Here is a 122,488-nt window from a genome sequence, read left to right on the forward strand (position 1 = left end):
GAAATCATTGAGGCCATATCACATTGGTAGTGGTGTTTTACCCTAAGGAAGCCACATCATTGTGTACTGAAAGCATTAGTCTTGAACTCTGAATTACTTTTCCTCTGACATTATCACAATGCCTTCTCTTCCATTTCCTCAGCATCTTGTCAAAACACAAATGTATGAATCATGGAACCAATCTATTGAACCTTCACCATACCAACTCCAAGGCAGGATATCCTTCCCTATAAATGGAGGCCAAAACTGTGCACAGTACTGCAGGTTTGGTGTCACCAGAGTCCTCTACAGTTTTGACAGTTTTTTTTATATTTGTACTGCAGTCCTCTTTTAGTAAAGGCCAGCCTCCCATTTGTCTTTATTTATTTTAAATGCATACTAACTTAGTGTTCCTTGGATAAGTGCAACTTTTTTTGTATATGAACACACATGGATACACAACTGATTGGCAGGCAGGAAATGATGAATAGCAATAAATAGATCTTTTTTCTGAATGATAGGCAGTGATTAACATAGGCATCAGTGTTTGTATCCCAGTTAATTATAACATATTAATGATTTAGATGAGGGAACTAAGGAGAATATCCAGACTTTTGTGTGTAGAGGTGCTTCCTAACATCTCTTCTGAACTGTCTCACCCTAATCCTCAGACAATGCCTCCTAGCTGTGGACTCTCCAAATAATATAAATTGTTTGTTTTTGTCTACCCTTTCTTTTCTATTAATATTGAGTTATAGAGATGTACAGCACAGAAACAGACCCTTCAGTCTAACTTGTCCATACTGACCAGATATCCTAAATTTAATCTAGTCCCATTTGCCAGCACTTGACCCAGATCCCTCTAAACCCTTCCTATTCATATACCCATCCAGATGCCTTTTAAATGTTATAATTATATCAGCCTCCACCACTTCCTCTGGCAGCTCATTCCATTTAAGCACCACCCTTTGTGTGAAAAAGTTGCCCCTTAGCTCCCTTTTAAATCTTTCCCTTCTCACCCTAAACCTATGCCGTCCAGTTCTGGACTCCCCACCCTAGGGGGAAGACCCTGTCCATTTACCCTATCCATGCCCTTTATCATTTTATAAACCTCTATAAGGTCACCCCGAGTGCCTGATTATCTGGGATAACAGCCCCAGCCTATTCAGCCTCTCCCTATAGATCAAATCCTACAACCCTGGCACTAACCTTGTAAATCTTTATTTTGAAGAATTCTAGAGAAAAAAAGCCCTAATTTGTATGATTTCTTCTCATAACCTAACCTCTGAAGTCCAGGTTCATTCTTAGAAACTTGTATTGTGCTCCCTCCAAGCCCAATATATCCTTTCTAAGGTGGGGTGATCAGATCAGTTCACAGTACTCCATGTGGAGACTAACCAGGCTTGGGTAGAACGCAGCTGTTCCTATGTGTTGAAAAGTCACTAATGTGGGTGCATAATTTTAAAGTGAAGGGAAGGAGATCTGGAGTAGATTCAAGGAAAACAGGCTGATAACTTGAATATTGACATATTTCTTAACTGGGAGCCAACATTGCCACTGTTGGGTGAATGGTACTTTGTGAAAATATGCGCCTGGACAACAGAACTCTGGAGGTGTCCCGCTTATTGAAGATGGAAAATGAGAGGCTGTAGAAAAGTGCAACTTCAAGCCTACAGCTATTAAAAGCATTAGTGTGGATTTCAGCAGGATAAGAGCTGAGGCAGGTGCACTATCAGCTAATGCTCGGGCAATAGAAATAACCTTTCTTCATAACGGTACGATATGCACTAGTTCGAAAGAAGAGCATAAACTGAAAGTGACTGGACCCGAAACGTCGTCAATTCTGATTTCTCTCCATAGATGCAGCCTGAGTTTTTCCAATAATTTTTGTTTTTGTTTCTGATTTCCAGCATCTGCAATTTTTAAATTTTGTTTTAAATGAGAATAGACTGGCTTGGCCTCGGACGCTGAGAAAACAGCTCGGGGAACCCCCTTCAGGACATAAATAGTCTCTCCTTTTTTATCTTGTGGTCCCGAAGTCCCTTGCCCGTCTGTGTGACCAGCTTATCGAAGAGTCTTTATTGGTTGATGTTGTGATGACGGCACGTCAATGGTGGTGGTGGCGGCAAATTCAAAGGGTAAGATGGGGGCGGCACGCGACTGAAAGTCCCGGAGCGTTCCACTGCCGCGCGCGAGAGTTCCGCCTCCGCGCGGCCTGCCGCTGACACCGATGACGTCACACTAGGTAACCGAGTCGGGGTGAAAGGTCGCCGGTCGCGTCTTAGCAACGGCGCTGCAGTAAGTCTCTGCCCAGGGAGTGGGAGAAGCAGTGACTTTGGGGCAATATCACATCAATCAAGCAGCAATGTTGGACACCGTACAGTACGCCATCGAGGAAATCGGTAGAAACTACTTCCTAACACTCTCCAACCTGACGGATGACGGTAAAAATCTGCTCAATAATACTTAATTGAAATGATTAGTCGCTCAGTCCCTGACTCCTATTTTTACTGACATCTGTTGCACGACCATTAATTGTTGCCTTTGAAACGAATTAATTTATCTTTCTGGAGCGAGTGAGGCATAATCGGGGAGTTTATCTAGTGTTCATAATACTTTAGTATTCATGATATTATGGGTCAACCGAATTCTAGGAGCTTCAACTGTCTTCGCCTGTGAACTTGTTTTACTGGTTATTTTCACCCCTTGTTTTCTCACCAGACATTGTCAACATATGGGCAAATGTTTCTGCTTTTGTGGATCGGCACATGTCCCTCCAGAAGGTAAAGAGTATCCTGCCTATAGAAAAGCAAACACCGAAGTCGCGGAGTAAACTTGTTAATGAACGGAAACACTAGCCAGGCGCTAAAATTACATCTTTGAAAAGGCAATATATTCTGTTTTCATTGTTAGTCAGAATAATTTATACGGAAAACTTACAGTACGTTGGCTTATGTTTCCTTCCGGTTTAAACACTTATTGTTGGCTAAAGTAAAATTTGCAAGTATTTAAGTAAAAGTTATGGTATAAGGCGCGAATAACTTTCCAAATCATAACGCATCAGAAAGCGACGGAACTTTAACAATATTTGAATGAAAATAATGTATTTGCGCTCAGTAACAAAATCGCGGTTAAGAGTATACATTTCTTTTATATCCTTTATTTCAGGGAGTACATATATTAGGCTTGGGGACCTTTACATTTTCACAGCAAAAGCTGGATGTCGGCCATAAATTAATTTTACTTCAGAGGCCAGTATTTGTGATGTCTGAAAAATTGGTACAGATCCATGGATTATCCTACACAAAACAACACGTATCAGGTAACAAGTTGTCTAATGTTATAGTGGACAGATGTATGCCAAATAATATATACGTTAGAATTGTTAAAACATATGATTAATTATACAATATAATTTTTGCAAAATCTTTAAATGTGAGAAGGCGGAACATTGCGGCGGCGGGGGGGGGCGTGGTGTGAGGGGGAGGCATGTGTGTGAGTAAGTGCAGATTCTTTTAAGAGGGAACTAGATTAAGCATAAGGTAAAAAGGAATGGAAGATAACGTGAAGATGTAATGCAGAAGGTTTGTATCAACATATATATTGCACTGACTATTTGGGCTAAATGGCTGTTTCTGTGCAGTAACTACTATTTTCACTAAGTACATAATTCTGTCTTTTTCATGACAACATGAAGGCTCCTTTTGTGCAGCAATATTATTTACACATTTCTTAAGAGTGGCAATATAAGTTACAAATGACAGGATAAGTAACTATGGCATCATACAAGTTTGTTTTGTATACCTTTCAAATTAATGCCGACAGCTTCAACGCCAAAAATCAATATATTTTTATGCGGCATTGCTCAATAGTTTCTTTGTGTTCAGAATTTTAAAAGATGTTAATTTTAGTTATAAAGTCACTGAGTTCTTTTATATGTCTTAGAGCGGAATATTTTACTCGAAGAGTGTGGTGCTGGAAAAGCACAGCCGATGAGCAGGAGAATTGACGTTTCAAGCATCCTGGACTACACCTCCTCCCACCCTGCCTCCTGTAAAAACACTTACTCCCAATTCCTCTGCCTCCGCCGCATCTGCTCCCAGGAGGATCAATTGCACCTTAGAACATCCCAGATGGCGACCTTCTTCATAGACCGCTATTTCCCCTCCCATGTGGTCAATGATACTCTCCAGCACATCTCTACTTTCCATACCTTCGCCCTTGAAACCCACACCCCTCCAATCACAACAAGGACAGAACTCTCCCGGTCCTCACCTTCCACCCCACCAACCTCCAGACACACTTCTTCATCCTCCGCCATTTTCACCACCTACAAACAAACCCCCCCGCCACCAGAGATTTGTTTCCCTCCCCACCCCTATTTGTGTTCCAATGAGACCATTCCCCCGCGACTCCCTTGTTAGGTCTGCGTCCCCCACCAACCCACCCTCCACTCCTGGTACCTTCCCCTGCCACTGCAAGAAGTGCAAAACCTGTGCCCATACCTACCCCCTTATCTCCATCCAAGGCCCCAAAGGATTCTTCCACATCTGACAGAGATTTACCTGTACTTTTACAAACGTCATCTACTGTGTCCATTGTTCTTGATGTGGTCTCCTGTATATTGGGGAGACAGGACGCCAACTTACAAAACATTTCAGAGAACATCTCTGGGACACATGCACTAAACAACCTCGTTTCCTTGTGGCCAAAAACTTTAACTCCTTCTCCCACTCCTCCAAGGACATGCAAGTCCTGGGCGTCCTCCGCCACCAAACCTTAACCACCCGATGCGTGGAGGAAGAATGCATCATCTTAGGTCCTTAGGACCCTGCAACCACACAGGATCAATGTCAATTTCAGTAGTTTCCTCATTCCCTACCCCCCCCGCCCCCCACCTTATCCCAATCCAGCCTTCCGACTTGGCAACACCCTCTTGAACTGTGCTACCTGTCCATCCTCCTTGCCATCTATCCACTCCACCCTCCTCTTCGACCTATCATGTTCACCCCCACCTTCATTTACCTATTGCATTCTCGGCTACCTTCCCCCCCATCACCACCCCCCTCCCTTTTAAGTCTCAGCCTCCTTGGGCCACAAGCCTCATTCTTGAAGAAGAGCTTTGTGCTCAAAATGTCGATTCTCCTTGCTTGCTGCTTGACTGGCTGTGCTTTTCCAGCACCACACTCTTCGACTCTGATCTCCAGCATCTGCAGTCCTCACTTTCTCCTAAATATTTTGCTGTATATCACAGATTTCCAGATCTATGGTTCACTATCAGGGGTTGATAATTTTAATACAAATTTTAACACTAATTTTGATCAAGTTGTAAAAGGGCTAAAGTTGATTTTTTACTGTAATTATTTCTAATTTTTTTTCTGTTCTATTAATTTTGTCTTTTTTTCCTATACTAGATTGAAGTAACTTAATTTCTTCAAATGCATACTTTGACCATAAACTGTGTGACACAATGTATGATTTCTGGGGATAATGAGGGTTAACTTAGCCAAGTCATTAATATGTATGTGTGCAACCTTAAATAGGTGTCAGTGAAAACTGTGAAGAGCAAACAAAAGCACCTTAGTATTCTTATGTAAAGCAATGCAAAATCTTTTTAAAAAATGTTTTAAACCTGTAACCTGTTTACAGTCTCAAGTTATCATCTAGTATGTTGTTTGCCAATATTGGTGGTAAAATTTGTGATTAGGGGTCACAAATATCAAATAAATCTGTCAGTGAATTTCTCTTATCTAAGATTTGACCAACTTTTATAAGTTCCTTTTTTCATTTATTTTTCTGTAGGTGACATACCTATTGTTGAACTAAATTTTACATTCCTGGCTCTGGAGAGCTCGTATGATCGGGATACAGTTGAAGGATGTGTCAAAGAGACTCTGCAGATCATGTATCGTTACATTGCCAGTAACCGTAATGTGCATTTCACTTTTAAAGATATTGGAGTGCTAACGATACGAAATAACAAGATCAAAATGAAGTTTTATAGAGAATTTCTTAATGCTATGGATGGTAGTGGAAGTTTAGTGAAAGCTCTTTCAAATGTAAGTACACCAAGTGTTTTGGAAAACCAAACTTATAAAAATAATTTTATGTGATTGTTTAACACATTGTAGTCACTATGAAGTGAAGAAAAAAAGTGTATGAGAAGCAAAAGTGACTTCCATCAACTTACTTTTACTAGATGCCAATAAAATGGCTTCTTTTTTCAGCATAAGGCAAAATTAAATAGTTTTCAGAAATAGTACTTTCTTCACACGGAATCTTCTTAATTTTCCATTTTTTGTTCTTCTCAAGATAAAGGATGTCCATCCTAAGAATGAAATACCTTTACACGTTTGGGTCCCGGTGTTAACCTCACATGCTTTGTTGTCAGTATAACCCAGACCAAAAGTAAAGTCTGTTTACACTAGCCTGACAATGCATTTCACTGAACTGCAGATGAGCTTTTTAAAATTATATTGTACTCTTAATTTTAAGTTCTAAAACTGTAATATTTGATTTAATTGTACTTTTACTTTTTTTGTCACCTGTTCTTCTCACACTAAAAGGCACATGTCTTCATTTCAGTTGTTGTTGGATTCCTGCAAATTTCAACTTCGTGAATTAGTTTAAATGAAGTCTAAATTCCCATAGGAATCAATGTTAAAACTGGAATTAGGCACCGTCAGACATTCCTAACTTGGAAAACCCAGTGCACACATTGAAATACTGTCCTGTACATGCGCAGTGCCATGCACTTTTTAGCTGAAGAAAAGCTGAAAAGAAATCATTAAATATAAAAGAAATAACGTGTTTAGGTATTTTAGGACTTGCCTCAAAAAAGAAAACTAAAACCTTAAGTTGAAATGCTTAACATATCTAAGTACTTACATTCATTCATAAAACTTTAAAACAAAATACATTTAAAATGTTAAAGAAAGTAACATACAGCCAATATAAATGTAAAAAAGATAATACTCACCAGCTGCCTGGTTTTCAATTGATTGGGTACCATCTTGTGGCAGATATTGGTCAATGCGAGTAGTTGCTGGAGACATATCAACGCTTCACTGTGAGCGGAAAATGGGAATGAGATGAAGAGGAGTCAGCTGAAATCCTAGTGATGTCAACAGACCCTGTGTACTTTAAAAGTAGGAATAGATGTGAAAACAGGAGCTGGGGATCATAGGACTTCAGGAGTGAGAGTTTGAGTAGGATTGGGAAAGGACATGTTCTGATCCAAGCATTGCTGAGGAAAATACTGTGTGTGCACTTGGACTTGCAGACGACAGAACATGAAATCTGTGACAGACAAACTTACAGTGATCGTTGCAACTTTGTATTTTTTTAATGAGTAATGTTAAGACATACAACATTGACTGAGACTTTCTGTATTTCTGGATGTTCTGCAACCTTTCCAAAGCTCTATTCCCTTCATGAACCTGTTTCCTGGAACATCTAATACTTCCTTGCATTGATACCTATCCATTCCCTGCTTTTCCCCTTTTCTCATTATCACCTTCTTCTCCTAATGTTTTCCTCCCTCCTTCAGTTTTAGACCACTTTAATCCAATTATCTCCCAACCCAACTTGACTTTCATACAGTTTTAAGTTCCTGTGTTCAACACTTCTAAAATTTTGTCACATATTTTTCTTAGCTTTTTGAAAATATCTGTCCTGCTGATTGTGCAATCATTGGGTGCCTGTGGAGGAAGGTTTGCATTTATCTTATTCAAAAAGGTGTTGAAGAAATTATTGAACTTTGAATATTGGCTTTTAATTTTCAAAGTAACACTTTAATACTGAATATTAAAATACATTTTAAATATAAATATTTCTGGCATTGGATGGCCCGTTGACTTTACCATTGACTTCTCAAGATGCCTAAAGCTACTGACGGCCCTTTTCGGATCATTTTACATTCTTGGTATTAGCTCTACTCCTTGACCTCATTCCCATTGTTCAAGTTGTCCTCTGAATTCAGATTCATGGGAAATTAGCTGGTTTGTACACGATCAGAGGATGACTAGGATGGGTCAGCATAGGTTATCCACCAATCCAGACCAAAAGGAAATTGAATGAGTTACAGCAGGATTGACTGAAACACAAGACACTGGGCCTGTGGCTTGCAAAGATATCTAATAGTTTGACAGTAGTGGGTTGTTGGAGGATTGACAGGAGAAATGAAGGAGGTGTGTGGTCAGACCTATAAAGATCTTAGAAAATACTGGAAACACTTTAAGGCAGCATCTGGAGAGTGGAATTTGTGTTACAGTTTTGGTGAAATGGGTTACCCGTTTTTAAAAAAATCAAACTTGGTTACTAACTAAAAGAAAGAAACTAGAAGATTTCACATTTAAACAAAAACTTACTGTACAAAAGTTAAGCAAAGCAAGTATAGTTGACTTAATTTGACATACATTTTGTAAACACTTATGTTTTAAATCTGAAACCTCAACAGCATACTCTCCATTTACATTCTTATTTCCATCCAGGTGTTCCCCTATACTTTATAGGATTTTGAGGCTTTTTCTCTTTCTCTGGGATAAAAGCAAGAAACACAATAGCTCTCAGGAGTTCAATTTGTATCTCTTCTGTATTCTCACTATTCAAGATATGAGATATCTTAGAAGAAACCGTCCAACTCTCCTTTGATGACCTTTGAGTTGAACAAAGAAGCATAGGGTTTCTTGTGGGGATGGAGGAGTACTGCGGCCCCTACAAAGGAAAGAAGATACTTTTGTCCAATGGTGCCATTAATACCTAAAGTGACAAATATCCTGACAGCTTCAGGTAGCTATCCCTGCAACATCATCAGAAGATCTGATTAAATCTCTTACTGGTGGGTAAGAATCTTTCTTAATTGACCCTGACCTGGATATCCATCAACTGGGTAAAATTAAAATTGTTTCTATTATCTAATTATATAATGAGATCTACTACCTACGTATATGCATGTTTTCTCTGATGTATAATGCTATACTGTTCTCAACTGTATTTATTTCAGCAACTATAGGTGAAGAAGAGTTCTCAGTTTAGATTGATATGGAGGTAGTCTATGTGTTAGGGTTTCTTACAGTATGTTCTTTCATACGTCTGTTCTTTATTTATGTCATACATCTTAATGAAGTGATTATGTACGCTATGTTGATTATATGTTTCCTAAAATGTAATGATAGTTTCTCCATATACTAACGTTCAGTTCACTATGATGATACAGGTGTCCCACATTTGTTAAAAGTTTCCTCCAAATTTTGCTGTTATTTTATAATTGCTTTTCCTGTCCACTTTGCTTTATTCGATCTACCTGGTGACAGTCCATATGTTATGTAGAAAGATAGGTTCCATCACAGCGATGTTAGCCTCAAACCATTCAGAATTTTCCATTCATGTTTCCCATATATTGAGAGTACTGGTACTATAGATGGTTTCTCAAAATGTGTTCTGCACTCTGTGTGAAAACCGGGGAGAATCTTTTCAACTGAGTCGCTGTTAGTTTAAATCTGAGTAGGCAGTAATATTGACATTGATACAAGACAGCTTTTCTACTCTGAATGAAAGCGTTTCAAGGCTTGCATTCTCAACCTAGTGTATACAAAGGGGTGATTTGTATCACAGCACAGTCAGGTAGTTGTGTATGTTGACAGTGCGATTGAAAGAGTCATATCCTGCTGGTGCCAATGGCCTGATCTTAGATGTCTCTAAAAGATGCTGTGATATGAATAGTTATGAAATAATGTATCAGTTACATAAAGCTCAAGTAGTCTCTATCCATTTTCATTTATCTTTCCCAGGCCATCATGTATGAAGCAGGAGAACCATGTGTCATGCTCCATACCCTCCAGTTGAAATCCTCCAATAGGTGATGATGTTGTAACATAGAAATTTTCTGATACTAATGTCAAAATCCTCATAGAACACATCTTTTGTTTTTGCAGTGGACCAGTGTTAGAGGGTTAGTTGTCCCTATTTGAGTTGAGGCAAATAAAGCGAACACTTGCAGAATTTCTATTTTTAAACACAGTGATTTCCATACAGAAAGCCTATATATTCCTCATATATTTCCTCTGAATGCTTCTCCGAACAGATGTTTTACTTTCAGTGATCTGCTCTCATGAGCCTGGTATGTTGTAGAGATGGTATGTAAATGTTTAACCTATTACATTCCATGTTGGTCCCAACTATAGGTAGTTCTTCTATAATGCTATTGTTGCGTTCTAGAAAAACCTTGCTTAATAGAAAATTGCTTAATATAAATAATGAGACCTGTGGAAAAATGGGGTTGGGACAGACCAGCAAAGAGAAATCACTCTCAATCACTCAAAAATCACCCAAAAGTCTAAAACAAAGAATAGCACAGCCTGAATGAAGGCATAAATCATATTTATAAACAAAACAAATAGTGAATTTAACACAGTACGTTTTAAAAATATTGTTAAGGCAGGGCAGATGGTCATCATGTTGAATTAGGTAGTCTCTCTCATTCTTGTTGAGCAAGCTATATCACATATTCTTTCCTTATGGTCAGAACACTTTATAATATCTAGCTTCACTTCTGCTATTATAGCCTTTCTTTTGCATTCACCACCCCAATTTTATCACCAGGATGCTTCTTGCTAACATTCTTGTCACTATGCCCCTCCATTTCTTTTCCAAAAAAAGGGACAATCTAGGAGTAGTGTACCTTTCCAGGAAGCTGCTTGATGTATCTCTCTCAGAAAGCTGCTGTCTGTACAGTACCTCTTACAGAAAGCTGCTGTGTTGGCAGCTGACACTGGCACAGGTGCAGAACAGCATGAAGACCGACGCTGACATCAGTGCATGCGCAGAATGACGCAGTTTTGTCGCGGACATTGGCGAATGCGCAGAACGAAACATGTAAAACAATCACTGCTGGAATCGTGCTATTGCAAACAGAGGTATGTGTTCTCAAAATTTCCATTGTTTTAATTCATCAGTGCCATTATAAGCAAATCACGCTGTCAGAAAGCGCGTTATGCGAGAACTACTTGTAACAACATGCATTGTCGACCAGCTGCAGTTTGTTTATCCGATTCATGCACATGGTGCTGAAACACAGCTTGACAATCAATGAACTGGCACCTTCTGTCTTCGTATTGTTTCATTTGTACAGCTGGTGTCATGGATTTTGTCCACTTGTTGATAGTGACTCTAAGTTACAAGTGGAGTTCCGCAGGGATCAGTTCTGGGTCCTCTGCTGTTTGTAATTTTTATTAATGACTTGGATGAGGGAGTCGAAGGGTGGGTCAGTAAATTCGCAGATGATACGAAGATAGGTGGAGTTGTGGACAGTGAGGAGGGCATTTGTCGTTTGCAAAGGGACTTAGATATGATGCAGAGCTGGGCTGAGGAGTGGCAGATGGAGTTCAACCCTGCCAAGTGTGAGGTTGTCCATTTTGGAAGAGCAAATAAGAAGGCGGAATACAGGGTTAATGGTAGGGTTCTTAGTCAGGTGGAGGAACAGAGGGATCTTAGGGTCTATGTACATAGATCTTTGAAAGTTGCCACTCAGGTGGATAGAGTTTGTAAGAAGGCCTATGGTGTATTATCGTTCATTAGCAGAGGGATTGAATTCAAGAGTTGTGAAGTGATGTTGCAGCTGTACAGGACTTTGGTTAGGCCACATTTGGAGTACTGTGTGCAGTTCTGGTCGCCTCACTTTAGGAAAGATGTGGAAGCTTTGGAGAGGGTGCAGAGAAGATTTACCAGGATGTTGCCTGGAATGGAGAATAGGTCATACGAGGATAGGTTGAGAGTTCTCAGCCTTTTCTCATTGGAACGGCGAAGGATGAGGGGTGACTTGATAGAGGTTTATAAGATGATCAGAGGAATAGATAGAGTAGACAGTCAGAAACTTTTCCCCCGGGTACAACAGAGTGTTACAAGGGGACATAAATTTAAGGTGAAGGGTGGAAGGTATAGGGGAGATGTCAGGGGTGGGTTCTTTACCCAGAGAGTGGTGGGGGCATGGAATGCGCTGCCCGTGGGAGTGGTAGAGTCAGAATCATTGGCGACCTTTAAGCGGCATTTGGATAGGTACATGGATGGGTGCTTAATCTAGGATAGAAGTTCGACACAACATCGTGGGCCGAAGGGCCTGTTCTGTGCTGTATTGTTCTATGTTCTATGTTCTAAGTGCCAAGCAGCTCTTGAAGTAGATGGACTGTGGTGGGTTAGTACTTTACTAGTCACAGGCAATATGATTTGAAATGGGTAGTAGCTGAATTGTGGGGTGCAATGGTCCCTTATACCATAAACTGCAGTACCTGTGCTGTAGGACTACCATTTTGGCAGTCTGCAATAAACAGGGATGATCTCCTCAGGCCACAAGTTTGGACAAAATCTTTTGAGACCCTGGGCAGTGTCCTGCTGTAGACAGCAACACCCCCACTCCACCCCCCTCACCACACCTCCCCTATTCTCCCTAGTTAGTTTAAAGGAATTCAAAACACCACGTTTGGCATTCCCCTGGTTGCGGGGATTGCTAGAAAGGTGACATGTTTAAACATGTTGCAACTGTACAAAACTCACTTGACGTATTGTGTACAGTTCTGATCGCTGCATTATAGGAAGGATGTGGAAGCATTGGAAAATGTGCAGAGGAGATTTACCAGGATGTTGCCTGGTATGGAGGGAAGGTCTTATGAGGAAAGGTTGAGGGACTTGGAGAGAAGAAGGTTGAGAGGTGACTTAGTAGAGACATAGAAGATGAACAGAGGATTAGAGAGAGTGGACAGTGAGAGCCTTTTTCTTCGGATGGTGATGGCTAGCATGAGGGGCCATAACTTTAAATTGAGGAGTGATAGATATAGGATAGATGTCAGAGATGGATTCTCTACTCAGAGAGTAATAAGGGTGTGGGACGCCATGTCTGCAGCAATAGTAAACTTGCCAACTTTAGGGCATTTAAATGCTCATTGGATAAACATATGGATGGTAATGGAATAGTGTAGGTTAGATGGGCTTCAGATTGATTTCACAGGTCAGCACAACATCAAGGGCTGAAGGGCCTGTACTATGCTGTAATGTTCTATGTTCTATCAGTACACCTTTGGGTACTACTTCATATTTTTGACCAGTTTACTCTCTTAGCTTTTAATTCTCCTGAAGTATCTGGAAGGCAGTGGAGCTATTCACCCATGGCCAGGAGTTGGTTCATGAGTGGTAGGCTGTATCCATGTACAGTGGGCTTTTACACTGCATCCCTGTGGGCCAAACCGCCTCCAAGTTCTTTCAATAGAAAAACATAAAGTGCTCAGAACTGGCAATTCTGAAGAAGAGTTATTCTGATCTTTCACTCTACTTCTCTCTCTACAGATGCTGTCAGACCTGATGAGTTTCTCCAATACTTTTTACTTTTATTTCAGATCTCTGCTGCAGAGCATTCTCAAAGGGGAGTGTGAGCAGCCAGATGTCATTGTGCATGTTGGCACAAATGACATAGGTAGAAATAGGAAGTGATCGTAGAGAGCTAGGAAAAACATTTAAAACCAACACCTCGACGATGATAATTTCCAGATTTACTTCAGTGCCATGTGCTAGTGAGGATAGGAATAGGAGGACATGGCAGATGAATAAGTGGCTAAAGAATTGGTGCAGGGAGCAGAGATTCAGATTTTTAGATCATTGGGATCTTTTCTGGGGCAGACGTTACCTGATCAAGAGGGACTGTTTGCACCTGAACTGGAGGGGGAAACCAATATCTTGGTGGCTGGGTTTGCTAGTGCTACAAGGAAAGGTTTAAACTAGATTGGCAGGGGGTGGGATCCTCAACAGCAGAGAGGCAACCCCAAGGCTGGAAGGAGATACAGTAATCAGAAATAACAAGTTGAAGAGACAGTTTGGGGAGTGGGGAATGCCTGTTGGATTAAATTAAATCTATTTCAATGCAAGAAGGTTGGCCGGTAAGGCTGATGAATTCAGGGCATGGCTCGGTACATGGGACTGGGAAATTTAAGACATGACAGAAACATGGCTAAGGAAGGGATAGTACTGGCAGCTTAATGTGCCAGGGCACAGCTGCTTTATGCAGAACAGAAGTGGTGGAAAGAGAGGAGGGAGAATTGCACTTTCAATTAACATGAGTATCATAGGAGTACTCAGAGATGAAATAACTGAAGGGTTATCCACTGAGGTTTTGTGGGTGGAGCTAAGAAACAAGAAGGGGATGGTGATGTTATTAAGGTTGTACTATAGGCCACCAAATGTTAATGGAAATTAGAGGAACAAATGTGCAGAGAGATTTGGCAGACTTACAGGAGCAAAAGGGTTGTCATAGTAATGGATTTTAATTTTCTGAACATAGACTGGGCTTGCCAGAGCGTTATGGGCTTAGATGGGATGGGATTTGTTAAGTGTGTTCAAGAAAGTTTCCTCAAGCAGTATATGGAGGGTCCTACTCAGGAGGGGCAAAACTCAACCTACTCTTGGAAATTAGGGCAGGACAGGTGACTGAGGTGACAGTGGAGGAGCACTTTGGGACCAGTAACCATAGTTCTATTAATTTTTTAATTCTTATGTACAGGGACAAAACTGGTCCACAGGTTCAAGTTCTAAATTGGGGCAAGGTGAATTTTGATGGAATTAGACAGGAGCTTGCAGGGGTTGATTGGAGTAGTTTCTTTGAAGGCAAAGGCACCTCCAGAAAGTGAAAGGCCTTTAAAAGTCTATACTTCAAGGTCCATGTGTTCCATTGAGGGTGAAGGGCAAGATTGGCAGGAATAGGGAACCCTGGATGACAAAAGATATTGAAGCTTTGACCAGACAAAAAGGAGGAGGCATGGTTCAGCTGGGATCAAGGGAATCTCTGGAGGTATAGGGGATACAGGAGTTTACCGAGAAAGGAAATCAGGAGGGTGAAAAGGGAGCAAGAGGTAGCCTTGGCTGAGAAGATAAGAATGAATCCAAAGAGGTTCTTTAAATATATTAAAAGAAAAATAATAACTGGAATAAGAAAATAAGACCCCTCAAGGACCAAAGTGGATATGCATGTGTGGAATCACTAGAGGTGGGAGAGGTCCTCAATGAATATTTCCCCTCTGTGCTTACCATGGAGAAAGACACAAAGACTTGGGAACTTGGGGAAGTTAGTGGTGATATCTTGGGCAGTCCATATCACAGTTGAAGAGGTGTTTGGTGTATTAGAATGTACGAAGGTGGATAAATCTCCTGGTCCTGACTACATGTATCCAAGAACCCTGTAAGAAGCTAGAGAACAAATTGCAGGGCCCCAGCTGATATTTTTGCATTCTTATTAGTCACAGGTGAAGTCCTGGAAAACTGGAGGATAGTGAATGTCGTGCCCTTATTCAAGTAGGAATGCAAAGAAAAGCCTGGGAACATTGCTGTTCGTTATCTATTACCAATAATTTGGGTGAGAATGTACAAGGCATGATTAGTAAGTTTGTAAATTACACTAAAATAGGCAGTATTCATCAGAAATTGCAGCAGGACCTTGGATCACCTGGAGAAATAGGCCAAGAAATGGCAAATGGAGTTTAATACAGTTAAGTATGAGGTCTTGCATTTTGGAAAATCTAATCAAGCTAGGAGTTTCATGGTAAATGGCAGGGCCTTAAGGAGTATAGAGGAACAGGGAGACCATGAAATTCAAGTGCACAGTTCTCTGAAAGTGGAGTCATAGGTAGACAGGGCAGTGAAGAAGACTTTTAGCACTCTGGCCTTCATCAGTTAAGGCATTGAATATAGAAGTTGGGAAGTTATATTTCAGTTGTACAGGAATTTGGTGAGGCCGCACTTCAAGTATTGTGTTCAATTTTGGTCACCTTGCCACAGTAACAATGTTATTAAACTGGAAAGTGTGCAGAAGAAATTTATAAGGATGTTGCCAGGCCTTTAGGGTCTGAGTTGCAGGAAGAGGTTGCACAAGCCTCTTTTTCTTTAGAGCACAGGAGATTGAGGGAGGATTTTATAGATGCGTATAAGGTCATGAGAGATATGGATAAGGTGAATGCACGCAGTCCTTTTTCCAGACTTAGGGAATTGAGGACTAGAGGGGATCAGTTTAAGGTTAGAGGGGAAAGAATAAAAGGGAACCTGAGGGGCAACGTTTTTACTCAGAGGGTAGTATGCATATATGGAATAAGTTACCAGCGGAAGTGGTTGAGGCAGGTACATTAACAGCATTCAAAAGGCGTTTGGACAAATACATGGATAGGAAAGGTTTAGATGGATATGGATCAAGGGCAGATAAATGGGGTTAGCATTGATGGACATTTTGTTTGGCACAGACCAGTTTGGGCTTAAGGGCCTGTCTCTGTCCTGTAGAATTTTGTGACACTATGACTCCAGGATATTTTGCCTTTACCTATGTTACTCTGCATTTTTAACCTGGGGCCATGTGGACTGATAAGGAGAGAGACATTTGACTCTCTTTTTCATTTGTCCTGCTGACCAGATTGAAAGTTGAAAATGAGAAGCGAGCTAGCACACAAAATGGACAGCATGCTTGATGACTTCACCCCCACACTAGCCGCATCACTTTAACTTGTTTGGCATTGGACATGAATAGCATGACTTTTTATTATTTTGTAAATCACATCCATGTGAAAAAATTGCAAACCTCACCAATTGGGCAGTAATATGAAGAAGCACGTGGTGTACCTGTTTTGGAACCTGCTTAGTTTTCATTGCAACAACTTTCAAGCAAGATTTATAAAAAAGATGAAAATATATAAGACTCAAATTTCACTTTTGACAATTCTAGAAACAGTTTGTGATCTGCCAGCTGCAAGTGGAACTACCCATAAAGTTGGTGAACCCTCTACATTTCTCTGATTTTGCATAGCCACAATTGACTCTGGGCTGAATGTGTGCTGCAAGCGCTGCTGGCATCCCCTATATAATGCAGGAGGCAAAGGAGTGTTTTGATAAAGCTATGTGCTCCATGCAGCCTTTGCCTTTTAAAATACGATGCTTATAAAAGGTAGACGACTGAGAATCCACATTGGAACATTGTGGAACAAATAAGGTTGTGTGCAATGCCAAGGGAAAAACCTCCCTGCTTTAGTGATGCTGCTTGGGATAATAAATGATTGGAGAGATTGAGTTTTGGAAGGAAGCAGAAAGAGATCAAAAATTGAACCCCTGCTGGAGATGGGATATCACCGTAAGGGTGGCTAATGCTCAGAATGTGGTACTGAGGACATGACAACAGTACTGAAAAAATATAATAATCCAGTCAGTTTGTCAGATTGAGTGAATGCATTTGCACACTTCATCTCCCAACCACTTCTCACATTGCTTAATGCACACGCCTGATCACTTAGCAACCAGCATCCCCTGACATTCACACCTAGTATCAGCAATACTACATCTCCCCTGTATGTTCCTTCCAGGTATGCTAGTTGTGCATATGCCACTACATGCTTCCTCAAAGCCACAGCTATTCAGCAATGATACATCACTATCTAATTACATTGACACAGAGTTATGTACATTCAGCGATCTCTCTTGCAGGAGCAGGTGACTCACGAAAAGTCAGCTAGTGTGCATACTCTCCAGACAGTGAAGCTGCTGAAGGGAACCAGAAGTAGGAACACATTGAAAACACTGATGAAAATGCACACCATGATTTTTGGTGCATTGACTGGCCTACCTGTTATCCTCTAGTAGCTGGAAAGGAGCATGAAGGAGTCTGGCTCCACTGTGCACAAAGCATTACTCAGAGCTAGGCAGTAAGCCTTTTGACTGTGGAAGTGCTGGGACCTCCAACGCAATACTTCCCAATAACCCATTATGAGATATATACTAGCCACTGAGCATTGGCTGCAACACATACAGAAGCTTTCCATTGCCTCAGTGCTGTAGCAGAAGTGCAGTCAAACGCCGTGAGATCTTTACCTATTGCTGAACAGACATAAAACAGTTGCCCTGTGAATGTACAATTTAGTGCTCTATTGGACATGCGAAGTACTCACAGCAGTCAAATAATCTGTGTTCCAAAAAATTATAAAGCTTGTTTAAATACCACCCCAAAGGATCTACGTGAGGGCAATGACACCATCAAGCTTAAATCTGTGGTCTTCTCTCAGGATGATAAGATTCATGCTCCCACCACTGTCACTCCACCAGTGCCCTTGCTGTTCATTTTTAGGCATTCAGCTGAGTCCGCTGCCACCAATGTCAAAGGGATAAAGCCCAGACTTGGACACATCAAGGCTTACAGCTGCTTGAGGAGATCCTGACGAGTGATCTGCACTGTTGTCTACAGCCATTCTGTAGTAATACTATGTAGGAATATTAGTCAGGCAGTGGACAAGGATGATTATTCCTGTATTTTATTTTGAATCTTCAATGTGTTGTTAGGTAAATTTGTTGGTGAAAGTTTTTGCTTTCAGCCTTAATTAATTATGATGACAAAAAGGTTTTTGTGACCAAGACTCTGATACAGAGTGTTTGGGACGGTGAAGTTCATTTCAAGTGAATTTGAGTTTTACAAAGCAGTTGTTCCCATTCTGTTCAGTTGCATGCAATGGATATGGTCTCCGCCCCTTCTCCTGGTAGCCAGATTCCAGGACCTACCTTTGGACCCTCGTAATTTCACGGTTATAGAGGATATATTGTAAACCACCACAAGTATAGATTCTACGTGGGTGTGTATGATAGAAACTCCTTTGAGCAATTAAAGCAGCAAGATATATTACTAAGGAGACTGATAATGTGCTCCACATTGTTGTGCATGGCTATGTAGGTTTCATGCAAGGCTTTGTTATTTTTTTTTGTGGGATGCTGGTTGGGGCCATGTGACAATGTTATCACTTTAACAAGGTTATTTTGTCCTTCGTTTTTTTTCAAGAGAGGTTGTAAAGGCAGTGGTGCCAAATGTCTGGGCTATGGCGGGGGAGTGGTCAGTTCTCTCAGTTCAGGATTTTCCGAGTTTGGTTTAGCTGTAACAATGAGACTACTTGCAGTGGAGAAGGCAGAACAAAAAGAAAAGGAGAAGAAGGCCCTAGCAGAAGAAAGGAAGAAAGTGAGAGAGGAAAGGAAGAAAGCGAGAGAGAGTTTGAACTTCATAAATTGGCATTTAGGAAAGTCTGCTTAAAGGATAGACTTGGAGGTGTTGCTGTTGGACTGGGGTGGACACAGTTAAAAATCACACACACAACAGGTTTAGTTGGAAACACTAGCTTTCTAAGCGCTGCTTCTTCCTCAGATGATTGTGGAGAAAAAGATCATAAGACACAGAATTTATAGCCAAATGAGTACAGTGGTCATGGAGATGTGATGATGCATTGAACATTTTTAGATCAAGTCTTTCACCTTTTAGAATGGGATGTGTTGGTTTCTGTTCGTTGATAAAGAACTTCTTTTAAATTATATTATCAAGAAATTCCAGCTTTTTCTAACAGTAGGTGCCATCTCAGCACAGACAATGCATTAAGGTGTGAGGTCTGTCTGTGTCCCAATGTTGAGTTAGACTGGTTCTATTTTTAAAGTGGGATTTGTAGAGCTTTACATGGATTCATGCATTTTTTGAGCAAAACAAAATTCTGCAATAAACAAATTCACTCCATATGTGTGCGCTTGTAGGAGAGACAGAGTGAGTGTGTGCATGTGCGTGTGTGGGTGTGAGTGCATGTGATAGAATGTGTGTGTAAGCTTGGTTAAGTGTATGTGTGTGTGTGTGTGTGTGTGTGTGTGTGTGTGTGCGCGCGCATGCGCGCGCTTTAGGGTATACACCTGTGAGAGGGTGCATGAGGGGTGTGAATGTGGGTGATGTATGTGTGCATGTATGAGAGAGGGTTTGTGTGTGTGTTTGTGAGAGAGAGTGTATAGTGCAGTAGGATCACCTGTATGACAGGAACCCAAGGTCCCAGTTGAGGCCATTCCCATGGGTATTGAACTTGGCTATCAGCTTCTGCTCGGCCACTCTGCGTTGTTGCTTGTCCTAAAGTCTGCCTTGGAGGATGGTCACCTGAAGATCCGATGCCAAATGGCCCGGACTGCAGGAGTGTTCCCCGACTGGGAGGAAAGACTCCTGGCTGGTGATTATTGCGTGGTGTCCATTAATCCGTTTTCATAGCATCATGTCAGAGATAGACATGGGCTACAAAAGACAGGGTATCCTTCGTTGTCCAGTACTTCCTGGGAGCTGAACAACTATGCCATATTCTTCGCAGCCTACAACACATTATCGATGAGAATGAGTACTTCACCAAAACCTTCCCCACACCTCCACTTCTCGCCTTTAAACAACTACCAAACCTTAAACAGATCATTGTTTGCAGCAAACTGCCTAGACTTCAGGACAACAACACCATAAAGCCCTGTCACAGCAATTGCTACAAGACATGTTAGAGTGTTCATACAGATACCACCATTACACGTGGGGATGCCTCCCACCATGTATGTGGTGGGCACTCATGTGACTTGGCCAACGTTGTCTATCTCATAAGCTGCAAGCAAAGATGCCCTGAGGCATAGTACATTGGCAAGACCAAGCAGACATTACAGCAACGGATGAATGGACACTGTGCAACAATCACCAGGCAGGAGTATTCCCTCCCAGTCAGGGAACACTTCAGCAGTCCAGGCCATTTGGCCTCAGACCTTCGGTGGCCATCCTTCAAGGTGGACGTCAGGACAAGTAACGATGCAGTGTGGCCGAGCAGGAGCTGATGAGTCAGGTTTGATACCCATGGGAATGACCTCAACCGGAACATTGGGTTCATGTCACACTACATGTGACCCCATTGCACAATACACTCTCTCTCTCTCTCTCACACACTCACACACACCCCTACTCCTACATACTCACACACCCACGCAGACCCTCTGTCATACACAGGTTCTCTTGCATATGCGCAGACACATACACCTCCCGTACTCTCACCCACGCATGCACGCTCTCTAAGGTGTATACCCCATCACTCTCTCACAAACACTTAACCAAGTCTACACACACTTGTACACGCACACTCTATCACATGCACTCACACCCACGTGCACACACTCCCATGCACACACTCGCTCTGTCTCTCCTACAAGCACGCACATAACTTTATAGGGTGAATTTGATTTTGCAGAATTACATTTTATTTTGCTCAAAAACTGCATTAATCCATGTAAAACTCTGTAAATCCCACTTTAGAAATAGAACCAGTCTAACTCAACATTGGGACACAGATAAACTTCGCACCTTAATGCATTGCCTGAGCTGAGATGGCACCTATTGTTATAAAAGCTAGACCTTTCTTGAGAATGTAATTTAAAAGAAGTTTTATGATTTACATATCAAAGAACAGAAACCAACACATTCCATTCTAAAAGATGAAAGACTTGATCTAAAATTGTTTAATGTGACATCACATCTCCATGACATGTACTCCTTTGGCTATGAATTCTGTGTCTTATGTGATTGTAGAGAATAAGATCATGAGGAAGAAGCAGCGCTTAGAAAACTAGTGTTTCCAGATAAACCTGTTGGACTATAACCTGCTGTTATAGTCCAGGCAAATGCCTAGTGAGGATATATCCAAGTATTGCCTAAATTTGATGAGAAAGATGGAGAAAAGTTTTCCATTTCATTTGAGAAGGTGGCTAAACAAGTGAAGTGGCCAGTGACCATGTAGGTTTTGTTGATCCAAATAAAGTTGGTATGTAGAGCTAGTGAGGTATTTGCATCACTATCAGAGGAGGTATTTGGGGAGTATGAGGTGGTGAAGAAAGCACCTTAAGTGCATTTGAACTAGAGCCAGAAGCCTACAGGCAATGTTTCAGGACTCTAAGGAAGAACCCTGGTCAAACATACATTGAGTTTGAAACGATTAAACAAAGTAATTTTGATAGGTGGATAAGTACATTAGAAATTGATCAAACATATGATGTTTTAGAGAGACAATTAGTTTGGAGGAATTCAAACATTCACATCCTGAAGTAGTGAGAACTCATGTAGAAGACCAGAGATTTAAAATGGCAAAATTACCAGCTGAAATGGCTGATGATTATAAGTAGGTTCATAAATCAAAGTTTGGCTTCCAACATCTTTTTCAATCTGTGAAGGATAGAAATTGGGGAAAGGGAAATTGTCACTCGATAAGGAAAACTTAGATCTAGGTGAAGATCATAAGATAATGTATCACAGGGTAAAAAGGAAATCTGTGAAGAGGAAAGAGAAGTTAAAAAGATTCGGTGTTTTCACTGCAATAAAGTAGGCCTCATGAAATCACAGGGTTGGTGGTTCAGAAAAAGCACTAAGAAGACAGATGCAGGAAAAAAGGATAAGCCAGTGAATTTTGTTGAATTGGTAAAAGAAAGCACAGTGGAAGTTAAAAAGCTACACCAGAATGTACAATCTGTTTAGAGGTTGGTTAAGGAGGAAGTGCCTGATCGTCTTAAACCATTTACTTGTGAAGGTAAGGTTTACTTGCATAGGCCAGGAGCATGAGGTAAAGAGGTTACAGCATTAAGAGATATGAGATCATGCCAATCTTTGATGTTGCGAGATGAGGAGGTATTTAATTCAGAAGGACTGCTGCCAGAAAAAGCGCAAGTAACAGGAATTCACAGTGAAACAACAAGTGTTTAATTATGTAGAGTGAGGTTAGAGTGTCCAGTGAGAAGTGTGGTAGGAATACTGGAAGAACTCTCAGATCCAGGAATTCAGTTTGTTCTTGATAATATAGCTGGGTCACAGTTAGGAGTGCTGCCTACTATGGTTGAAAAGCCAGTGGAAAATCAGGCAACTGAAGTATTACAGGAAGTGTATCCTCGGACTTTTCCTGACTCTATGGTAATGAGGTCACAACGTCACCAGTTGACATAGGAGGAGAACTTAAAGAATACGGATAAGGAACTTGAAGTAGAATTATGGGAGACCACGTTTGATCAAATGGTTGAGGCAAAACATGAACAGGAAGCAGACAAGAAATCAAAAACATGCAATTTTGCTAATGGATATAAGTATTAGCGTTACTTCCAGTGATAGGTGAAACTTTAAAAGCAAGGATTAGTGGACCTTATCAAGTCAAAAAGAGATTGAGCAAGGTAAACTATTTGATAAGGACTCCAGACAGAAAGAAATCTCTCAGGTATGTCATATGAATATGCTCAAAAGGTATTTTGATCGGGAAGGAAAGCAAAACAAAAATGTGTTACCGGTTACAACATAGAGTGAAGAACCAAGTTCAGAGGAGTTTGAATTTGACATTCTTCAAATTAAATTGGACAATGAGAAAGTTGTCAAAAATTGGGATATATTATTGAGTTATCTTTCAGAGGAAAATCGAAATGATCTGGGGAGTTGTGTGGAAATAAGCTGGGAAGTACTAATCTAATTATGCATAAGGTAGATATAGGAAATGCTGTTCCAATAAAACAACATCTTTATAGACTTAACCCTCTAAAGTTGGCACAGGTTCAAAAAGAGATTGAGTGCATGCTCCAAGATGACATAATTGAAGTGAGTTGCAGTGACTGGAGCTCACCCATAGTAATGGTGTCAAAGTCAGATAGTACCCAGTGGTTATGTGTAGACTATCGTAAAGTCAATGCAGTTACAAAGTCTGATTCCTATCCTATTTCTTTTATATTTTTATTTTTTTAAGTTAGTTAGACTTGCTCAGAGGATACTGGTAGGTACCTTTATCCGAAACAGCAAAGACAACTTCGGCTTTTATTACTTCAACTGGACTGTATCATTTTAAAGTCATGCCATTTGGTATGAAAAATTTGCAAGCTGCATTTCAAAGAATAACTATTGAAGTCATTTCTGGATTACCCAATTGTGTGGTATTCATCGATGACCTGGTGACTTTTAGTCACACATGGAAGGAAGATTTGCAGCATTTATCAGAATTATTTGATCAACTTCAGGAGGCTGGCTTGGTAATAAACTAAGAGTGAATTCGCCAAAGCCTAAGTCACGTTCCTGGGCCATTTTATCAGAATGGACAGATGGATCCATGCAATGTGAAAACAAAGGTTATTGGGGAGTTTCCCATACCATTGACGAAGAGAGGACTACTATGATTCCTGGGATTGAGTAGGTTTTATCAGAAACTTGTACCAAATTTTAGCAATGTGGCTACTCCACTCACTGAATTACTGAAGAAAAGCAAGAAGTTTCCGTGGACAGCAGACTGTCAAAAAGTATTTGACAGCCTGAAAGCTGTGTTAACCACTGCCCCAGCTAATTAGCCAAATTACGCAAAGCCAATCAAGGGATTATCGGTGCAAGTGATGTGGGTGTTGGTGCTGCATTCTTACAAGAAGATGAGAGGATTTAAAGACCTATTGGATATTTCTCCAAGAAATTGTACATTAATCAACAGAAATATTTGACAATTGAGAAGAAGACTTTGAGTTTGGTGTTGGCGTTAACATTTATGTTGCCTGTAATGTGTCTGAGACAATCATATATACTGATCATAATCTGCCAAAGGTTTTGGAGAAATTTAAGGACAAAAGTTCCAGGCTGTTTATATGGAGTTCATTGTTACAGCCATTCAGTTTGAAAATTATACATGTGCAGGATGAGAAAACTTAATTGCTAACACATTTTTGAGATTTGGATGAAAAACAGAGACATTCAGTGGCAGGAGTAAACAGATTGAAATACAATGTAGTAGTGCACGTTTGCATGGTTATAGTCAATGCAATGTATGTATTGTAATGTAGTAACAGGGTAAAACTAGGGGTTTTAAAATGAACCCATCTTTGTATATTTATTATTTATTTTTTTAAGGAGGGAGGTGTGACAATGCTCTCACTTTAACAAGGTTATTTTGTCCTTTTTTTTCAATAGAGTTCATAAAGGCAGAGGTTCTGGAATGTCTGGGCAAGAACCTAGTTTAACACTGGCAGGAGAGTGATCAGTTCTCCCAGTTCAGGATTTTTCTAGTTTGGTTTAGCTGTAATAGTGAGAAGCTGATTGCAATGGAAAAAGGTTCCAAAGTCCCCCAGATGGTTCCTGACTGGCTTTCTCTCTGAAATCTCTTTAGAATTTGTTTCCTTCTGCCTGTAAGGACCTAAATTTGAATTTACATTTTGCCAAGGGTTGTGTTTATGGGATGTTGCACAAATTGGAACAGTTCCTTAGTTCAGTTGTTGTATTGAGTCAGTTGAGTTTTCAAATAGTTAAGTTATTCTAAATTCTGTTTTCTTTTGTTTGTGTTTCAACTGTAATGTTTAAATAAATTCTGTTTTGCTTAAAGTTGAGTGGTTTGACCAACTGCATTCACACCTAGGATATCCACTTCACGTCTGCCTTTACATCTGGGATATCTACTTCACATCGGTCTGGGCTACATTTTTAACATATTTTAACATATTTTGAGGGGTATCTGGCCTGGTCCATAACAGCCATAATGGAAGATCCAGCCATTGTAGCTAAGCAGTCATCCTTTAGTGCATCCTAGAGACCTCTGGCTGTCAGTATTACAGACTGACATAGAGTGCAAGCAATGCAGATTTATTTATTGTAGCTGACAATCATTAAGATGAACTTCTTGGAGTAGCCATAAATCAACTGCATATTGAGAGTGAGTGAGAGAGAGGGAGAGTGTGGAAGCATTTATAATTGTGATATGATTCCTTGTTGCTATTGGGGTGGGGAGCACAGATTGCCTGACAATCCTTGTGAACCTATGTTGGCTTTTATTTTTCATGATCCGTCCTTAGGGACAAGCGTTCAAAGTCTCCTTCTTTCTGTGCAGTGCTTCCTTGACCTCCCTGATGCTTCTATGCAGGGCAAATGACAATATGTTGCATTTATTACTTGCATTCAACTGCAACGATCCTATGGGTAGATTGGGCAAAAGTTGACAGTTGTAATATAGTATGGGAAAGTTACAAGTTGTCCACTTGAGTAGGAAGAATAGAGATAGATTTTATTTTTTTATTGAAGAGAAACTGTAGAAGGGTATGGTTCAGAGAAATCTGAGTGTCCTTCCACAAGAGTTAGAAAAGGTTGGCTTGCAAAAAGTTAGTATTCAAACAAGTAATTAGAAAGACAAACAGAATGCTGGTATTTATTGCAAAAGGACTGACGTATGAAAGTTGGAACATCTTACTATAACTGTTCAGACATTGATGAGCCAGCTTCTGGAGTACTGGTTATAGGTTTGGTTTCCTTCCTTAAAGATGGATATAACTGCATCGGAAGTAGTCAACAGAAGGTTCATTTAGCAGATTACTCGGATGAAGGCGTTATCTTATGAGGAAAGGTTAAGAAGGTTGGGACTAAAGCTATCGGAGTTTGGAAGAATATGAGGTGGTCTTATTGAAATCCAATGTTTGAAAAAAATTTGAAAAAGGTAGAAACTAAAAGGATATTTCCTGTTGGGAATCTAGAACTAGAGGCACATTTTCAAAATAAAGGGATCAGGATGAATTTCCTCTTTCCGTGGGTCATTATTCTTTGGTATTCCCTTCCATAAAGAACAGGGCACACTGAGCAGTTGAATATCTTCAAGGCTGAATAGTTGTATTTTTGATGTGTAAGAAAGTTAAGGGCAAAGAAGGCAGGAAAATGGAATTAAGGCTGGGATCAGCTCAGCCTGATCTTATCGAGTGACAGATCAGGCTCAATGGGTTGAAAGACCTACTGCTCTTTCTTTGGGTCTTTTACTGACCACTAATGAAGACATTATTCTTGACTCATTGCTATGTAAGGGTGATGCTGCTGGAATATGGTTTGTTTGTAGGGCCTTCTATGGACCACCATCTTTCTCCTCTCTGTACTTAAATTACTCCTGTCTGCCTCCTTCCCTATTTATATTATATTTGTTTATCTGAGCTTTGTTGACAAAGCCAGTGTTTGTTGCCAATCACTAACTGTTATTGAGAGGGTTTGCTGGGCCATTTCAGAGGGTAGTTAAGAGTCAACCATTTTGCTGAGGGTCGAGAGCCTTCCTGTGGTCAACACATACTTCCAAACTGTTTCAGTAACTCACCATAGTGTTTCCACAAACTTTGCGGCTAAGATGAATTAAGATGGGAGATGGCTCACCTGAAGCATAATGATGAATCTAGACTTGAGTTTATATAATGAAGTCCATCTCTGTTACCTTGCCACTGCTTCTAACAACTTCATGATGGGATAGTTCTTAGTTCTTTAACTTAAACCCAAACAACAGGCTTTCTTGCATTCATAACCTAGTCATAAAAATGGAATATGGATGTAATGACAGCACTTAAAGAGCTCTGATGGAGCAAACTGCGGTGTCATCAGACAAAGCTTCTAGTATCAAGATTGTTCTGGTAAAGTAATGCAGTGTATTCCACAATAGATTTCAGGATGTGCACATTAAAATCATATAAGGTGTAAAAGGTCAAAGAGGTGTGAAAAGACAAAGTGTGACAAGTGTAGAAAGTGCAGAGTATTGGAGAAGATGCTGAAAATCAGGAGAGAAAGATGGTGATTGCTGGAATTTCCGGTTGTGAAATTTTAGGTAGGACTAAGCTGGGCATAGAGTCATAGAGACGTACAGCACGGAAACAGATCCTTCAGTCCAACCCGTCCATGCCGACCAGATATCCCAACCCAATCTAGTCTCACCTGCCAGTAGCCGGCCCATATTCAAACCCTTCCTATTCATATACTCTTCCAAATGTTTCTTAAATGTTGCAATTGTACCATCCTCCACCACTTCCTCTGGCAGCTCATTCCATGCCCGTACCACCCTCTGTGTGAAAAAGTTGCTCCTTAGGTCTCTCTTATATCTTTCCCCTCTCAACTTAAAACTATGCCCTCTAGTTCTGGACTTTCCCCACCCCAGGGAAGAGACTTTGCCTATTTACCCTATCCATGCCCATCATAATTATGTAAACCTCTATAAGGTCACCCCTCAGCCTCCGACGCTCCAGGGAAAACAGCCTCAGCCTGTTCAGCCTCTCCCTATAGCACAAATCCTCCAACCCTGGCAACATCCTTGTAAATCTTTTCTGAACCCTTTCAAGTTTCACAACATCTTTCTCATAGGAAGGAGACCAGAATTGCACGCAATATTCCAACAGTGGCCTAACCAATGTCCTGTACAGCCACACCATGACCTCCCAACTCCTGTACTCAATACTCTGACCAATAAAGGAAAGCATATCAAATGCCTTCTTCACCAGCCTATCTACCTGCGACTCCACTTTCAAGGAGCTATGAACCTGCACTCCAAGGTCTCTTTGTTCAGCAACACTCCCTAGGACCTTACCATTAACTGTATAAGTCCTGCTAAGATTTGCCTTCCCAAAATGCAGCACTTCGCATTTATCTGAATTAAACTCAAACTGCCACTTCTCAGCCCATTGGCCCATCTGGTCAAGATCCTGTTGTAATCTGAGGTAACCTTCTTCGCTGTCCACTGCACCTCCAATTTTGGTGTCATCTGCAAACTTACTAACTATACCTCTTATGCTCGCATCCAAATCATTTATGTAAATGACAAAAAGTAGTGGACCCAGCACCAATCCGTGTGGCACTCCACTGGTCACAGGCCTCCAATCTGAAAAACAACCCTCCACCACCACCCTCTGTCTTCTACCTTTGAGCCAGTTCTGTATCCAAATGGCTAGCTCTACCGGTATTCTGTGAGATCTAACTTGGCTAAACAGTCTCCCATGGGGAACCTTGTCGAACGCCTTACTGAAATCCATATAGATCACATCTCCCGCTCTGCCCTCGTCAATCCTCTTTGTTGCTTCTTCAAAAAACTCAATCAAGTTTGTGAGACATGATTTCCCATGCATAAAGCCATGTTGACTATCCCTAATCAGTCCTTGCCTTTCCAAATACATGGACACCCTGTCCCTCAGGATTCCCTCCAACAACTTGCCCACCACCGAGGTCAGGCTCACTGGTCTATAGTTCCCTGGCTTGTCCTTACCACCCTTCTTAAATAGTGGCATCACATTTGCCAACTATTGATGATACAAATATCTCAGCAAGAAGCCCAGCAATTACATCTCTGGCTTCCCACAGAGTTCTAGGGTACACCTGGTCAGGTACTGGGGATTTATCCACCTTTACCCATTTCAAAACATCCAGCAATTCCTCCTCTGTAACCTGGACATTTTGCAAGATGTCACCATCTATTTCCCTACAGTCTATATCTTCCATATCCTTTTCCACAGTAAATGCTGATGCAAAATACTCATTTAGTATCTCCATTTTCTGCGGCTCCACACAAAGGCCTCCTTGCTGATCTTTGAGGGGTCCTATTTTCTCCCTCGTTACCCTTTTGTCCTTCGTGTGAAGGATCAAATTCATGAGGTTTATCTGAGCAAACTTGGTGAGGTCATTAAACCTCATAGATATTTCTTTAATCAAACAGAAGAAATATGTTATTATGCATCTTTTGGATCCATTAGGGGATTTGAATTTGGGCCCCTGGTTTAGAGGTCGCAATAATATCACTGTGCCACAACAGCCATTTTAAATATTAGAGTTAGTCCATTAGACAAGCTCCCTTGAACCTTATGTTCATACTGCTAAGTATCGAATGGAATACTATCATGAGGTTGGTGGGAGCAGAATTTCAGTCCTCCTCCCTAGTGTAGGTAAAACAAAAGATACTTGCAATGTCTACTCCTATCACGTCTGTAGCTGCCTTCAGGTTAAATTGCATCTTCCCTTTAAGAAGTGGAAGATACCTCTAAAATAGAATATTATAAACTTAAAGTTGAAATTGCATGCTCCCTCATTCACCCTCCTAGCCAGACCTTTATCCATTCCTTTGTCTGCCTGACTGTTGTTCTCTTTCTATATGGCTCTATACCCACTTATTATTTACTACCTCCACCTTCCCCCACTCCCTCCAACCACCACCATCCCAAACCTACCTTCTGCATATAAACTGACATTTTCGGAGCTACCATCAGTTCTGAGGAAGAGTTACTCGACCCAAAACATTAACTCTGATTTCTCTCCACAGATGCTGCAAGACCTGTGAAGCTTCTCCAGCAATTTCTAGTTTTCCTATTTTTGTCTTCTGTCCATTCCCAACTCTTTAAAATAATGTGACCATTTTTTCCCGTTTTATTTTCTGCGCACTGTTTGACAGGCTTATAATTCCTTTCCATGTCCACTGACATGAACCTTTGACAATTTTGAACTTTCTCAGTCCTAATAACTTCAAGAGTTGTAGACAAGATTTCTAGGTTTGGAAGATCCATGAACCAACAGTACTTCAGCTAGAGTGAATGGTTCCCATGAGAATCCTTAAATAGGATTTTCCTGCAAGGAGAAAACTAATTTTCCTTCTGAACTTAACTCATGAATCTTCTGAACTGTGTGGAAAAAATTGTTCCCTCTTCTGAACCAAAGTCAAAAGTTAAACTGATGGCCTCAATCAAATTTAAATTTTAGCAATCTCAAAGAAAATTCATCCATTGACATCACAGTTGTCCTGCCAGGTACTGAGTTGAAATCACAAGCCTTCTTGGAAATTATGCATCTTTTCCACTGCTCCAGATGGCTTTCAGACCTGTTTAAAAAAGAAATCACCTTAGCAGAACTAACCCCCAAAAGGTTTCTGCCTTTTTAAAACTCAAATCCTAAATGATGAAAGTATTAAATATATACTTTCTATTATAATGTCTGTGGCACTGTACGTAAGCTGGCTCAACTGACAATACATAATTTCAGAATATAACAATCAGAATTTGGAGCATATTAAATATGCTTTGTTATTGATTATTTTTTCATCAGCTTACAAGTAACAGAAAATAGAGCATTATCTGAAGTTAAGTTGCTTATTAGTGGGCAACTTTAACTCAATGCAGAAAGAAAACTGACGGAACAGAGTTAAAACTCACAGCACACCAGGTTATAGTCCAACAGGTTTGTTTGGAAGCACTAGCTTTCAGACCACTGCTTCTTTATCACGTGGTTGTGGAATATAAGATCGTAAGATGCAGAATTTATCGCAAAAGTTTAGTGTGATGCAGTTGAGATGATATATTGAAATAAACCTGGATTTTTTGTTAAGTCGCTCATCTTTTATAATGACCATGTTAGTTTCAGTTCTTTTATATGTAAATCCTCGAGCTTTTTTAAAGTTACATTCTCAAGCGAACTTTGATATTAGGTGGCATGTCAGCTGATATAATGCATTGAAAGTGTAAGGTTAAAGTCTATCTGTGTCCCAGTGTTCAGACTGATTCTATTTCTAAACAAGGGGTTTACAGAATCTTACATGGATTCATGCAGTTTTTGAGCAAAATAAAATGTAATTCTGCAAATACAAATTCACCCCACAAAGTTATACATGTGTGTGTGTGTGAGAGAGAGAGAGAGAGAGATGTGAGTGTGTGTATGTTAATATGTGTGAGTGTAAAGGGGTATAAGTCTGTGAGAGTGTGAGTATGAGTGTGGGGGTATGTATATGTGAGTGCATGAGGGAGAGCTTATGTATGAGAGAGGGTCTGTGCGAGCGAGCGAGTGTGTGTGTACGCGTGCATGCTTGTGTGCATGTGTGAGAGAGATGGTGTAGAGCAGTGGGGTCACCTGTAATGTGATGTGAACCCAAAGTCCCAGTTGAGGCCATTCCCATGAGTACTGAATTTGGCTATCAGCCTCTGCTTGGCCATTTTGAGTTGTTGCCTGTCCCAAAGGAGGACCTGAAGGCCCAAGGTCGAATATCCCTGACCGCTGAAGTGTTCCCCAACTGGGAGGGAACACTCTTAACTGATGATTGTTGTGCGGTGTCCATTCATCCGTTTTTGTAGCCTCTGCTCGGTCTCGTCCATGTACCGTACCTTGCACATCCTTGCCTTCAGCATGTGAGCTAGACAATGCCGACCAAATCACATGCATACCTATTGTGTACATGGTGGGTGGTGTCCCCATGTGTGATGGTGGTATCTGTATCGATACTTTGACACGTCTTGCAGTGTCTGCCATGACAGGGTTGTGTGGGTTGTCCTGAAGGCCAGGCAGTTTGTTGCGATCAATGATCTGTTTGAGGTTTGGAATTTGGTTCAAGGCAGGCAGTGGAGACGTGGGGAAGGTCTTGGCAAGGTGCTCATCCTCATCGATAATGTGTTGCAGACTGCAAAGAACATGGTGAAGTTTCTCGGCTCCTGGGAAGTACTGGACAACGAAGGGTACCCTGTCGGCTGCAGCTCATGTCTGTCTCCTGAGGAGATCATTACAGTTTCTCGCTGTGGCACATCAGAACTGGCAGTCGATGAGTTCCGTGTGCAGCCATGGGGATCAGATTTGCACCCTAGTATGCCAACATTTTCACGCACAGGTTCAAACAAGACTTCTTCTCTCTGCAGGACCTGCAACCAATGCTGTACACCAGGTATATTGATGATATTTTCTTCCTCTGGACCCATGGCGAGCAGTCACTGAAACACCTACGCAGTGATATCGATTTTCATCCCACCATCAAATCACCATGGACTACTCTTTAGTATCTGTCTTTTTCTTGGATGCATGCATCTCTGTCAAGGATGGGCACCTCAGCACTTCACTCTACCAGATTACCTCACCATGCTACACTTGTCCAGCTTCCACCCGAAACATATTAAAACAGTCATTCTCTACAGACAAGCTCTTTGCACACACAGGATCTGTTCAGATGAAGAGAAACATGATGGGCACTCGGCAGTACTCAAGGATGCCCTCATTAGAAAGGATATGATGCTCAATACATCGACTGCCAGTTCTGACGTGTCACAGCGAGAAGCCATAATGACCTCCTCAGGAGACAGACATGAGCTGCAACCGGCAGGGTACCCTTCATCGTCCAGTACTTTCCAGGAGCCGAAAAACTTCATGTTCTTTGCACCCTGCACCACATTATCGATGAGGATGAGCACCTCACCATGATCTTCCCCACACCTCCACTTCTTGCCTTTAAATAACTACCAAACCTCAAGCAGATCATTGTTTGCAGCAAAACAACCCGACCTTCAGGACAACACCACACAATCTTGTCATGGCAGACGCTGCAAGACATGTCAGTGTCGATAGGGACACCACCCACCATGTACATGACAGATACTCAAGTGACTCGGCCGGTATTGTCTATCTCATACACTGCAGGAAAGGATGTCCTGAGGCACGGTACATTGGCGAGACCGAGCAGAGGCTATGGCAACGGATGAATGGACACCACACCACAATCACCAGCCAAGAGTGTTCCCTCCCAGTTGGGGAACACTTCAGTGGTTAGGGATATTCGGCCTTGGACCTTCGGGTGACCAACCTCCATGGCAGACTTTGGGACAGGCAACAACGCAATGTGGCCAAGCACAGGCTGATAGCCAAGTTCAGTACCCATGGGGATGGCATCAACCGGGACCTTGGGTTCATGTCACACTACACAGCGTGTGTTCACACACACACACAAGTTTGTGGGGTGAATTTGTACTTGCAGAATTACATTTTATTTTGCTCAAAAACGACATGAACCCATTTTAGATTCTGTAATCACCTTTTTTAGAAATAGAATCAGTCTTGAACATTGGAACACAGACAGACTTTAACCTTACACTTTCAGTGCATTATCTGAGCTGATATGGCACCTATTGTTAAAGTTCACGTCTGAATGTAACTTTAAAAAAAGTTCTAGGATTTACATATAAAAGAACTGAAACTAACATGGTCATTCTGAAAGATGAGAGACTTAACAAAAAATCCAGGTCTTTTTCAATATATCATCTCAGTTGCATCACACTGTAAACTTCTGCGTCTTACGATCTTATACTCCACAACCACCTGATAAAGGAACAGTGGTCCGAAAGCTAGTGCTTCCAAATAAACCTGTTGGACTATAATCTGGTGTGGTGTGATTTTTAACTTTGTACATCCCAGTTCAACACCAGGTACTCCAAGTCATGACTGAACAGAGGTATGTTGAAAAGGTATAAACTTTCCATTTATCACAGAAATGTAACTATCTTTAGAGAAAACGTAAAGTGCCACATTCTTTGGAATGTTTTGGAAAGGAATGAGATATTAACAACCCTTGCCATGCACGTTGGTCAACATTTATGATTTAGGTAGATTTGTTTATATATTTGACTTCCACAATTAATACATGTTTTCCTCTCCTAACAGAGACCTGGGACTGCAGACTCAATAAAGTCAATCAGAGATGTGTGCACAAGTCGACCTGCCACAACCAACTCGGTTCTATTTCCCAGGTAAGAATCCTTGTACCTATCAAAAACAAATTCTGAGAAGAAACTATCTATAAGACGAATTTAAATGCTCTATTTTATTATGGAATGGCAGAATGCTAAGAATTTAATGTTAGCAGAAAATGTAACAATAACGTTAAGTAATTTATAAACAGGCCAACACAAATTTGGTGTTAAGGTTAATACATTAAAATGTTCCTATTAGAATTATATTTAAGTAAACTGCAATTAGTCTAATATACTACAACAAACTTGAGTACATATTCTAGTCTGGTATTTCAATGCAAAACTGAAGGAATGCTGCATTGTTGGAGGTGTTGCCTTTTAGATGAAATAATAAACTGAGGCCCTGTCTACTCTTAAAACATGGAGAAGAAAATACTTGACCAATGTATCTTCAACTGTATCACCAAAAGTAAATTATTTGATCATTGATTCCTTTTGGGTCGTCATATTCACAGTGGACATGAATAGTTTGAAAAAACAACACACAGCATCCTAAGTTTCATCAATCAGGGTGTAGGGTCATCATATGTGCTCCTTTGGAATTGAGCATGATGTTTACTAGGCTGGATAAATCTTCAGATGAGTTGCTCCTATAGAGAACCTGAACAAATAGAATGATTACAGCACGGAAGAACGCTTTCTATGATTCTGTAAATTAAGTTTATGAATTTAAATTGACTAAATGGATTAAATTTCTTAAATAAATGACTTGATCAAGTTTAAGCTATGGGTAACTTAAACATTTGCCTGTAGCTCAACTCAACAACTCCTCCTTTGTCTCTTTGATGTTCTTTTCCTGTCTGCAATGCATCTGTCTACTCTGCTGCTATGCCATGCATTGTTCTAAATCTTTGCAATTTCTCCTCCATTACATTGCTGGAAAAAGAATCCATCATTAATGATGCCCTGGCTGTGTTCAGGAAGTTATGAATAAAAAAAGAGCACTTCCCTCATTCAGCCCATCATGCCTGCTCCCTGATTCTAGATCAAGACTGATTATCTATCTCAACACCTTTCCCATGCTACTGTTATGAAGTTGAATATATGTACTGTACCTTGAAGAGAGAGAGAATGCTGTTCTGAACTGAGAGCTTCCAAGCATCTGTGTATATGACTAGATTGCAGTCCCAGAGTGTACTGCAAAATTGAAAATATGTAACATTTGGCTGTGAAATGGATACCTGAGTTTTGGTTGTTGTTTTGACAGTAATTCAAATTTAACCAATGAGTTTAAACTATGTCCCAGGATACTAAAACCCAATTGAGTTTGAATTTATTGTTTTGCCAACATTGAACCAGTGAGACGATCTGATGTTGGGGGTATAAGAATGTGGACATTTTGAAAATTGGTCAGAGAGCGACTGCCATAAAGAGAGAAAAACTCCTGGAGAACTAATTGCCCATCTTAACGTTTTGCTCTCAAAGAAATTAGAAAACACTTTCTATCAAAAGTGCCTTTTCCTTTAAAACATATTGCAGTAAAAGACAGAATACGACGCAGGGAAATTAGCAGCCGGAAAAGTGAAGACACGGAAGAAGACAGCGACTGTGTGGTTTTGAAATTAAGTTGATTTAATTTTAGGGTCTTATTGGAATAGCATATTGTTATAGAGTTGGAAGTAGGTAGCAAGCAGTTAAGAGAAAGGAGGACTTAGAGTTGTGAATAGTTGTTCAATGTTCATTTTAGAGTTAAAAATAAATTGAAGTTATTTTCTTTAAATAGTGGAATTTGGGAGCTCTCTGTCACTCATATTTTAACAGATTATGAGGCGAGGCAAGCTTTTCTGGGTGCTTAGTTTAATTAACCGAGGGTTCACCTCTGTATCGTAGCACTACGTCTATATCCCTTGATGTTAAAGATATTTAACAGTCTCTCTTGGACTTAGTTAATACTGAATTTCTAACGACCCTCTTGGCTAGGGAATTTCAAGGTTCACCATCTGTTGAGTGAAGGTTTTCCTCCTCCTCCTCATCGTAACTGGCTTGCCTTTTAATTCTGAGATTATGTCTGTTGGCTCTCGATCCCATAGCTCAGGAAAATGTCCCTTCTGCATTGACCATGTCCACACAGAATAAAACAGTGTAAAGATAAATGATTTTGATTAGAGTCATAGAGTCATAGAGACGTACAGCATGGTAACAGACCCTTCGGTCCAACCCATCCATGCCGACCAGATATCCCAACTCAATCTAGTCCCACCTGCCAGCACCTGGCCCATATCCCTCCAAACCCTTCCTACTCATATACTCATCCAAATGCCTCTTAAATGTTGCAATTGTACCAACCTCCACCACTTCCTCTGGCAGGTCATTCCATACATGTACCACCCTCTGTGTGAAAAAGTTGTCCCTTAGGTCTCTTTTATATCTTTCCCCTCTCACCCTAAACCTATGCCCGCTACTTCTGGACTCCCTGACCCCAGGGAAAAGACTTTGTCTATTCATCCTATCCACACTCCTCATAATTTTGTAAACCTCTATAAGGTCACCCCTCAGCCTCCGATGCTCCAGAGAAAACAGCCTCAGCCTGTTCAGCCCCTCCCTATAGCTCAAATCCTCCAACCCTGGCAACATCCTTGTGAATCTTTTCTGAACCCTTTCAAGTTTCACAACATCTTTCCGATAGGAAGGAGACCAGAATTGCATGCAATATTCCAACAGTGTCCTAACCAATATCCTATACAGCCGCACCATGACCTCCCAACTCCTGTACTCAATACTCTGACCAATAAAGGGAAGCATACCAAACGTCTTCTTCACTATCCTATCTACCTGTGACTCCACTTACAAGGAGCTATGAACCTGCACTCCAAGGTCTCTTGGGTGGCACGGTGGCACAGTGGTTAGCACTGCTGCCTCACAGCGCCGGAGACCCGGGTTCAATTCCCGCCTCAGGCGACTGACTGTGTGGAGTTTGCACGTTCTCCCCGTGTCTGCGTGGGTTTCCTCCGGGTGCTCCGGTTTCCTCCCACAGTCACGAAGATGTGCAGGTTAGGTGAATTGGCCATGCTAAATTGCCCGTAGTGTTAGGTAAAGGGTAAATGTAGGGGTATAGGTGGGTTGTTCTTCGGAGGGTCGGTGTGGACTTGTTGGGCCGAAGGGCCTGTTTCCACACTGTAAAGTAATCTAATCTAGAAGTAATCTAATCTAGTTCTAGAACTAGGAGGCATAATCTGAAATTTAGGACCAAACCATTCAAAAGTGATGTTATGAAGCACTTCTTTACACAAAGGTGGTAAGTGTTTTGGAGCCCTCTTCCATAAATGGCTGTAGACACTGGATCAGTTGTGAATTTTAAATCTGAGATAGATTTTTTTTGTTAAGCAAATGTATTAAGGGATATGGGCCAAAGACACGTATATGGAATTAGGCCACAGATCAGTCGTGATGTTATTGAATGGTAGAACAAGCTCAAGGGGCTGAATGGCTTAGTCCTGTTCCTGTTTGTGGCCTGTTAAGAATTTTGTAAGTTTGCATGCAATCGCTCTTAATTTTCCAAACTCCAGAGACTACAGGCACCTCATTGTCTCGTCATAAGACAATCATGCCATACGGTTAACTTGCACTGAACTCTATCTCTGGCAAGTATATCTTTCCTTAGGCAAGGGGACCAGAACTTCACATAATATTCATCTTGTGGCCTCTCAAATATTCTATACAATTTAGGTAAGTCTTCTTTTCTTCTGTACTCAAATTATTTTTGTGATAAAGGCTAACATACTGTTTGCCTTCTGAATTTCTATTCTTTCTGTCAAAGTGGATAAACTCTCATCTATCTATATTATACTCCATATGCCATGTTTTTGACCATTCACTCAGCCTGCCTAAAATCTTCTTAAAGCCACTTTGGATTCTCCTCACAATTCACATTCCCAACAAGTTTTGTCATCTGTAAACTTGGAACTGTTACAATTGGTCCCCACATTCAAATTGTCGACGTAGATTGTGAACAGCTGGGGCCCCAATACTGATCCTCCTGGTACACCATTGGTCACTGCTTCCATTTATGAATATGACTTACTCTTTTTTTTTTGTCTGCTAACCAATCCTCAATTCATGCTGGTGTATTGCCCCCAATCCCGTGCACATTTATTTTGTACACTAACCTCCTATCTGGGTCTTAATGAAAAGCTTCCTGAGAATTCAAATACACCACATATTGGCTCTGCTAGTAATATAGTCAGAAAATTCATGTTTAAATTGTTTTCCCCTTCAGTTGAGCCAGTTGAGCTAGTAAGGTTAGAACTCCAACTCAGAGACTCTCACACTTGGTTTGTATTCAAAATCATATCTCTTGTGAAAGGCAGGCTGGGGATTGTCTCTTCATATGACTGACTAAAAGATTTCAAAATTAGTCAGGATGGAACATGATCAGAATCCTTCTGTTTTCTGATTCTGCTGGACCTCCACTGGAGTTTCAGTGGGATCTGATGGGACCTCTGAGGAATTTCAAGATCATTCTATTAATTGTACTAAACTGGGATATTAACAATGAAACATAACCAGTCAGGCTTAGATATTACTTGTGGCTTGTATGGTGTCGTGAGACATATATGAGTATTTAACTCTGGTCATAACTGTTACCTTACTGTAGGATTTCGCCAGGTGATCTCAATGAAAGAAAATCAATGCTGTTGTCAATTAAAGAAGAAAACAGAGAAAACCATGAAGCCCTCTCTAAACCTGAACAAAATGAGCTAAATAGAGAAAGTGAACAAGTTGAGAAACTGAAGGAAAGAGAGGAAAGTAGAGAAGCAACAGGTATGATGAATGAAATTACCTCCACTTTAGTTACTAAAATGATAGGAAAAAATAAGGTAGTGTGGTTCACATTAATTTTTTGTTGTTTGCATTTTTGCTATATTTTAACTGTGTGTACATGTTGAGAGGAAATGTTCAAAGACAAAGGTCTCCAAAATACTTTTAATTCATTCCACTGAAATTATCTTTTACTGTTTATACAAATAGCTAAAAATATTTTGAATCACTTATCTCACCCACCCCTGGACAATTTGTATACAGCTGATGTCTCATGTTGTTCAATTTTTAAAAAGAATATTGTACCAAATAAAGGTAAAGGGAAGTTGCCACATTTCCTGAGGACCATATTAAAGAGGGGTGACCAGTGGTGTTTTTAACCTGAGAGTCACCACACCCCAGACAAGGTGAGAGGACAAGAAGGCAGGACTTACATGTAAACCTCAGCTGGTATAGAATTTGAACCCATGTTGTTGGCATCAGTCTGCTTTGCAAACCCGCTATCCAAGCTAAGCAATAGCATTATATTATATCATGGGCAGAATCTTGCATGTTTTATTGTGTAAGTGTGAGTTTTGTCAAGTTTTTTGGTGGGATCTTCGCAGGCAAGCCTAATAACATTTGTTTTTGCATCTTACTGCATATTACTAAACCCATCTCATTAACTACCCTGCTACTATGGCACCCTACATTCTATCCCCACCTTATCAATACCTCTTTCCCAGTGCAAATTGCTACTCATTGGATATGAATAAAAAACCCAGCATCCCTGGCAACCTATGATATATTCAGAAAGTCACCATGCATTCAGACTAGCAGTGATATTCCGAAGCAGCTCACTGGGTTAAGAATGGACATGTCAGAGAAAGGGAATATGGTGCTACGATTCTCCAACAGAAACCTGGAGATCCTGGTGAAGAGGGTGGTAAAAGGAGAGGATAACCAGAAGAGGTTGCCCCACCAGACCCTGGAAGCCTAGTCTGAGGGCTGCACTTGTGTCAGTGCCACCTTGGCAGTGAGGAGTAACAAGCTAGCAATGCCATAAGAATGTCAATGAATTTCAATGAAACTTCCCTGTTCCAGCAGGATGTTCTAAGGACTCTCCACTTCTTCCTTGAACAGAGGCCTTAACAACCACCATACCTATTTTCAATCCTTCTCAGATCCCATTCCCTAACTTTTTCCATCACATTGGGACCATATCAGTGCTCTTTCTTGCTGTACCCTGGGCCTGGGAATCTTAAATCAATTTTGCATTCAATTTTCATCCCTCTTTCACCTTCACATGGTCTATCCCCATGATTTCCATTCCATTTCTTAACTGTGTCCATTTCTGCGGATACAGTCCACTAATATTCTTTATAAGCCCACCAATTTTCAATTGTACTTCCTCAAAAGCTGATTCCTGTTAAGATTCCATTCCATCCTCTCAGTTTCTCTGTCTTCGTCCTGTTCTGGTGATGTTATCTTCTATAATAGTGCTTCTCACATTTCTTCCTTTTTCCCCACTTGAAAATTTCTCCACTGCTGCGAATCGGGCACTCAACTGTGTTCAGCCCATTTTCTACACTGTAGCTCTCATCCCTCCCTTATCCTTCCACAACTCTCATAGAAGTCTCTTGCCCTCATTATCCACCCCACTGGGCTCCATTTCCTCCATTTATGCCACTGCAGTGTTATGTCACCACCAAACACATTCCTCCTATTCCCCCACCCCCAGCACGATGTCAGCATTCCAAAAGGACAATTTCCTCAATGACATTTCATCCCAACACATTTTCCCCTTCCCATGCTGTGTTCCTTTGCAATTGGAAGAGGTGCAACACCTTTTTACTTCTTGAATCTTCATTGTGTGAGGCTCCAAACAAAGGTTCCAAAAGCTGCAATTTACTTGTACTTTTTATTATTCTACTGTATTTGCTGTTTACTGTGTGATCTCTTCTACATTGAGGCGCCAAATGCAGACTGGATGATTGCTTTATGGAATAAGGTCATTTGGCCCACTGTGTCTGGTTTGGCTCTTCACATGAGCATTTTTATCAAGTGCCAATCTTCTGCTTTTCCCCCCACACCTTTGCATCTTATTTTTATCCAAATAATCATTTAATACCAATGCCTCAATTGAACTTCCAGACAATGCATTCCATGCCCTAACTGCTTGCTGAGCCATTATTTTTTCTCATATCACACTTGCTTCCTCTCCAAATTGCTTTAAATATATGCCATTTTGTTCTTGTTTCTTTTACAAGCAGAAGCAGTTTCTCCCTATCTGCTCTATCCACTCAAGATTTTGAAAATGTAAATCATATTTCCTCTCAGCTTTCTCCTCTTCAAGCAGAACAGTCCCAACTTCTTCATTCTATCTTCTTAAATGAAGTCTCTGGAACATTCTTGTAAATAGTTTCTGCACTCTTTCCAATGAATTCAGATTCTTCCAGAATTGTAAACAATACTTCAGGTGAAGTCGAATAAATGTCTTATACAAGTTCAACATCACTTCCTTGCATTATAACCACCCAGCACCTATACCCATGCCGCTATTAATAAAGGAGACTTGTGTGTACCTATCTCCCATATTCAATGATCTGTGAATTATACATGCCTTTAGAATTGTACTCCAATTTTGTATTGTCTTTCAAAGGTCTTCAAAATATATTACCTCACATTTCTCTACATTGAAACTCATCTGCTTACTTCAAACTAGTCTATCCCCTTTTGGAGTTCACAGCTCTCTTCTTCACAGTTTATAATTCTTCCAAGTTTTGTTTCATTTGCAAACTTTGCAATTGACCCCGCCCACCAAGATCTAAATTATTAATTTAAAAAATTGTCAATGTTCCACATTCTCATTAGAAAGAGATGATTTATTTTATTGTTGTCACATATACTGAGATACAGTGAAAAGTGTTGTTTTGTATGCTGTACAGGTAGATCGTACCATACAAAGTGCATCAGCATAGCAGAACAGAGTGCATAATAGTGTTACAGACACACAAGGTGCAGAGAGAGAGAGAGAGAGAGAGAGAGCAAGATTAGTATTAGCATTTGAGAGGTCTGTTCAAAAGTCTGATAACAGCAAGGAAGAACCTGTTTTTGAATCTGTTTATACCTGTTTTCAACTTTTATATCTTCTGCCTGATGGAAGACGGCAGAGGAGAGTACAACTGGGGTGGGAAAGGTCTTTGGTTATGTTGGGGTTGCTTTCCTAAGGCAGCAGCAAGTATAAATGGAGTCAATAAATGGAAGACGAGTTTGTATGATGGACCGGCCTGTGTTCATGACTCTCTCTGTAGTTTCTTGTGAAAAGCAGTTAGCATACCATTCTGTGATGCTTTCTGTGGTGCATCAAAAAAAAATTGGAAGAGTCCTTGCAGACATGCTAAATTTCTGTAGTCTCCTGAGGAAGTAGAGACGTTGTGCTTTCTTGATAATTGTGTCAATGTGGGTGGACCAGAAAAGATTGTTGGTGATCATCACTCTCAGGAATGTGACGCTCTTGACCTTCTTCACCTCAGCACCATGTTTGCAGTTAGAGGGGTTTCCACCACTTCTCTTCCTGAAGTCAACGAATACCTCCTTTTTGCTGACATTGGAGAGATTGTTGTCTTTACACCATGCTGCTGATCACTTGATCTCTTTCCTGTATTCTGTCTTGTCATTGTTTGAGGTCAGGTCTACAATGGTGGTGGGAATTGCCAATTTGTAAATGGAGTTAGACAATGGGCAAGGCTGACAAGGCAGGACCTTTATTGTGACCTCAGCAGATGCAGGAATTGACACCATTCTTTTGGTGTCACTCAGCATCATAAACCAGCTGTCCAAACAACTGAGCTAAAAAGTACCTAATTGCATTTTTTGTAATATAAAATGAGAGGAGTTCTTATGCAGGGAAACAGAAAGTGGCAAGCTGTTGCCATAACAGTCAGTCTGACTTTGATGTTAGACTTGCTGCTGTTAGAGTTCTTAGGGAAGGAGAGAATTTAAAGTGGCATATAAATGAAGCCGGTTGGGCCAGTAATGAGATATAAATGCATAGAAATATAGTAGTTGCTGCACATTAGCGAACTTCCGAATTCAAACGATTCAACATACTTTTCTTCTTTCATGACCCAAGACATGTTTCCTGAAGGTTCCTAATTTCAATACACATTTTAAGATTGTGCAATGATTGTAATTCCCACATCTAATTTTAAAAGATTAATGGATAAGTAACTGCAAAGTTGCCAAAACCTCCCAGGATATAGTAAACTCAGCCAAAGCAGGAATTGAACCCTCACGATTAGCGTTAATCTGCATTGTAAACCAGCCATTCAGCTGATGGAGCTAACCACTTCTCAACCTGCAGGCCCAATTACATGATTGCAACTGCTAGTTTATTTGTTCCATCATTAACTATATAACTTTGACATTTATTAATCAGTCTGTTTGCAACTTTGAAAAATTAAGTTCCTCCAGGCTTACTGCCTCTGATCTCCATATCTCCCAAAAGTCTGATTTCTGGAAAGAAACTTTGCTTCATCTGCAGAATGAACCAATTTTCAACTACTTCACATGCATCAGAAATTTCACTATCTGTTCTGTTGCAAAAGAGATCTCTGTGTAAGCCAACTGAGAGAACATTAACTGGATATTGACTTACTGGTCTCATGTGAACAAAGTTGATATCTTTTATTTTAAGAAATTTGCAATTTGTAGCTATTTTTACTTAAATTTCTCTCTTTCTTGAATACCTGTGCATGAATGTGTCTCACAAACAATTAAAATACGTGACTACGTATTTTTCAAAGGGAAAAACAAAACACGAAGATAATTTTAAATTTAAAAACCATATTTGATATGCCCAAAAGAGGAATACAAAAATAATAGTTCGTTTCACCTCCCCCTCTTTTCTGTGACAGGTGTAATCTGCAATCCTAGGCAGACTGCTCCAGGCATCACCTAAAGCTGTTTGGAGATCTTTTTGGTTCCTAAGAGAGCATGGTATTCTATTTTTCCCTACAAAAATCATTAGTTCTAGTGCTTGACTGTCTTTATTTTCTCTCCTCACCCTGATACTATTGCCTTCTCCTCCCACAGAGTAAATATCTGGCTTGGTGGAGCCAACTTGCACAAGTGCACCATCATTTTTAGGTATTATACTGTTCTATGTCCCAGTCACTTCTTGTTGCATTTGCATTGCATTGCCTCAAGTGCATCTTCCTATTGGTGTTCTTTGTCTTTTTCAGCATTTCATTTCTGGCTGTCCTCTCATTCTGTATGCTTCTTCTTCTTTGCTCCTCTCACTCTTATGCTTCATTTATTGTTGCTTCTCAGCCATTCCCTTTTTTTCTCCTTCATTGTTGACTATAACCTTTTAAAATTCTCTCTATCTTCTCTTTTCTTGTCCACCTTTTGGCCATTCTTACCAGTAGGAAGCCAGCATTTTGCAATTTGAGCACATGCGGCATTTGCACTACATCTGCCAAGCAATATCAATGCATGAAAATGTAAAAGTACAATTTGCAGCAGACAACATCCATAGGAATGCTCTCCTGAGTTCACCATATTACATTTAAATACCCTGAAGCCCCTGCATTTAACTTTGGGAGTGTTGCAACCAAATAAATGTTAATTTTTATTCAAATGAGCAAGCTGCCTCTGCAAATGCCATAGATAGAGATAGTGTGCTATTAACATTAATAAGGTACAGTCGTGATCTGTGCCTCCTAGTTGATGCATATTGAGACTGAATCACCGCCTTCATGTCTGAAATTGGGAGCTGGCAAAATTTTAATATGAGCATTGTTTTGGTTTTTTACAGAAATGCCCCATGTCAAACAGTCCTATGTTAAACAATCTTTGACTCCTGCCAAAACTTCCGCTGTGTGTCTGACAGAAGACTTTCAAAAGATTACTGAGCACAAAGATTTATCAGAAAGGTAATATGTGACAAGTTGCATCAAATTAATTGTCTGAGTCATTTGTGCCATTAGCCAATATCCTTGTTCATGAATTCTGTATGTAAATTGCTTGCATTCAAATTGAATGGAATTTTCAATTTTAATATATGACACAGTAATTGGAATCATCATTGCTCTCCAGTACAGTTTTTATTTTTATTTTCCAAGGAGATAAGAAATAGGACAAGTAATTTAGCCTCACTGTTTCAAAATGTAAATTCCTAATTGATTGAAAAAAAAAATCTGCTTTGGGCGGCATGGTGGCACAATGGTTAGCACTGCTGTCTCACAGCACCAGAGACCCAGGTTCAGTTCCCGCCTCAGGCAACTGTCTGTGTGGAGTTTGTACATTCTCCCTGTGTCTGCATGGGTTTCCTCTGGGTGCTCCGGTTTCCTCCCACAGTCCAAAGATGTGCAGGTTAGGTGAATTGGCCATGCTAAATTGCCCGTAGTGTTAGGTGAAGGGGTAAATGTAGGGAAATGGGTCTGGGTGGGTTGTTCTTCGGAGGGTCGGTGTGGACTTGTTGGGCCGAAGGGCCAGTTTCCACACTGTAAGTAATCTAATCTAATCTAATTTACTCAGTGCAGTAATATAATTTAATTGTGCTAATAACTTCAAATTATATCTTGTCTTCTTCATCAGGTATAGTATTGGAGGTTGGTTAGCTCAGTTGGCTGGATGGCTAGCTTGTAATGCAGAGTGATGCAGATACATTCATAGAGATGTACAGCACGGAAACAGACTCTTCCATGCCAACCAAATATCCCAACCCAATCTAGTTCCACCTGCCAGCACCTGTCCCATATCCCTCCAAATCCTTCCTATTCATATACCCATCCAGATGCCTTTTAAATGTTGCAATTGTACGAGCCTCCACCACTTCCTCTGGCAGCTCATTTCATGTACGTACCACCTCTGCTTGAAAAGGTTGCCCCTTAGGTCTCTTTTAAATCTTACCCCTTTCACCCTAAACCTATGCCCTCTGGTTCTGGACTCCCCCACCCCAAGGAAAAAACTTTGTCTATTTATCCTATCCATGCTCCTCATGATTTTATAAACCTCTATCAGGTCACCCCTTGGCCTCCAACACTCCAGGGAAAACAGCCCCAGCCTGTTCAACCTCTCCCGATAGCTCAAATTCTCCAACCCTGGCAACATCCTTGTAAATCTTTTCTGAACCCTTTCAAGTTTTGGAACATCCTTCCAATAGGAAGGAGACCAGAATTGCATGTAATATTCCAAAAGTGGCCTAACCAATGTCCTTGTCAGCTGCAACATGACCTCAACACTCTTGACCAATAAAGGAAAGTGTACCAAACGCCTTCTTCACTATCCTATCTACCTGCGACTCCACTTTCAAGGAGCTATGAAGCTGCACTCCAAGGTCTCTTTGTTCAACAACACTCCCTAGGACCTTACCATTAAGTGTATATGTCCTGCTAAGATTTGCTTTCCCAAGATGCAACACCGTGCATTTATCTAAATTAAACTCCATCTGCCACTTCTCAGCCCATTGGCCCATCTGATCAAGATCTTGTAATCTGCGGTAACCTTCTTCGCTGTCCACTACATCTCCAATTTTGGTGTCATCTGCAAACTTACTAACTATACCTCATATGCTCATATCCAAATCATTTATATAAATGACGAAAAGTAGTGGACCCAGTACCGATCCTAGTGTCACTCCACTGGTCACAGGCCTCCAGTCTGAAAAATGACCCTCCACCACCACCACCTTTTACCTTTTGAGTCAGTTTTGTGTCCAAATGACTAGTTCTCCCTGTATTCCATGAGCTCTAACCTTGCTAACCAGTCTCCCATGGGGAACCTTGTTGAACTCCCTACTGAAGTCCATATAAATCACGTCCACCCCTCTGCCCTCTTCAATCTTCTTTGTTACTTCTTCAAAAAACTCAGTCAAGTTTGTGAGACATGATTTCCCTTGCCCAAAGCCATGTTGATTATCCCTAATCAGTCCTTGCCTTTCCAAATGCTTATACATCCTGTCCCTCAGGATTCCCTCCAACAATTTGCCCACCACCGACATTAGGCTTGTCCTTACCACCTATGACTATAATGATACAAATATCTCAGTAAGGGGCCCAGCAATCACTTCTCTAACTTCCCACAGAGTTTTAGGGTACACCTGATCAGGTCCTGGGGATTTATCTACTTTTATGTGTTTCAAGACTTCCAGCAGTAATATGGACATTTTTCAAGATGTCACCATTTATTTCCCTACATTCTATATCTTCCATGTCCTTTTCCACAGTAAACACTGTGGGTTCAAATCATGTGCTGATTGATATTATCATGAGGGACTCTCCTTCTCAACCTCTTCCCTCACCTGAAGCACGGTGACCCTCAGATAACCACCAGTCATCTTTCTGTAATGAGAGGGCAGTCCTTTGGTCTGGTAGAACAAGGGCTTATGCCCGAAACATCAATTCTCCTTCTCCTTTGATGCTGCCTGACCTGCTGCGCTTTTTCAGCAACATATTTTTGAGCTCTGATCCCCAGGATCTGCAGTCCTCACTTTCTCCTGGTAGAACAATGGCAACCTTATTAATTATACTTAAATGATATTGATTAAAGAATATGATGATCTATAAAGACAAGACATTATTCTGTCTTGGTGCATATTTTAAATACCATTTAAGACTAGATATAATGCCTGTAGGTTTTTTAAATAAATAATGGTATGTTCAAAATCAGGTTATAGAATGGATCCCTGATTTTACTTATTTGATATTTCAGTTAAAACATTTAGAGACATTGTGAACCTGGTATCTTTGTAGAGAAAGTGTTCTAAAATTCATAGGTTGTTAATTTCCATGGAGCCAGAGGCTAATACCTGTTTAAAAGAGGCTAGTGAGAACTGGTGGGAATGGACAACTGATGGGGCCCAACCACTTCTGTCTCTGAAGTAACCCTAACTGGGATTTCACCGAAGGATCTAGGTAATAGCAGCTAATCTTTCTTACATCTGGACATACAAGTAGGAAACAGAACTGATGAAGTGGCATCATCTGCTAAAATTCCCACTGATCCTGCCTTTTGTGCCGTATACTGCAAGATCATAGTATAAAGGAAAAAAGAGTGCAGACTTACAGGTTTAATTTGTGAAATGAAACACTTGGGTGAAAATAAGCAGTGGGCTTTCAGTGAAATAAAAAAGGACCTTTTGGCTATGCAGTCAAACAACACTAACGCCATTTCTTTTCCTTCCCTCACCACCTTGTTAGTGCTCCAGGTACTACCAGTATTGAGGAAAAATTGAGGACTGCAGATGCTGGACAGTCAGATAACGGGTGGCGCTGGAAAAAACAGCAGGTCAGGCAGCATCAAAGGATCAAGAGAGTCGATTTTTTGGGTGGAATCCTTCTTCAGATTCTGACCAGCCTGACCTGCTGTGCTTCTTCCAGCACCACGCTTTATCACCCACCAGTACTGATGCAAACATTAGCCATTATTATGCAAATTCCCTAATCCTGAGAGCTTCAAGGTGAGGCACGTATTCCATTTGTTAAAATGCAGTAGTAAAAGATAGGATCGCAGCTTTTCATTTCCAAAATAATCAAAATAGTTTTATGTATGTTGTGTGTTCAGCATATACTTCATGCAACTGGAGAAAATACCGCAGTGGTTAACAATGTGGTAGTGAGCAATGGCAGATTAGCAACTCCTCACACACTGAAGCAACCTGTATCCTATGCAGAAAGATCTGGATAAATTTCAGGCTCAGTTTGATAAGCAGCGAGTAACATGTGTGCTGCACATGTACTTGGTAGTGGCTACTTCCAGTTGAGAAAGCCTAAACATTTCTCCTTGATATTCAATGGGATTACCATGGCTACCACTATCAGAATCCTATTACTATTGACCAGAACAGAATGGGGTCAGCCATATAAAAACTGTGGCAACAAGTGCAGTTCAGAGGCTAGGAATTCTGTGGTGAGTAACTCACCACCTATCTCCTCAAAGTCTGCACACTATCACCAAGTCACAAGTCAAGAATGTGATGAAATACTCTGCACTTGCCTGGATGAAACTCCCCATCCAGGACACAACAACTGGCTTCATTGAATCTAAATCCTATACTTTAAAAATTCACTCTTTCAACTCTGACGTGTAGTGACAGCAGTGTGTACCATACAGGAGATGCATTGCAGTAACTTGCCAAGACTCCTTTGACAGAACCTTTGAAACCTGTGATCACTGTCATCCAGAAGGACAAGGACAGCAGACATGTGGAACAGAATCACTTGCAAGTTCGCTCTGCTTTGCAAATCAGCTGCACAGTCTATTTCATGTTTTACCTCTCTCCTGTCTGTGGGTGCCATCTTCCTGTACTCTATTCCTTCCCCAACCCTCCCACCACCCTGTAACCCTGAGCTTTTCCAGCTATTTTTGGTTCTGATGAATAGTCACTGGACTCAAAACACGAAGTCCTTTTTTTCCTCTACAGCTGCTGCCACAGCTGCAAAGTTTCTCCTACACTTTCTGTTTTTGTATTTGATTTCCAATGTCCACAGTTTTTATTTGTATTTATCGACATAAGTTATTGATGCAATTGGCAGAAAGGCAACAAATAAGTTCAATGTGGAGAAATGTGAGATGGTCCACTTTGGTACGAACAACATGGAAAGACAGTATAATATAAATAGTGCTATTCTAGACAGTGTGTAAGATCAGAGAAACCTGGATGCATATATGCATAAGTCAGTAAAATTGCCAGGACATGTAGAAAGAGCAGTAAGTAAACTATAGAAACATAAAACAATTAGAGCAGGAGTAGGCAATTCGGCCCTTGAAGCGTGGTCATCCGTTTAATATGATCATGGCTGATCATTCAATTCCATATCCTGTTCGCAGTTTGTCCCTATACCTTTTGATCTCTTTAGTTCAAAGAAATTTATCTGTCTATCTAACTATTCAGTGTTTTGGCCACATCTGCTTTCTGTGGAAGAGAATTCCATAGGCTCATCACTCTCTGGGTGAGGAAGTTTCTCCTCATTCAATCCTGAATGGCCTACCCTGTATCCTTAAACTGTGATGAGTGGTCTGGATTACCCAGTCATCAGGATATCCTTCCTGCATTTACCACCTTAGTACTGTTAGAATTTTTTAGGTTTGTATGAGACCTTCTCCTCCCTCCCCGCCCTCTTTTTCCCCCCCCACCCCCACCCACCCCCCACCTGATTCTTTTAGTGAATATCGTCCTAACTGATCATCCAGTCTCTTTTCATACATCAGTCCTGCCATTTCAGGAATCAGTCCAATAACATCAGCATACAGTACGCTAAGGCTCGGCTTCATAAATAAGGTCGTAGATTACAAGCTCAGGGAGATTATGATGAATTTATAAAAGACAATGGTTAGACCTCAGCTGGACTATTACACAATGCAATATAGTACAGGAACAGTTCCTTCAGCATAGCAAGTCTGATCCGATTCCTAGTCCTTATTTAGACTGGTTACTTACTGCCCATGCACAGAATCTACCCCTCTGTTTGCCCAACATTCATGTGTCTATCAAGATATGCCTGAAATGCTAGTAATGTGCCTGCTTCCACAATCTCCACTAGCAACGCATTCAAGGCACCCACCACCCTCTGTATGAAAACATTTCCCTGCACTTCTTCTCTAAACTTTCCCCCTCTCACCTTGAACTTGTGCCCTCTTGTAGTTGACTGTTCCATTCTGGGAAAAAGCCTCTGATTTTCCACTCGATGTCTCTCATAATTTCATAGATCTCAAGTCTCCCCTCTTTCCAGTGAAAACAATCAGAGGTTTTCTAACCTCTCCTCATAACTAAAACCCTCCGGACCAGGCAACATCCTTCCCTGCACATTTTCCAAAGCATCTCCATCTGTCTGGTAGTGTGGTGGCCAGAATTGCATGAAATACGTGTACACAATCCTTTATCCGAAATCCCAAAATCTGAAAATCTCAAAAATCCGGAGTTTATTGTTAAGTTTTTTTTCCTCCGTAGCAAGGGTGTTTAGTGTGCAAAAAGTTAACTCACTTGACCCACAACATGCTGGGGCATGGCCCAGCACTGGCAGGCATCAATTCTGTCTCAGGGTCCGTAGTACTCACGGGTGCATCTGCTGTTTGGTAAGATTTTTAAAAATTTCACCATTAAACTGTCACTTATTCCGAGATCTGAAAAGTTCAGAATTCCAAAAACCAGCTGGTCCCAAGAGTTTCGGATAAAGGATTGTGTACCTGTATTTCAAAGTGTGGCTTAATTAAAGTTTTGTACAACATAACTCACCAACTTTTATATTTGATGCCCTGGCCAATGAAGGGAAGCGTGTTGTATGCCTTCTTGATCACTTATCCACCTGTATTTCCACTTTCAGAGATCTGTGGATCTGTAATCCCAAATCCCTCTACATGTCAGTGCACCTCAGGGTTCTGCCATTTATTGCATAATTCATACCCAAATTTGATGTTCCAAAATGCAGAGTTCACATTTGTCTGGATTAAACTCCATCTGCCATTTCTCTGCCCAAATCTGAAATGTATTCAAATTTTGCTACCTTGTTTGTCAGTCCTCCTCACTGTCTGCAACTCTGCCAATTTTGGTGTCATTCACAAACTTATTAATCAAACTATCGACATTTTCTTCTAGATGATTTATATATATATATTACAATCAACAAAGGCCCCAGCACTGATCCCTGCAGAACACCACTAGTAACTGATCTCCAATCCGAAAAGCACCCTTTAACCCTACTGTCTTCTAGTTTTGCATCCATCTAGCCAGCTCACCCAACATCCCATGATTACCAGCCTTATCAAATGCCTTACTAAAATCCATGTATACAACACCCACTGTCTTCCCTCATCACCTGCTCAAATCAAGTTGGTGAGACATGACTTCTCCAAACAAACCCATGCTGCCTAGTCTATTTATTTCAGAATGTGAATAAATACTGTCTTTTGTGGTTCTGTTCGCTGAGCTGGGAATTTGTGTTGCAAACGTTTCGTCCCCTGTCTAGGTGACATCCTTAGTGCTTGGGAGCCTCCTGTGAAGCACTTCTGTGATGTTTCCTCCGGCATTTGTAGTGGTTTGTATCTGCCGCTTCCGGTTGTCAGTTCCAGCTGTCCGCTGCAGTGGCCGGGATATTGGGTACAAATTCTATCAACAAACACATAGAATCTGTTCCAGGTCGATCAACAAACACATCGACCTGGACCCAATATACCGGCCACTGCAGCGGACAGCTGGAACTGACAACCAGAAGCGGCAGAGACGAGCCACTATAAATGCCGGAGGAAACATCACAGAAGCGCTTCACAGGAGGCTCCCAAGCACTGAGGATGTCACCTAGACAGGGGACGAAATGTTTGCAACACAAATTCCCAGCTCAGTGAACAGAACCACAACAACAAGCACCCGAGCTACAAATCTTCTCCCAAACTTTGAAAATACTGTCTCTCAGTAGCTTCTCTAACAGCTTTTCAATTGCTGACACTAGGCTCACTGGCCTTTAATTACCTGGATTATCTCTGTTTCCCTTGTTAAAAAAAGGAAAAACATTGGCCATGCTCCAGATCTCTGGAACCTCACCTGAGGCCAAAGAGGATGCAAAGATACCTGTTAAGGTGCCAGCCATTTCCATTCTTGTTTCCATCAGTATCCTGGGCTAGTTCCCATCTGGCCATAGAGTCATACAGCACGTAAACAAACCCTTTGGTCCAACCAGTCTATGCTGACCATAATCCCAAGCGAAACTAAACTGGTACACCTCCCTGCACTTGGCCCTTATACGTCCAAACATTTATTATCCATGTACTTATCCACATGCCATTTAAATGTTGTAACTGTACCTGTATCCATTACTTCCTCTGGAACTTTATTCCACACACAAACCACTCTCTTTATTATAAAGATTGCCCCCATGTCTTTTTTAAATCTTTCTCCTCTCACCTTCACAATATGGCCACTAGTCTTGAAATTCCCCATCCTATGGAAAAGACACCTGCCATTCACCTTACCTGTATCCCTCATGATTTTATCAAGTTGTATAAGGTCACCCTTCAACCTCCGACGCCCAGTGAAAAAGTCCTAGCTTATCCAGCCTCTCCTTATAGCTCAAACTGTCCATTCACAGAAACATGCTGGTAAATCTCTTCTGGACTCTCTCCAGCATAATAAAACCTTTCCAATAACAGGTAGACCAGAACTGGACACAGTACTCCAGAAGAGGCCTCACCAATGTTTTGTATAACCTCAACATAATGTCCCAACTCCTATACTCAAAAGGTCTGAGTAACGAATGCAAGCATGCTACATGCCTTCTTAACCACCCTATCTCTATGTAATGTAAAATTTAAAGAGTTATGTACTTGAACCCCAAGGTCTTTCTGTTTTACAACACTACCTAAGGCCTTCTTCTTAATTGTATAAGTCCTGTCCTTGCTTGTTTTATCAAAATGCAATACCTTGCATTTATCCAAATTAAACTCCATCTACCATTCTTCAGCCCATTGATCCAATTGATCAAGATCCCTTTGTAATCTTAAATAACTTTCTTCACTGCCCACTATATCACCAAATTTGGTACCATCCACAAACTTATTAACCATGCCTTCTATATTCTCATCTAAATCATTTATATAAATGACAAAAAGAAGTGGACCCAGCACTCAAGAACATCACTGTTGATTTCTGAACCTCCAGTCTGAAAACAACCCTCCACCATCTTTCACTCTGATGTCGCCTGGGGATTTGTCTACTTTAATGTATTTTAAGACACCCAGCAATTCCAATTCTGGTTTGGAAGATTGTGAATGCTTTGGAGAAAGCACAGGAAAGGTTTTCGTGAATGGTTCCAGGGATGAGATACTTTGGTAATGAGGGAAGATTGGAGATGTTGAGATTGTTTTCTGTGGAGAGGAGAAGGGTAAGAGGAGATTTGATTGAAGTTTCCAAAATCATGAGTGGTCTGGAGAAACTGTTTCTGCTGATAAACAGATCAAGAACTAGAACATACAATTTTAAAGTGTTTTGCAAAAGGGGCAAATGCTTGGTGAGAGAAAATCTTTCCACAAAGCATGTAGTTGGAGTGTGGAATGCACTGCATTGAAGAATGGTAGAAGCATTCATCTGAGGCATTCGGGAGGAATTGGTGTTTATTTAAATAGAAATAGTGTGGGGCTTATGGGAAAAATGAGATTGACACAAAATTAAAATGGTCAGAAAATTGTTGCAAACACAATAGACTGAATGGCCTCCTCTGTGCCATAACAACCCTGTCATTCTGTGAATTATTATACTATCAGAAGGACAGTAACAATTATAAACCCAGTGTGTAAATCAAACTCTGTTTTTGGTATATCTGTGTACAAAAAAGATAGCGATAAAGCTGATTGCATGAATTGAAATAAAGGAGTAGATTTACAAGTTGTTATTATTAGTGGAGAGTTGCATGTTGGGAGTTTCAGATGCAGAGATTGTTGGACCATTTATAGACCATGCAATTTTAAAACTAATTCAGATTGGTTAAAACTGAATATAGTGTGATGATTTTCATTCCTGAATTCCTGATATGCAATACAAATCTGTAAAGCTTAGTGCCAGAAGTGCTAACTTGTAAATGACCCCAAGATTCATTGTATGTAATACTTTGAACACAGCAAAGAAATCTCAGCTGAACTCTAAAGCTTGAGAAGCCAATGATACACTTTGAGATGGTTATGTCATTTCCTGTATTGTAAACAGACATAAACAATATTTATTCTAATCATGATTATACTTGGTTGATAATCTGGAACTGATTGCCTAATTTACTGTGCTGGCGCTGTGAGGCAGCAGTGCTAGCCGCTGTGCCACCGTGCCGCCCATATATACTCCATTGCGACTTTCACAATTTATACTTATAGTACAAGAATATACTATCTGACACAATACTAATTTTTGTCATATCTTATTGGCAATAATATTGAATTAGTTTTGGCCACATTTGGAACCTGTGCATAATTGTAGTGTTCACATTAAGGAAGTTATAGAAACATAGGTGATGATACAAAAAAAAATTGATAAGAATGATTGCAGAATTGAGAAGTTAAACTTACCAAATACACCTAATTCACTCAAGTGCTTTTCTCTAGAAGAGAAAATGCTGAGGGTGTCTGAATAAAAGGTTCTTCAAATATTTGAAATTATTTGGTAGGTGGAGTACAAAACAAGATTTTTCACTTGTCGGGAGACCACAAATATAAGATACCCACCAATAACTTCAAAAGAGAATTCATGTGAAGCTTCTTTATTTTAGAATTCTGCAGTGAGAATCTCATTTCTTGTCTCTCCAAAGACAGCACAGAAGTCAATAATGTGGTGAAATAGCTGAGAGTGCAATAGGTAGATGGAGATAGGTGTAATGGTGATGGGTTAGTGAGGAGGATGGAGCAAATAGGTGGGAAGGAAGATGAACAGGAAGGACAGGACATGAGGGCAGTGCTGAGTTGAAGGGTTGGAACGAGGATAACGTTGGGGGGGGGGGGGGGGGGGGGTTGGGGGGGGGGGGGGGGGTGGGAGGGGAAATGAGGAAACTAGTAAAGTCCACAATGATGCCGTGTGGTTGGAGCGTCCCAAGGCGGAAGATGCGGTGTTCTTCCTTCAGGCGTTGGGTGGTAAGGGAGTGGCGATGGAGGAGGCCCGAGACCTGCATGTCCTTGGCAGAGTGGGAGGGGGATTTGAAGTGTTCGACCACTGTGCAGTGGGGTTGGTTGGTGCGGGTTTCCCAGAGATTTAAGTTAGATATTTTCAGTTTCTTATAAGAGAAGCACAATTTGCAAGAAGAGTCATAGAGATGTACAACATGGAAACAGACCCTTCAGTCCAACTCGTCCATGCCGATCAGATATCCCAACCCAATCTAGTCCCACCTGCCAGCACCCGGCCCATATCTCTCCAAACCCTTCCTATTCATATACCCATCCAAATGCCTCTTAAATGTTGCAATTGTACCAGCCTCCACCACTTCCTCTGGCAGCTCATTCCATACACATACCACCCTCTGCGTGAAAAAGTTGCCCCTTAAGTCTTTTTTATATCTTTCCCCTCTCACCCTAAACCTATGCCCTCTATTTCATGGACTCCCCGACCCCAGGGAAAAGACTTTGCCTATTTACAATATCCATGCCCCTCATAATTTTGTAAACCTCTATAAGGTCACCCCTCAGCCTCTGACGCTCCAGGGAAAACAGCGCCAGCCTGTTCAGCCTTTCCCTATAGCTCAAATCCTCCAACCCTGGCAACACCCTTGTAAATCTTTTCTGAACCCTTTCAAGTTTGTTGAATCTTACATTTTTCTGCAGTGTGTTATGTAAGATAAGTGATTTGGAATCATTAAAGTAGAATTTTGGATTGCATATTTAGGTTGTCTTCTCCAAATCGTTCTCCATCCTGTCAGCCTGGCATTCAACAAACAAACCGGCAGTCACTGAAACTCAAAGCACCACCAGCCACTGCCTGCGCTGATCATTGCAGGGCAGGACAGGTATGCATTCTTTCATTACTGAGGTAGCTGAAGGGAAATATTATATTTCTTGCTATAAAGCCATAGTAGTATTATATGCATGTATTGTATAGAACACAAATTATAATATCTATGAACCATGATTTGATCATAAGGGAGCTCTGAGCCATGATTTCTGTAAAGGAAGGAATTCGGGACAATTTTCTTTTAATTCTCCATGCCATGTGTTTAATTTCATAGGGAACTATGGTACCAAAAAAGACAGAAACCATACTGGTGATTCTCTCTAACCCTCTTGTTTATAAAGAGCATTTCTGATGTGCTGACAGTGAGAGGAGGAAACTGTCAGCTGAAAATAGACAGGAGCTTCAATGCATTTTTCACATACTGCATTCAAATCATGCCATACAAATGAATACCTCGGGATATTTCGAGCTGAGCTGCAAATAAGTTTAAGGGCATACAACAATATCCATTCAATAGGTCTCCTGCTCCTTTAGTTTTGTCCATGATTTCTAACCAGCTAAGATTCATTTTTGATATGCTGAAGACTTCCAGAAATTTCACTTTCTGCTATGATAGCATGTCATGTGTGTTCTGTTCAAAGCAAGTCATAGAATTATAAAGATATAGAGCACAGAGACAGACCCTTCTGTCCAACTCATCTATGCCTACCAGATATTCTAAATTAATCTGGTTCCATTTGCCAGCATTTGGCCCTTATCCCTACCGAGGAACCTCGATTATCCAAACGAGTTGGGTGGGCACTATTTCGTTCAGATAATCGATTATTCAGTTAATCGATTAAATGCCTTTTCTCTGGGCATCGGAGCTTTTTGTTAAGTCTGCTCCCTGTTTAGGAGATGAGGCAGCTGCACACAGCATGCGAGCCCTCCGCCCAATACTGTCCCCCCGTCCCAGTCCAACACCAGCCCCGCCCGCTCCCCATCCCCGTCCAACACCGCCCCCTGCCTGCCCCGCCCAACACCATTGGCCCCCCCCAATCCCTGTCCAACACTGCCCCCTGCCTGCTCACATCCAACACTGTCCGCACCTGTCCAACACTGCCCCCCCCCACCTCCATCCAATACCGCCTCCTGCCTGTCCCTCCATCCACGCCCCCTTCTCCAGGCAGCCGGACTAGAAGTCAACAACAAGACTGCAAATAGTGTACACACACTCTCTCTTTTTCACACACACACACACACACACATACATACACACACCTTTTTACTGCAACCTTTTGACAGGTTCCACCTTTGCCCTGTACAGGACAATGTTGGAGAGATTATCTGGGGAAGGGGGTTTTAGGGTACACCCCTCTGTAGACCTCCAGGGAAAGTGTGGGTGCAGAGAGAGAGGGTGAGAGGTCAGTCATTTGGAGATGGTGCCTGTTTAATCACTAAACAAAAAACACGATTAGTGTTGGAAACCCATCTTTGATGTAATGTTTCTATTGGGACCTCGAGATCTCCTTTGGATAATCCGATATTCGGATAATCGAGGTTCCTCTATAAACCCATTCAGACGCCTTTTAAATGTTGGAATTGGACTTGCCTCCACCACTTCTCTGGCAGCTCATTCCATACACACACCACTGTCTGCCCCATAGGTCCTTCTTAAATCTTTCCCATCTCACCTTAAAATCTATAGCCTCTAGTTTTGGAGTCTCCCTACCCTGAGAAAAAGACCTTGACTATTCACCATTTCCATGCCCCTCATAATTTTATAAACCTGTAAAAGGTCACCCCATAACCTCTGATGCTCCAGGGAATATAGGCCCCAGCTTGTTCAGCCTCTCCCTATAACTCAAAACCTCCAACCCTGGTAACATCCTTGTAAATCTTTTCTGAACCCTTTCGAGTTTCACAAAACTTTCCTAGAACAGGGAGACCAGAATTGAATACAGTATTCCAAAAGTGGCCTAACCAATGTCCTGTAAAGCTGCAATGTGACCTCCCAACACACATACTCAATTCACTCACCAATAAAGGCAAGCGTACTAAGCACCTCACTGACTACCCTGTCTGCCTGCGACCTCCACACTTGAAGAACTGTGAACCTGCACCCAAGTCTCTTTGTTTGGCAGCACTCCCCAAGAACTTACCATTAGGTGTATAAGACCTGCCCTAATTTGTCCTACCAAACATAGCACCTCATATTTATCTAAATTAAACTCCATCTGCCACTCCTTGGCCCATAGCCTATCTGATCAAGGTCTCATTGTACTGTGAAGTAACCTTCTTTGTTGTTCACTATACCTATCAATTATGGTGTCATTTGCAAATTTACTAACCATACCTCCTATATTCACAGCAAAATCATTTATGTAAGTGACAAAAAACCGCAGACTCGCCACCGATCCCTGCGGCGCACCACTGGTCACAGTCCAAAAAGCAAACCTCCACCACCATGCTCTGTTTCCTACCTTCTAGCCAATTTTGTATCCAAATGGCTAGTTCTCCCTGGTGTATTCCATGTGATCTAATCTTGTTAATCAATCTACCATGTTGAATGCCTTACTGAGGACCATATAGACAACATCCACCACTCTGCCTTCATCAATCCTCTTCATCACTTCTTCAAAAAAATCAAATTAGTGAGACATGATTTTCCACTCACAATAGTTAACTATTCCTAATCAGTCCTTTCCTTTCCAAATACATGTAAATCCTGTCTCTCAGAATCCCCTCCAACAACTTGCCCACCACTGATGTCAAGATCACCGGACTATAGTTACCTGGCTTTTCCTTACCCCTTTTTAAAAATAATGGTACCACGTTACTCAACTTCCAGTCTTCTGACCCCTCATGCGTGGCTATCAATGATACAAATATCTCAGCAAGGGGCCCAGCAATCTCTTCCCCAGCTTCCCATAAAGTTCTAGGGCACACCTGATCCAGTCCTGGGGATTTATCCACCTTTATGCATTTTAGGATGTCTGTCACTTTCTCCCCTGTAATATGGACACTTTTCAAGATATCACTATTTATTTCCCCCATGTTCTCTAGCTTCCTTATCCTTCTCCACAGTAAACACTGATGCAAAATATTTGTTTAGTATCTCACCTATCTCCTGCAGTTCCACACATAGGCAGCCTTGCCTAATACTTTTAGAATTATAGTCACTCGCCCTGCTTTATTTGCAAGAGTAGTTCAAGTTTGCTCCTTCTCTAGTAGCTACATCCACATACTGAATAAGAAAATTTCCTTGCACATGCTTAATAAATTCTTCTCTATCCAAGCCCTTAACACTCAGGCCAGTCTATGTTTAATAGGTTAAAATCCCCTACCATGACGATCCTATTATTCTTTCAGATAAGTGAGATCTCCTTACAAGTTTGTTTTTCAATTTCCTGCTTGACTATTTTGGGGGGTTGGGGGTGGGGGGTGGGTGTTGGTGCTGGTGCGGTGAAGCGGGGGCAAGTGAGGAGGAGGATGAGGGAGAGCAGTGGGGGAGAGAAGGGAGATCAGCGGGGGAAGGGATGGTGTCTATAGTACAATTCCAATACGGTGATCATCCCTTTCTTGTTTCTCAATTCTACCCAAATGATTTCACTGGATCTACTCTCTGGAGTACCCTCCCCACATATAGCCGTAATATGATCCCTTATCAAAAATGCCACTCTTCCTCCTCTCTCAGCCCCCATCCTGTAGAATCTGTACACTGCAACATTAAATTGCCAGTCATGTCCATCCCTGAGTCATGTCTCTGTAATAGCTGGCATATGTCTGTCCCATGTTCCCAACCATCTGCCTTACCTGTTAGGCCTCCTGCATCAAAATAAATGCAGTTTAATTGATGAGTTCTACCTCATTCTCTGCTTTGCTCCTGCCTACCTTGACTATTTGACTTACTCCTTTTTTTCAACTGCACCAGCATCAGACTGATCCCTTTTCTCACTATCTCACTGGGTCCCACCCCACTTAGTAGTTCAAATCATCTTGGGTGTCTCCAGCAAACCTCCTTACCAGCATATTAGTCCTTTCCAATTTAGGTACAATCTGTCCTTCTTAAACAGGTCATTTCTATCCCAGAAAAGTTTACAATGATCCAAAAATGTGAATCCTTCTCCCTTGCACCAGCTCCTCGGCCATGCATTCATCTGCTTTATCCTCCTATCCTTACTTTCACTAGCATATTGCACCAGGAGTAATCCCGTCATTACTACCCTCAAGGACCTACTTTTTAACCTCCTGCCTAATTTCCTATATTCCCTACTTAGAACCTTTTCTCTTCCAATATCATTGGTTCCAATGTGTACAATGACCCACTGCTGGTTTCTCTCACCTTTGAGAATATTCTGCACCCTCTTAGAGACATCCTTGACCCTGCACCCGTGGGTCAACACAACATTCTGATATTTCATTTCCGGCCACAGAAGAGACTGTCAATGCTTTTGACTAGACAGTCCCATATCACAATCGATTGTTTGTAACCTGGCATACCCCTTATTACAATAGAGTCAGTCGCGGTACCATAAACTTGGCTGTCAGTGCTACATTCCCCTGAGACTCCATCATCCCCAACGTTTTCCAAAACAGCATCTTTGTTTGAGATGGGGATAGCCACGAGAAACTCTTGCACTACCTGCATACCTTTCCTAGAGGTAACCCATCTACCCGACTATCTGCGGTTTCTCTACCTGCTTGAAACTATTATCCATTTCACGCCCTAGCTCAGCTCCTGTAACGTCCTCTGAAGAGATATGAGAAAAGAGACAAGTCTGAGACTGGTATGGTAGATAAAAGGAGCAAATTAAATTGTCAAGACAGACAAGAGCACAGCAGAAATATGGTAAGATTGCTAAATTAAACTGCATTTATTTAAATGCAAGAGCCTGAGAGGTAAGGCAGATGAACGTAGGGCATGGTTGAGAACATGGGACTGGGATTTCATAACTATTACAGAAACATGGCTCAGGAAGGACCTGCGGCTTAATTTTCTGGGGATAGATGCTACAGAAATAAATAAGTAAGTAAGTAAGTGAGAAATAAATAAGTAAGGAACTCTCAAATATCTGTAAGAATAATAGGGTGGTAATGGTAACAGAATTTAACTTTCCAAACATAGACTGGGAGTGCTATAATGTTATGGGCTTGGATGGAGAGGAATTTAAGTGTGCGCAATATTCTTGTTCAATATGTAGACGGCCCTACTAGAGAAAGAGCAAAACTTGACCTTTGCTTGGGAAATAAGACAGGGCAAGTGACTGAGGTGTCAGTGGAGAAACACTTTGGGGCAAGTGATCATACTATTAGTTTTAGAATGATTATGGAAAAGGATAGACCTCATCTAAAAATTAAACTTCTAAATTGTACAAAGTTCAATTTTGACAGTATTAGGTAGAAACTTTGAAAAGCTGATTGAGGGTAAAGGGACAGTTGGAAAGTGAGACGCCTTCAAAAATGAAATAGCGAGATTTCAGAGACCGTACATTCCTGTTAATGTGAAGGGCAAGGCTGGTAGGTGTAGGGAATGCTGGATGACTAGAAAAATTGAGGTTCTGGTCAAGAACAGTAGGGTGATATATGTCAGCTGTAAACAGTTGGTATTGAGTTAATGCCTGGAGGAGTATAAGGGCAGTAGCAGTATACTTAAGAGGGAAATCAGGAGGGCAAAAAAGGGACATCAGATAGCATTGGCAAACAGGGTTAAGGAGAATCCAAAGAGATTCTACAATACATTAAGTGCAAGAGAGTAACTAGGGAGAGAATAGGGCCCCTTAAAGATCAATGAGGTCTTCTATATGTGGAACCACAGGAGATGGGGTGAGGTATGGAACAAATATTTCATGCCAATATTTACTGTGGATAAGGATATGGAAGTTAGGAAACTTGTAGAAATAAATATTCATAACTTTAAAAGTGTCCATATTACTGAAGAAAGGTGTTAGAGGTCTTAAAATGCGTAAAGGTAGATAAAATCCTGGGACCTGATCAGGTGTATCCCGTAACTTTATGGGAAACGAGTGAAGAGATTGTTGGGCCCTTTGCTGAGATATTTGTATCATCAACAGCTACAGGTTAGGTGCCCGAAGACTGGAGGATGGCTAATGTGGTGCCATTATTCTCTGGAAAGGTAATAACGAAAAACCAGGAAGGATAAACCAGTGAGCCTGATGTCAGTGGTGGGTAAGTTGTTTGAGTTGTTTTGAGGGGATTCTGAGGGATAGTATTTACATGTATTTGCAAAGGCAAGGTCTGATCAGGAATAGTCAACATGGCTTTCTGCTTGGGAAAACATTTCTCAACAACTTGGTTGAGTTTTTTGAAGAGATAGCAAAGAAGATTGATGAAGGCAGAGCAATAGATATTGATTATATGGATTTCAGCAAGGCATTTGACAAAGTTCCACATGTAGACTGGTTAGCAAGATTGGATCAGGTGAAATTCAGGGGGAGCTAGCCAATTGAATTCCAAATTGACTTGAAGATTGGAGACAGAGTGTGATGAGAGGGGGTTATTTGTTGGATACGAGGCCTATGATCAGCGGTATGCCACAAGGATCTGTGCTGTGTCTACTGCTTTTTGTGATTTATATAAATGATTTGGATGTGAAAATAGGAGGAATGGTTAGTAAGTTTTCAGATGACAGCAAAATTGATGGTGTGGACAATGAAGAATGTTATCTCAGGGTACAATGGGATCTTGATTCGATAGGCCGAGCAGTGGCAGATGAAGTTTAATTTAGATAAATGTGAGGTGTTGCATTTTGGTAAGGCAACCCATGGCAGGACTTATGCAGTTAATGTAGGACCCTTGGGGAGTGTGGCCAAACAAAGAGACCTAAGAGTGCAGGCACATAGTTTGTTTAAAGAAGAATCGGAGGTAGATAGGGTGGTGAAGAAGGCGTTTGGCATCTTGCTTTCAGTGGTCAGTGCATTGAGTATAGGAGTTGGGACATCATGCTGTAGTTGTACAGGACATTGGTGAGGTCACTTTTAGAATATTCAATTCTCATCTCCCTGCTTTGGGAAAGATATTGTTAAACTTGAAGGAGTCCGGAAAGGATTTACAATGACATTGCTGGGATTGGAGGGTTTGAGCTATGTGGAGAGATGGAGTAGCCTGAGGATTTTTTCCCTGGAGCGTTGAAAGCTGAGGGGTGACTTTATAGAGGTTTATAAAATCATCATGGGCATGGTGAATAGCCAGGTCTTTTTCCCAGGGTAGGGGAATCCAGAACTAGAGGGTTAAGGTGAGGGAGGATAGATTTAAAAGGGACTGGAAGGGCTAGTTTTTCACAAGCTGCCAAAGTGGGTGATGCAGGTGGATACAATTGCAAAATTTAAAAAGCATCTGGATGAGTACATCATAGGACAGGTTTGGAAGGATTTGGGCCAAATGCTGGCAAGTGGGACTAGATCAGTTTAGGATATCTGTTCGGACTGGACAATTTGCACTGAGGGGTCTGTTTTTGTGCTCTGTAACTCTACGACTGTTTGACTCTATAACTGTTATGGGGAATGAACAACATCGTCAGACCAGGACAGAGGAGCATAAAATATGTCAGGCGAGGAAAAAACATTGTCAGATAATTTGGTGCAGTAAATCTGATTTTCTGATATTTTTACCATCTGCATCTGTACAACCAGTATGGCTGAGTTTAAAATCTTACCTAATATTACAAGATCTAAATAATAGATTAAACAAATGTCACATATTAGGGATAATCCCTTTTATAGAAATATTTCTGTGCTCTACACATTAACTTTAGAAATCTCTGACAGTAATTATAAGGGCTAGAGCAGAGAAAAAAATTGGAGATGCAGTGGTGTTATGCAATAAGTTGGCAAACTGTGCAATGGAATATTAAATGTGTATTTACAATCTACTGCAAATATGTTTTAAAGAATAGAGTGAACTGAATGTAATTGCTGCTGTATGGTGTTGCAGGAGTTGTGCTACCTTTGCATGCAACGTGCTCTGAAGAATTTCCCTATTGATGTTTCGGAGAACAGAAGAAAAAGGGAAGAAGAGAATGAACAAATATTACAGCAATATCAACAAATAAAAGATCAGGAAGCACTCTTCCAGGAGCAGGTTATTTTACATATTATGAGCAAAACGTAACTGCAAAATTCTATTGGAGCATACACATGTGATAATAGTGATAACTGATAATTTGACCATTTGGGAATGGCTTTTTAAAACTAGGTGAGAGCCTAGTTTTATGGCTGGGCAAGGTATGTAATGGACATATATAGTTATAAAACCAATAGTTTTATGCCCTGCTGAAGTTGATCATCTTGCTATTTTATAATAGTGACAAAGAAATAATTGGTTTTGGAATAATTGGAATTGGTTTGTGAATATCTTTAAAATCTTAACTTAATAAACTGAAATGTCATGCAACTTCTCTTTCATGAAAAGGAGTGACAATAAATTAAGAGAAAGTGAGGACTGCAGATGCTGGAGATCAGAGTTGAAACGTGTGGTGCTGGAAAAGCACAGCCAGTCAGGCAGCATGTGAGGAGCAGGAGAGTTGATGTTTTGGGCATAAGATTCCTGATGAAGGGCTTATGCCCCAAAGGTCGACTCTCCTGCTCCTCAGATGCTGCCTGACTGGCTATGCTTTTCCAGCACCACACTCTTTGATAATAAATTAAATATATTATTATTAAATATATATTAAATATATATTATTAAATATATATAATATAAATATAAGAGACAACTAGAAAGTGCAACTGTAAACAGTAGTCACTAATTTATTCAACTAGTTCAATATTCATCCCACATGCCTATTCTTTTGATATTATTAGGGCAGGCATTTTTTCTCGTCAATTGGATGTGGTCCCAGGTTCAGCGTACCTAAAGTTTGTGTTGTTGGTCCCGCTGTCTCTGCATTGTTTTGCAGATTCTGGTTCTGTGCTTGATTCTGACTTGGCTGGAGTACGTTGTGTACTTAACAGGGCTATTGCTTTGAAGTCAGAGAAGAAAGTTTTCTGCTAATTTAATTGGAAGGCTTTTTCATGCTTTCCATCAGCTACATATTGTATAAAATATTTGGCTCTGTAAGGTTTAATGCTAAAGAAGTTAAGCATTAAGCTCCACTTAACATGATGATGCCATCAGGAAATGGATGGTTTGAATAATTCTGGATTTTTGTCCTCAAAATCTGAACAACAATGTCGATCACACCAATGTAACTGATAGCAAATGTTGCAAGTCTGAGAAGCTTCTGATCTTCTACTTGAATTGATATACATTTGTATGAAATTATGTTTCTCTCTTTAGGCTTTTGCTTAACTATACCATCTTATCAACACATTCACCTCAGTTACATTACCCACTTCTTATCCAAATTCACACCAGCTTCTGCTGGAATAATCTTTCTTTCCTTTATTATTACAAAACTTGAATATTTTAATGCTCTGTTGGCTGACTTCCCATCCACCACTTTGCATAAGTGTCAGGTCACCCAAATTTATATTGCCAGAATTTTATCCCACATTAATAGAATTATTTTAACCCTGAGCAAGTCTTCATTGGCTGAAGGTAGAACAAAATGAATGCAAAACATACATGTTGATTTAACATTCAGGCCTAGAATATTTCAACTTGCTTGCTTCATTTATATAGCATGTGTGTTTTCTCCATTCTGGCAGGAAGAGGGTGCAGAATGGCTGCTTCTTGGTGGCTTAGACGTGAACACTGGGGAAAGAGTTACAGAAAACAAATGTTGTAGTTGAGGCAAGAGAATGCAACTTTCTTGTTAATCTGGAGGAGAACTCCTATTTATTATAGCCCAATAAAGGAAGATTTTAACTTAACTGGAAGGCTTTTTCATGCTTGCCACCAGCTGCATGTTGTAAAAGATGTTAGGTTCTGTAAGGATTAACGCTAAAGAGGTTAGGCATTAAGCTCAACTTAACATGATGATATCATCAGGAGATGAATGGACAGAACAATTGGTGGGCGGCACGGTGGCTCAGTGGTTAGCACTGCTGCCTCACAGCACCAGGGTCCCAGGTTCGATTCCAGCCTCGGACGACTGTCTGTGTGGAGTTTGCACATTCTCCCCGTGTCTGCGTGGGTTTCCCTCTGGGTGCTCCGGTTTCCTCCCACAGTCCAAAGATGTGCAGATCAGGTGAATTGGCTGTGCTAAATTGCCCATAGGTTAGGTGCGTTAGTCAGAGGGAAATGGATCTGGGTGGGTTACTGTTTGGAGGGTCGGTGTGGACTTGTTGGGCTGAAGGGCCTGTTTCCACACTGTAGGGAATCTAACCTAATCTAATTCTGTCTTCATCTCATAATCTTAACAACAATGTTGATCGCACCAATGTAACTGATACCCGATTAGTATCATACAATAAAGTACAACTAACTTAGGATATGAACCTCTTCTTGCTGGACTACTTAGTAGTTTTCCTCTATCACACTGGGTCAGTCGGGCCCTGTAGATTGCAAACTAAAAGGGGGATGATAGCAGCAAATCTACATTATATGACCAAGTGTCTAACTAACTCATTCAATATGATGAGCACTGGTGAGGTTTCTTCTTCCAACATTGTGCCAGCAATAGGCATTACTTCATCTTACAACCCCTCTATCTAATCTACTTCCTCAAGGAATTCTAATCAGTTCTTCAAGCATGATATTCCCTTCATGAAACCATTATGACTCTGCTTAATTAGATTGGGTGCCAACATAGCTACGTTGGTGAGGCAGTGCCTAGAGTGCCAACAAGGACAAAAATCATCACCAGCAGCTCCCCCACAATTTATGGGAATGGCTCACTAAACCCTAGATTGGGTTATACTTGGACAGTGCTGAGCCTTTCATGGGTTCTGTGTTCTTAGTCATTGTATTTGTCCATTCAAAGTGGTTGAACCTGCGTAGGGTTCATTCATCAAACACAGGGATGATAACTGAAAAGCAGTGAGCATCTTTTGCAATACACGGACTCCTGGAAATGTTGGTCATAGACAACAGGCCATTATTTACCAGCAGGGAATTTGAATATTTCCTGAAGTGTAATGGCATTTGGCATGTAAGATCAGCTCCATACTGTCTATCACCCAATGGTCTGCTGGAGAAAGCAGTCCAAACTTTGAAGGCAGGCTTAAAGAAACAACCTACAGTTTCATTCAATACCAACTGTCCTGGTTCTTGTTTGATTAAAAAAACCAGCCCTCATGCAAAGACAGAGATAGTTCCAGCAGTGCTGCTAATGGGGAGAAGACTCTGCACTAGTTAAATCCAGTCTTCCCAGAACATTGGGAAGGGTGAAATGGCCTCAGAAATGCCAATGCCGGACACAAGATTTCTCTATAAACTAAAGAGGCAGTTTACTTCAGGGGATGAAGTTTGGTGTTGAAAACATGGGAATGGCCCTGCATGGGTAAGAGGCATAGTGAATGCGGGCTCAGGTCCCATGACACATGAAGTTCGGGTTGGAGAGGTGGTCCTGACCAAGGACCACATGAAAGCTGCAACCTCACAAATGGGGCAGGACTAAAACATGCCCCACCTCTCAGAACATCTGGCAAGGCTGTCAGAACCTGTGGGTTCTCCAACTCCACCTAATGTTAAAGAAATCACTGAGATAGATGGATGTGGCAGATGTCACATCCTCGACGATGTTACTGCTGGAAGTAGAAAATGAATTTCTTCAGAGATGCACCGGGCGCAAGAGGCAGGTTATGGTCTGATACATGCTGCTGGACCTGGTGTGAAAATGCTCCAGGAGAAGCTACAGGAAGAAGAACAGGTCTATGTCCAAGGACCTAGAGCAGAAGGAATGTAATGATTAGAATGATCTCATAGGTAGGTAGATCTCATAGAATGTGATTTCTCTGATTGGGGCTGATTTTAAAGAGTCCAGTTCACTCTAGGAGCTCGCTCTGAGGTGGCTAAATCAGTGTCATGTACCATGCACGTGTAAATAAAGGGTGATTTGGTGACAGGATGCTAGCTTCATAGAGTTATTTTACTCCTGAATTGTCTTTCCTCCTAAACTCCTTTCCCTGGACACTCCAGCAAACTCTACCCTAATTACTTTGCATTTCCCTTATTTAAATTTAGCACAGTTGATTCCAAAATTTGTTATTCTAAAATTGAATGTAGTCAACAGAATTCACTTGATGAAGTCTTTAAAGAGAATGGGAATTATTTATTAGACTGCAGAAGGCAGGTGTCCTCCATTTTAGACATGGATTTTAGACATTGACTGGTATCCTCCATTTAAGCTGCAGAAAGCAGAATTCCTCCATTTGGATTGCAAAAACATAGAAAAATCCTTCAGTACAACAATACTGACAAGTAACATTGTTGTACAGCAGAATTGAGTGCTTTTAAAGCAGAGACAATAAATAGGCAAATTAGAAAGAAATTGTAATAGAAATCATATTGCCCAGATTTAATTTCAGAGCTGATCCAAATGTAGTGCAGATTTAAAAATCTTGGAGTAAACAAATCTTCACAAAAGAAAACTACTTCCAAACTAGACAACTAAATTAGAAGCTGAACAAATAAACATGTATTCAACTGGGACTGTACAAGACTATGTTGTAGTTTCCCAAAGCAGAAAAGAAGAAGAGATACTTCTGATGAACTTTTTAAAACGTTTGATAACTGCTTTACTCTCAGAACAAATGAAATTCTTCAAAGTGCAAGATTTAACAGAACAGTTCAGCATCCAGGGAATCCATTCATAATTTCATAATTTATACAGGTTGGTGGAAAACTCTGACTATAGAGCTTTGAAATCATAAATCATAAGCTTCATAACTACAAAACAGGGCCTTGAAGTACTATGAACATTTTTAACTTGTAACTTCACAATGTGTTTTTTAAAAGAGGCTGATGCAGCTAGAAATGGCTGCAAATTGAAATTAAGTTCTCTGGAAAGAGAGACTCTAAGGATATCACACATTTATGGGAAATTCATGTTCCAAAGTATAGATACATTTTATATTTTTTTCCCTTTAAAGAATGTGCAAGCACAGGGGTCAACAAGCCAATTTAATCTTCTGGAGTGTGGAGTTAACATTCTTGTGCCTATCAACCTGGGTTCAAGTGTTAGCAGACTATGAGGTCACAGTTGAAGAACTATGCCCAGTCACTTCTCTGTTGCTGGTAAAGGCTGCCGCAAAATCTGTGTATTAGAAGTCAGCTAGCCAACAGCCAGCTGATAGAAAATAGGACAACAAAAAGATTCTCTCTCTCACCCTGAATTTTGGAATTCAATCAGTCGAAAGGAATCAGAGCTATACAATCTCAACTAATCTGCAAAATTGAGGATAGTGAGACCGACTGTTAAACTTCATCATCAATGCTGCCAGTAACCTTGTAATGACTGTGACATCAACTATCCATTGTTTATAAATAACTCACAACTGATCTGTACATATTTTAAAAAAACTTTTATCTTTTTGCACTGACCTCATTTCTGTGTGTATGCGTGTTGAGTATATATTCCTTCTCATATGTGCTGATTATTGAACTCATTTCTTGTTAACTGAACAAGACTGGTTAAATTGGGTACTTTTAATGCATAAGGTAAGTTGGGTCTGGGAGAATAGTGTCCACAAGGGAAGGAGTGTATTTTCAAATTAACCTTGCTGCAACCAACCAACTGGCAAGCTAGTTTATTTCGCCTCACCTGGTATTTAAAGATTTGGGATGTCCAGTCTGGAGCAATAACAAATTGAGAAATCTTCAATGGGGCCTGGATGTAACAATAAGAGACAGAATTATTTAATTGTATAAGTCCTGCCCTTGTTTGTTTTCCCAAAATGCATTTATCCAAATTAAACCAAATCTGCCTCTCCTCAGCCCATTGACCCAATTGATCAAGATTTCTTTGTAATCTTAGATAATCTTCTTCACTGCTCACCTGAATCCCATGTGATCTAACTTTACTAATTTGTCTACCATGCAGAACCTTGTCAAATGTTTTACAAAAGTCCATGTTGACAAATGAACTTATGGAGGTTTATAAAATGATGAAGGGCATTGATAAGATGAACAGCAAGGGTCTTTTCCCTAGGGTGAGGGAGTTCAAAACTATGGGGCATATTTTTAAGGCAAGAGAAGAAAATTTTAAAAATACATGAGGAGCGTTTGGACAGTGGTTCGTATGTGGAATGAACTGCCAGAGGAAGTGATGGATGCCGGTACGGTTACAGCTTTTAAAAGGCATTTTGATAAGTTCATGAATTGGAAAGATTTGGATGGATATGGGCCAGATGCAGGCAAATGGGATGAGTTTGGTTTGGGAACATGGTCGGCATGGACTACTTGGACCAAAGGGTCTGTTTCCATGCTGTATGACTCTGATTATTATTGGATTTGCTGATAAGTCATCGTCAAATTTATTACAGTGCAAAGAAGATTTGACTTTGGAGAAAGAATTCAGAGGTTCTGGAAGCAGATATCAGAAAGAACAACAGGGAATTCCTAAGAGGAGAAGGTCAATCTTGTCATAAGAATGCAGTAGAATTCATTCGGTTCATACGGTAACAAAACCATGATATGGCACATGAGAAGCCTGTCAGAGAATAATTCAGACAGAAAATAGTGAAAGTCAGTGTCAATGCTATGGAGCAACTAAACCTGAGAGGCACAAGCTGTGCAGTGTTCAGTTATTGTAAAAGAAGAATATATCTGCAAAATAACAGATTGCTTCCAGAAGATGTGCAAAGTAGCACAGAGTAGCAAAAGGTCAAATAGCTACTCACGTAGAGATATTGACAAGGTGGAGCTACCTACAATAGAGAAATCTGATGTATTCCTAGGAGAAATTGGTGATTCAAGCCAATTGTTTTGACAAGAAGAGATTCAATCAATGAATATTTCATTAACTTTAAGCTTGGTACCAAGCTAGTGTCACTGCATAGTTAGATCTTATACATTGGTTGAAGTAACAGATTACAGTTTACAGCTGTGAAATTATGTGTTCAGGGAGGTATAGATCTCAAGATTAAAGGTATGCTATAATCAATTTTGAGACATCAGTGATAGGACTACTGGTGAAAGAACTGTCAGGCAAGGAAACACATGTCAAGAAAATGTTCATTGTTGAACACCACCTAGTCTAAGGCCAGCTGATAGATATCATAGGGTTGCCGATACTCATGGTGGAAACCAACATGTATACAGGATACATTGAAAATATCTCTGTTGGCATGAGTTAAATTTTGCATACTATTAACATGATGGCAATGATACACTATAGGCAGAACTGGTTTCCATTCCAATCACCAGCAAAAAGTGTTCAGGTCAGAAATGTCAGCAACGTTTGTGAGAAAACTCAAATGATGAGAAAATAATGTACAATTATAGCCTAATTGAGCTAACTGATAAATTTTTAACTGAAGTTGTTCAGACAACAACACAGCTGATAAGCACAGCAGATTTGACTTATAACAGATGATGAGACAACTTAAGTTCAAGGGAACTTTTAAATGCTTCATTTTTCAAGTAGAAATCAACAGTTACCAGAGTCACTGATCAGTTGGCGCATCAAACCTCAAGTAGTATGATTGAAGAAGTGAACATATTGCGTTTACCAGTAAAGTAGCCACATGGAGTGAAAGCAAGCATCAACAAGTTGAAGTAGAGAGTCAGTATACTTCAGCACAGTTTGGCTGACAAATTGACAGTAAAGATTTCACACAGAATACAGATGGGCTACATATGACTCCACGAAAGCCAAACTGAAGTGGGATGACCAATGTTCACAGATTCAGGACACAGTCAAGAAGAAATTAAGTTGTTGTAAACTACATGGAAGAAAGTGCCTGGTTCAACAGAGCTATACCCCCTGAAGGGCATTCATCAGATTAGAGATCCCATGGGTGGTGATGTGGGCCAATTGTCTGTATCAGCATGAAGTAAGCCCTCTGTGAAGGAAGTTTAGGAAATTAACGATAATCCAGATGAGGTAGTGGATCAAATTCCTGTTTCAGCAAGAATGTTTTTTTCCAAGAAGGACACCTAAGAGACAAAAAGATTTTCAATTTAAAGAAATTTAGACATCACATGATCATGGTTAGAATCAAGGCTCCAAGTCAACAGGAAATGAATTATGTAAGAAAAATGAAACATCCAGAACACCTGAATTTATGATGTCAGAGAGTTGGAATGAGATGGGATAGAGGTAAATATAATTATATAAATGTTAACATAACTGTTAATAATGGGCAAAATGTTTGGGAAGGATGTAGTGCTGTGTGTTTGGTTATGAAAAGGTCAATGCTGAGTATTTACTTTTATTCATTTGTGGGGTGTGGGCTTCACTGGCTGGTCAGCATTTATTGTCTGACACTAGTGCTTAGTGGTGGTGAGCTGCTGTCTTGAACTGCTGTAGTTCACCTGCTGTAGATTGACCTACAATGCTGTTGGGAAGGGAATTCCAGGAATTTGATTCAGCAACAGTGAAGGAACAGCAACATGTTGCCAAGTCAGAATGGTGAGTGGCTTGGAGGGGAACTTGCGAGGAATGGTGTTCCCATGTATCTGCTGCCCCTGTCCTACTGGATGGAAGTGGTCATGGGTTTCTAAGGTGCTGTCTAAGATCTTTGGTGAATTTCTGCAGTGCATCTTGCAGATAGTACATACGACTGCTACTGAACATTTGTGGTAGAAGGAGTGATGTTTGGATGTGGTGCCAATTAGCAAGTTGCTTTGTTCTGGACGGTGTCAAGTTCCTTGAGTGTTGTTGGAGCTGCACCCATCCAGGCAAGTGGGGAGTGTTCCATCACAGTCCTGGCATGTGTCTTGTCGATGATGGACAGACTTTGAGAAGTCAGGAGATGAGTTAGGTGGCACAGTATTCCTAGTCTCTAACCTGCTCTTGTAGTCACTGTGTTTAAGTGGCAGATCCAGGTGAGTTTCTGGTCAAAGGTAACCCGCAGGAGCTTGATAGTGGGGGAGTCAGCAATGGTAACAAGGGGCAGTGGTCAGATTTTCTCTTATTGGTGATGGACATAGGCTGGCATTTGTGTAGTGCAAATGTAACTTGCCACTAGTATGTCTAATTGTGGATATTGTCCAGATCTTGTTGCATTTGAATATGGACTGCTTCAGTATCTGAAGAGTTATGGATGGTGCTGAACATTGTGCAACCGTCAGTGAATATCCTCACATCTGACCTTATAATTGGAGGGAAGGAAGCATCTGAAGATGGTTGGGCCTAGGACACTATCCTGAGGAACTCCTGTGGAGATGCCCTGCATCTGAGTTGACTGATCTCCAACAACCATGATCATTTTTCTATGTGCCAAGAATGACTCCAACCAAGAGGGAGTTTTCCCCTGACACCCAGTGATTCCAGTTTTGCTAGGGGTGCTAGATTCAACACTTGGTCAAATTGATCCTTGATGTCAAGGGCTGTCACTCTCACCTTACCTCTGGAATTCAACTCTTTTGTCCATTGTTTGAACCAAGGTCTGTATTGAGATCGGGAGCTGAGTGGCCCTGGCGGAACCCAAACTGACTTGTCACTGAGGAGGTTATTGCTGAGCAGATGCTGCTTGATTGCACTATCATGACACCTTCCAACATTTTACTGATGATCAAGAGTAGATTGGTGGGCAGTAATTGGCTAGGGTTGGATTTGTCCTGCTTTTAAGTACAGGGCATACCTGGGCAGTTTTCCACATTGTCAGGTAGATGCCAGTGTTGTTAATGCAGTGGAAGAACTTGGCTAGGGGAGAGTCAAGTGCATTAGGTTTCACCCAATTTGATGTTATAAGGACTTGTCTGGGGTGAATAGCTCAGATCTTGGGGGATCCAGGCCTCCTCGTCATCTTTGTAACAATGTCTATCATGCCATAAAGTATCATCATAACTTGTACTTGATTACTTTCATGCATTAAACTATATCTTATTTAATATCATGACAGTGACGGAGGGAAGCTGGTATTGAATAGACTATCTCTAGAAAGAAAGGGTGGCTTTTGGGAAGGAGGGCTCAAGGAAAGAAAGAACTGCAAAAAGGATTCTCAAACCCAATGTTAACACGACCTCATTTCATGTAAATGCTGTAAATAATTATCTTATTATCTTTACATTCCTATTTGTAATGAACTTATGTCAGTGGAATGAAGAATCTCCACTTCTTGATTTTTGGGCTTTCCATGTATTCAAATCTTATATTAAATTGCTGGTGCAGTCAGCAGGATCACATGGTACTTGTGTAAGGTTTTGATGGATGAAGGTGAAAGGTGCCTGGCTGAAACGAAACAGATGGTGGAGGAGTTGAGACTGGCACTGTCCATGAGAGAACCGGATGTTGGAGGTTCAGATATTGACAGAAGAAGTCAGACCTACATGCCAAACTCAGGCAAAGGCTCCCCACATAAATCCCCTTAACACTATGGAGGAAAGAAATGGTTCTTCTAGTCAAATATTCCACATGATGACTAAGAAGCTGGACAGACTTGTGGATAGAACAGAAATATCGAACCATCTGGTAGTTGAAGACTAGATTGAGGATGCGCAGCTGATTATGGCATCTAAGGGCTTCAATATGCTTGAGCAGACAATGATCATGGATTAAAACATTTATGCAAGAAAGCCTGTTCAAGGAAGTCTACATTGGATCTTTGAGGTACTGACAAGGGTTTTGGAGATAGCAGTAATGTGACATAGCTTTGGTAGAGGTTTTATGAGTACAGCAAGCCAAAGGGGAGGACTGATTTCCATGTCCCTGGACCTACTGAAGTTGTTCAATCATATCATACTCCTACATTCCTCCTTCAAATCAACCAGAGACAGGATGCTGAAGGACCACCCAGCAGAAGGAGTAAGAGATAGAAATGTCCATGAGGAGACACTTCTAATGAGACTACCACCAGTAACCATGACCACCACTACCATCAGGCACAGGGACCCCATCCTGTGCTACACCCTCCCTTTCTCCTCAATGTTAAACTTAATTTGCTGTTCTGCTGAGAGTCAGGTCAGGGTGAGGTTTTACATATAGCAATGTGGACTTGCCCTACAGTGAGTGTGAAATTTGGCAAAGTAGAACTATGCCTAATTGAAACAGGAGTGAAAGTATCTGCAACTAACTCACCAGTTTTTCCATGAGAATCTTGGTGGGGATTATAAGTTGTTTGGTATCTATTCTTTCTTTCAGGTCTCTGCTTTGCAGGAGTTGGACATTGTCTATCATGACTTTGGGGTGCTGGTGTTAGACTGGAGTGGACAAAGTTAAAAATCACACAATACCAGGTTATAGACCAACAGGTTTATTTGGAAGCACTACCTGTTGGAGCACCGTTCCTTCATCAGGTGGTTGTCCATTGATGACGGAGTGGCGCTTCAAAAGCTAGTGCTTCCAAATAAACCTGTTGGACTATAACCTTGTGTTGTGTGATTTTTAACATTGACTGACTATCATGGCTACATTGTGTTCTTCCTATCTGACCTCAATCACACTGTTCGTTACCTGGGATTTCTAGTAGTTCATGACCCGATCGATACTCTTGTGGAAGTAATGAAGTTGAAAATACCCATAGTTTTGGAGTTGAACATATGAAGACACATCTTGGCATCCTTGGAAGTTATATATGGTAATTATTATGAGTAGCATATTACAAGGTTGACAGATAGGGCACAGAAATCTTTGACTTTGCTCTAGGTACTCAAGGTGTATCAACCTGTATGGGAGACGAGACTGTCTAAATAGCAGAGAATTGGGCTGTTCTTTTAGCTGCTGATGGCATCATTGTTTTTGAAAGCTAAGGTGAACCATCTCTAGCTAATCAACATCAGACTTTGCTAGAATGTCACTTGTCCCACTTGGTGTGTCTGTGGTATGATTGGAAGATTGGCTAACTAATAGAAGACAGAGTCTGGAGTAGGGGGCATTTTCAGGATCCAACCTGTAAATTGTGGTGTACCACAGGGATCAGTGCTGGGGTCAGAATTGTTTACAATATATATTCATGACTTGGATGAGGAAAATGAATGTACTATCACCATGTTTGCAGATGCTGCAAAAATAGTTGGGAAAGCAAGTAGTGAAGATGACAGAATGAATTCTTAGGTAGATATAGACAGGTTAACTGAATGGGCAGAAAATTGGAATATAGATCAGCCATATTAGTGTGTAATGTTCAAACATATAAAATTCTAGCAGATAATTAATACATTGAAATGATAAGCAACTAGCAAAATTTCATATTTTCCATTTGGGACATTGGAACTCTGATATTTCTTCTTGTGGAAAAATATTTTATTCAGCATTGATATGAGTAATTTTCTCATATAATAGTTTATTGAACGAAAAGTTATTAGATTATGTCAGAACCTTTGGTGTGATTGACAAAAATATAACAGAACTGTTGCTTATCTTTTCCTTGAAGGCAATGGGTATAACTAAATGGTCACAATGGGTCCACCAGCTAGAAACATGACTATGGTCATTCTGGGAGGCTTGATGCGATTAAATTCGAATCAAGTGATCCCTGCTTGTCATCAGGCCTTCTGGGTCCCAGAAAGTAACTCTCCAGAACACTTTCTTTTTTGCATGTGTTTTCACTTTTTGGTGTTTGAACTGAGCCCCTGTGAGTCATCTGCACCTTTCCAGATGAACTGATCCTCTGTGAGTTGGACCTGGACCTCTGTGGATAGACCAAACCTCTGCAGAACACTGAACACTTTTTGTGTGCTGTGAGGTGAGCAGTTGCTGCATACTGGAGTGGAGTCTACCTTTTGAGAGTGGCTCTACCTTCGGGAGTGGGCCGAGTCCCTGTGATTTAACTGTATCTTTACAATGAACTGTATCTCTGTGATTGGGCCTGGACCTCTGTAGATGGAATAGGCCTCTGTAGAGACTGAACACCTGTATAGGCGCTGTGAGGTTGCATTTGCTGCCTTCAGGAGTGAACTCTGCATACCAGAGCGAACTGGCTTTGGTAATGGACTCTGTTTTATTTTTTTGCTGGCTGGTTTTATCACCTGCATTGTCTTGCGTGTCCCTGGATCTGGGAGGCCTTACTGTAAGCAAGGAAACTCGTAGGTGGTCCTGAAAGCTGTCACCCCGAGAGCTGGAGGATGGGTAGGCCGTCCTGAGAGCTGCAAAGTGGGCAGGCCATCCTGATGCCTGTCGCCTGGAGCCAGATGGTGGGTTAGCCACCCTGAGCAACGTCGTCCTGAGGATGGAGCAAGACGGGCTGTCTTAAATGTAGCTGGAATGTGTGTCATGGTAGACCGAGTGCCAGAAGGTGGGTAGGCCATCTTGATGCCGATCGCCCTGAATGCCGGAAGTTAGGTAGGCTGCCCTGTGCGCCATTGCCCTGTGGAAGGGGTGGGATGGGTTGTGGACCGAAAAGGGGCAGACTGAGGGCCGGAAGGCGTGCGGGCTGTCCTAAGCACTGTTGTCCCAGGCAGGGACAGGCTGTCCTAGAGGTGGCCGGAAAGCGCATTGGGGCAGTCCATAGGCCAGATGGTGCATCAGGGTGGGCAAGAGCCAGACGGTGCATAGGGGCAGACCGAGAGCTGGAAGGCAGGTAGGCCATCATCAGCACTGTTGTCCTGGGAAGGTACTGGGACAGGCTGTCCGAGAGGTGGCTGGAAGGTGTGAAGGGGCGGTTAGGGAAGCTGGTAGGTGGATAGGCCATCGTGATTGCCGTTGTCCTGGAGGGAGTACAGGACAGGCTACCCTTGAGGTGGCCGGAAGGTGTGACAAGGTGGACAGAGAGGTGGAAAGGGCATGGAGCGGGCTACCTTGTGGCTGGAAGGTGGGAGGGATGGGTGGATTGCTGGTATCTGTGATATATGCACGATTTTATCATTTGGTTGATTGGACTGTTTTGTATGTGTTTGTGTTATTATTTTCTTTTTAGTGAGATAAGGTGGGATTTGAGCTTCGTCCTCATCTTCCTGCAAATTGGTTGTACACTGGAGTTTGGGGTTCTGGCTTTGCTGCCCCTTTCCCCTGTAAATTGCTGTTTCTTGTAAACTGTTGTTCATTATTAACTGTTTGTATTTTGTACAGTTTGATAAAATTTTTAAAATATAATCAGGCGATTAGAATCTCCTCAGTTCGGGCAACTGACTCTGAGCTGGCTGGCCTCAGCCGGTGTTACTGTGGGCTTTTGTTTGTTGGTTTTATTTGATTGTGGGGAACTGGCTCTTGAGCTGGTTGGTCACAGCCGGTATGTCCCTGGGTTTTTGTTTTTGGGTTTATTCATTAATGAGGAACTGGCTCTTGAGCTGTGCTGGCCACAGCAAGTAGCCCTGGGGGATTTTGTTTGTGGTTTTATTTCTTTGTGAGAAACTGGCTCTTGAGTTGGTGGGGCCTTTTTTTTAAAAAGAGCTGTTTTTTTCCCCTTCTTCATGAACTGACTTTAAGCTGACAGGGTACAGCCAGTGGCACTGCTGGGTTTATTCCTTTTCCTTGGGGAACTGAGTTTTCAGCTGGCTAGTTGTACCAGCGGTATTGTGATGTTGAGAAGATGTGGGAGTGGAAGAGGGAACTTGGAGTTGGGACTTATTATTTGCTCGATGGTCAGCTGTTACTTGCCCTGTCTCGATTCCTGTGCATGGGCTGAACATCCATGGTGAGCCCAACCTCATGGAGTAGGCCAATTTGTTGTGTGGGGGAGTGGATTGTGGTAGTTGAGTGGACCGGACCTCATGGGGGAGTTAAGTTTTTGTGTGCACCCTGCCATTGGAAGGAGGACCTGCCATCGGGAGCGAACCCTGCTATCGGAGGCAGGTTTTAGTTTGGGATTCTGGATGAGATGGCGAACTCTGGGAGTGCCCCTATGTCGGGGGCAGCCCCATTTTGTGAGTAGACTCTGTCTCATCAATGGACTATGTTTTTGAATGGACTCTCGTGGTTTGCACTGTACCCTTATGTGCATATTGTGTTTGCGCTGTATCTTATCATGTATTTTGTGATTGAACTGTGTTTACATATGTATATTGCATTTTGTGTGTCTCTGGGAAGAGTTCATTTCACTGGGAGTGCTGGCATATGGGTTTCCTTTTATGCACTTATTCAGCTGGTCTTTGTGTGTTTTTATTTGGAAGATTGTGAGGCAGTTTACTTTGTTGGTTCTGTGTATTGCTTTTCCTGTTGGTTATAGGGGGACTTTGAGGCATTTGTTTTCAGGATCCCATTTCTTTGTAGTTTTGTTTTGACTGTTCACTGGTAGTGTGTCACGTGTTTGTCAATATGTATAATGTTGAATTTAAAAACAGTAACCAGGAGATTAGAATCTCCTCAGTTCAGCCGTCAAGCTGGCTGGCCACAGCCAGAGTGTTGTGTACAGGTAAAGGAAAGGTGACTTGGTGATTCTGTGCTGGTATTTCAAGATGTCTGGGTTTGGTTCACGTAGGTCAGACAAGAAGGCCCCATTGATTAAGGGAGTGAGTTTAATTAAAAGTACAACACTTTGGGAGAGTCTTACTCTGGCTCGGTATCAGTGATGATACTTGAGGCCCTTCAGTTACCTTATCTGACGACTAAAGGCCTCAATTAGATCCAGTGGAAAGGCCACCCTCGAGCTTTCCCATCATGGACTAAATTAGTGTGGGGAAGGAATATGATGGAATCTTCACCCTGCACCTTCCTACCTCATTATACAACACACATCCCCACACCTCCAAACCCAGCTCTAAGATTGGGAATTAAATTCCACCAAATGCTGTAATTCTTTCTTAAATGTTGAACTTTAAAATGCACTGACAGCCTACCATAACTGTGCCAACCATGATGCCATTCTAAGATAATCCCATCTGCCTGCACAAGGTCCTCATCCCTCTATTCCCTGCCTGTTTATGTGTCTGTCTGAATGCCTCTTGCATATTGCTATCATGTCTGTTTCTACCACCTCTTGGGCAGTGCATTCCAGGTACCTGCCACCCTCTGAGTAAGAAGCTTGTCTAGCATATCCTTTAAAATTCTCCCCTCTCACCTTAAATCTAAGGCTTCTTTATGATTAAAATTGAATTCAATAAAATATGGAATTAGAAGTTAATCTAATGGTGACAGTGTAATCACTGTTGATTGTATGTATACAGATGTAGGAAATAACTAATTTTGTGTACTTTAAATGGCAATGTGTGCTACAAATATTCTCTTGACATTTTTATCCATTTTGTTCTTAATTGCAGTTAATGTATTTCTGTTATGTTTTAGTGTGAAATGTTGGCTAACAGAGAAATCAACCAAAGGATTTCAGCATTCAATATAGGAGTCGCTGAAGCCAAAAAGAGAAAGAAGAATTCAAAGTGCAAAGACTCTTATGTAAGGCATAAACAATGCATGAATGTGCTGTTTCTGGAATTATTTGCTTTAAGTATATTTTACATGTAATCATAAAGACCCAAAACTTAAATATTTGAAAGTGAAAATCCAATGACTTTTCAATGGCAAAAATGACAGTGATTTTAATTAAAAGTACAACACTTTGGGAGAGTCTTACTCTGGCTCGGTATCAGTGATGATACTTGTGTTTAAGATTTTTGTGATTCATGCACATAGAAATTCTGCTGGAACTAGGGCATTGTAGAGGTTCAAAGCCACATTTATTCATATTCAGGAACTTTGTGCTCTGTAGGAGAAGGGAACATATCCAGCCAGACATTGTGTCTTTTTTGAATTAAATAAAAGTTTGGGAATAATAGCTCCCTTGTGCATTTCCATAGCAGCAATTCAATGAATCAGAGCTGACCCAAGTTCTGTGCAGCCACATGGGCAAGCTGCCTCTGGAGGTGCAACAGATGCCACTGTAATTTTTAGAATGAGGCTTGAAGACATCTAAACTTTATGATAGCCCTTGGGTTTTGGTTTAGGAATTTATTGGAAGTATATCATCTGCCACATACCTGAAAGTGGGTTTACTTTCTGGAGGTGCTTTTGACCATTATTACCACATATTGACATATCTCACAGAGATCTTGAAAATCTTGTGGAAATGTTCAAATTCTTTACGGAAGCATTGATAGCTACAAGTCTTATTAGTTCTTTAAATTTATCTGAAATCAGGCTTTGAACTTCATTAACTTCATTTTCTCAAGTCACAGAAGCTGGTTGGGCCTCTAGATGCTGTTTAGAGGGTTTGCAGGCACCAATTTAGGCCACCTGCAATATTGGCAGCAATGCTAAAGTAGAATGAACTGTAGGATGTGAATGAAAGAGGGGAGAAGGGAGAATAGCTGTTAGCAGTGGCCTATAGTTGAACATGACTTGTCCTGCTATATGGTAGTGGTCATGGGCTTAGAAGGTGCTGACAAAGGAACTTCAATGAATTTCTGCAACGTATGTTGTAGCTGGTATATGCTGCTGCTACAGTGGGCCAGTGATGGAGGGATGGAGAGTTTGCAGATGTGGTGTCAATCAGCAGGCTGTGGCATCCTGGATGATACTAGGCTTCTTGATTGTTGATGGAGCCGCTCTCATCCAGGCAGGTGGAGACTATTACATCACATAATAACTTCTTTCTTGTTGATGGTGGATAGACTTAAGGAGCCAGGAGAAAAGTAACTCACTGCAGGATTTCTAATCTCTGATCTGCTCTTGTAGCCACTGTATATATAGGTAGTCCAGTTCAGTTTCCAATCAATTGTAATCCTTGGTAATGGGATTTTGATAGAGAGGGATTCAGTGATGGTAATGACCTTTAACATCAGGGAGTTATGGTTACATTCTGTCTTATTGGAAATTGCTATTGCCTGGGACGTGTGTGCTGTGAATTTCACTTACCACTTGTCAACCCAAGCCAGGGATCTGACCCAAGCCCAGTCCAGGTCTTACTGCATTTGGGTATGGACTGCTTCAGAATTTGAGGAAGGACGAATGTTGCTGAACATTATGCAATCAGCAACAAATATCCTACATCTGACCATACAACAAAGGGAGGGTCACTGATGAAGATGAAGATGGTTGGGGGCCTCCTCAGAAGGTCAAGTTGAACCATCCACTTGGCACGTTTGGCCAAAATTGTTACAAATCTTCTACCATAGCTTTTGTACTGACATGTTGGGTATTTGTGGAGCCTCCTAGAGTGAATTGTTTAATGGTCCACCACTATTCACCATTGGCTGTGGCAGGACTGTAGAGCTTAAATCTGGTTCATCGGTTGTCAAATTGCTTTACCCTGTCTATAACTTGCTGCTTATGCTGTTTGACATGTAAACAGGCTTATGTTGTAGCTTCACCAGGTTGACACCCCATTCTTACGTATGCCTGGCACAGAACCTAACATGCCTTTCTTATCACTCTATATTGAACCAAAGGTGATCCTATTAAAGCAGGAGGTATGCGATATGGATTGTGTTTGAGTATAATTCTGAGATTGATAATGGCCCACAGCGTCTCATGGATGCCCAGCCTTGTGCAAAATCTATCCCATTTTAGTACAGCGGTAATCCCACACAGCATAATGGAGGATATCCTTAAAGTTAAGACAGGACCTTGTCTCCACATGATTGTGCATTTGCCATTCCTAGCAATACTATCGTAGGCAGACGCATTGGTGAGGATGAGGTCAAGCAAGTTTTTTCTTCTCTTGGTTCCTTCAGCACTTGCCACATACCCAGTCTAGTAGCTATGTCCCTGCTGCGTCTATCCTGCCAGTGGGACAGGACATACCCTTGGATAGTAAAGGTGTTGTCTGGTACTTGGTCTGCAAAGTATGATTCCGAAGTATGAAGATATTAGCTGTTGTTCGAATAGTCTCCCAATTTTGGCGCTACCCCCAGTTGTCAATAAGGAGGAGTTTGTGAGATCAGCATGGCTGAGTTGTTGCTTTTTTGCTAGTACCTAAGTTGATGCCAAGTGATTAATCTGGTTTCATTCCATTTTAGGAAAGTTTTAGCATTTCGATACAACTGACAAAGAGCAGTTAAGAGTTAATCACATTGTTGAAAATTTAGAGTGAGTGATATGTAGGCCAAATCAGGTAAAGGTAGTGGTTTTCATTCCATAAAAGGAAGCTGCACAAATATGCCTGTTCTTTATAGGATATTAGTGCACCAAACTATTTATGACAACTGACAATAGTTGCATGATCATTATTAGATTTCTAAGTCGTAATTCCAAACATTCTGCAAATTCCACCATATGCTATGGAATCCAAGTCCCCAAAGCATTGCCTTGGTCTCTGACTTACTAGTCTAGTGAATATAAGACTATGGTATCACCACCCTCAAATATAAAATTGGTAAATTAATGCAGAAGTTGTTGATCCGTACTGATTTACTATAAATGCATTTTGCATTGTAAATTGAGATTTTAAAACATATATCATTTAAATATTTGTCTATGATTTCAAGTTGAGACAGCAGGATATTTTGTGTACAGGCATTTTATTGCATTCAACATCAATTACTTTGAATATATGCAATTAAGCACATCTGGTGTTTAAACGTTTGCTTTCATTACATTTTGAACAGTTGCAGATATCTGCTTTAGCAATGTAATTTGTATTTATTTTTGAAAAAAATTGTTGAAAAGTGTGCTTTTACTTCTTAAAAATTACAATTTTGAAAAGTAATATATTCAATACAACATTGAAAATGTGTTTATTTTATGTCTAATATATCTGAGAAATAATGTTTGGGGTTTGCTTTCAGAAAGGATACATATTTCAAAACAGACTCTTGACACCACCAGTCTTTCTGAAGCAACAGCAGTACGCACGGTGCCTAACTGAACAAATTCAAGACAAAAAGCAAAGAGAGGAAAAAAAGAGACAGGATGAAGAGTTTATGGATCGCTTGGAACAAGTTCAATTGGCTGAAGAGTAGGTTGTTTCAATTTATTGTTGGGATGTAGCCTATATGCATCAAGTTTGCAATTTGACCATGGAGGCAAGTAGCCACATTATATGAATGTCATTCAGAAGGCCAGCATTTAATCTCCCATGAGAACGTGTTAGTGAACTCTGTATTAACCTCTTTCACACCTAGAAAATGGATGGTCTAATCCAGCATTGATCTTGCATAATTTCAAATGAATGAACAAGAATATTGGAAAGAACTAAAATGGTCAGAAGAGGCTGAAGTTGGAATAAATTATTCAAAAATGTTATAATTTTTGAAAGAGGTTATTTTCATAGTGATACTAATTATTGTGACCTCCATGGAAACCTATAAAGTTAAAAAAAAAGTTGAACTTCCAATTGATAGCTGAATGAATGGCACTACAAAATGTCAAATTTTAGGAGTTTTAGTATAACGAAAGACTGAAAGCATATTGACTCAATTCTATTTTCATTTGTAGGTACTTACACTTTAAATTAATAAATGACAATTCTTTTCCGTCATTAGCACCCATCACACTTTAGAATTACAGCCCTTTTAATAAACTGTTCAAGGCTGTTTCCAGTGGTTTCCCATATTTCCATTTGGTCAAGAAACATTTGAGACCACCTCCAGGCATTTTCTTCAATTTTCACAGCATTCTTCAAACCCACCATCAGCAGTAAAATTTACTAAATGATTCCACCAGCCATGCCAGCATGAATATTCTGGAAGCCTTAGATGGCCAGGGTTTACATTTCCTTTACTCAAGACGGTTTCCCTTACATACCTGGCAATGGCAGCTCACAAAACTAACCAGTTTATAGTTTAGCTGACCACACAAAAACTCCTGTCTGAAATATTTATTGAACTCAAGGAAAGCCTGAAATGTTACCCCAAAATGGCTTCCTTGGCCCTCTTCCCCCAGGTGTTATGAAAGTATTGAATAAATATTCTTGACCTGAATTCCCTTTCATCTGAGAAGTAAATGTACACTTTACAACACAATTGTTTAAACCCAATATCTCTGACATGATTCTGGGGCTTTGGGAGCTCAAAATCTACTCATTGTTAATCAGAGGCTGTTATTATCTCCCAGCATAAATACATTCTGAGTACAACAAACTAAACCTTCCTTTGATCATGAACAATTAAATCACCAGGATTAGTGTAAGGCAGAATTCACAACGTGATTGTGAAGCTTGTTGGTAGCACATCCACAAGCATCCACTCCATCCACTACTGATGTTCAGTAGCAGCATTATGTACAATGTATAAGATGTACTGCAGAAATTCACCAAAGATCCTGAGACATGAGTATCCAAATGCATGACTACTTCTGTCTAGAAGAAGGGCAGCAGATGAATGGAAACATTACCAGCTGCTAGTTCCCTTCCTGCCATTCACCATCCTGTTTTGGAAATATATTGCCGTTCTTTCACTATTGCTGGGTCAAAATCCTGGAATTCCCTCTTTAAGGGCATTATGGATTAACCTACAGCATATGAACTACAATGGTTCAAGAAGGCAGTTCACCACTACCTTGTCAAGCACAATGAATGGCAGGCAATAAAATGTTTGTCAGCCAGCACTGCCCCGCAATCCACAAATGAATAAAACAAAATGACAGGTCACATGAACCCATTCATTTACCCTAAATGTAAAATTTTAGTCCCAAAATATAATAATATTATAAACCTCATAATTGTAACATAATGACGATTGTATGCTACCTTAGATTCTTGGCTGTGTAGGTTCATTTCCATTTTTAAAAAAACTATGGGATCTTTCATATTCCATCCAAGGTTCCTGTCATTTAGTACCTCTATCTTTGCTGATCTCCACTTGATCCTATTCCCATTGTAGTGATTTAAAAAAAAATTCTCATGCTCCTTTATAGTTCTCTATATTGTGTCAATCTATTTTATTCTTGTAACCTCCTTCAACCTTATGTTCTCGCCTGCATGATTTACATTTCTAACTTCATTCTGTGTATGCTGGTATATTCTCTTTACTGTACCATCACAGCAAATCTTTAGTCATTGCATTCATGCATTCTTGAATTTTCTTCCAAAAGTCTTCTGACTTTTTGTATCTCTCTAATCTTTGCCATTAAAAACTTCATCAAAACAGATTTCTTGATCATATGCTGGATTTTATTTGCCCTTCTGGGAGAACATGAAAAATATCAGAAACTCTCCCCATTCCATGCCCCCAACTTAGCTGGGTCTATTAAGTTATTTCATTTTATGTCTGCTTGCAGTTTTAACAGTGTTCACAACTGAGCTGTGGTTTTGTAAGGACTGAAGGCAATCAGATTAGCTAGCACATCCTTCCAATTGTAACAAATTAGGCCACCCACACTTTGTTTGGCTGTGGGATAGACTTCTTATCAATCTGTTGACTGGCTTTCTGTAAATCTCTGCCCAATCTCTTTAGTAAGCTTCTTAATTCTTGTTTGTTGTTTATTCTTATTTTTCAATCTTTTTATTGTCTATGGAATTCTCAGAGATTTCTGAACAATTTTGATACATATTTTGTCAAATGTAAAATTACAAACTGGTCCAATGTATAATTCTTTTCTAAAAAATGTCTTTTGTTTTATAGTCTTGCTGTCCAGAGACAGTACTATCAGAAGGAGAGGCATGAACAAATAGAGGCCTACAAGAAAGCACTGGATGTGCAGGTAAATAATTAAGAAATATGTGCATACATAAAAGGAGCACAATAATAATTAGTGTTTGTTTAGACATCTATGTAAGAATCATTGAAGGGGCAAAGACAATATACAACAGTGAAAAAAAAACAAAGCAAAATTTCCTGCCTTGTATCAATATTACTATTGCCATGCCTGCTTCTACCATGTTTGCTCTCAATGCTTTCCCCCAGGCAAGATAAGGGAGCAGACCCTAACCTTCAATTTCAACTTAGTTTTACCATGTGAGATAAATAAGGCACCAGCCACAGAAAGCTTTCTGCAAACCACCCTGGGTTGCATTTATGTTTTCAGTTTGTGTATTTACTGAAATTAGGTTTTGAGATCAAGTTGTTTATATGAGGCATTTATGGGCCTTTGGATACAATCTAGACTTTAAACATGATAATAGGTGGGATCTTATAGGAGACTTGGTGCTTTTTTTATAAGACAGTAGCAAATTGCCAGCTTGAGGGTTTTATTGCTTCTTAAATTCTTTCTTCATGGCTCAACTCACTTCATAAATGTTCAGCATCCTATTCCACCAAACAAGCTAGAAATGGTGCAAGCCTAACCATGCAAATCAGAGCTCGCCGCTTGATTTGAAGGACTTCTATACTGCTTAGGACTAGAGAGCATTTCAGGGCATAATCCACAGGCACCAGATGCACGTACCTTTCATCCTTTGACACTGAAGTCTAGAATTTGCCATGTTCTTGCGACCACCATGGCTTATTTCCAAGACATTTCCAAACTGTGTAGGAAGCACAGACACCAGGCAGCTAGCATTGAAAGACTGCTGCAAGGACACTTTGTGCTTATGGCCAGGGCCCCAGCTCATTGTTTGGACCAGACTGCAGTGCATGGCTGCTTGCTTATATTCTTTGCTCTCAATCGTGTAGTGCATACCTGCATGTTTGGACCATGCCTGCCTTGTCTTGCCATGCTAATTATTGAAGTCACAGAACCAGTCAACTCATTTGCTGGTCAACAGTCCTTATTTAAGGGCTGTATTGCAGTATACAGCATCAATCCCACACCTGAACCATGTGCCAGCGGCCTACACAATGAACACACTGCATATGCATTCAGCAAACACTGATATCTCAAAATGTCAGAGGAGTAGTCTTCACCGAAGTCCATGAAATAACCCATCAGTCTGGGGGTACCCACGCAGTAAGTCAAAGACGGACACTTATCCTCTTAGTGATTGATCACAGTCAGGGGCATGTCTGGGTAATCTCAGTCAGGTAGTCCATACGTTTGTAGACTAGGTTAAAAATCACACAACACCAGGTTATAGTCCAACAGGTTTTGTTGGACTATAACCTGGTGTTGTGTGATTTTTAACTTTGTACACCCCAGTCCAACACTGGCATCTCCAAATCATTTGTAGACTAGGGAGTGGATCATAATCAGTCCTGTTGCTCCACAGCAGTCAGAATGTTGGTATGGCTAACCCTTTCAGGAGATCTGTACACCACCAGTACTCCACTTGTCTGGTCACTTCTTGTTCAGTTTGGAACGTTCAAGGTATGAGCCACAGTCAGTCCAGCGGGTCCATCCAGAAAAACTAAGGGTAAAATGAGATGGAAGGAGAACAAGAGGGTTGTGGGAAGGAGAGGTGGTCAGTTAGTCTGTGGGACTAAGGGCTGCAGGCTGAGAAAAGAGGGGATGACAATGGTGAAAGGAGCAACATTATCTACAAGGGATAGAAGGTAAAATATAGATTGAAAGGGTGTCATGTGGGAGTGGGGTTTGTTCATCGTCAAGAGTACCCTAGCATCAGGGAGGAGGGGTACAGTGTATGATCACACCTTATATGGTCATCACTGGGAGGCAAAGATGGGCAGGTACAGGCTGTGAAATCTGATTGGATGGTGACTTGGGAAGGTGCATGGCTATGGGGTTCACGGGAAGGGCTACAGAATGAAGACCTGGATGTTTGGAAGCTCATGGACATATAAAGATAGAGGCTGGAAACCACTGTTCGAGGAGCACTCACTGTCAGCTTCCATTATGCTGGAAATTGAAAGTGCACAATGAGGAAGAAATCAGCTGCAAACACAGATGGATTGGACAGGATATGTTGCTCAACCGTTGAGGGGAAAGGGCTGCAAGATCCATTAATTTTAAAGGGAAACAATACATTATTCACCAACCCATGCACCGTATAGAACATAGATCTGCTGTATCCCTTATCCTTTGGCATCCTAAAGCATTGGCTCCCTGTATGCTGCACAGCTCCCTGCCCCAGACATTGCTGGTCACCTTATTTACACCAACATTTTTGGACATGGGGCAAGGAAAGATGGTTGATGGTGTCAGCAGGACTCATTGCCTGTATATGCCTTGTTAATCTTGCTCCCAGATAACTGCAGCAGGCTCTCAATACAGCCATTGATCCATGGTACAATCTGTGTACTTGTGTAGACATGAAGTTAGGCATCATACTGGCACAGGTACAGTTGGGGCTACAAAACAAACTATTAAATGGATGGTCAAAGAAGTACTATTTTTAATAAGTGCCAGACAATGTATGGTGTGTTGTCCTCTGTGTCACCAAAGTGCTCTTCAAAAACTCTCTATCTCTGTCTCTCTCACTACCTCTTCATGTACTTCTTGGATCCATACTGGGATGTAGTGAGTCTGCTCAGCAGTGGAACCCCTTGACCCTGGAGATTTGATTGGGCTGACTAATAGGTGTTTATTTACTGGTGACACAGAGAATCTTCTTGCCAGAGGCAAATCAACCATTCTCGGCGCGAACTTCCAAAGTTGAAGAAGTCAGGCAATGTGGAGGAAGAGCATCTGGTGACATCTGGAGTGTCTTGAGTGGAGACTTCAGAGGGGACAATGTTCAGTCCATCCATTAGCTGGGTGACTCCTTCCCTGTGTCCTTGCGAGGATGAGCACCTAGAGTGCTCAACAGATTCCCCATTCCCCTGTCATCATGCCTTCAGTCCTAAGGACAAACGACTGGGGGAATGACTGTAGGTATGTGCGTGTCCTAAGCAGACTCTGAGACTTTTCTTAATAGCCACCATCCTGTCCATGGAGGCAGCCTGACAGTCACATATCTCACTGCACTGTTGCAGCTTCAGGGCAACGAGGGCCATAACATCACGCATATCTGTCTGCTGCTCCTGTTCCTTCCTGTACATGTGGACAAAACCCTTGATTACTGACAGTACAAGGCCCTTCCCTTTAGGAGGCAGAGCAAGTGGCTGGCCCTCAGCAATCCTCCACGTCCCAGCAGCTTGGGCATTTCTTCCTCGACCAGCTCTGAAGCTGTCACATTGAGGTGCTCAACAGATTGGGGTTCCACGCTTTCTACGGCTAAGGTTTCCAATGAGGTGTCAGTATCTGAGGTGGTAGGATGTGCAAGAGGCAGCCTTGCTGATTCTTCCTCTCAGGCCTTGGTACTTTTGCTCAGATGTTGTGGAGATGGCCTTCTGGTATGCCAGCCATTTTGCAATGTCGATAATGAGGATGCTGGCAGTACATGAAAGACAAAAGAGAGAGACCAAGATGATTGGGGGTAGTGTGGAATTAATGAGACTGACAGTGGATTGCTGTGGGAGTTGCAGTGGAATGAAGAGTGCTATATACTCAAGTTGTCTGTACAGGGATGTTTTGGCACTTTTGCAAAAGTGGTCTCTCTCTACACCTTTGAGAGCCAGGATCCTCTCTTCATAGGGGGTGAGAAGCCAAACGTTGATTCTCCTCCACTCCGGGCTCTCTTTGCTTTGTTCTGGCTGTTTTCTCCTGAAATGAGACAAAGGGAAGAACTGAATGAGACTTAATTGAACGGGTATCACAGTTGTTTGCGCTGGAGCAAGTGTGCAAAAGGTGGTGAGGTGTCCCAAGTGAGTGAGTAGGCTATGCATAGGGTTTGCAGGGTGGATGAAATGACTTCAAAATGTTAGCAATCACCTGTAAACCAAGAAATGAGGCTTTCGGAACAGGTCCTGGGAGCACAAGCCTTTCACCATCGGCAAGCCTACAGTTCTGTAGTTGAACTGTTTAAAGGATCTCAGTCTGTCAATTCAATGATCAACGACTCTCGGCAAAGCTTTTGTCTTGTTTGCCCTGCTTCTTCTTCACACAGCTTGGGAAACTCAAGCACTGATTGAAAAAGCAGAATACTGGGTAATAGCCACAAATAAATTGTTTGTTTGCATTTTTAATGACTGTGCCTACAGAAAAATTGTGGTTTCTCATTCTGTTTCAAAGGTACTTGACAAATGTTGATGAGATCATGCCAGATTTGCAACTGACCAGTATTTTCCAGCCTTTAACCCATCACCTTCTCCCTCTTTAATGGTTAGAATTCTGCCTGGTGTGGTTATTATTAATTACTTTTGATTTACAATGTGCTAACTTGCTGATTATTGACTATTTGGCTGCAGCTAATATGACAAAAGACACTTATTATTATATGTAATAATTATCTCTTCCACATCTAGAGAAAAGAGAAACCACATCAATTACCAGCATCAGTACCTGACTCCTCTGAACCAATCTTTGGTAACTCTGAGCCAGCTGGAAAAATAGAAGAACAAAAGCAAATCGCTTATAACCTTTACAAAGACCAGATGCAGGCTGCTGCTGACCGTAAGAGGAATGCCATTCTGAATCAACTGTACGAACAGAAAACTGAATTAGATATGTTAGAAAGAAACAGAAAAGGGTAAGTTAAATTCTAATCTTGTTTTGCATGGCTTATCTTTAATAGATGTTATATATGTTTACTTCTGCATGAACAATGGCAAATCAACAAAGCTAGTGAGCTTAACTCTTCTGACCAGTGTTTTGCATTTTCCTTTACCAAATTTTCCAATGAATTCAAAGATGTTCCTTAAATTGAACCTCCACTACCTCAAGCTTAGGAAGGGGAGAGATCACTGAGGTCACCAATCTGTGTCTTAGTGGGTAACTATATATTTTACTTAAGGAATAAGTCCGCAAACCCATTACTGCTTGACAATATGAGATATTCATGTTTTGCAGCACATATAGGAAAGGAAAGAATGATAAAGGGGTTGGAATTCCTTCTATTTTATTTATCATGAATGAAAATTAAAATCAGAATTGTTTAATAGATGGTTGAGCTAATGTTGCAGGGTTTACACTTTCACCTAAAATTGAAATTATCCTCAATAGCCAATATTTGTTCAAAGCAAATAAGAGCAGTCAGGCAGTAAACATCTCCAAGAAGGATGTTGTACACAAGAGAGGAGTTGAAAACTAAATCTGCGTCAAGCTGATAGACTGACATGACTGACCTTTCAATTCATTGTTAATTTCATGTAAACACAAATTGTACTAATTCACGTAAAAGGTCTGAATATAGCAGTTGTCTTGTGTGTTCACCTGATGTTAAACAAGGTGGTTTAACAATTCCTATCCAACCTCATCCTACCACACTTGCTCAGTCTACTTTCTGGTAGATTGAAGAGGTACTTATGTAAATTACAAGTTTGTCCAATAAAAAAAACATAAAATATTCAGCAGATTATGGGAACATTAGCAGAGAGAAAAGAGTTAACATTTAGGTCTGTGACCTTACATCAGAATTGGAAAAAGTTGGTAATAAGTCTGGAGCACAAGGTAGTATGACAAGAATAAAAAGGAAGGTCTATGTATGGGTGAAGTCAGGCAAGACTGAATAACAGAAGAGTTAGTCTTCAGAGTCAAAGGGAATGGTGATGGGACAAGAAAATAAACAAAGCAATAAAAGATGTACCTAGAGTAGGTGTGCTGATGACTGAAAGAACAAATACAGCACAAAGAAACAAAAGTGAGGTCTGAAATTGTTGAACTCAGTGTAAACTCTAGAAGGATATAAAATGTTTAATTTAAAGATGAGGTGCTGTTCCTCAAGCTTACTTTGAGCTTCCCTGGAACAGTACAGTACCAATGCCAGCATGAGAGTAAGACAGAGAATTGAATCGACAGACCAATGGAAGCTAGAAGTGAAGCTTGCAGATTGAATGGACACGTTCTTCAAAGGCATCGCTCAGTCTGTGTTTGGGCTCCCTGATGTAGAGGAGACTACACTTTCAGCAATGAGTACAGTACGCTAGTTTAAAAGAAATATGTGTAAATCACTGCTTTTACTTTAAGGAATGTGTGAGGTCTTGGATGGTCTGTGGAGAGGGTATGAAAGGATAGGTGTAACATCTCCTGTGTTTCCATGAAAAGTGTCATTTGTTTGCAGAACCAACCATTGGCAGCTTGTGGTTCAGGTAGAGTGTTGATACCAATCCTCTTTCTCTGTACTATGTTTGAGGACTAATTTGTTAGTAGTGTTTGAGGACAAATCACTAGAGAGTCTTAATGAAAGGAAACCGTTGTCTTAATAACAAGATGTAATTTATAATGTGATAGCATTGGCTACTTAAGCAGAATCATCAATTTCACAGGAGTCAGAACATGGTCATCAGTATGGTAACCAGGGATCTCAAAAATGATTAAAGGCTCACAGCCAACTGTGAAATTTGGGTTATTCACAGACGCAGGCGGTGTAAGCCTCACCATTTTCTCCACCAGGTCATGAGAACACATTAAACCAGACCTTTCCATGTTTGGCAGTGGGGTCTTATATCATTGTTTTTTTTCACACTGGCCAGAGATGTACAAGTTATAGATCATCACAACAGTTGAAGTTGTCAGGATTTTTATAAAATATTCACAACCCTTGGACTCTCAGACAAGGTCCTGTAAGACAATAGACCATAGTTTGCTCACAAGTGCTTCATCCTACTCTAGTCAGTTCTGGATTTGAACATATTACAAGCTTGCCTTAGTACCTATAACCAAATAGGGAAGTTGAGTGTGCGGTCCTGGCAGTCAAGCCACTTTGATTTAAAAAAAAATGCTAACTTTTATACTGTTGCTAAATTCCTTGTGTTGGGGCAGCCCTGGTCAGAGATGGCACAATATGTTCGCCTGTTGGCATAAATATGGCTGCAATAACAGAATTAGATTGCCTGATCCAGCATTAAAGGGAGGCTATTAGTTAGCACAATGGTAGCTTTGAGAAGGAGTTACCTCAAGGTTGAACAAACTTTGAACAAAGAATCTTAGAAATTAATATACAGGGAGTTCTGTAAAAACCACAGCTGCAGATGAGTGTGGGAGACAGTTCGATAAGAGATGTGTGAGAACAGGAATCCTGAAGTTTGTAGCAAGCATTAAAATGAAAAATAAGACCCACAATAATGGAGACAAATGATAAGTTTGAGATATGTCTTGTAAAACTCTAGGAGATCAGACAAGTTCATTGAGCTGTGAAAGTGATTGAGTTTTACTCTTATCAATGAAAAAGCTGATGTCTTATTAGGTAAAAAGATTTAGCCAGAGTAGGGGCAGTAAATTTCATTTCAGAAGATGGTCTGTGACTATAATGAGTTATAATGTAGCTGGAAGATAGAGGGGCGGTATTTAACTGAGCCTCCAAGGTCAGGTAGGACCAAAACTACTCTCAATTCATTAACTAAAGAATGCTAACAGTAGGTGTAAACATAAAACTTTACATATTACATATAACTAACTTTCTAATTGCTATAAGATTCATACTATAAAGAACTAACTTCCTTTTGTGTCTCCTATGATTAAGACAGTGGGAAATATGGGATCAGTAGCAGAATTTGATTGGGAATGCAATTAATAAAATGAATAAGAGAATTTGAGCAGCCCTTACAGATAAACAAGTCCGAGAAATGTCTGAGAATGAGTATAACCATTAACTTTTAAATGTGAATTAACGGGTAAACATCGTGAGATCACGGGGACCCCAGGGCCAACCATGACGGTGTCCATCATTGATCAGGTGTTTTGCAGGATTGGATGTATGGATTAAGGGGGAAGGAACAATGACAATGTTAAAAGTTATTATTGTAACATGAAGTGTGTAAAAATGCTATATCCCATTGGGGAAATCAGAGCATCATTGACCTCTCTTCCGATTTGAGCTGTATATTAAGAGAGTGACTATGCCCTATGTAAAGGCCGGATTCGAAGTGGTCTCTGGCCTCTCCCACAAGTGTGGTAAAGAGCTTGAACAAAGATCATTTGTATTTCTGAACATAGAACTCAAGGCTGCTCTTTGACATCTCTTCCCAGCAACCTGCCTACCTCACTTGAGTGTAAACTATCTCCATCAGAGTTGCTGATAGGTAAAATAAAACTGTAGCCTCGCTTCTGATCTAGTCAAAGAAGTTGTCCTCATAGGTAAGTCATGGGACAATAAAAGTAAATGGTAGAAGGGCAGTCTTAGTGGGGGTAGCAGCTAACCACTCGAATAGATGTCACCATACATGATGCTTGACACATTTGGACTAAAGATGGCAGGCATGAATATGTGACCTTAATAGGAAAAATATGGCCATTTAAAGGAAATATTTGGGTAGAGATGTTTGAGGTATTAATAACTGAAAGGGTTAATGCTGAGCTGTGTATTGAATTCCATCCAATATGATGAGGTCACACTTGAGTGACAGAATAGATCTACATCCCAAAGGTGATAGGCCTACTATCTAAGGCACCCTCATAATCTTCAGGTAGAACCTTCTGGGACATGAATGACACTGGCTGTAGTGAGAAATCTGGTATAGTTGCATGAGAGGTTGAATGAGGCTAACTTGGCATCAGGGGCAACCAGTTTTTCCAACTGAGTTCTGGGCACTGAAATGAGGTTCTTGTTATATAGCAACAAAATGCCTTTTAAAAGGGATTCTTGCTTGTCGGCAGCCTCGGTAACTGAAATCTCACCTCATTAATATGCATCATCCTATATTATTGTGAGGAAACTAGATGCTGAGAATTCTCAACATGGAAGCCTGAACAGGTGCTTACCAACTCCCATTGGCCACCTGGTCCAAAGAACTTCCCACTTTGGACACCATGTAGTCAACAATTCAGAGCACAATCCACAAGCAGCAACCACACTCATCCTATGTCTATTGACCTTGGCATCAGAAACCTGCCAGCCTCTCTGCATCATCAAGATACATCTCCAACCCACTCATAGCTTGTGCACTTTAAAACTGTACTTCTGGGCATACTTGCAACTATGGTTGCAATGATGCTGCAAGGACACTTTGTGCCCAGGAACAGACATCCAAATTACAGATTGGATCAAGCTGCATACCAGTGCAGTTCACTTGCTGTCTTAGCACTCACTTAATTTGTGTCTATCTGGATGTTCACAGCATCCCTGCCTTGACTTGCTTTGCCTTTTTGTGCATTGCCCCTTTAGCCAGAGCAACCAGTTGTTTGGCAACTTGCCATTGTTTTCAACTGTCTTATCAAGGGAGCCACCCTTCAGGCAGGGGCTGTGGCATATTAAGTCATGGACAGCCCTACTTTGCCAGTCAAGTGGCTTGGACAACAGTTAGCCATTTGGAGTGGTCACAGTCAAGGTCCTCTCCTCCGAAGGAATGAGGAACCAAATGTCAAGAAACCTCAACCCATCTTGGAGGAAAATTAATTAATAATAAAAGTGGTGGCACTTACTTTGGTGGAGGCGATACCTGGGTGGCAACCTCAGACCATGCTTGCAGGGTCTTGCATTATGGCCTCCTCTGGGGCTTCTGGGCGTAGGGACGGCACTTGTTTGCATTACCTCATGCATAAAGATCGTCAGGTTCTTGTACAGAAGATGGGATGTGAAATTGCCCTTGTCTGCCATGTCTGGGGCAAATGTCACAAACTGTGCAGGGTGGCTCCAGACTGTCAATACTTATTTGGCTATGCAGCCATCTTTTTCAGTCTACTCTGGAATTCCTAGCACTGTTTCTAAAGTGCAAACTTTTAAAGTATGTATTGGTCCCATTAGTTTAAATAGTACTGCTGTTATGCGATTTCTTATAACATGTGATTGCATGAGAGTGGAACGACCACATTATTAGCAGAACCAACTCTATTTGTATATTGTAATGTTGAAAACATTGAAGCGTCAATTAACATTACTATAGGGATTCAAGATGGCGGCAACCCAGCAAGTCTGAGTCTATAGTGCTCTTCCCAAGACTTGGGCAATGTGGGTCACCCACCCCCACCAAATCACTTAAAACTGTTGTTTAATTTAATTAGCTGCTTAGTATTAAAGTTAAATAATTTAATCCTTAGTAAAAATGACTAAAGGGAAGGAAGCCCGCAGCTCTCAGCAAGCAGGTACCCCTCCCCCATCCTCTCCAGCGGCAGCAGAGGCGTCCGCAGCTGCCCCGGGGGACTTACCTACGGTTGCAAGCCTTGTGGAAATGATTTCCAAATTGGATTCGAAGATTGACGCTTTCATCGAAGAATCCCGAGGTCGATGGGACTCACTTTCGGCCGCGCTGCAAAAGCACGACCGAGATATTAAGGAAATCGAGCGCCAAGTCAGAGGGGCGGAGCTAAAGGCCGCGACCTCCGAAACTACAGCGCAATCGGCCGTGTATTGGGTCCAGACTCTCGAACAGCGAGTCCGGACCTTAGAGAATCATATTGATGACCTCAGTAATCGAGGTCGTCGAAAAAATATTCGTTTGCTGGGCCTTCCCGAACGGGAAGAGGAAGGCCAGCTTACAGTATTTCTCCAACAGTGGCTGCCACAGTTTTTAAATCTAGAAGATGGATCAGGCCAGGTAAGGGTAGAATGGGCCTACCGGGTCGCAATACACGGGCCCGGCTCGAACCAGCGCCCCCGTCCGGTCCTGTTCCGGCTGCAGAGCTATAGGGAGAGGCAGATACTCCTAGAAGCTTCCAGAAATCTTGGAAAAGACCCCTAAGCCATGATCTATAAAGGATCCAAGATCATGTTATTCCAGGACTTTTCCCCAGCTCTGGTCCGAAAGAGGAAGGCATTCGATGAGGCGAAGAAGCGTTTAAGGGACTTAAATATTCAGTACTCCTTACGCTACCCAGCGATGCAACGCTTTAACCATGAAGGATCTGTGTATAACTTCGGATCACCAGAAAAGGCTAAGGAATTCTTGGACTCTCTTAGATAAATTGTAAGAGATAATGGATGTTAGTTTGCCTTTTCCCCCCGCTTTGGTTTTTATCCCCCCCCCCTTTTTTTTCTTTTTTTCTTACCTTACTGTTTAATATTATCATGGGGGGTGGGGAGAGGGATTTGATTTTCTCCCCCGCCTTGGGGTTGTTTCCTTTTATTATCCTATGTATATATGTGGGTATGTATGAATGTATGTATATGTGTGTGTATAATATATATATATATATAAAATCGGGGAGTTTGGTTAATGTTTGGGGGAGGTGGTTACCTTATTCTATTTTATTTCTGTCTTTAGGAGCGGGGTTGTTTTTTTTCCCCTTGCTATTTTGTATTATTATATTTAATTATTATTTATTGAGGTTGTAATTTTATAGTTATATATGTTTATATATGGTATTAACATTACCAAATATATCCAGGTGTTGGTGTGGGCGGGAGTAGGGTGCTCACTGTTAACTCTAGCTTTGTATTATATCTGAATTCTCCTCATTTTATTGAGGAGCGCCTGGGTCAAGGGTGGGGCATTGGTTGGGAGAGGATACGATGGACTTTTGGAAAGGAAGTGATACCCCCTGGGAACAAGGGGGAATATCTCCATTTAAACACGATTTATATTTTTTTATTATTTAGAATTAGTTTTTTATTACACTGTTGTGAGTGTATTAGAGAGCCTTTATTTTTGTAAATTTTATATGTTCTACGCTCGGGATATTCTGGATAGGGTTTCCCCTCCCGAGGGGGTCTCGTATTGGCCTGGATGATTATGGTTGATCAGTTGGTTAAGTGGTGCACCTGGAATGTCAAGGGGAGTAATTCGCCAGTTAAAAGGAAGAAAATATTATCAAATCTTAAGAAAGAAAGAGTTGATATAGCTATTCTACAGGAGACACATCTATTAGATAAAGAGCACCTGAAATTACGACAGGGTGGATTTGATCAGGCCTTTTTTTCTTCTTTTAGCTCAAAAAGCAGGGGAGTTGTTATTCTCGTTCGGAAGAATTTCTCTTTCAAAATCCTAAATCGGATAAAAGACGAATCCGGACGATATATTTTGATCAAAGCCCTTATAAATGGAGAGGAATATGGGATTTTAACTTTGTACTGCCCCCCGGCACACCCCTTTAAATTTATAACGGAAGCCTTTTCAAAATGAATGGCTTTTGGTGCCCGTCATACAACTATAGGGGGAGACTTTAATTGTATTATGGATCCGGAAATAGACAGGATTCCTAAGAGTAATGCAGGAGTATCTCCCAGATCTAGACAATTGGTGGATCTGAACAAAGAATTAGGATTAGTAGATGTACGGAGATGTCTTCATCCACAGGGCAGAGATTTTTCTTTTTATTCCAATCCACATAAATGTCATACCAGAATTGATATGTTTTTTGCCCCCTCAATTTTTTTAAATTCCATATCATCCTGTAAAATAGATAGTATAGCAATTTCCGACCATGCTGCTGTATATATGGAAACTAAGGCGAGGAACAATGGGACATCCCCTCGGCATTGGCATATGGACCCCTTCCTAATGAAAGATAGTAAATTTGTAAAGTACTTTTCTCAAGCATTTAAAACTTTTTTAGAAATTAATTCAGGTACGGCTAGCAACCCATCAATGATGTGGGAGACCATCAAAGCTTACACGCGAGGTTTGATCATCTCCTACTCAGCGACCCAGAAAAAATTGAAGGGAGAACAACAGCGTCTGCTTGAAGCCCGCTTAAAAGTGGCTGAAATAGCATATACTGATAGACCTACTATTATTAAATTGCAAAGGATTACGGCTCTTAGGACAGCTCTAAACACTACGCTTACCCAAACGGCTAAGAGGGAAATATTATTTGCAAAACAAAAGATATATGAATATGGTGACAAACCAGGTAGATACTTAGCATTTCTTGCAAAGAAAAAAAAGGCCCCTCAGACTATTACGTCAATCAAGGAAAGTACAGGTATTCTGACCCATGATCATAAACAGATTAATGCGATCTTTAGAGAATTTTTTTCTGAGTTATATAAATCGCAGGATTGTGAAGACAGGACTAGGAGGATGCAGTCATTTTTAAAAAATTTGACCTTTCCGGGCCTAACTCCGGAACAGATATCGGTCCTAAATGCTCCTCTAACAGTCCAAGAAATACTTGATGCAATTAAGCAACTTCAGAGCGGAAAGGCACCTGGCCCAGATGGTTTTCAAGCTGAATTCTATCAAGAATTTACAGAAATATTGGCTGGTCCACTTATGGACATGTATAATTATGCATATAGTCAGGGCAGTCTCCCGCCTTCACTGAAAGAGGCAAATATCTTTCTTATCCTTAAAAAAGGAAAGGATCCAGAAGATTGTACGTCATACAGACCAATATCCTTGCTAAATGTAGATTTTAAAATCCTTTCTAAAACGCTAGCACTGAGACTAGAAAGGGTACTGCCACATATTATAAAGGAGGATCCAAGTCGGGTATATTAAGGCCGTAGATCATCCAATAATATTAGAAGGGTTTTGAATATGATTCAAGCCTGACATCAGGGAAAGATACCAGGAGTAGTAGTTTCATTAGACGCGGAAAAGGCATTTGATAGGGTTGAATGGTCATATTTGTTTTACACATTGGAAAGGTTTGGCGTTGGACAGGTGTTTACCAAATGGGTCTCAACATTGTATAGTGATCCCAAAGCAGTTGTGGTTACCAATGGCTTAGGTTCAGATAGCTTCAGTGTGGTTAGGGGCTGCCGTCAGGGATGTCCTCTCTCGCCATTGTTATTTACGCTAATAATTGAACCACTAGCAGAAGCTATACGATCTGATCCTAATATAACGGCCCCGAGTATTGGTACAGGTAAACATAAAATTACCCTTTATGCAGATGATGTTCTTCTATTCCTTAGTAATCCTCTGATGTCCGTACCTCGCTTAATCCAAGTTATTAATACATTTAGCACATTCTCAGGCTATAAAATTAATTTTTCAAAATCGGAGACTATGTCAATGGGTGGCCTTGCTATGACACTCCACTTAGTAGACGGATCCCTTTTCCCTTTCGGTGGTCCCTGGAAGGCTTCTTATATTTCGGCATTTTTATTACCCAAGTATTTGGTCAGTTGTAGAAGGCTAATTTTGTGCATTTTCTGGAAAGGGTAAGGCAGGACCTCCAGCGATGGGGAGACCTTCCAATTTCCTGGCTGGGTAGAATAGCACTAATTAAAATGAATGTCCTGCCCAGTCTCCTATATCCTATGAGAATGTTTCCGGTGATGCTGCCGAGGCTGGCTCTACGTAAATTATATGGCTGGTTGGGTTCCTTTATCTGGAATCATAGATGGCCCCTCATTAAGCTGAAGAAGCTACAGCTTCCACAGACAAGGGGAGGATAGGACTTCCCAGATTTTAGGAAGTATCAGTTAAGTTCCCTATTAAGTTACATAGCTGATTGGGTCTTGTCTGATCCACAATCAATCTGGTTGGATATCGAGGCCTCTCAAGTAAGATACCCACTTATTAACCTTTTATTTTCAGATAAGAGGAAAATCATTACAGATCACTGTGTAAAAACCCTATAATACTAAATACAATTAAGGCTTGGAATATAAAGCGGCAAAATGAGGGTAATTCACATAAAACATCCCCCTATGCACCGATAGTGGGAGCATGGGGATTCCAACCGGGGTTTACAGATGCCACTTTTAAACTCTGGAGATCCAGGGGTATCTCATGTCTAAGGGACCTATTTAAGGATGGGGTCTTTTGAACAGCTGCGTCAGAAATTCAGATTACCTAATGGAGACCTCTTTCGATATTTCCAAATTCGAGACTATATACAGAAGAAGACTACGTTAATAGATAGTCTTTATAAATCAGATAGAGAATGTAGAGTCCTACGACCAGTGGGGGTATCTTCCATCAGTACTATCTATCATTTACTACATGATGAAGTATTGGGAAATATGGATAATCTGCTTAAAACATGGGATCAGGATTTGGGACTAGAAATCTCTATAGAAACATGGAATGATATTTGGGAAAACGCTAGAAAAATTACTATCTGTAACAGAACCCAGGCTATCCAGCTGAAGATACTTCATAGGGCCCATATAGCAGTGGTTCGATTACCAAAATTTAAGGCAGGAGCATCTCCAATGTGTCCCAAATGTAAAATAGAGGTGGGCACTCTTGTACATTGTCTATGGACCTGTCATAAGGTCCGTAGATACTGGACTAAAGTAGCAAGTACCCTGCCAGAAATTTTAGGAACGGAAATTAAAGTGGACTGTATCTCTTCATTTGGGCTTTTCGAACTTTCCCTCCCTGGACATGTACGGGAAGAGACTATTTCTATTCTCTCGTTCTGTGCAAGGAAAAACATTTTGGTGAACTGGGTGGCTGAGGCCCCCCCTGGACTTTCAAATTGGCACAGATTAATTATGGAATGTATTCCCCTTGACTTCCTTACCAATATGGTGCACCGAAAGACCGGATTATTTTATAAAATATGGCAGCCCTTCTTGAATTACATAAATACAGATATTTCGGCAATCCTAACAAGGGCTTTTATTTAATTGGGATTGCGAACCTGGCTGGTCCGGGGCCCCTTGGGAGAGGAATCCCACACGAATACGGGTTTTATTACATTTGGTGTTAATACATTCTGAGCATGTAAGAGACTTAAATGTACACTCTGGTTAGTTGTAGGTTAGATTAGTAGATAGTTGAGTTTTGTTTTTTTTTCTTTTTCGGTATTTTTTTCTGTTGTTAAATTTTGGCTATTGTATATTTGACTTAATTGTATATTAATGTTTGTACTTAAGAGTTTTGTTTATTTTTGTAAACTTGTTAAAATATTAAATTTCTAATAAAAAAATTACTACAAACAGATCAATATTTAAACATATGTAAAATATGTTATGTTTATAATAGCAATGGGCGGGGATAGGTATATACTGCAGGGATTGAGGTATAACTGGGGGAAAGGCAATTATGATGTGATTAGGCAAGATTTAGGATGCATAGGATACAGAAGAAAACTGCAGGGGATGGACACACTTGAAATGCGGAGCTCATTCATGGAACAGCTACTGTGGGTCCGTGATAAGTATATATCTATTAGGCAGGGAGGTAGTTGTCGAGAGAGGGAGCCATGGTTAATTAAAGAAGTTGAAGCTCTTGTCAAGAGGGAGAAGAAGGTTTATGTGAGGATGAGGCGTGAAGGCTCCGATAGTGGGCTGGAAAGTTATAAGTTAGCCAGAAAAGATCTAAAGAGAGGGCTAAGAAGAGCCAAGAGGGGACATGAGAAGTTGTTGGCGGAAAGGATCAAGGAAAACTCTAAGGCCTTCTATAAATATATCAAGAATAAAAGAATGACTAGATTAAGATTAGGGCCAATCAAAGATAGTAGTGGAAAGTTGTGTGTGAAATCTGAAGACATAAGGGATGAGCTTAATGAATATTTTTCATCAGTATTCACATTGGAAAAGGGCAATGTTAGTGAGAATACGGAGCTACGGGCTACAAGATTATATGGGATTGAGGTTGACAAAGAGGAGGTTTTAACAATTTTGGAAGATCTGAAAGTAGATAAGATCCCTGGGCCGGATGGGATTTATCCTCTGACTCTCTGGAATCTTTTATGTCATCATTGTCGACAGGAGTAGTGCCAGAAGACTGGCGGATAGCAAATGTCCCCTTATTTAAGAAGGGGAGTTGGGACAGCCCTGGTAATTATAGGCCAGTCAGCCTTACTTCGGTTGTGGGTAAGATGTTGGAAAAGGTTTTAAGAGGTAGGATTTATAATCATCTAGAGAGGAATAAGTTGATTAGGGATAGTCAACACGGTTTTGTGAAGGGTAGGTTGTGCCTCACTAACGTTATTGAATTCTTCAAGTAGGTGGCAAAGCAGTTGGATGAAGGTAAAGCGATTGATGTGATATATATGGACTTCAGTAAGGCATTTGATAAGGTTCCACATGGTAAGCTATTGCACAAAATAAGGAGTTTCAGGATTGAAGGTGATTTAGCGATTTGGATCAGAAATTGTCTAGCTGAAAGAAGACAAGGGTGGTGGTTGATAGGAAACGTTCATCCTGGAGCGCAGTTATCAGTGGTGTGCCGCAAAGAATCTGTTTTGGGGCCACTGCTGTTTGTAGTTTTTATAAATGATCTGGATGTGGGTGTAGAAGGATGGATTAGTAAATTGTCCGATGACACTAAGGTAGGCAGAGTTGTGGATAGTGCCGAAGGATGTTGTGGGTGACAGACCAGCATAGATAAGATGCAGAGCTGGGCTGTGAAGTAGCAAAGGGAGTTTAATGTGGAAAAGTGTGAGGTAGTTTACTTTGGAAGAAATAACAGGAATGCACAGTACTGGGCTAATGGCAAAATCCTTGGCAGTGTAGATGAACAGGGAGATCTCTGTGTCCTGGTGCATAAGTCCCTGAAAGTTGCCATCCAGGTTGATAGTATTGTTAAGAAGGCATATGGTGTGTAGGTGTTTATTGTAGGGGGATTGAGTTTTGGAGCCACGTACAAGACACTGGTAAGGCCGCACCTGGAATATTGCGTACAATTCTGGTCACCCACATTATAGGAAGGATGTGGAAGCTTTGGAAAGGGTTCAGAGGAGATTTACTAGGATGTTGCCTGGTATGGAGGGAAGGTCTTATGAGGAAAGACTGAGGGAACTGAAGCTGTTTTCTTTGGAGAGAAGAAGCTTGAGAAATGACTTGATCAAGACGTATAAGGTAATCAGAGGGTTAGATAGGGTGGATAGTGAGAGCCTTTTTCCTCAGATGGTGAAGACGAACACAAGGGGACATAGCTTTAAATTGAGAGGTGATAGATTTAGGACAGATATCAGGGGTAGTTTCTTCACTCAGTGTGTAGTAAGGGCGTGGAATGGCCTGCCTGCAACAGTACTAGACTCGCTGATGTTAAGGGCACTTACATGGGCATTGTACATACATATGGATAATGGGTGTAGGTTAGATAGGCATCAGATTATTTTACGGGTCGGTGCAACATCAAAGGCCGAAGAGCCTGTACTGCACAGTAACTTTTATGTTCTATGTTGCTCATTTTGCTGTCGGTTTCATTCGGAGTGAGGTTTGGTAAATGTGAAATTTATAAAGGAGGTTAGGTATCTATCTGCAGCTATGTTACTTGGTAATGGTGCTTTTTATTTTCCACAGCTTAGTAAATGAACATAAAAAACGCTATGAAGATCTGCAGAGAATGCGTAAAGCATTAGAAAAAGCATGGACTGATAATGTAACAATGAAGCGACTGAAAAACTATGAAGAAAATCGATACTCAAAGTAAGATTATGAGCTACCACAGCTAACACATAATACTTTAAAGCAATGTGATTGTATCTGTCATGCAAATAGAGTACTTTAAGCCATTCTATGCAATATATTGGTAAGATAAGTGCGTCAAACCATTTCGAAGAGAACTGTGACATAACAACAATGATTCCTGATTTCTGCAGTTATCCACATATGTGATTGTCAGGAGTTACTGTTTGTTTCAGACTTTACGAATGATGATTGCTGATGGCTTCGCTAATACTCTTATCTCAAAATCTGGGCCATTACCAGAAAATGTTCACCTGATCACTGGAACTCTCACTATCCGAGTTGTTGGTGATCGGCTAAAGCTAATATCAAGTTAGAATACAAAGGACCATATTATTAGCTCGTAAAGGAACCACACTTAAAAATAAAAATGCAATGGACAAAGAAAAACAGGCATGTGAGGGAAAAGGGAAAATTTTGAAACAGACAAATTTTGGGGAATAGTGTGTGGAGGAATAAAATAAAGAGTTCTTATTGGTATTCTCATAGAAACTGTTCTTAGAGAACTAATGGTGCGTTGGGGAGAGTGTGACATGGGTGGATAGACAGAAACAGAGCTTATGAGTATCACCAAATGTATACCACCAGGTTTAGATGAAAAGGTTTGGGGTTCCTGGTTTAAATAGCTGCCAGATTAGACTTATTGAATACTGTGGGGAGGTGGAACATTTCTTCTAATCATATAAAAAGCTCATAATCATCAAGAAAGAACTGATAGACAAAGCTTCTGTCGACTATATAAAAATAACTTTAATAGCAATCCTGATTCTAATCTGAGATTTGTGAAACTGAGCTATTTATCACCCTGCTAAATTCTTCATTAATAATGTAAATCGGAAATTGAATGTTATTTAGATCATAGCAGATGTTATTACTGGACAAGTCAGATTGAAGACTGAAATGTGCTTGACAGATTGTGATATGTATTCTGATTTAAACAATGTGGTCTTTCACTGAGACACAAGCATAAAATGCTGCAGCTTTGATTTTAACAATAAAATAGAATAAACCAAATCATTTAAACATAACAGGCACTTAAAGATTTCACAACACAGTAAAATACCATCCTATCAATCCCAACACCATTGCATTACTTAAAACAATGGAACTTAGTGAAGCTTTTTCAGTTTCACATAACCCTTTCAGGATTTTAACCAAACATTTATGGTCTGATATTTTTAAACTAAACTCCTAACACTGAGATAACCTATTTGTTACCTGCTCTAAACAATCTGCCTTTCTCAGGAATAGCTGTTTTACATATCCAGCTGCAGCTAAGGTTTCTGCAAGCTGTTAAACTGAAACCCAAAATTTTTATCCTAATTAAGCGGAAAAGAAAGTCAGTCTCAAAACTTCTACGTCGAAAGCCTAATGCGTTTACTTTGTTCATATTATGAAAAACTCTTCCAGTGAAAACAAGACTCCACTATACATCAGGAACTCTGAATCTCTCTCATATAGAGAAAGTGAGGACTGCAGATGCTGGAGACCAGAGTTGAAAAATGTGGTGCTGGAAAAACACAGCAGGCCAGGCAGCATCCGAGGAGCAGGAGAATCGACGTTTCGGGCATAAGCCCTTCTTCAGGAATGACTGAAGAAGGGCTTATGCCTGAAACATCGATTCTCCTGCTCCTCGGATGCTGCCTGGACTGCTGTGTTTTTCCCAGCACTACATCTCTCTCATACTGTATGTAAAGTAAATCTTTATGGCTACAGAAAATCTACAAGTTAATAATTGAACCCCTTCAAACACATAGACTAAAACTCACATGATAATATTTCTAATCCAAACTTTAAAATAAATGATATTGCAACATGTATAAATCACACACGTAACATTATAGAGAAGAAGATATTAAAATATTTCTATGAAAGGTTCAAAAAAATCTTTCAATTGCTGATAAATATGCATTTTTTGTATTTCACTGGCTCAGTTGGATCAAGTGTCGTTCAACAGAAGGTTTGCCTCTAGCTATGATAATGCTGGGTGGTTGATCTATAAGTATTGCTCCTAATTTGTTCTAAATGATTATACTGGATAGACTCCACAGCCTTCCAATCAACCCTATACATCATTCCATCCCAGTGAACAGTGTTAAATAGCTGCCACACTCCATCTTGTTTATAAAAAAAATGGTGTCTTATTCCTGTCCCATATTTGAAGATATACCATGATAAGCACCATGGTACATTCCAGTAGTAGGATCTGGGCAAGAAAGATGGGGAACAGTGCAGTAAGCGATTATACACCATGTTCTAGTCCCACTTAGTATAAACTGCGTATGAAGGCTGAAAAGTTTCCTTTAAATTTCTACTTAAAATAGATATTTTCCTAATATTCAGTCAGTTCAGAAGGATTAAAAATGAGTTGTCAAACTCTTGGATATCAAAGCATTCATAAAATTAGCAGGACAACCTTAGTAAAAAAATTATAATTCAATTTTTAAAAAGTGGTTATGTTAAAGAAGAGATACTACAACTTTTTAGTAAGTGTTAATTAACATAAAGCCAATGCTAATTATCTTTAATTTACTTTACAGGGCTAGAGGACTTTTCCTACTTGATCAGTGTAATAAATATCGACGTTGCTTTCAGTGTCAACGACGTTTATCAAACATTGGCCAGTCAAATGTTTGGAACAGTACATTCATTACGACTGGAACAAATTAGTGAATTAACTTACTCCTAATACAATGGACAGTCAAATCCTATCAAAATCATGGGAATTCCCACTTTTCACAGTATCTGAATTAATAATGTTATCTGGTTCAGCATATTTCCTTTAGATTTTCATGGAACTACTTTTGCAAGGGAGTATATGTTGAACTGTTAATCACTTTTTGTTTTATCAAGTAGATTTTCCATCATTTTAGAATAAATCCATTTTGCAACATTGGCACTTCAATCATTTCTACTCTTGAACGCATTGAGGCAAACTCAATTTTTTTTTGCTTTGGGATCTTCAGATTTCATGTAATGATTTGGAGTTTTTCAACCCTTTATAAAGCTGCTGCAGTCTTCTGGAAGCATCCAATTTTTGTTGAAAAGATTTGGAACTGCCACTGAAATCTGAATGGATTAGCTCATCTTCAAATGAATTTTCATGTTAGTCCTGAGAAGTGCAATCTCTATCTGTAAATAGTATACTCTTGAAATGTAGTTTGGCTAAGTCAAACTCAGACTTTGGGCAGAAACCTTGGGATGACTTGGTTTAGTAAATGGTGGGCACATTCATTCCATATTTAATTCTTGTACACTGAAAAGCTTGACCAGTGCTTGATATTCCCCAACCCAACCAACTTCTAGCCAAGCCCTTTTTTGATGCAATTGCTGATAAAACCTTCTGTTGATTAGCTGAAATATATAACTTAATAAAAGGTTAAAAAATGAATAAAATATAGGATAACAATCTATAAGCACTATGGATGACATAAGCAAAAGTGCAAAACAAAACTGTACATGCTGCACATCTGCATTTTAGATTAGATTCCCTACAGTGTGGAAACAGGCCCTTCGGCCCACACCGACACTCTGAAGATTCACCCACCCCTACATTTACCCCTGACTAATACACCTAACACTATGGGCAATTTAGCATGGCCAATTCACCTGACCTACACGTCTTTTGGATTATGGGAGAAAACTCACACAGACATGGGGAGAATGTGCAAACTCCACGCAGACAGTCACCCGAGGCAGGAATTAAACCCGGGTCCCTGGTGCTGTAAGGCAGCAATGCTGAACACTGAACCACAGTGTATGTGGAATTCAAGGGGAGTGGAACATGAAGTTGGGATGAATTGAATAATGTTGGGGCATGTCAGCCCTCTACTGGTCGTTAATGCTATATAATGCCAATTGGAGTAGGGCTGCTACAATGCAGTGGCAAGCTATTTCTTCTCATTTACCAGGTACGGTAATTAAGTCAAATTTATATACATCTGATAACAATGCTAATTTTGGAATTTAGAAAGTGACATGGTATTCCTTGGCCATTCAAAGAAAGCAGAACCAGGTGAGCCCTCGCGTTTACAAGTTGAAGTCAGTCTCTTCAAAGTTACCTTACGGTTTAATGCAAACATTCAGAAAAAAAATGGGACAGACAGGCTTTACTTTTGTAAGGTGGGTAGCTTCTGAGGAACTTTGGAGCTGTGATCTGTAAATTTGCCCTGAGAAGCTGAAGACCAGCAATGTGAGGAGCAGTGATGGCGACTGCCATCTCTCAGCAGGGCTACCACTGGCACTGGCAGACTGGTGCAGGTGGATTGACCCACTGGACAATTCCTGCAGGCATAGTGCATATTAAAGGCAGATAGCAAGAACTGTCAACCCAATCTTCCTGGCTCTTCTTCCAAATTGCAAAGGGAAAGTAGATCCAGAACCAGAGGCATACTGTAGCAACAATGGCATCAAGACAGCCAGCCTTTGGTACAGCAAACCATAGAAAAATGCCAAATATACTGGCTGCACAGTCACATTCCATGATGGATCCAACCTGTTTTCTAGATTGGGGTGCAGTAACTCCAGGTGCTGAAGTGTCAATGCTAAAGGAGACTACCACTGTTGAGGGAAGCTTTCATCAACCTGTGTATGATTCTGCAGAAACAGCTGGTGTCTCATTGGATGGACATACAAAGTCCATGAATCTGAACATTACCATTGCATTGATCTTCTTCTGGAATTCTTCTTCCACAAGACCCATGTGCTGGATATCCCAGGCTGCAGCTTATTGGTGAACTGAGGAGGTGAACAATATATTGTTCAAGAGCGCTAGAGATTTTAGACTCTTCTACTTCTCCAGCCAGAGAGGTCTATTGGCTTCGGCAACCATTGCAGCGGAAGATATAATCGATTACACCCATGTGACCATGGATGCTCTCTTGGACTAACCAGCAGTTCATTAGCTGGAAGGGGTTCCACTCACTCAACATTAAATTGGTTTGTGAACACAAAAAGTGCATCCTACAGATGTTTGCCCATTCCCTCATAATGCGTAATCTATTCATAATTTCAAATGCTGCAGCCTTAGGAATGGATCCTTGGTACAAGATGTACCCATGTAAGCATGGCTAATGATGCAGGTGAGGAAGCCAAGGGTTTGATCTGAGCAATGATCGAGCAGGCCTTTTCTTTTTTTTATTACAATTCTGTTGCTTGGACTGTCTATAGCTCTGCAATATGCACAAGAGAGACTTTCCTTTACTATGAGGTGTTATGCTCTGTACAAACTCGCAGAGTATAAGGGGTGGCATGCATAAGGATTATTTGAATAACTGGCACTGCTCATCTGACAAGGAGGGTGGGAGGTTACAGAATAGGCACACAGGATGATAAGTCCCTGTAACAGAGATGTGCAAGAGAGTCCTATGGTTCACACTAACTTTCAACATGATACTTCTGACATACTTGTTCAATAAGAACTCCATGTTGGCTTTGTTTACATTGACATCACCTTATACAAAGCATTAACATTATACTTATACTTGACAGTTATTATTCACCATCTCCTAGCTCCCAGCCTCTCCACTGGCACTTTATGCACCATCTGAGGTGATGGGCAAACTCCATCTCTCCAAATCTCTTCAAATCAGGCAGGTGGGAGTGCAAGGTATACATTTGAACTGAGAAAAAACCATTCGCTACATCGACAACCCATATCTCAAAGCATAAATGCTATTAAATGAAGCAGCACAACTTTGATAAAAATAGCCTTTTAATATCAGCGCCTTGCCTGCTGCATCCAGGTACTGTTTCAAGACATGAGCTTCTATGGAATATGATCCCTGTACTTGGTGCTGAAGTCAAGGTAGGCTGCTGCCCTCCCTGCCCTGTGACTTGAGATAACTGTTAATGTTGTCCTCTAGAGAGCTCCAGCTTGATCGAGATTTTACACTCCTAGAGGCTCCCTCTTGGCCACTGAGGCTACTTGAGATTCTTTTGGCACTGACGGTGGGGTAGGGGATGCTCTATCACCACTCTCAGAGAAGTTCCCATTTGCAGCTAGAAGCTGATCCACCTATCTGCATTCCAGAAATGAAGGAGGACCTGGAAGGAGTGTGTTAAGTGTATGGTCAAGGCAAAGGTATGCAGGTCTGCCTACATCTTTGGCATTCACTGTGAGCAGGGCTAATCTAGCCCTCCATGAGTACCACCACTCATTGAGTGGAGGACATTCTGAGACATGGCAATACTCATGGCCTGGTTAGACATATCCATCATCCACACTTCAATTTGCATTGCCTCCAGCCCACCACCAGATATTCTCAGTGCAATTCCAACAGATTTCAGGTGGCTAACACTTGAGATCTATCATCAGCATGGGCCTCGCATCTCACAATTCTGTGGCTTTGGCTGTCATTGTCTCTATTAGATGTTCAGGTGCTTCAGGTTTGCACCCTGTAGGTGGTGACCCTGAATGTAAGTTATGAATTGGATATAAGAATCTGCAAAAGTTATAGGTTGGTTAAGTGAGTTGACAGAGGTGTGACAAATGGAGAACAATATGGGAAAATGTGAAATGATCCATATGGTAGGAAGAATAAATATCTAAATGTGATAGATTGCAGACCTCTGAGGTGCAGAGCAACCTTTTGCCCTCGTGCATGAAGCATAAATGTTAGTACTCAGGTACAGCAAGTACACAGGAGAGTTAATATATGGATTGCAAGAGAATTGAATACAAAAGTACAGAGGTTATGCTTACATTATTCAGGGCACTGGTGAAACCACATCTGGAATATTGTGCATTGTATTTGTAATTTTATTTAAGGAAGGAATACATTTTGAAGTAATGCAGAAAATGTTTACCAGACTAATAGCTGGAATGCAAGGGTTATCTTACAAGGAAAGGTTGGATAAGCTAGGCTTGTATACACTGGGGTTTAGTGGCTTAGGTGATTACATGTTTGAAACATACGTGATCCTGAGGGGTCTTCATAAGGTATAATTATAATTAGCTTTATTGTCACATGTACTCAAATGAGTACAGTGAAAAGTGTACAAGTCTCCGCTTACAGTGCCGCCTTAGGTACAAAGATCCCAACATACAGCTTTTTCAGTTACAGTTCTTGGAAAAATAGATAAAGAAGTCCAGCGTTGCAGATATTAAGAATGAATTATAAAATGGAGAAAAAAAAGTTCAGAACAATGGTCTTCTGATCCAGTCCATGCTGGAATCTAGCCTCCAGTTCTCACTGGGCCTTGACTCCAGACCACGCAGGGTTTCACCTCAGGGTTCACATGCCCAGGAGATCGCTCTGGTATCAACTCAAGGCTGAAAGGTCCATGCTGAGGCCATGCCAGGCTGAGAGACTGCCACATACTGCCTGAAGGCCAACATGCTGGGCTGCTGCTACACCAGCTGAGAGGAAACCACGCCGGGACAAGAGGCTTTCAAGCTGACTGCTATGCTGGGCCAAGAGACTGCCATGCTAGGACGGGAGGCTATCACACCAGGCCTGAGCTAAGGTGGGAATTCCAACGGCAAGAGTTCCGAGATTGCGAGGTCTGAGGTCAGGAAGCAAAAAGAGGACAAAAGACGAAAATGCATAGAAAGAAAAGCAATGGATGGAACGGAGAAGCTCCAGTTGAAGAGTCTTACTGTGCAGATCTCAAATGTAGCGATGTTTTCTCTTATGAATCAAGATCTGTTTACTGTCACTGTTTAAAAAAATCAAGGGTCATCTATTTAGAACAGAGATTAGGCAAAATTGTTTTGTGCAGAGGGATGAGGGTCCTTGGAACTCTCTTCCTGTAAGGGTGGCGGAAGCAAAGCATTTGAGTATTTTTAAATAGAAGTGAACAGATTGTTGGTAAACAAGTGAGTGAAAGGTTTTCAGGCTAGGCAGGAATATGGATTTGAGATTACTATGAGGTCAGTCATTAACTTATTGAACAACAGAACAGGCCTGAGGGTCTGGATGACCCATTCTTACCCCTGTTCATATGTTCACATGCAAATGTTGGTTCATTAATGTGAGTGTTTCTATCCTGATGGAGGGCGCCAAGGGAATGATGTATGAGGATTCTCATCCTCCTATTCAGAGATAGACAGCACTGTCCCAATCTCTACTGCTGCCTGTTACTATGGAGCATGGAACCACCTTCAGAAAACACAGTTAGTTAGTTATCTGCATATTCCCTCCTCCTGTCCATGACTGTTGCAAATATCTCTTAATTCACTGGTAAACATGACTTCAGAGTCTCATTCTTCTGACTTGTGACACATGGTTCAGTCTCCATTACTGTCTAGCAATACTGTGCTCCTAATTATCAGGCCTCCCTTCTGCAGGCATCAGCTCAAAAATATGAGCTAGAATGTCCTGTGGCAGAAGGAACACTGCATGTCTCAACTGTATCTCTGCTATATATCATTCTCATGGGATGTGGAAGACTCTACCAATGAAAGAGCAGAAGTAGTTGACCTGCTTGTGCATTACGTCCAAAACTGGAACCTGTCTTTTCATCAACTGATGCCTGCTAGTCCAGTCCATCACATGATTAGGTGGACCCTAGCGCTTCCATCTTGCTACTTGGCCAGCCACTTCATTCTAATTTAGCAATGGCTTTGGGTCTAACACTGAAACCTGAGAATTGAATTCTGCCTAATATGTTCAAAGTTAAATCATATTTGACACGTTTTTCCTTTTTTTTTTGTGAGCCATATTCTCACATATGATCAAGACAAGCAAGGTAAAAATGTACTCTGCACAGAGATTGATAAGGCCATACAGTTAATGTGGTCTACATGGATTTAAGCACAGCTTTTGAGAAGGTTCCACATGACAGACGGATTAAAAAACTCCCATGGGGTTCAGGGGAATATAACAAGTTGGATACAAAATTGGTGAATGACAGGAAATAAAATGTAACCACTGATGGATGTTTTTGCAAATGGAAGTTCGAAAGGGTTTTCAAACCTCTGTTCTAGGCCCTCTGACTTTTTGGCATGTTTTGGCACAATCAAGAGTTTGAAGACTGCATAAAAATCAATCAGGTAGTTCATAGTGTGGAGGATAGCTGTAGATTGTGCAAAAATATTGATGGGTTGTTAGGTAGACAAATGGAATTCAATCTGGAGAGGTATAAAGTGATGCATATGAGGAGACTGAACAGTGATTTGATTGAGATGTACAAATTGTCAGGTGCCTGGATTGTCTAGGTGGAAAGGGTGTATGTAACTGGCTCAGAGGTCAGTGTCTAAGGACATAGATCTGAAGTGATTGGTAGAAAGAGCACAGGCAAGTTGAGTAAAAATATTTTCACCGAAAGGATGGTAGGGGTCTGGAACTCACTGTCTTAAAGGGAAGTACAGGGAGAAACCCTCAACACATTTAAACAGTGTCTAGATATGCACTTAAGTTCCATAACCTGCAGAGTATTGGACCAGATGTTGCAAAGTTGGATTAGGTTGGATGGTTCATCTTTTGGCTGGCAGAGATGTGATGTGGCCTCTTTCTGTGCCTTAACATTTCTAGGATTTTATAGTAAGAGTCATCTATGGGAGTTAGGAAATATTGGGAAAAGTGCTGTAACAATTTTTCTCTGCCTATACAATTTAAAAGCTGTCTGAAAACATGAACTTAAAACAATTGTTATTGGAATGAATGGTTAATCAAGTTAACCCCAGCACAATTCAGAAAATGCATCATCCTCATCTGTGAAATGGAGAGCAGGTACAAAAATGAGATAGGCATGTTTCCTTGGCTTGCCAAAGGAAGCAGGATTAAGTTATTCCATAACTGAATGAAAATTAGTTTAATGAAACATCAGAGTAAATGGTAGACCCCAGCAAAGTTCAGATCTCACTTTTTAAGTAGTATTTGGCATTGCTTTTCTTTGTGTATTTCAGTTATGACTGAGGAAAGCAAGGAACTTTACTGTAACTAAAAAATGGTTATACACATAAAACAGAGGTTGATGAGAAGCTTCATAGATAATATTTTATAATTCATACTGATTTGTATCATATAGTGTACCAGTGTGCAGTTCTGTTTGTATGCTGTGCTGATTTATTTCGTGCTTACTTCCCACCTGTCCTAATATATCCTGGCTTGATGTAAAGTTTGTTTTGTTTTAGTAGCATTCCTCATTAACTATTTTTAGATGTTTTACCAAATTAAAATGCTGTAGAACCATTAGTTGTTGTTGATTAGAATTTTACATTTTCTCTGGTCACCACTTGAAGACATCTGCCAGAGAAGATGAGGAAAGGCCTGAACCAACGTCATGGTAAAGACTTATTAATGTTCCAAAAGCAATGCTTTAGGTTCCCTAAACAGTTGAAGATACTGTAAAGTTCTAATCAACAACAAGCAACAACAACTAACAGTTCAACAGCATTTTAACAAGATATATTAGGACAGGTGGGAAGTAAGCACTAACTAAATCCTCTCCTATATTTTCCACTGTGCAGGGCAAAGATTATTTTTGCGTATTATGCTCTTTATAGGTTGTTTTATTTCTACTAATTAGCTGAAAAGAGGCCATCTTAAATGGCAGAAAGTATGCAACAAAAGATATGAATAGCTTCTCTGTAACTTTTATTAACATAAATAATAGAGTAGGAACTACAAAGGGGTTTTCTTGAATTTTATACTGTATTATGATTTTGCACTGAAAAACGGCCACTCTTTGATTCAACTTCCTAAATAATAAGTTTTACTTAAAGTACAAAATTCTGGGAAAAAATGTTACATTATTTAAGTAAACATTATCCCAGTTGCATGATTAAATGTGGCAAAAGTTAAATACTTGTCAAATTGCTATTATTTTGTGTGTGTTTTAAATACTTTACTGTTCTGATTGTTAGTCATTTTGTGAGAAATCAATAAATCAATTTAAAAAAATTAAAATGTAATTTCTGTAGACTTTGTATAAATCTGTATGAAAATTACAGAAAAAAATAGACCTTGGGTAGGGTGCTCAAAACTCAAAGTCAATATTAAAGCCACTAAATGAACCTTCAGAGGGTCTTTGTAGAACATCCTTTAACCACCATGAGATCTCAACTCAAACTTAAGCTCTACATGAAGGATTTACTTTGGCAAATTCAATGTTAGGTATTCTGGCTACATGACCAGGCTAACTCCTGTGACATCCCCATAGGAAATGACATCACCAACCCAAGGAAACCTAAACACATAAATAAAATGCAGGCCATACCACCAGTGGTTCACCGGAGGCTCACTGATGACGTTACCTAGTATGGTGACACCCATAACTCAGAATTGCACGTATCAATGTGGTCTGGATGCTTGGCATGACAGCATGAATATGCATTTCACTATCTGGTATTTTGATCTCCTGATTGCAGATCAAGTGAAAGTGATTGAGCTTCACAGTATGATGCTGATACATGGTCCAAGTTTTGCTAGTGAGGAGTAGAGTGGGATAGACTCTACAGACTCATGTTTCTTTATTTCCAAACTGATGCTTAAAAAATTTTGCTTTTTGGCAATTCGTGTATTTGTCTCCGTGTCAGTATGGATAGCACAAGAGAGTGTGCTGCCAAAATAAGTGAACTTATCCGTTGCTGACAAGCTCTGGTCATGGTCTGCAACTCTTTAAAAAAATTCTTCAGCCCTTGATGTTGTGCCAGCCTTCTATCCTACTCTAAGATCAGAAACTTTGGGCTCATAACATGGATTTTCTGGAGCAGGTTGAGCTATTACTTTAGTTTACTGTTTGATGAGTACAGCTTTAATAGAGCACTGTAAATGGAAATTTGGAAAGGAAATTCACCACATTAACTGAAGAGGATTTTAAAAATTCTTCTACAGAATAAATAATGGTCTGAATTAGGAAGAGGATCATAGTGAGATCTGAGTTCTGATGTTCAAAGAAATTAAATTAGATAAACAAGGACATGATTGGTTTTAATTTCCTTCTTCAAACTGAGACAGTAGTTTAAACTAGCACCATGGAAATATTAAATGTAAAATTTAAAAACAGAAATTGCTGGAAAAGCTCAGATCTGGCCACATTTGTAGAAGGAAATCAAAATTAACATTTTGGGTCCACTGACCCTTCCTCAGAACTGGATTCGAAATGTTAACTCTAATTTATCTCCACAGATGCTGTCAGACCAGTGGAGCTTTTCCAGCAATTTCTGTTTTTGTTTCTGATATCCAGCATCTGCAGTTCTTTAAGGTTTTAAATATAAAACTTTGCTAGTTAAATGAGATATCTGCAATTTATTGTTAAGTGATATTTCTAAATTTGAGACCGTTATTCCTTAAACTACAACAAAAATGGCAAAGCAGTTGATCTGTTGTGGCGGTAAATGTGAGTGCTGGAGAATACCAGTGTGATTCACCGAAATCACATCTGCAGTTGGTATCTGCTGCTTGAGGAGCATCAGCTTGGAGTTGGTGAGCTGGGGTCTAAACTTTGGACACTGCAATGCATCAGGGAAAGGGAAAGCTACCTGGCCTGGAGTTTATGGTTAACAAAAATTTGTTGGTGTTCCAAATCTGGACGTCCCGACCATACCTGCCCCCAACTGTATCTGGCACCCACTATTTTCATCATAGAAGAGGGGGAAGGTTGGGAAGAATTTCACACACATTGTACATGGAGGAAGTAGAACATTTGACAGTGCAGCTACCCTCTGCACTGATTAAATCTTTCTGATAAAAAATATTTTAGACCACAACTCATAATACACATTACTTTTGGCAAAAAGTGCAAATATAACAGAGTGCTTGGAGAAACAAAAGACAAAAAACTGCGGATGCTGGAAGTCGGGACCATAACCAGGAATTGCTAGAAAATCCCAGCAGATCTGGCAGCATCTGTGGCGAGAAAGCAGAGTTAACATTTAAGGATCTAGTGTCTCTTCTTCAGATCCAAATTATTCCAAAAATTTATGTTTGTGTTTCAGAGTTCTTGGAATTCTCTGGTAATCTTTTGGGGAAGGTGGCTATCTTTGATAGAGCTTTAATAATTTTTACCAAGTGCCACTGAACATGAACAAATTTAAACATAGATTTGTGTCTAACAGCCAAAGGAGTTGAAGAATGGGGCCAGTGATCTTAGAAGATCATATATTTTTACCTTTTGTGCCTTGGGCACACTTGAGAGGATAGAGAGTGTGCAGATGAGGGGAAATGCGTACAGTGTGGCAAAGAAGCTATGAAATACAGATGGCAACTTCACATCTTCATGTCATAGAATATATGATAAGGAGCAACATGCATCCAGAGTCCAGGCAGGAAGACGACAACCAGGTTTCATCCTGAGGTAAGAGTTACCAATTGTAGAGGTCATATCTGGATATGACTGAGAATCAGGGTGTTACAGGTTAACCTGCAAATTGGTTACTGATATATAGACTATAAGACTTGGAGCAGAAGTAGGCTATTCAGCCTATCAAGTATGCTCTACCAATGAGATCATGGCTGATCTTATAACCCTCAACTCCACTTTCTGTGTTTTCCCCAATAACCCTTGATTCCTTTACCGATAGACAGATTTTCAATCTCAGCCCTGAATATGCATAATACAGGCCTATGTGATAAAGAATTCCACAGATTCACTACCCCTAGAGAAGAAATTCCATTGGGTGCCATGGTTAAAAAAAATCTGATACCAGTGACATTCGAGGTTACCATGTCCCTGAATTTTGATGCTGCTGGCCCTTTCTAGGAGTTGGTGAAAGATTTCCTCAGATATTATCTTTTCTCAGATTGGGAGCACATAAACTTCCCATGGATATAATGTCATAGGCACAGAGAGCCATGGGGTCTAAGAAATAGCAGGTCTTTCTCAAATTTGGGGGCTGTTGTATCCACATCCTAATAAGGGTACCAGAGTACCAGATCATCATCCTGACATTTCCATAAGCAGGAAACTCTACCATTCCTTGCATGTCCACACCAAAATATTCCTGAAATTACGTGCACATTGTCCTGCAAGGTAAGGGATTCATAGTTGCCTTAGGTTTTAGAGACACCAGATGTGGGCTATTTAGATTTGTTGCCATTTCCTTGGACATCTCTTCCCTGTCATGATGTCTGAGGGATCAAGTGGCCTGGAAGGATGAGTGAGTTGTGCTAGATAAGGAGATAATGAAATTTACATTTCAATTTAGAGAGCAAGTTCTGATAAAGGTTACTGCTTTAGCCTCTAACCATCATCTTCTCATGTAAGTGAACCCTTGTGTTCCCTCCTATACCAAGAACATTTTCTTAGGACTGGAGATGAAGGAAGGGAAAGATTTAATTGTGATCTTTGCAGATACCAGTGACATGGTAAGGACCGAGAAAGAGGTTCTGCTAAGGGAGTATGAATTACCTTGAGGCAAATTAAAAAGCAGAACCACAAATATCTCTTTGTTACAACTTGAGTTGCAAGCAATTTGGCAAACTTGTGTTTAAATACATTTCACCCTCGCCAATTTCTTTAACTCAACAAATGTCAGATGCCCCCTTTACCTCTGGAATTCATTTCCCTGATTCTGCCTCACATTCAATCTCTGTTTTGTTCCATCATTGGCAGCCTTGACTCCAGCCTCTAAAGCCTTCTTTGTAAAGCTTCATTCTCCCAAGAATCATCATTGAAAATTTCCTCACAGTTCCCCAACTGGCAGCTTTAACTTCACTGTCAGATGTTCCATCTCTGCACCAAAACAGGGATTCTTACCAATCGTCCACCCAAAAACTGGCTTATTAGGACAATCCCAAATGAGGTTCACCACAAAAGCAAAATATTGTAGATGCTGAAAATTGGAAACAGAAAAGGCTGGAAATATTCTTCAGGTCTGACAGAATCTCAGGATGAGAGGAAGCCCCAACACTTCAGATTTGTAATCTTTCATCAGAATGTGGGATCATAATAGACTTTAATCAAGCCAAATGGGGCAGGATGGAAAAAAAAGATAAGGCATGTAACCAAATTTGAGGCAAGATAAGTTAGATGCAAAAGATTTCATGGTACAAAACCAACAGGAGTGATAATGCAGTATGTGGGGAGATATAAATGTTAGAGCATAAAAAAAGCAGGAGTTGGCCATTCAGCCCCTCAAATCTGACTTGACATTCTATAAGCTCGTGGCTGATTTGCCCAGGGTTCAACTCTTCTTTCATGTCAGTTCTTCATGGCCCTCAACTTCTGTTATTTTAAAAAGCTCTATACCTCCTCTTTAAATACTTTCAGTCTCCACATTCACTAGAATAGAGAACTTCACACATTCACTATCCTCAGAGTGGAAATTCCTTCATATCTCAGTTTTCACAGTGTCCCCTAACTACCTCCCCCAGTCTGAGATTCTTCCACTAGTGGAAACACCTTCTCAATATTTATCCTGTCGAGCCATTCAGGAACTTGCATGATTAAACAAGATCACCCCTCATTCTTCTAAACTCTAATGAATAAAGGCCAAACCTCTGTAGCCAATCTTGTTTAAAAAACATCATTGTTTAACAGAATTTTTTAAAATGGAATCCCTACAGCATGGAAACAGGCCACTCAGCCTAACTAGTCCACACCAACCCTCCGAAGATCATCCCACCCAGACCCTATCCCTGCATTTCCCATGGCTAACCTACACATCCCTGAATGCAATGGGTAATTTAGCATGGCCAATCCACCTAACATTTCATCTTTGGACTCTGGAAGGAAACCGGAGCATCTGCTGGAAACCTACACAGATATGTGGAAAATGTGCAGACGCCACGCAGTTGCCTGAGAGTGGAATTGAACCCGGGTCCTTTGCGCTGTGAGGCAGCAGTATTAACCACTGAGCTACCACACTGCCTGCATTTGTCCCAGGAATTGGCTTTGTCAATCTCTGTTCAACTTCCTCCAAAGCCAGTATACCTTTTCTTAAATACAGAGGCCAAAACAGTACACAGTGTTCTCAGTGCAGCTTCAACAAAATCCCATACAGTTGTGACAAAACTTCCTTATTTTAAATTTCCAAACCTCTAGCAGTAAGGTCCAAAAATCCATTTCCCTTCTTAATTACTTGCAGCACCTGCACACCAATGTTTTGTGCTTCATGCACAACAGCCCCATGGATCCCTTTGTGATGCACTTTCTCAAAGTTTCTATTTAAATAATTTGATTCTTCTTACCAAAGTGCATGATCTCACACTGTCCCACAGTAAACTCCACCTAATTGTCCAATCAATCAACTTATTTATATCCCCTTTCAGATTGTTTATGTCCATATTACAACATGCCCTCCCACTTCTTTTAATCATCAGTGATTTTGGAGACAACACATTCTGCTCCCTCCTACTAGTCATTAATAAGAAAATAAATAATTAAGACTTTAGGACTGATCCTTGTTGTACTCCACTAGTTACATCTTTTCAACCTGAAAAAGGACTATTAATCCCAACTTTCTCTCTCCTGTGAGTTAACTAATTTTCAATCCTTTACCCCAATACCATGATCTCCTTTGTACATTTACCCTCAACTGCATCTAGAAATTCAAACTGATTTCCCTTTATCAATTATGCTTGTTATATCCTCAAAGAATCCTTGTATCTTGTCAAATATGATTTCCCTTTCCCTCTGACTCTTCTACTTCACTAACATTTTCTAAATGCTCTTCCTTGATAATGAATGACAGCATTTTACCAATGACAGATGCTAGGCCAAATGAAATATCTTTTCTTAATTTTGTCTCTTTTTTTTGAATGGGGCTTCACATTGGTGATTTTCCAACCTAATGGAACTCTGCCAGAATCAAATGAATTCTGGAGTATCTTGATCAATATCTCCAGAAACCTTGGGTGCACCCCACCTTGTCCTGGCAACTTTTTGCCATCAGTCCCATTACTTTGTCAAATACATTTTCCTTTGGGATGGAGACTGTTGTAAAACCTTTCCTATTAATAACTTGCTTATCTGATATCTTTGAGATGTTTATAGTCATCCATAGTGAAGACTGATGCAAAATATTGTTTAAATTATTTGCCATTTTCCTATTTCCCGTTATCAGTTCCCCAGACTTCCAAGGGTTCAGTATTCATTTTAGCTACTTCTTTTATGAACAAATATCCACAGAAGCTCTTTTGTTTTAACAGTTCTTGCCAATTTACTTTCATAGTCAGTTATCTCCCTCTTTATTAGCTTTTTATCAACTGCCGGTTCCTAAAAGAAAATCACTGTCTTCTGGCTTACCACTCACTCATTCTCCCTTTCTATGCATTAGTTTTTATTGTTTACTTGCCTTGATCACTTTGTTAACCACAGATTGTTCATCCTTCTAATTTGACTGGAATATATTTTTGCTGACTATTACAAAATGGCAAAATTAGTCCCTTTATTTTGTGTTTGAACAGTTGCTATGATTAATTCTTTTTAAAAAATCTCAAATAAAAAAAAAACCAAAATGGAATGGAGATTATGATATTGGGGGCTGGCTTGCTTTTAAATATTCTGAATTTATAAATATTCTGCCATCTCT

The 122,488-nt window shown here is 40.6% G+C and overlaps 1 protein-coding gene across 1 annotated transcript; it reads left to right on the forward strand.

The window, feature by feature from the left end:
• The first annotated feature begins 927 nt into the window (after window positions 1-927).
• LOC140481479 (coiled-coil domain-containing protein 81-like) lies at window positions 928-115,867 on the forward strand. Its single transcript, XM_072577734.1, has 15 exons — window positions 928-2,423; window positions 2,701-2,762; window positions 3,148-3,301; window positions 5,782-6,038; window positions 34,022-34,107; window positions 38,705-38,871; window positions 44,669-44,786; window positions 56,204-56,324; window positions 64,202-64,348; window positions 80,415-80,522; window positions 83,852-84,021; window positions 86,627-86,705; window positions 91,184-91,407; window positions 104,905-105,030; window positions 107,610-115,867. The coding sequence occupies exons 1-15, from the start codon at window positions 2,345-2,347 to the stop codon at window positions 107,737-107,739; spliced, it is 2,028 nt and encodes a 675-aa protein (XP_072433835.1). The 5' UTR covers window positions 928-2,344; the 3' UTR covers window positions 107,740-115,867.
• Window positions 115,868-122,488: the final 6,621 nt, after the last annotated feature.

The sequence above is a fragment of the Chiloscyllium punctatum genome, chromosome 9 (assembly GCF_047496795.1).
Source record: "Chiloscyllium punctatum isolate Juve2018m chromosome 9, sChiPun1.3, whole genome shotgun sequence".
Classification (NCBI taxonomy): Eukaryota; Metazoa; Chordata; class Chondrichthyes; order Orectolobiformes; family Hemiscylliidae; genus Chiloscyllium; species Chiloscyllium punctatum.

Excerpts from the sequence above, each read along its gene's own strand:
- LOC140481479 (XM_072577734.1), top strand. The coding sequence starts at position 2,345 with ATGTTGGACACCGTACAGTACGCCATCGAGGAAATCGGTAGAAACTAC. Across the intron at positions 34,108-38,704 it reads AACTCGGTTCTATTTCCCAG|GATTTCGCCAGGTGATCTCA; the intron begins GTAAGAATCCTT and ends ACCTTACTGTAG. Across the intron at positions 44,787-56,203 it reads CACAAAGATTTATCAGAAAG|GTTGTCTTCTCCAAATCGTT; the intron begins GTAATATGTGAC and ends TTGCATATTTAG.